The sequence below is a fragment of the Meriones unguiculatus genome, chromosome 3 (genome assembly GCF_030254825.1).
Source record: "Meriones unguiculatus strain TT.TT164.6M chromosome 3, Bangor_MerUng_6.1, whole genome shotgun sequence".
Classification (NCBI taxonomy): domain Eukaryota; kingdom Metazoa; phylum Chordata; class Mammalia; order Rodentia; family Muridae; genus Meriones; species Meriones unguiculatus.
The window spans coordinates 149,310,197-149,454,375 of record NC_083351.1 but is presented as its reverse complement, the minus strand read 5'-3'; the positions used below and the strand labels follow the sequence as shown (position 1 = coordinate 149,454,375).

At 45.6% G+C, this 144,179-nt stretch overlaps 1 protein-coding gene across 3 annotated transcripts; it reads right to left on the bottom strand.

The window, feature by feature from the left end:
* Window positions 1-54,754: 54,754 nt before the first annotated feature.
* Window positions 54,755-134,049, bottom strand: Kit (KIT proto-oncogene, receptor tyrosine kinase). Of its 3 annotated transcripts, none has more exons than XM_060380773.1 (21): window positions 133,869-134,049; window positions 100,216-100,485; window positions 97,706-97,987; window positions 96,196-96,323; window positions 91,490-91,658; window positions 86,614-86,803; window positions 84,448-84,563; window positions 70,915-71,029; window positions 69,074-69,267; window positions 67,710-67,816; window positions 67,499-67,625; window positions 67,120-67,224; window positions 66,920-67,030; window positions 65,251-65,401; window positions 63,354-63,442; window positions 62,897-63,024; window positions 61,819-61,941; window positions 58,700-58,811; window positions 58,488-58,587; window positions 58,069-58,174; window positions 54,755-57,034 (listed from the first exon to the last, which is right to left on the bottom strand). In XM_060380773.1, exons 1-21 carry the CDS (start codon window positions 133,933-133,935, stop codon window positions 56,903-56,905), a joined length of 2,922 nt encoding a protein of 973 aa, XP_060236756.1. In that variant the 5' UTR covers window positions 133,936-134,049; the 3' UTR covers window positions 54,755-56,902. The 3 variants fall into 3 exon arrangements, with proteins under 3 accessions (XP_060236756.1, XP_060236754.1, XP_060236755.1); XM_060380771.1 differs by lacking the exon at window positions 133,869-134,049 and adding an exon at window positions 115,818-115,944; XM_060380772.1 differs by lacking the exon at window positions 133,869-134,049 and adding an exon at window positions 115,818-115,944 and having other exon boundaries at window positions 69,086-69,267.
* Window positions 134,050-144,179: the final 10,130 nt, after the last annotated feature.

Sequence of the window (144,179 nt, the reverse complement as noted above, 5' to 3'; positions counted from 1 at the left end):
GTTGGTTATCTTACAACAGCCTAAAACATGCATGCAATCATGTCTCGGTCTCCTTGGGGACTGGATGGAGAGCCCTCCAAGGCTTTCCAGACTCGAAGGATGCTCGTGACATTTCTTTAAATTGGCATTGTGTTTAACATATGATTGGCACCCTTCTTTTTATGTCTGAATCCCTGTAACATCTAACACAATGTAAGGACCATGCCAAAAGTTGTTCTATATGCTTGTGGCACAGCTACAAAAGTCAGGAGGTACTCTGTACAGATGGGATCTTCTCTTCAACTATCTAAGATTCACGATTTGTGGAGATGAAACCTTTGACTGTGGGAGGCAGACTATATTAAATAGATCCAGGGTAGCTGTCTTAGCTAGGGTTTCATTTCTTTGAAGAGACATTATGACCAAGGCAAATCTTGGTCATAACGTTTAGTTGGGGCTGGCTTACAGTTTCAGAGGTTTAGTCCATTATCAGCATGGTAGGAAGCATGGCAGTGTGCAGGCAGACATGCTACTGAAAGAGCCCAGCATTCTACACCTTGATCTGCAGACAGCAGGAAGACTGTGTGCCACACTGGGTGTAGCTTAAGCATAGGAGACCTCAAAGCCCGCCCCCGCAGTGACACACTTCCTCCAGCAAGGCCACACCAACTCCAACAAGGTCACACCTCCTAATTGTGCTACTTCCTATAGGCCAAGCATTCAAACGTGAGTCTACGAGGCCAAACCTGTTCATACCACCATAGTAATTAAGTATCATACTCAGTCTCTGGAATGTTCCTTGAGTATTCATGTGAGTTGGCCCCTACCAGCTAAGTGTATTGGGATGTGTTAGGCTCTTTAGGAATTAGGACTTAGTGAGAAGCGGGCCACTGGGATTTGCCTTTGAAGAATCCTGCCCTGTCCTCTCTATGTTCCCTGGTCACCAGTTAACTCCACGGCATGCTTCCCTCCATGATATTCTACCTCACCACAGAGAAAAAAAAGAGCTAAACAACCTTGGACTGAAACCTCGGAGACCGTGAGCCAAGATAAATCTTTTCTCTCCTTTAACATTGTTTTTCTCCGGCATTTTATTGCAGCAATGGAAAGCTAATGTAGAGTTCACACAAGGCCTTTCAGCGAAAGTACAGCACAGTGCCAGTTAACATCTATAGCTCACTCTTAAATGCAAGGCCTGTGTTTCTTCCACAGCACCACCAGAGCCCAGTGGGAAGGCCCTGCTTAAGGACAGGCTCTGTTGGCTTCTGTTGCCTCAAATTATCATACGTTGGACTTGCTTGGGGAAAGACTTGAAGTCCCTCTCCGGTGGCCTTCCATCTCTGTAACTCAGTTCTTTCAACTGGCAGGAGTTTAACACCATGTACCAAACTGACAGCGTCGATCACAGGTCTTCAGTGTTACGATTCTCATCATCATAAAAATGAGATACTCTGGAAGATCGAAAGTCATTTGGATTTAAATCAGTGTTGGCTTTGTGGGCCATGGCAAATGAGCAAACAGATGAACATCTGCTTCCTTTAAACATCGCATCAAAATGTCATCACTGGGCATAAAGCAATCCTCCACAAAGTGGAATAGTTTGGCTCTGAAGCCCCGCAACAGCGATGACGCTGTCCGCAAGTGCCGTCTATACATTAGTAATAAATCTTCAGAGAAAAGGTTTCATGCAGGTTTTTCTGGGCTTACGAGACCTTCCAGGTTGAGTTACCCTGCTAGATGTGTCTGGGCAAATGAGCGGTAAAGTAGGACTTGAGGCAGAAGCCCCTGTTTCTCTCAGAATCCACTGCATTTTCAGATGCTTGATACAATCGTGTGGACATTAAATCTAATGCAAATGCCACTCTGTGACTCCTCCTAGGTGACCATGTTCAGAGGAGGAGGGCAGTTTTGTGTGTCGATCTGTGGTCACCTTGCTTATCACCCGCATATTGCATGCATTGCCTAGAGACAGTGTTCTGTCCAGTCCTGGCTAGTTCTGTGCTTGACAATTGTCTGTTACTATAACAGTTCTTGATCTCTGTCATTTTGCTCACAGCTTCGGAGATGTTAATCCATAACAAGTGGCTACGTGGCTTTGGGATATGGCAGCATCACGATGAGAGCAGCTGAAGAGAAGGATGTCCAAGAGAAATAGAAAGGGCCAGAGCTAGCTTACCAGAATTATCGCATTTACTTTGTGTATATGTTCCTACTGCTCTATAATACACCTCACATGCAGGAGGCAAACCAAAAGAAGAAAGGGTTAAAACCCCACCATCCATGTCAAGGTCCTTTTCCACTAGGTCCCAGGCTTAATGATTGAGCCTTCTCCCAGGAGCATCACGGGCTTAGGATCAAACCTGGCCTTTGAGGGAACATGCGAGATAGAGCGATAGTGCCCTCTTTTTAACTGAGGGATCTAATGCAGCTGCTTGACCAAACCAAGTTCCAGTTTCCTTACCTGTGAGATGAAGAGGAGGGCGTCTACATCAGAATGTTGTTACAAGTATAAGCCAAGGAGTGCCCCTAAGGAGCTTGAGTGTTTATTCCAGTGGCAGACAGTTATGGAAACATGGCGGGTGTCTCTTGCTTTGAAAATCGATGGGTATGAAATAATGGTAACTAGGAAGATGTTTTCTCATGTGTATGTGTGAATATATACATACATACATATATATGTGTGTGTATGTGTGTATATATACCTGGTACCTGAAGAGGGCATCAGATGCCCTTGAACTGGAGGACAAACCCACAGAAGATTGTGAGCCATCATGTGGGTGTGGTCAACCAAATTTGGATCCTCCACAGGAGCAGCAAGTGCTCTTAACCACAGAGTCAGCTCTCCAGCCCAAATTAGGGTTTTAAATTACTTTTTAGCTTCTTATTTACGACGCATGTGTGTGCCCACACATGTACAGAGATCACAGGACAGTTTTGGGGGAGGGGCCAGTCATTCCTTTCCTCTATGTGGAGGCTAGGGCTTACAGAACTCAGATAACCAAACTTGAACTCTCTTGCCGGCTTCTGGGAAAATTAGATGCAACAATTCCTTTTGGCCTTGCCCATGGGCAGACTTTGGAGTATGTGTATATGTTTTATGTGTAATCTTCACACTACTTGGGAATTGAAGCTTGGCTTCTTTGTAGTGACTAACTGAGTGGCTAAGGGCTTGAGGTCCAAGGGAAGAATCGTGGCTTAAGTTTTGGCCATTCATTGCTGTGTGCCCAGCCCCTCTCAACGCCAGGGCTCCTCATAAGCAGGAAGGGAGCAACCATCTGGGTCACTGTAAATATCAACCAGATTCAACTCTAGGATGTGTTCAGCACACGCTAAGTTTATTTGATTCTGTGTAGGGATGGGTATGATACAAACTCAGTTGCATCTAAAACCCTGAGGAGGTCCAGGATCATCAGGAACCGACAAAGGACAAAACCATGATGACAAAAGTCACAGGGTTCGCAGGAAGCATTGGGCTAAAGGCTCCCATGATGGACACGGGAAGGAGAACATTAGAAGACAAGGCCTAGAAGGCATGGCATGAAAGCAGCATTGGAGCAACAGTATGGAGCAGCAGCAGGCTGGGAACACAATTCCCACCAATAATGACATGGGATTTGGGTCTTGAGGTTTGGAATGCTTGGGGATTTCAGTCTTTGGCTTTGGCTGGTAGGGATACCCATGTGAGGGTGCAGGTTGGACAGCATAGAGCAATCCACAAGCTCTTTGCCTTGTTCCTCTTTCTACCACATTGGATTCGAGCTGTCAATAAGCGGAGCAGGTGGAGTGCTTCAATGCACGCCTTCTCCCTACAAAAATCAAAGCTACCAGTGTCTGTGGCATGACAGGGAAAAGGCTTCCAGTGCAATTACCCAGTGACAACCAGAGGTTATATTATAAAAGGAAAATAGTGACTGCGTGAAGCTTCCTATGAAAGCACAAACCTGGGCTCAGAGCCAATCTAACTTTGACCATGGGGGTCCAGAGAAGTTGGAAAAGCAGCGCTTATTGAGTGATGCCAATGGAATGCAGAGGAGCACCAGTAGCCCTTTGATTCAACCAGCCATACAGCAGAACTATTTGAAAACCAGACAAACATAAAGAACATCAATGCATACTAAACAATCACGGGCATTTTTCTTGTCCTTATGCTATAAACAATACAGGAAATTAACATTTTATATAATGTTTATGCCATCTTAGGAATCTAGATATTATCTAAGATATAGAAGGTATATAATTTTACACACTATATGAACTTGAGCATCTGTGGTTTGGGGGTACTTGCAGATAGGGGACGCCTGTATCTGACAAAGAACAGACTAATGTTTGATTGCATGAGCTTGGGAACCTGGCTGCACCCAGACCTTATGGGTTGAAACCTGTCTGAGTCTATTGCTATGAAGCGACACCATGACCACAGCAACTCTTACAAAAGAAAGCATTTAATTGGGACTGGTTACAGTTTCAGAAGTTCAGTCTATTATCGTCATGGCGGCTAGCAGGGTAGCGCGCAGGCACACATGCCGGGGACATAACTGAGAGTTCTACAGCTGGATCTACAGGCAGCAGGAAGAGAGAGCCTGGGATTGGCTTAGGCCCAAAGCCCAGCCCTGTTACTCACTTCCTCCATCAAGGCCACACCTTCTAGTGTTGCTCCCGATGACTAAGCATTCAAAAATATGCGCCTATGGAAGCCGTTCTCATTCAGACCACAAAACTCATATTTATTACCTGTTACCTGTGCCTTTGTGAAGTCCAGTTTAGTGATCTGACTCTTCTCTGATTTGTTCTCTTCACTGTTAGGGGCAGAACTGTGATTCCTCAACTTAATGTGTTTATATCATTAACCTGATGAGATCTAGAATTACCCGGGAGGTGGGCCTCTGGGCATGCCTGTAGGAGGTTAGCTTGATTAGGTTAAGTGAGGTAGGAATAGGACACATACTAAATACTTAGTTTGTCCTGTTTAGCATTAGACATGTCTGCAAGCAACAGAAAATGAATACAATATTGAGTAAGAGAGCATGCATTTTCTCTGTCCCCTGCCGGCTTCTAAAGATGATGTAAGGCCATTGTGGTATACATGTGCCCACTATGGGTGTCACCACTCCTGTTAGCTGGGATTCTGGACTGTATAAAAAAAAGAGAGAGAGAAAGTTGGGATACTATGTGACTACCTGCTTCAAGTTTCTGCTGCTCTGGGTTTCATCATGGCGGACTATATATGCCTTGAACTGTGCGCCACAATAAACCCCTCCTTAGGTTGTTTTGGGGGGAAGGTTTGTCATTTTTTCCACAGTGACAGTAACTAGGAAACTGCCCCAATCCTTAGTACCTCAAATGTGATCTATTGGAGAGAAGATCTTGAGCAAGAGGATTCATGTGCTTGACTGTTACACCTGTAAGAGGAAATGATTGGAAATAGAGAGCCAGAGATGGGCAGGCGTAGAAGAAAGGCCCCAGCAAGGACAATTAGAGGGAGCCATCTGCAAGCCAAGGGGAGCAGCCTCAAGAGAAACAGAGCCTGTCAGCACCCTACTCTTGGACTTCCAGTCCCAAGAATGTGAGAAAATTAATCTGCTATTTAAGTATCTGTTCCTTGAAGTTTTATGACGGCAATCCTAGCAAATTAGTATACTTATCTATGACATGAAAGCTAAAGATAGTACCTACCTCGTTGAGTTGTTGTGAAGTTAAGTGAGGTTCCCATGTAGAGAGCTTGTGACTTTGCCTGGAACACTGTATTAATGCTCAAATAAAGGCTAGAATTACAGAAAGTCCTCTGCTCTACTGTGGGGAAGGGAAAGAAAAATACTCCAAAATACATAGGAGCCATAACTATCACATACTAAACACTTAATGTGTTAGCATCAGACATGTCTGCAAGCAGCAGAAAATGAACACAGTACTGAATGAGAGAGCATGCGTTTCTCTGCCTCCCACCAGCATCGAAAGATGACGTAAGGAGGTTGTGGTGTACATGCTATCGGTGTCTTGAGTTCCTTCCAGCTCGTTAGATTTTCATCTTCAGAGTTCATCTCCATTGTCCAAGAGAGAATTGCAGGGGATCCTGTCCTTGTATCCTAATCCTGCACACAATGAAGGATTAAAGGACAGCCAAGGCAAACTCTCGTTTTAATTATACTTCCAAGAAATTGCATATAACTCTTTTGCTATGTTTCTCTAGTTAGAATTTGATTTCATGGCCATACCTACCTGCAGGGCAGAATGAACAACACCGTGTTTATTACAGACATCCACAACCCAGTTAAAACAGTCAAGCTCCTTTTAGGGAGGACAAAGGGACAGGAGACACCTGGTGATGATAATTGGCCTCTGACACAATGCACAATATGTTTGTGAAATGAGAATCATTGATATGTCATTGGCTTCTGATGGGAAAACTGAGGTTCTGTTTGTTTTCTAGGGATATGAGGCTAAATAAACTTTAAAACTTTAAAAGGTGAGACCTCAGACTCTGTGTCTCTCTGTCTCTGTCTGTCTCTCTTTCTCTCTCTCTTGTTCTTTCTCTTTAACATAACTGACCCTTTTTCACACAACCAAGGGTCTCCACAATGGTGGTGTTCAGCTCCTTTCTGATGGAGGCTTGAAAATGCGTGGCTCAGAATACAGTCACTGAAGCCAGACATGGAGAATGTCCTAAGTCTAAGCTCTGTGGTGTGCTGAAGTAAGTCTTGAAGGATAATGCAGGCTCGTCATACCATCCACTGAGGGACAGAGACAGAGAGGCCGCTGGGGTGTTTTGAGGACTACCCCCTAAAAGTTAGGCCTCCCGTGATTTTGTGATTTAAAGGAAAACAGCTCACATACACGCAGTGTGGAAATGACTGCTGTGCCTGGTCTGCTCAACAGTTCCCAGAGGGGGAAAAAAAGAAGTCTGACAGAAAAGTTGAGGGAGTAACTGTTGAACTGGAGTCAAAATAAAAAAAGGCTTTCACCAAAATGTCAGGGGAACGAAGTGCTGGGAAGAAAGGCCATTAATAAGTGTGTGGGGACGAAGCTGGCGGCAGCTCTTACAGGGGGAAGGGGGAGTCCTTCTTCTTTAAAAAACATTCATCTCTTTTTCATTCGGCTTATTTGTAGGGCTCCATGAGAAGCCATTCAGCCTTTTACAGGCAGATAGGCTCTATCCACACGAAATCATGAAAACGCTTTCTCTCCATCCAGCAGCCAGCAACAACTGTCAAGGGTTCTTGAGCTAGAGATGCGGTCTCTGATAGATTGAAAACCTGACAAAAATCTCACACCCATGAAACTAGCCAAGCATGGAGCTCCAGGAAAGCTGGGAGGTTTTACAGAGTGGCAGGAGCTGGCATCTCAGCAAGAAAATCTTTCTAACACTAGATGCTATTGCTTTCCAAACCAACATGGGTGCCCAAGGAAGGAAGGGTACCGAGGAAGGCAAGCGAGTCCAAGCCCTGTGAGGGAGGTGTGCAAGACAGGACCACTCAGGCTGACCCAAATGCCAAGGGCTTTGCCATACCTTGGCATCGGTGATGGTGACTGAAAGGTCTTACTGTTCGGTGTTGTTCTGTTGCTGCTGATCCATGGCAGGTGGGGTGGGCAATGGCGGACCCAGAGGAGCTGAGGCTGCAGGACAGAAGTTCCATACTGAGGCTGGCCTGGCCCTGGCCTGAACTGAGGACCTACCTGTGCCAACCTGTCACAGGATGAAGGTGTTAGCTCCCAGGCATCTGGTGAATGTCACTGTGACCAACACCCAGAGGAAGAAAGGCTTATTTTGGCTCAGGACTCCGGAGAATACAATGCATGTTGGTGTGACTCTATCTGTGCTGACAGGGGTGTAAAATAGAATCTATTTTTTTTCTTTCCCCTTTTCCTCTCTCCTTTCCTTTCCTCCCTTCTGTCCTCCAGTCCTTTCCGGGGTGATAGGTCTCATTATGGCGTTTTCATGCAAACTCTGTGTTGATTCTTCCTTCCCCAGTCTCTGTGTGTCCTTCCACCTCCCATCCCGTCCAGGTGGTTGTTATCATTGTTGTTGGGTTCAGGTCACATGTATTCAAGTACCCTCGTTTTTTCACATCATGGCTGCAGCGAAAACAGGTATGACCTTCCAAGGTCATCCCCTAGCGCCAACTTTCCAAGAGCCAGGAACCATCTCCTAATGGCTCCAAAGACTTCAAAGTAGCACTGAGATCCAGAGAACATGTGATCAAAATGCACATCTTGGGGGCAAGTTTTCATTTAGGCCATAACATGTGTCCCTTGGAAGGCTAACCCACAGGTGTGGCATGGCGGGTAGAGCAGCACAGGTGCATTCCTTGGATTTCAGGGCTCCAGAGTCCTGGCAGTTGAGCAGAGGAGGCCTGATATGGAGCACTGAAGAGGAGAGAGAGGGAAAGGACAATGCCAGGGAAGAAATAGGAGGCATGGTTAGAGGAGGGCCTTCTAGATTGGCTTTAGGCACTTGAGCTGGAAGAGGCTGGACAAGGTCGTGTCACAGGTACCAATAAGCAAGAGCAGGCCCACCTATGCTCTACTGTTTCTCTCTTACAAGCCTTGCCAGGATCAGACCTGTTCTACCCAAGGGATCTTATTCTTCCTAGGTCCAGTTGTAAGTTCCTCCTCTGAAATGCACCTGCAAAGAGGCTGCCTCATCTATTTTTTTTTTTTTTAATTCTTAAAACAAGACGGTAGTGTGATCATTAAATTCTCATTCTTAAACTTCTTAGAGAGTCTGGGGGGGGAACTATGATATTGATTCTCAAATAAAAAGGGGGGAAAGTGAGAAAGGACAGAGGAGGGAGGGGCATAACCACACAGAATATTCCACGTTTTCTCTTCTTTTATGGATCCCATCGGAGTCCACCCATAGATCCGGTTAAAAACAAAAAACCAAAACAAAACCTGCTCTCCTGGTTACAACTCTCTGATTGATGATTTAATAACCTGAACACAGAGACTTCATTTCTGCGCGTTTCTTCTGAGCCTCCTTCCATATGCACACGGAAATGTTGCGGTGCAATTATGATCTACATACAATTTGTAGGCTCCTGCTTTATAAAACCCAGCATTATCGTGTAAGCATGTTTCTATGCTGCCGTATAGCCTTCACAATTACAAATTTCAGTGAATGTGCAAAATTATGTTGAATTGTTGCGGTATAATTTTCTTAACTGTTCCTCAATGATTAGGTGTTTAAATGGCTTCTAATTTTAGATTAGGAGAGATAATGCTTGATGGCATATCTTTATGCATTTGTTTCCCCTCTGTTGACGATTCTCTTGAGAGAAATTCCCAGGAGTGGTTTTACTGACTCACAAGGGAAGTGTATATATATTCTTCCCCTTTGATACTAACGCACACATACACACACACACACACACACACACACACACACACACACCTTCTAAAACACGATTTTGTAATTGTTTTCCAAAGTAGTTACATGTTCTGATTTATGGCACCTTGATTCATCATTGTTTTTTGTTTTGTTTTTTTATAAACAGTCTTCACCTACCCTAGGCTGGTCTAGAACCCTCTTTGTAGATGAAGATGACCATGGACTCTTGGTCCTGCTACCTCCACCTCCTGAGTGTTGGGATTACAGGCATACGACACCACAGCATGTTTGGGCAGCGTTGGGGATTGAACCCAGGACTTCAGGCATGCTAGGTCGGTACTCTACTAACTGAACTACATTCTTAGCATATGAAGTGTTTTCTCTTGAGTCCTGTGTCCCAGTCTCTGTGTGTCCTTCCACCTCCCATCCCATCCAGGTGGTTGTTATCATTGTTGTTGGGTTCAGGTCACATGTATTCAAGTACCCTCGTTTTTTCACATCATGGCTGCAGCGAAAACAGGTATGACCTTCCAAGGTCATCCCCTAGCGCCAACTTTCCAAGAGCCAGGAACCATCTCCTAATGGCTCCAAAGAGTTACCGAGCTGTGGAGTTACCGAGAGTGAAGTGGAGATGGGAAGAGGGGACCGGCTACGGGAAAGTATGTGCAATGGAGTGGATGGGGTTTTTCTGTGTTCAGAGTGGATAGAACCAGACAGGAGAGGAGAGGCAAGGCTCCTCCTGCTCTGAGTTAGTGAACAATGCACACCCACTGTGGCTCCTTGTCCTGTTTCTAGCTTCTAAATTTCAGCAGTCAACATGGGCCCTGAGGCTGGAGTAAGACCAGGACCAGCAGGGTTACTATGGGTCCCTTAGCAAGCCACTGTGATGGTCCCTCTTCATGGTGTGACATCCCCTAAATGCCTCACACTGTGGATGCACTGCCCAAGGAAAGATAATGCAGGCACATGTGTGACTTTCAATGTGACAGTAACTTCTTTTTTTTTTTTTTCAAAAGCAAAAGGAAACAGGTGAGCTTCCTGATTTCAAAATCTATTACAAAACTGCCGTTATTAAAATAGAGTGATACTGGTATAAAGGCAACCATTTAAACCAATGAAGCAGATAGAAAGCCCAGAAGTAAACCAGGTGGATATAGCTAACTGCTCTTCCACAAAGAAGCCAGGAACACACAATGGATGAAAGGCAATCTCTTTAACAAATGGGGCTGGGGAAACTGGATATCCAGTACAACTGAAGGAAATTGGATCCTTATCTTATATTATACACACACACACAAATCAGCTCACAGTGGATTAAAGACTCAATGACCTGACACCTAAAACACCTTGAAGAAAATGTAGGTGGGAAGCTTTTTAAACACTGGGCATAACAGTGCTTTCTTCAACACAACACCCGAGCACAAACAGCGAAAGCAAACTTTACAAATGGTACCACATCGTACTGAAAAGCTTTCTTCCTCAAAAAAGATAATCAATAAATTAAAATGCATCCTACAGAATAGGCAAAAAAAAAAAAAAAAGTTTGCAAACCGCATATCCAATATGGCAGACCACATGTAAGACACGGCATCTATGATTCAATCGTGAAAACAAAAACAACCCAATTTAAAAACGGGCAAGAATTGAGTAGACATTTCCGCAGAGAAGACTTACAAATAAATGGCCAGCAGGCATATAAAAAGACGCTCTGCGTCGCTATCTGTCAGGAAAATGCCAATCAAACTACAATGACATATCACTTCCTAGGGGTTAGCATGGCAATTATCAAGACGAAGACAGTAAAAGACAGCAAGGGCATTAAGGATATGGACAGGCCATGTGTCAAATGGCGCAACTGAAATGGAAAAGAGTGTGGAGATGTCTCAAAAAATATTAATAGAATCTGGGAATATAGCTCGATTACTGGGTTGGATTGGATCCCCAGTACCACATAAACCAAGTGTGGTTCATAATATACATATGTGTATGTATATATATATATTCAAAGTATATAAATATTCAAAAGAATTAAATCTTGGAAAGATTTCTGCACCTGCATGCTTATTGCAGCATTGTTTACAAGAGCTAAAATATGAAAACAACCCGATGTCAATAAACAGAAGAACAGATGAGGGAAATGTGACATATCCATACAATGACATAACAAGTCAACCCTAACAAAAGAAAGCACTCTTGCCATCTTTGGGGCATTATTGAACCAGGAGGACTTTATGCTCCAGGAAATGATGGAAGTCACAGAGTGACAAAGGCTGCATGGGTTCAAGTTCTCCATAGCAAGAGCATAAAATGGAAGCTATCAAGGCATTGGGGGTACTGAGAGTTGTTCAGACAGAATTGTCAGTTATGCAAGAAGAAGTTGTAAGCCAGGCCAGATGGCTCAGGCACATATTCTCCAAAGGCTGAAGCAGGAAGATCAGAAGTTCAGGGCCTGTCTGGGCTACAGAGGAAATTCAAGGCCAGTCTGAACAGTTTGGTGAGATCCTGTCTCAAAGAAAAAGTAAAAAGTGAGCTCAGAACACCCCTCAGTGCTAGAGTTCTTGCCTAGGACATTCAAGAACATGAATTCCTAGTATCCAGAGAGGGTGGGGTTCAAAGGTCAGCTGTGCAATGTGACTCTGAAGACAATACTGTTTTTTACAATTAACATCATCATCATGGTTTTTTTTTTTTTTTTTTTTTTTTGATATGGAGTTTTTCTGTGTATCCCTAGCTGCAATTAACATTTTTTTAAAGGGTAGATTTTTTTAAAAGGTTTTTTAAATGAGTTTATAACACATACATTTTACAGGTTGTTCTTAAATTTTGAAAAATTTCCTGTTTTTAACACTAAAAGCTAGGGAGGGTGCACCAGGAACAGTTTAAAGGTCATTAGCACATCTATTATTGTGCTTACAGAGATTTCATGTGCTCAGATTCATCAAATAATATGCACCAACTATGTAGAAATTTTTAATGTAATGTTCCCATAAAGCGGTTTGCTTTTTCAGTTGAGCTAACATTAGGGAATCGGAGAGATGTCTCAGTAGATCAAGCACTTGCCACACACGTGTGAGGAACAGAGTTTGGATTCCCAGCTTTCCAGCATGCTGGAAAATGCCAGGCAGGTGTAGGCAGCGCAGCTGAGACCCAGGACTTAACAGTATTCAGACAGCGACAGCAGAGCCCTGGGCAACCTGGCTCCCTACACCAGCCAAATCAGCTAACTTTTGTTCACAGTGAGACTTTGCCTCACTGTATATACAGTGGAAACCAGCCAAGGACATCCATTGTCAGCCTCTTGCCTCACTCATGTGTGCCTGCATACACATGTGCTCCCACACATGCGCAAACATACATACATACATGCATGAGCAACATACACAAATAAGAAAGGGAGTCTAGAGGCTGGAGAGCTGGCTCAGCCGCTAAAAGCACTGGCTGCTCTTCCAGAGGACCCTGGTTTGCTTCCTAGCACCCATATGGAGTTCACAACCATCTGTCGCTCCAGCTCCGAGGTAGCTGATGCTCTCTCCTGGCCTTTGTGGGGCACAGTCACATACATGATGCAGAGACAGATACGCAGACAACACTTCCATATACATAAAACAGTAACTCAATAAAAAGTTATTTAAAATGAACTAACTATAATATTTTAAGTTATTACATAAAATCCACCACTTAATTGTGTAAAGATCATAAAAATATGTAGATTTTACATACCCTTTTGCAAGAACACCTTTGAAATCTGCTACATACTTTACATTTACTGTACAGTTCCACAGAGCTGTGGTTTTCTCTCTCTCTTTCTCTCTCTCTCTTTCTCTCTCTCTCTCTCTCTCTGCATCGGGGATGGGAATTGAGATAAGATCTCAGTACCCATTCGAGCCCGCCTAGAATTCAACATCCCTCTCCCTCTATCTCCCAAGTGCTAGGATTATGGACAGTGCCACCACGATCCTGAAAAAGCTCCATTTCAAATGCCCAATAGCATAGAGTCGGGGCCACCGTATCAGAGACGGTAGTCCTACAGCCCACCCAAAAGCGTTGGAGATGTTCCACACTGTGAAACTGTATTGCTACACGGAGCTTCCAGGAAGCGAGAAGCATGCTCTTTATCCAAATAGAGCCTTTGAGGAAAACTCAAGCCTTTTGGGGGGATGGGTAAAGCTTTATGCTGAACACAATGATGGGGGCGTCACAGGTGCCCTTGGCTGGCAGGACACATTTGAGCCTCTCTCGGTGTAGCTCCTGTGTCAGTGCATCATTCTGCATTCAGAATGCCTACAGAGTGGACACTATCGACAGGCGTCAGAACTCGTGGACTCTGGCCCTTCTGTAGCCACACAGAATCAAGATCTGTGTGGGGGGGGAGGGGGCGGGGGGGCTGGGAACCAGCGTTTTCAAAGCAGATTTTTTTAGCTAGAGGTTTAATGTGATAACAAAAAGAGCCTAATGCCACTGAGGAGTCTGAAGCCTAGAGAGCAGGCAACTCACTCAGGCTCTCTTGGTTAGGCTCTGACTCACCAGCCTTTCTCCCACACCGCCATGGGCTACCTTTCCAAAAACTTCCTGTTGGTTTGTGGCAGCCATGGTGGTGCTGTCAGAGCAGTAAAGACAGCTTTGTGAGAAGATGAAAATACTGCACCCAGCTTGCCCAAATTGGAGAAGGAAGGATGGATTTCTGCCTCTAATCTGGCCTAGCTGCAGGCTGAATGTGATCTCTCATGCCAACCGCCGGAAACTCATCATGTGATAAGATGCCTCACAAGGCCCCATCACTAAAGGATGTATATCCCTGGGACCTTTTCTTGTCACCACAGCAGAAACGTGGGCATGTGGACAGGAAGGGCTCAGGGAGGCGTTAGAGACTAATCAATGCCATCCAAGTTGTCCAATTCAGCCATGGCTACCTGTTAACACGCTCTCCAGATCCAAGAGAAGAGATGAGTGAGACACGCGCAGTAGAACCGCACGCAGCAGGGGCTGCAAACCTCCTGACAACAGGAGCCAGCAGCTGGGCTGGGGCCCAGTCAGCCTAGGCCGGCTGAGCTAAGGCACTGGAGCGGCAGCTGCCGCACAGCTGGACTCAGGAGGCACGTGGGAGCCGACTTGCAAATCGTGCTTGAAAAATTCTTCTGACTAAGCTTGGACGTGAAAGCGCTCACGTGGGCTCCAATCAGCACACACGCCTAAGCCAGACGGGAGACAGAAATGCAACCGGGCTACTAAGAGGCTGCAGGCACACTTCTGGTTGGGCGTGGCTGGCTTTTGAGGAATGGCAGGGCCTGCGCTATGTTTGGAAATGACCCTTAATTTAGAAGGACGGACTGGCTTGAGAAGGGGGTGTGCTTGGCTGAGAGACGCTTACACGTATTCCGTAAGCGTATTCGTAAGCGAGCAAGGTCCTCTACGACCTTGTTTATTCTGGACCCTTACATTAGTTTAGACTTTGAAGTTGCAATGAAACTTTTTACTTGGCAAGTGAATGAGGCTCGGGGAAATTAAGGGAATGTCTAAGATGGCGTGTATGTATACACGTGCTATTTGACATCTGCAAACATTTATTTGTGTTTGCATATTACGCATAACACATGTATTAACTATAATACTATATGTATATAGTGCATATTTATAAACATGTACATACATACCACAATCATTCATTCAATAAATACTCACTGGGGAGTGATTAGGTCCTACACGGTATATAGGGAGGGATACTGGGACAATACAAATGTTGATCCAGCTTTCCTGGAACTCTGAGTCCAGTTAGGAAGAAAATACAAGCAATCACAACACAGAAGGATGACTGGAGCCTGGAGTAAGTGCCATAGAGGCGAGGTGAGAGGGGCTGTGGGGGGCGTCTAACAGCAGAGGTCTGACCCTGCCGAGGAAGGCAGGGAGCGGAACCGTCTAGAAGAACAGATGTTTACCAGCACTTGTGTCTATGCTGTTTGGGTCCAGAAATTAAAACTACAGCTGACGCTGGTTCTGATGCCGAGGACATTGACCTTAGGCAGAGGGGGGCAAGGAAGCCCTGCAAAGCTGTCCAGTCTGCGGCTGGGCGTGGTGGTGCATACCTACAATCCCAGCACTCAGGAGGTAGAGGCAGGCTGTTTGACAAGAGTGTGAGGCCAACCTGCTCTGTGTAACATGTTCCAGTGCTACATAGAGAGACCCAGTCTCAACCAAATACGAAAAAAAAAAATGGCCAGTTTCTTTCACAAACACACAATAATAATAATAATAAATAATATATAATACATATAATATATAATAATAAATTCTTAACCTGGATTAAAAGGTAAGAAATTAAAAAGGTACACTCCAAAAAAAGAGGGATTGCTGGGTAGTAGATCGTGTGTCTAACATGGGCTAGGCCTTGACTTCAATCCCCAGCACTAAAACCCAACAAACCAACCAACCAGAGCATGAAGCCTTCAGTGAAAGTGACAACAGTGTGCAGGTGAAATTGGAAGCCGTGTGCAGATTGGCTCCATCAGTTGCCTTCCATCCTTGAAAGCTGTTGTCAAGAGGCAGAGTGCGATTTGGCATTTCCGTCCTCTCTCCTCTCCTTTCCGTCTTCCCCGTCTAGCCCTCTTCTGTTTCCTCTGCCTGCTCTATCTGCTCTATCTGCCTGCTCTTCTGTTTCCTCTGCCTGTGGTGCTGGCTGATCAGCACCACATAGTCAGTCCAGCCTTGACCGTGCTAACCTCTGTGTTCCAAAATTTCAACTGTGTATATGACCGTGTGAAATTTACTAGATTACAGAAGCAAGCCTCAAATTATGTTCCTCCTGCACCTCCAACCCCTTCCACCAGGCTCTAAATTAGAAGGACTCTTGCTGTCAACCATGTCAGCACTTCAGATACCTCATAGATAGGAATGCTGGCAGACTCACAGCCTGGCACTGTGTGTTTATATAAATTAACCGTGAGGGTCTTTCTTGTCCTCCTCCTCCTTCCTCTTCTTCATTCAGCAAACAGTACGAGTCACACAGCATCACATGCTATTTTCTAAAACAAAGAACTTGCCATAATAGTTCTTAAGAGGCTGCTTGCCTCTGGTTGCTCAGATGCAGCCTTTTCCAGGCAGCCAGGACATCAACAATTTGGCAGAAACAGAGAGAGAGAGGGAAAGAAATGAAAAAAAGGAAAGAAAAGACCAGTGAAGCCAAGGGAGGTTTAGACACAGCAGTTGCCTTGGATCCCATCTGGAGCTTAAGGGGCTCTTGCTTCTCCAGCACCGACTTGCTTAAGGAAATTCATGCTCCCTTTGCAGCCGAGGCTCCTACTCCATCAAGGCTGTGATATGATGAGCTGGAGGGACAGCGAGGGTTGGGGTGCAAGCAGACAGACGGCATCATGGGAACAGGCCCGGATTCTGCAGAGGGCTCTGTTGACTGCTCTGTGCTTGCCAACAGTGGGATGCTTGTTCTCGTTGTTAAATAATTAAATAGGCAGTTTGTATTTATTTAACATACAGACTGTAAGCCAGTTCCTGCTAACAGCTACCAAAACAGTGTGGCATTTCCTAGCTCAAAATGGTTCAGAGGCTCTGAGCAGGACAATGGGCGGAGCCCCCAACCTCCCCCAACACCTTTTTCATTACTTCCAACAATAAATCAGTTCACAGCATGTGATCCAAAAACAACAGCCCACTTTTACTAGCTAAGATCCAAGTCCCGTGGGCATTTCCCACTGTCAGTGTTGATCTTCCCTCCAACTGTGCTGAGCATGTCGGAGGGGAGAGTGTCTGTTTCCCTCATCTGTACTTACTCGTTTTTTAAAAAGTAAATTTTGACCTCATAATCGGGGAAAAAAATGTTATTAATGACAACGTGAAATAGGTGTTTAGGTGAGTGCTGTGATACATACTTGTAACCCTAGCATTTGGGAGGTTTGGGAGATCAAGGTCTGCCTGAGATCGAGAGAGAGAGAGAGAGAGAGAGAGAGAGAGAGAGAGAGCCCCCTAAAATGCATGAGGGAGTGTGTCAGAGATTAGGAGAGGTAAGCTATTGGAGAGAATCATGGGAGTTGTGGTAGAAAAAAAAACTACTTAAATGAGTAGGTGGAGAATCGTCTGCAGAGCTTTAGATAATCCAGAATAAATTAAAATCCCCAGATAGCATTTAATGCAACCCAACCAGAACCCATAAACTGACTTGCGGCAGGCTGTGGCTAAGAGGTAATGATCAGAAATGTCTCTTGGCTGTGAATAGCTGAGGTGGCCTGCAAGGGAGACACCCCCAGACCCCGAACAGACAAGCCACACTTCGGCACTACTCATATCCACCTCATGGTGCTTTGAAACCTTCCAGGGTTTCCAGCTCAGCTTCCCAGACATCCACACAGAGAATCTCCACTGCCACGGTTGAGCTGATAGACATGAAACAGCAGGACTGTCACTCGTTTGGGCGGTTTTGGAGGGTGGACTTTGTAGATGGTAGTAGCGTGCTTCAAGATTGAGGGGCTGTGCACACCTGAGGTATTTAACAGGCGACACTAAAGAAACAGAGTAGCCAAAGACGGCACCCTCTCAACCAGGGGAGGGTGCGGGGAGACATATGGAGCTGTCCACATCTTATTTATGATTTTACTTTGTCGCATGTATACAAATGTTTTAAGCAGAGATGAAGGCCAGAGCTTCTCTTGTCTCCTGGAGGTCAGTCAGACTGTGGGAAGTATCTAAGAACAGTGTCCCTGTGACTCCAGCTTAAGAGGAAGGCATCTGCTCTGCTCTTTGTAACTCATGACCAACTTCCTGAGCATGGTGGGTACCACGTCTACAGCTTAGAACTCCGGCGTGGTGGATTCCAAAGGCCTACCCTGGGGAGGAAGCGGCCAGAGGTAGGAGGCAAGAGTGAAGAAAAGATAGACTAACTTTTATTCTTCTCTTCATTTCTCTTTGGCCTTCTAACCCCCCTCTTTTGTGTGCACTTTTGTCTTTTGCATGGTTCTACAAATGGTAGATGCTCTAGAGATTTCTCTGATTTTAAAACCAAAACTCAACAGCGGTTGAGGTAACAGGATTCCATTTGTCCCATCAACTTTGGCAGCACCACAGGTATTGACATGGCCATCCTCCAAACTGCTGGATCTCCAGATGTGTGCCACCACACTCAGCTAAGCCATTTCCACAAGTAAGGAGACAGCCTTTCAGGGTGGTACAGCACTTACCGCTGCAAAGTGAGGTCTCTCTCCCTATTATCTGCAGATACTAAAACAGGCCTGGACTCTGTCTCTTCATCTGCGAATTGGATCATTCCCACTTCTTATCATTGCCTAGCCTACAGATTGAAAAAGATAATGGGCATAGAAATGCTGTCCTCAGTGTTTACTGCATCCTATTTGTCAATCTTGAGACATTGTAGAATTCATTTTCACCTCTCCTAGAGGTCAGGAGCTGAGGACCCAACCTCGGAAGCAGGATTTGTGAATGTTGTTACGTGGCTATTCTAGTCTTCATTTTTCTCCATTCTCAAAAAAGTGAGTTTCTCCATACGGTCTCTGTGCTAGGGAGGGTTTTTTGTTTGGTTGTTCGTTTTTTGCTTTGTTTGTTTACTTATTTGTTTTTGTTTTCATTTCTTTTGTTAATGTGACACAAGCCAGAGTCATCTGGAAAAATAGCTTCAGCTGAGAAATGCCTTCATCAGATTGGCCTGTGGGCAAGTCTGTAGGGTATTATTTTCCTGATTGATGGTTGCTGTGGGAAGACCCCGCCCATTGTGAGTGCTGTCACCCCTGGACATGCAATCCTGGATGGTGTAAGAAAAGAAACTGAGCAAGCCAGGAGGGGCTAGCCAGTAGGCAGCATTTCTTTATGGTCTCTGCTCCAGTTCCTGCCCTTCTTGAGTTCCGGCCTGTGGTGGACTTTGATCAGAATATGTAAGCCAAATAAACCGTTCTTCCCCACGTTGCTTTTGGTCATGGTCTTTATCACAGTAATAGAAAGCACACTTAGATCATCCTCAAGGTTTCCCCTACATTAACTACTGTTTTGTGTCTGTCGGCTCAGCTCTGGAAACGGAGATTCTCTGCATGGATGTCTGGGAAGCTGAGTTGGAAAAGTTCTAAAGCACCACCAGGTAGATATGAGTCGCACAGAAGAGTGTCACGTCTGGGGGACGTGTCAGGATCTGGGGGTGTCTCTCTTGCAGGCCACCCCAGCTATTCACAGCCAAGAGACCCTTCTGATCATTATCTTAATGATATCTTAATGATAGTGGTCTCTTGGCCACAGCCTGAAGTCACTGTTCAGAAATCTGCTCCTGGCAAATCCCCTCTGCCATTGCATCCCGTTTCCTAGATGGGAAATCCAGTGACCATTGCCTAAGGATTCCATCCCTTCTCCACTTCCTGCTCCACCTGCTTGAGCCTCCAATCCAATACCCCTGTTCTCTTCTATGACTTTCTCCTCCCCCATCTCCAGTACTCAGCTGATAGCAGACCCTCCTTTCCAAACTCCAAAGCTCCCTCGGGACCAATACAGCTGGCCTTAGTCCCATTTCCCAACCCCTTCCTCTTCCCTGCTCTACTACATTTTTCTACAAGGAAATGACTAACTACAATCAATAAGGTGCTAGTGACCCATAGCACCAATAACAGACTGACCACACTCCAGCATGACAGTTAGCAGATTACAGACCCCAAACATCCTGTCCTTATTAGCATGTGACATGTTCAGTCCTGTGGGAGACACAGCCTCGGTCAAATGGATCCCTGGCATCCATAATCTAGAGTGGTGAAAGAAGCAAGGAAAGAAGAGGTCACACAGATTACATAAAAGAAGTTAAGCAGAAGGAGCAAATGCCTCTAGATGCTGGGTGAGAAAGAAAAGCTTAACGAGTCAGAGAAGCGTTTTGTGGGAGAGTGGCTGGGAATGGAGGAGATGGAGCAATGAGGGGCACAAAAAATGTTAAGGACAGTGACAACGTGGTTCAGAAAGCGTTGCTAGGAGCTGAGGACGTGGGCTAGTTACAGAGCACCCATTTCATAGGTGCGAGGACCTGAAATCAACGCTCACACTACGAAAAAAATCTGGGTACCCTGTCATCCTCAGCGATGGCAGGATGGGAGGCAGGCAGATGCTTGGAAGCTGCCTGCCTCTGTAGTCTACCCTGCTTGGTGAAGTTCCAGGCCAAGGAGAGATTCTGCCTCAAACAAAAGGTGGAACACACCTGGCCAATGACTTTAGAGGTCTTCTTCTGACTTCCACACCTAAGTACCCACATGCCATGCTCACACCATACACATACATGCACATACACAGACCTGGACATACATGTACACACACACACACACACACACATACACACACACACACACAAAGAGAAAGTGTTGTTGAGTTCTAAGTTTTAATATATATATATTATATATATATACTTAATATATATTATATATATACTTAATATATATTACTATATATATACTTAATATATATTAAGTATATATATATAGTATATATATATATTAAGACATGCAACTTAAAGGTGGAATTCATCCTCGTCTGACCATTGTTTCTTTAAATCTTTGACTCTAAGTCCCTTCAGAAACTGAGCCACATGAGCCAAGGAGGAACAACGGGGATGCACCAGGACTTGGGGATATATAGAATTTACAAATTAGCACAGACCTTTCAGACCTCTGAGCTTTAGAGAAGGTGATAAATCTTGGGGATTTCCCTTTGGTTACTCTTGTCAGGCAAAGTTTTAAAGGGGGAGGGCATCTGTTTCAGCTAGAGAACTGGCGGCCGGAACATTTGCTATTGTCACCTCCTCCCTCCGCTGAAAAGCATAGAGACTTACTTTAAGCCACTGGGAGACCATCAAAGGAGTCAAATTTTAGAATCCTGTGCTCAGCACAGAATAAGTGGATTCGAAGCCAGAGGAAGAGCACCCTCCCTCTGCTTAAAGTAGAACCTGTAATCATGTTCACTGTTACCACCTGGACAGTTTGATAAGGGAACAGGCTTGTATTGTTAGACAGCCCACAGTCCTGGGGAATGCCTACCTCCACGGGACAAAAGTCCCTCTGTGGAGCAAAAATGATTTGTATTTGTCAAACTTCTTTTATCCATGGATTTCAAAGCATTTTAAAGAAGTCTAGGGTAAGATAAAAAGAAAACAAAAACAAAAACAAAAACAAAAAACATGGCGCCTCATAAATTAAAGTACATATGTCAATACTTTGAGGACAGAAATTATTGTTCCATGAAATGGTGTTGCTATCTAATTTTAGCCACTTGCATTGTTAAAAGCATCATTTATTAATAGCATTGTGGGAAAGGAGCCAGCATTCTGTTGGTACTGTGCTAAGTTCCTCCAGTGAATCTCATTCCAGGCTTCATCTTCTTCTGATATGGTTCTGTGAGAAAAGTTACTTTGAGTTTCAGAGAGGTTAGGCAACCTGTCCCTGGTTATACAGCTGACAAAAGTATCAAAGTGACCTTTGAGAGGCAAAAAACACTTAGTAAACACTCTGGTTGCCAGTTTCCCTCCTGAGTGTCACCTGCATGGCTTGTCATGTGGCCCAAGATCATGAAGAGATTAGGAACCACAGAACTGGAATCTTTGATAACTGTTGAGTGTGTCAGGGGCTCCATTGTGGATTAACGCCTTTATAAGAAAAACAAAACTAAACAAAAACCTCAAGGGTGATTTTTTTTTTTTTAAAGATAGCGAATGATAACAAACCTCCATTATCGGCCATTTATCTAGAGTTACCATCGAGACACATACCGCAGCCCAAAATTCCAGGACCTGAAGACCTGACTCTGTCATCTTTGTCCTGAATTTTTGCAGTGCGTGCTCCTACTTGGTCTCTCTGTTTCTACAGCCCGGTATGTAAAATGCTTATCAAAGCATAGAGCCAAGGCAACGTCCCTGTTTATAGCCACTGTTTCTGCTCATCCGCAGACCGCACCACCGCCCTGCTGTGTGCCTGCATGAAGCAGCCAGCACACAGATCTGAGGCCATCCAATGCCACACTCTTGCTGGCCTGCTCCAGCCACACTCTCACAGACCCAGAGGCACAAGCTCCTGCCTGCCTGCCTGCTCTCCCCCTGACCCCTTCCTTCTCGGCTCCCATTCCCTTTACAGGTGGGCTCCGGAGGTCAAACTCAGATCTCCAGGCTTGCAGTGCAAGCACGTTACTGCCTGAGCCATCTCTCCAACCTGTATTTTAATATTTGGGGTAGTGGGAGTGATGGATATATTTTCAGCTGCCAGTGATTTCCAACCTTCCTAGAGCTATGACCCTTTAATACAGTTCCTTGTGTTGTGGTGATCCCCCCCCCCCATATTTTGTTGCTACTTCCTAACTTTAATTTTCGTTTGTGATAAACTGTAATGTAAACAGTTTGGGAGACAGAGGTTTGCCAAAGGGGCCACAACCCACAGGTCGAGTACCGCTGAATTAGACTGAGAATTTTCCACAAAGGACAATTCTATCTTTTAGTCTCACTATTGTGTCCTCAGCATTCGAGAACCTGACTGACCGACTCTATTAAATGCCAGCGAAAAGCATCCAGCAGGTTGAGAGACTCACTTTAAACCTTTACCCACTACCCAGCCGCTATGCAACCTTTAGAAACATATTCACCTTCTATGAATCTGAGACCCTTGTTCTGGGACCTAAATAACAAAAAGAATCCATACAGAGAAGATACACCATAAAAATCAATTAAAAGGTTTCATGGTCCACAGAACCTCAGGTTATAAATTTTTTTTCACGTTGTATTATAACACATTTTTTTTTTCAATGTGTTATAAACCTTCTGAAGCAAAGGGCATTTCTAGTCTACTGGACTCAACTTGCAGAAGGCCAAACTTCAGACAGCCTGTGGGCGATTTGCACATGGCTCCCACTGGGCTCCAGGTCCAGGACTCTGGGACTCCTCAGGAGTGAAAGCCCATCCCCCAAGGCTTGTATCAGTCTTGCCTGTCTTGCTGGTTTAAAGTCTCACAGTCCTCTTGTCCTCTTTCCTAACTAACTTCTCCAAAGCACCAGGTCAAAGGGAAACCCCCAGGGAAACTGTGCCTCAGTAGCTCACTCCCCCTTGGAGGATGGCAAGGACTCTTGGCTATCTCAAAGGAAAAAGAGAGAAGAAAAGTTCCGTGGGCACCTGTCCGACTTGGCTCTCATTTGCCCCACTGAAAGCCTCCTTAACTGTTCTAGATGCTTAGAAGAAACGGATGTTTATGCTTCTGTCTAGAGCTTTCCCCAGAGGATTGGGACATGCATGCCTCTCTTTCTTCTTCTTTGTCTATATTAGCAAAGACAATAAAATCTCTCGCTTCCAGGGGAAAGGTCAGAATTGGACACAGTCACTCAAATGGGAAAAAGTCAGTACGGAGAGAGGTCACCTGTGGATCCAACGTCAAGGGCAGATGTTTCCTTTGACTTCCTTTGAGTTCCTGTGAGCAAGTAGATATTAGCTTTCTTTGAACTTTCCAGAAATTCTCTAGTCCTATCCATAATGTTGAAGGAGACAGGGTTTGAGGAACACAGAGCACCTCAAAGCAAACTAGTTTCACGGCCCTTTGCTGTTCCATGGATTGGGCTCTGAAGTAAATGAGAAAATAACTCACATTCCAAATGGTATTCTATTGAAAACCCTAGCTTTGGGGGTTTTCGTCTTGTCCTGAAGGAATGGGAAGGAACTCCTTCTAGCTGGCAAAAGAGCTCCAGGGTCTATCTGACACTGGGTAGCCCCTCTCCCTTCTCCATTCTCTGCTTGGACCACTGCTACAGACTCCTAAGTGGCCTCTCTGCTTCTGCCTGGCCCTCACTGCATCCCAGGCCTATGACCTGCATCTCGCCCAGAGTGGACTGAAGTGTCTCTGCTGTGCACTGTAGTTCTTGTGTGAAGTGCACAGTGTACCACAGCCAGCCAGGCCCAGTGCGGACCGCTCGGTCCTCTCACCACTCACCTCTGTCCACCTGTTACTCTCCAGCCACACCACTCTCCTAACAGGTCCCAAAGGGGCAGCCCAGTCCTGGGGCTCCTGCAGATTTTCATGTGCCCGATGTGTGTCTTGGTGACACAGATTCAAAGTGTTTTCCTTGAGCCTTACTGTGACAGACAAATAATAGGGTCCAGCCAATACCTCCTGAGGCTTCCCTGTTCTTATGACTCCAAGACAAACAAAATCAGATAAGGCTTTGTGCTAGAAATGGAGATAATTCAATAAAACAAACAAACAAACAGAGGCACTTCCAAGAGGGAAAGTGAGCCAGAATTAGGAGAGAACGCCAGAAGCGCCAGAAGTTCAATGGTGCAATGCTCCCTCCCCCTCCCCACAACACACACACACACACACACACACATACACACTGGCTTCCATAGATACTCTTTTGCGCATCCTCTGTCGCTTGTCCAGTCTTTCTGCCATCGACGTCTTTAATATGCTAATTTTGGCCTCATTCCCCATCCTCTTCTCCTGCCTCATTCCCTGGCCTAACACTGACTCTAGTGACAAACTAGCAACATCCTGCCTTGAGAAGCTCCCTCACCAGGGAGGTAAGAAGATAAGCAAGCAAATACAGTTCAAAGGGGAGAAGAAAATGTACACACACGGTAGGATGGCCAGGGTTGAGTCAACAGAGGCCTCACAAGATGGGAGAGATTAGTGACAGTAATAGTTCGAGTTGAACATTTCCTTAGGCTAGGTGCTTTTTTGTTTGTTTGTTTGTTTGTTTTATTAAGTCCCATCTTGGACATTTTCTTTATCATCATCATCATCATCATTTATTACAATTTATTCAATTTGTATCCCAGCTGCGGCCCCTCGTCTCCTCCCAATCCCACCTTCCCTCCTTTTTTTTTTTTTTTTTTTTTTTTTTTTTTTTAAGGTAGGCTAATACTACATAGTCTTGACTGACCTGGAACTCACGATATAGATCAGGCTATCCTCAAACCTGCAGAACCCTTCTGTCTTGGCTCCCAAGGGCGAGGGTTACAGAAATACCCAGCCTTCAAATACTTCAACCGATGACCTGGGGCCGCGGTTCTCAACCAGTGGGTGGGGCCCCCTTTGGGTTTGACTGTCAGACATCTGCCGGTCAGATATTCACATGCCTTTCCTAGCAGTGGCAAAATCACAGTGCTGAAGTAGCGATGAAAATAACCGCGTGGTTAGGCGTCACCCCAACATGAGGAACGGTATTAAAGGGTCACAGCACTAGGAAGGTTGAGAGCCGCTGACGTAGGGGGGAGGGCGGCGTGGAACCCATGAGCTGGGGCCTCGGTTTTGACTCTGTCTGTCACTTCTGATTAACGACTTTCTAGCCTCAGGCAAGTTGTTTAACTCCAGAGGCAGCTCCATCTTCTTCAAAGTCGAGATAAAAAGTACTTCTAAATCGATATTTCTTTCTCTTGTGTTGTCTTGTGTCAAACCAGAGTCTCGAGGAATCCCTCGCGGGCTTTGAACTTGCTAGGGAGCTGAGAATGGCTTTCGGCTTTGGGTTCTCTGGCCTCCACAGGCTTACTGCTGGGATTGCTGGCATTTGCCTCCGTATCCGGCTTTAAAACTCAGTGCTGCTTATGCTTTCTTAGAAAGGAAAATTATCACAAGTACCTGGAATGGTGCCTGGTGCTTAGCAAGCGTCTATTAACAAGTGACCAATTCTGTGAGTTCATTACAATAGAGTGATTTTTTTTTTTAAAACTGGCTGCTGCTAATATTCTTACTGGCTTACAGAAAAGGCGGGTGATTTTGCCAGGATCACATAGCTGGGAAACGCAAGAGCCTAAGTTCAAATTCCAGCCTGTCCCACCTGAGATTCCAGGCTCTCAGCCAGGGCGTTCCTCCTGGGCCTGAACGATAGCGGCAACTTTGTGATGCGCTTTCGAAAGTTTTTCCAGAGTAGGAGTCAGAAAGCAGAGAAAGGGTCATGTTGCCACAGCATGGGACGAGAATAGATACTTGGAACCGAAATCTGAAAAAAAGCACATCCTGCCCGGAGAAGAAAGCACCGAGGCCAAGGAGGGACGGGCTGGTGGTCCTCCCTTGGTGGGAAAGGGGCAGCGGTGGACTCTGTGCCCAGGGCTGACTGCAGGTGGCAGGTGCGTCTCTAGGAACGAGGGAAGCTGCTCGGTCTTCCCTTCCCCAGTCTGGCCCAGGTGGCTGCTCTGGATCCCCTCCACCTTGACTGCAAACCAGCTTTCTCCCTGCAAGGCAGCCTGGGCCTCGACCCTGCTCTTCTTGGCTCTAATCGAAGATAGAGTCTGGTGGCATCAAAGCAAGAGCAGAACAGGGGATCCAGGCTTCGAACTTGGATTGCTCCTAAGGAGCAGTTACGGTGTATCTGCATAAGAGGCTTTAATTATCTGTTAGCCTAATAAAACAAGTTTCAAAGGACCTACAAAGACCTGCTGACCAAGCGCGTAATCTGTAATTACTTATTATCTCTTTGGCAACAGATAGTTGTTTAAAGCCATTATGTGAAAGTTTAGGTGCTTCTAGGAGAGATTATTTTTCTGAACTCTTTAATGTTTTTACACTGAAACACGTGTGTGCGTATATATACATAGATGTATACACACACACACACATATAGTGACAGTAATAGTTTAAAGTGAACATTTACTTGGCTCTATGCTAAGTGCTACTTCTTGACGTAAAATAATGTTTTTTTTTTAATTACTTTTTTAAAGGTAGAACATTATAATTATGTGTGTGTGTGTGTGTGTGTGTGTGTGTGTGTGTTGTGAGCTTCCAATTGCTGCAGACGTTACATTCAGGTGAAATATTTAAACTGTTTGAGTTTATTGACATGATATTGAGGCTAGTCCCCAGGTTGTACCAAAGACAATGAATTTGGGCCTTAAAGCCTGAACTTGAGTCTCTGTTTATAAACTGCTGCTCCTCATTCACTGATGGTCAGTATTCAGTATCTCATTCAGGAAGCCAGAAGGGGCCATCGAGAGGAACGGGTTCTGGCTCTTGAGGAGGTTTCATCCACAGATCCGTTACTCAGCCAGACAGTATTTGAACTGTCATCCCATACCAGGTGGGTGCTCTGGTGAGCAAGAAGGACTGGAGTGGGCAGGCCTGCTCCTGTGGAGGTGAGCAAGATACCAGCAGAGTTATTGTTCCAGAGAATGGAGGTTGCCATTGAAAACTAAGAGCAGCAATAACTACTACTATTATCTGGACTAACGTCCAGATAATGCCTTTGGAGATGGACCTTATTTAGACAAGTGGTCACAGAAGTCTTCTCTATGAATGTGATGGATGGACGAATGGATGGATGGATGGATTTTAACTGAAGGGGAGCTTTATCAGAAGGATCCCATGAAAAGGGATCCCCATCCCACCGGCAATCTAACCAACAGATGGGAGGCCAGCATGACTGAACATGAAGGGGCATAAGATGATCACAGAGGAGTGCATGGAGACCAACTCATTTGGAAACTTTTAATATGTGAAGAGTCCGTTTTTCACTTAAAGTACAGCAGGAAACTTTTATAAGCATTTCAAACAGAGGAGAGGCGCGGATGGCAACGGACAAAGCATTCTAGCTATTGGGAGCATAACGGGTGACAGGGGAACAAATGAGGACCTAGGGGATGATTGTAGTAACTGAGATGGAAGCAGCAGTGAAGAAGGCCGGAAGTGGTTGAATGTAGGGTCTGTTTTGTCATCTGAGGCAACAAGCCTTCCTTCCTGGAGAAATGAGGGTAAGGGATACAAGGGTGATGGCTCCTGACATTTGAGCGGGGCGGATAATGGGAGGCACCAGACGAAGCAGAGGCAGATGAGGAAGAGGACGGAGCAACAACCAAGAATTCAGCTTTGAAAGTTATTGGTAAGTGTGCCTGCTGAATACGAATGCATACACATGACACTGAACGGCCCAGAGCTTGGAAGAGAAGTCAAGGTTAGAATTTCAGCGTATGGAAATGTCTTCCCTCCTGAAGAAAGCTGAAGTCTAGACGCATGAAGGGCTTTGCTGAAGTTTACACAGCTTACCTGTAAGCACTTACAGCTTCCATCTCCTTGTCTTCCCATCCTCGCCCACCACTCTAGACCCGTATTGACCACCTCCCAATCACATCCACTTTCTACTTCTCAAAGATTCAGAGTTTGCCTCAGGCACAATCCAGCCTCCACCTAGACAGCATGGTGGACCTCTAGGTTTGACCTCTATAACTTCTGTAGTCTTGTTCTGAACCCCTGAGGTAGAACGCAAAACACCTGAGACGCTCATCTTGAAAAGAGGCTTTTCTTCTGACTCGCAGTTATGGAGACCTTTCTTATGACTTAACAGCAGGTGGCCTTGGGACCTCTGGGGAGGCAGCACTTCATGATGACAGAGGATCCCTTTTCACTTCATGTTGCCCAGGAAGCCGAGAGGGAGGAAGGAACTGGGATTCTGATATCCCCTTCAAGGACATCTGCTCTATAACTTAAGTATCTCCAACCAGGCTCCCTCATTTCACTCAAATTCCACCACGTCCCAACAGCCCCACAGTCTAGTAACCATGGCTGTAACACACACGCCTTTGCAGGACACTGATGCAATCCGAGCTCTGTGTGTGGCTGAAGCCTGTGCTCCCAGTTCCTTCTTGTGTTAATGTGTCACGATCAGACGTGAAGTTGTATGACTTACTAGTTTCTGCTTCTCCACCAACCTCAAGCAAAGCTTCACAAACCGTCTCCTGCTATTGTGTACCAGCCTGGTACCTGGGTGATCAGGGCATAAGTGTTGACATTGGTAATTGAGTGATAGTGGTAATCAGTGCATAGTTACTTGTGGAAGTCAGGGTTCCCTACAGCGGTGGTTCTCAACCTTCCTAGCACTACAACTCCTACTACAGTTCCTCCTGTTGTGGTGACTCCCCCCACCCCCCAGACCAGCCATAAAATTATTTTGTTGCTACTTTATAGTTAGTAATTTTGCTACTGTTGTGAATCATAATGTAAATATTTAATATGAAGAATATCTGATGTGGGGCCCCTTAAATGGTTGAAAACCACTGCTCTAAGCTGAGCACACACCTGTAATCCCAGAACTCTGGGATGCAGAGGCTGGTGGATCTCTGTGGTTTGAGGCCAACCTGGTCTACAAAGTGAGTTCAGGACAGCCAAAGCTACATAGAGAAACCCTGACTCTAACTGCCCCCCCCAAAAAAAAGAAAAAATGAAAGAAAACCACTGCTCTAGAGGAACACTCTGATAGAATGAATGTGTGTGTGTGTGTGTGATTTGTTAGAGTGGTTTACAGGCTGTGGTCCAGCTTGTCCAACAATGGCTGTCTATCAGTGGAAGATCCAAGAGTCTAGTGTTTGTTTAGTCCATGTGGCTGGATGCCTCAGTTGGTTTTCACTATACACCAGAATCCCAAAAGAAGTAGGTCCTAATGCCAGTGAAGGAATGGACCTGCCAGTCAGAGTGAGAGAAACAGGCAAAGAGCACTAGCTCTCTTCCTCCATGTCCTTTATACAGTCTGCCATTAGAAGGTGCGGCCCAGATTAAGGATCCTCGAAAGATCTGGATTAAAGCTGGGTCTTCCCACTTGCTTCAGATTATTTAATTAAGAAAAACAAACAACAGCCCTCAATGTGTACCCTGCTGCTTAGGTTTTAGTTAATTCCAGATGTAGTCAAGTTGACAATCAAGAACAGCCATCACAGTATAAATGAATTAATATGCTTAAATTAAAAAAAAAAAGACAGGGAGACTGGAGAGATAGCTCAGTGGTTAAGAGTACATACTGTTCTTACAGAGGACTCTGGTTTGGTCTCAGCACTATGAGAAACATCTGGAACTCCAGCTCTAGGAGACCCAATACTTTCTTGTGGTCTCCTCCGGCACATGCACTAATATGCACATACCCACACAGAGACACACGTATGTAAACATAATAAAAGATTTTTTGAAGAGAAGAGCTAGGTGAACATTTAAATTACCTGGATCATTTAGGAGAATATTGTTCATTAACTTAAAATGAAAATATGTTCTCAACCTTTAGGGTATGTTAAGAAGCTAAAGATAAAGTGATTTACCAATTTTAAAGTAAAACATAAATATGTGACATTTTTAAATCAATAACGAAGGGAAAAAAAACAAAACCACCATATAGTTGATGGCCATAACATGTCCTCTAAGCCTTTCTTGGAGTTCTGAAAAAATTCCCCTACATACATCCCTTTTCCTTTCTTTTTCACCTTTGCTCGCTCACTTCAGGAAGTGGCAAGACTACTGAAAATGTCTCCAGTATCAGCCACTTAGAAAGACTCAGGCCATTTTCCTCATGTTCACGCAGAGGGCATCTAAAGCAGAGGCTGGAAACGCTGAGCCATCTATTCTTTGCCTGTGGCTTCATTTATTGGTGGCCAAGAGACATTAGACCCAGCAAAGCCTCACGGGGAACCAGCGGGCCATGGGAATGAAAGTGCCATTTGCACTTGAGACAGTTGAAAGAAATGTGGCCACCCTGATGGGAGGACCTTGTGGGAAGGAGGTGGCCTAGGACCGCATGATGGCCAAGCGTGCCAGCAGCACAGCAGAGTCCACTTCTTCCACCGCCCCCCGCCCCCAAGCATGGGGCATGTGAGCAAGCCAGTGTCGGGGACTCCACTCCTTCCACCCCCTCCGAGACTCTAGGCCCAGCCGACACTGAATGTAAAGCAGGAACCAGGCCAAGTCAACCCACAGGGTCATGAGGAATAATCAATTGTCTTTAAGCCTCAGATTGGTGGAGTAATTTGTTACGCAGCAATGAACAATCAAAGTAGCAATTGCTACAAGGAATGGAATGCTTCAATTAAAAAAAAAGAAAGAAAAAAGCTAAAAATCTGTGGCTTTGGGGACCAAATGGCTGGTGGGGGGGTCTATAAAAAGACTGCTTGAACAGCTGGAGCGATGCTAAGAAATCGTTTGCTAAAACCTAAGAAAAAGGCCACCTGTGTCCTGTAGTTGTGGAAAGTTTGCTAAGTTGTCACCTCTAGTTAGAGGGAGTACACAGAGTATTTAATTAGTTATTAGCATGGCTAACTAATTAAAAGAACATGCCGGAAAGAATGTTGAGAGTGTCTGGTTTGTTCCGTGTCGTTTTCTGTGATACATGAAAAGAGAGGTTTATGAAAGAAGTAATGGTTCCGTTTCCAAGCAATATTTAAAGGGAATACAGAGCTGCCAGAACAGGGGGTTGAGCACTGGCTCAGTCGGTAAAAGTGCTTGCCTTGTGAGCGTGAAAACGTGAGTTCTAGTCCCCAGAACTCACCGGAAAAGCTGGGCATGATGACCTGGGCTTGTGATTTCCGTGCTGGAAAGGCGAAAATCGGAGGCTCCGTGGAGCTCGCTGGCCTGTCCATGTAGCTGAATCATCCAGCTCCCACTTCAGTCAGAGACTGAGGAAAACATACAGACCTTTGGTCTACACACACATACACACATGCGAGCGTGTGCACACATACACACACACACACAGAGTAATGTGGGGAAAAAAGCCCCAAACAAAATTCTTGGCTCCAAAATGTTTCTTAAATTGAACAATGTTCCTCAAGGGTGGTCAAACCCAACGCCCTCTCTACTAGTTGAAAACAGTTGTGGGGCTGAAAGACTATTAAAAATCCTTCAGGAAAAATCTGAGGTAGTGCTTCCTGCACACTCTGCACTGAACCAAATGACACAAAACAGAAAAGGTCCGTTCTACTCTTTAGAGACTAGGAAACAAAGACAAGAATTTGAGTATGAGAAATGAGACAGAGAAACGTGTCATAGAAATCCATCTGACTACAGAAAGTGGACTGAGTCAGATAGGACAGCCCTGAGAAACTCGGAGGCCAAGCAAATAACGGCCCTGGCTGTGCTACTTCCATCTTGAAGACACTGCACTGCATTCACAGCAGTTTGAAGACTACCCAGGGCTCACCACCAATTCTAGTGACCAGCACACTTGAGACAGGCAGGACACTGTCAAATGAACTAATGTGTGAGCAGCTTAAAATATTTCAGAAGAGTAACATGGAGGATACTGTAACAGGCCCCTGACCGTAGCACAACTGACTCCATGATGTAAGTGCCATTCAGACTAAAACTCAGCACGTAGACAGCACCTCCTGCCAAAACGAAAACAAAGACCTAATCCATCAAAGTCTCTAGTTCTGGAAAAGTCTCTAAATGTACTAACCTTGCTTTTTGGCTTCTGTAGTTCTGCTCCTGGCTAACTGTTCTTGTTAACTGAAGTGTGTCAGCGCAGGACCAGGTTTTTGAAATTAAAAGCTCACCTCGAGAAAGGCTCTGGGCTACGCTGGGGTCTTGAACAGCCAGAGTGGTCACCTGCCAGCTAATAAAGACTCCTATAGGCTTCAGTTCTTGTCTGAGTGGTACCCTGCCAACAGATACATGGGGATAGAGCAATTCTCATGGAAAGTCAGTTTGAATCAGCTCATCAGACTGAGATGATTTAACGTCACTCAAATGTCCTATGGAAGGAAAAGTAAACTCTCAATATATTCAGAAAAAAAAAAATCCACCCACCTAACAGATGAAACAGAAAAAAACACAAACACATAGGGTTAAACATATTTCTCTTAGTTTTAATATAACAACCAGACAAAAATATGACATAAAAGATTTGTATTTTACTACTAAAGTTGATAATTTATAAGTATAAATAGCTGTAAATAGCTATATAAGTGGATAAAAAACTATTTACTTATTTGAAAAGATGTCAGGAATATTGAGGTTTTTTTTTTTCCAATTAAATGTTTGCAGTGGAGATGAACGGAAGCTAGGTATAGTGGCACATGCTTGTAACCCATTACTCAGGAGGTTATAGCAGAAGGATTGCAAGTTCAAGTCCAGTCTCAGCTACACAGTGAGACCCCCACTTGAGAAAAATCATCTGTTGTTTGGTTTTGAGTCAGGGTCTCACTTTGTAGCCCTGGGTGGCCTAGAATCCTCTACAGTGCAGGTTAAAGGTATGTGCCACCATGTCTGGTCTCTCTCTCTCTCTCTCTCTCTCTCTCTCTCTCTCTCTCTCTCTTTCTCCCTCATTACTTGGGTAAGTAAGTAGGTAGAAAAGAAACCTTCCAACAGTACCCATAGAGTAAACATAGCATCTGAACATTCCTGTATCTGTTCTACCCTCCTGGCAGAGAAAAACGTACAAACGGCACCAGCAGGGCTTTTTTCCTTCTTGCATATCTAAGCTATTTAAGGATAAAACAATACCAGTTTTATGCAAATTCTTCCTGAAGATAGAAAAGAAAAAACTAACTCTCAACTGTTTTATGATGTTTTTGATTTTGTTTGTTTGTTTGACTGACGGAAATGAAACTAAATTCTAACACACACACACACACACACACACACACACACACACACACACACAGAGTTTACCATGCAGACCATACATAGTCCCACAGACATAGACACAAACGCCCGAAAGAAGAATATTAGCAAATTGAATGTAAGAAAGAGAATGCATCAAACAGGCACAAATCAGGCTTTTCCCGGGATTCAAAGTTGATTTGCCATTTGAAAATCAATAGATGTGATTTAGCATGCTCCCAGAACAAAGGGGGAAAATATCACAGAATCATCTTAACGGAGACAGGAAGAGAAAGCACTTCAGGAAATTTCGCATTCACACCGTAAAAACTCCTAGGGAGATGGAAGGAGGACACGGTCTTCCTCTGGTAGAGCACGGACATAAAGCCAGAGCACAGTGATCACGTGATCCTGCACGAGGTAATGAGGCTTCTCTCACTCTGGCAGCAGGATGTGCCGGTGTCCCGGCCAGCAGATAGGATCGATGCGATAAAGTACTCCAGAGGAACCAAGGCTGAAAGGCCTGGGAAGCATGAAATGGAGTTGTCACTATTTACAGGGGGCATGATTTGTGCACCTACCCCAGAAATCTCCATGTTTTATAAATAATGACTTAATTTAAGATATCTAAGTGAAAGATGAACAAAGGTCATTTGTATTTTCATCCGTCGAGGCATACAACTAGCAGATACATTTTACAATAAAATAGAGCGTTCACAGCTGTCTCAATCAAATACCCGAGACTAAATTTAATACAACTTCTTCAGTAGCTACAGACTGGAGAGCGTAAAACGTCAGCCAGAGAGAGTCAAGAAATCTTGAGCAAAGTCACAGAGAGGTCAGTTCGTGGACCAGAAGATCAACATGACGAGGTTGTCAACCTCTGAACTGATCTGTAGGTTTAATGGAATGGTAATCAGAATCCTAGTATATGTTTCATTTTAAAACCCAACACAATGATTTTAGATTCTTACGTAAAATACAAAGAATCGACAATAGCTTCCTCTCCCCAATAAATTACACAGTCCAACTTATTGCCAGCTATTGCCAGAGAGCCACCCCAGCAATAAAACACCATGTTTGCACAGGCGTGAACAGAAGCAAAGGAACATCACCGAAAAAAACAAAAATGGATCTACACACATATGCCTAGTGACAGGAAAAGACTTTATGATGTCACACCTACTGACAGGAAAAGTGGCAGAACAGAGAGGACCGGGAGACCGTGATTTTAAATACTTAGAGCCCTACCAGGTGACAGTGTGAAGGGGGAAGAACTCCTCATTCCTTCTAGACATGACAGACAGAAATTAACCTCAGGTGACTCACCATCACTGCAAACTTTCTTTCTTTCTTTCTTTCTTTCTTTCTTTCTTTCTTTCTTTCTTTCTTTCTTTCTTTCTTTCTTTCTTTCTCTCTCTCTCTCTCTCTCTCTCTCTTTCTCTCTCTCTTTCTTTCTTTGGAAAGGTGGGGAGTGTTTCAAGACAGGGTTTTTGTGTGTCTCCCTGGCTGTTCTGGACTCACTTCGTAGACCAGGCTGGCCTCAAACTCGCAGAGATCCCCCTGCTTCTGCCTCCCAGAGTGCTGGGATTACAGGCCTGCACCACCGCTGAAGTTTCTTTCTTAATCCTCGGCAGCTAGAAGTGGCTCTTTCCTATGGACTGTCTTCACGCGAAGGAGTGAGAGGGCTAGTCTCTTCTTTTGTTTATTTCTGGGAAGAAAGGACCTATTCTGCTTATAGTCTGAAAGGATATATTCTACCCTAGTAGGAAAGTCATGGGAGCAGGAGGCCAACTGGTCACATTACACCAGCAATCACAAAGAGAATGTGAACAGGAAGTGAGGACAGACCACAGACCCCAAGGCCTACCCCCAAGTAAGTGGCAAGACTCCGTGTCCTAACGTGTCTAATCCCAAAGAAGCTCCACCCTCATAACCTTGCCCAAATCTACGTTCCAAAGGCCTCAGCACCCAATACCAGCCTTTGAGGTGTTGATTGAGGTTCCAACACGTGAACCTGGGGAGGATTATCATGTTATCTAATATCAACGGTTATGAAACAAGTCAGCTCTGGTAACGCTTCAAGAACACACAAACAAACTGAATGAGTTGCCATGTGCCTGCAATTCTTAGACTTGGGAGGTAGAGACAAGAAGACTCTCTCTGGCTGACGTTTTACGCTCTCCAGTCTGTAGCTACTGAAGAAGTTATATTAAATTTAGTCTCGGGTATTTGATTGAGACTGCTGTGAATGCTCTATTTTATTGTAAAAAAAAGTGGGTTCCAAGACAGCTTCAGCTGTACAGTGAGATTTGTTTTCAATGTCTCCTCCTCCCTTTCCTCCGCCACCTCCTCCCTTTCCTCCGCCACCTCCTCCTAGTTGCTATTACTATTATAACAATAATAATTTTAAATGGAATATTATGTAGTAGTGCGGAGAAGTGATCCGTAAGCATTCCTGTAAGTGTGTCTCACGGAGAATTCGGCTGCTGCAACATAAAGCTTTAAGACAGACAGCATTATCCCATGATGTTGGAGGCCAGACTACTGATATTTTGGGGAGACAAGAATCAAGAGAAACTTACACAGAACAGCGGCAAGGGGAAATTGTGGGCACAGCTGGTGCTCTATACAGATCGGAGTGGTGAGAGTATGTGGAGAAGAATTTTGTGATAAGCAACGCAGCTGCCCAAGTGGCAAATTGTGAAATTTTGTGTATATCTACTCTACTTTAGTGAAAATGTATAATAAAAATCAGATAGGCAGTGTGCCTGCAGGTGTGCGACCTGAAAGGGCACACCATTGTTTATGGACAGCGCTCCTTCCGGAGCCCAGTGAAAACTTGGTGTTTGATCATGAGAAACAACACTCAAACCTCAATAGAGGAACTATCTACTAAAAATGGGAAAGGAAAATCATATTCTTCGAGAACAGCAGTGTCCGATAAGCATGGTGGCTCAGACTTGTAAACCCAGCATGAGCAAGAGACAGGGGAGGGGGAGTTGCAGAGTGAGACTGAAAAGAAAAGAAGAAGAAAAAAAAAGCAAAACAAATAACAAAGAAAAATGAACTGAGAAAAGCCAAAGAGGCACCAAGACAATTCTTCTTTTTGCAGTGTGGTTCAGAGAAGATAAAAGCCTGGATCTGTGGATGGCAGAGACTAGAGCTCCAGGATGGTGAAAGTCAGTCATTGCCAGCAGTTGCCAGAATCTGGGGAGAGGCAAGGTGGGTCCCTGCCTTGGCCCTTCAGCCAGATCCTGGCCTTGAAGAAGCCTTAGTTTTGGCCTCCAAGACTTGGGAACCACAGAGTGTGGCGATGCACGCCTTTAATGCCAGCATTCAGGAGGCAGGAAAATCTCTGTGAATCAGGCCAGCCCTAGTCTACACAGTTCCACCCCAGCCTGTCTCACAAAACAAAACAAGCGACAAGCAGGAGCCAGCAGGACCCGAGGTCAAGCAGAGCTACCTGTTCCAAAGCTCATCTCTAGTTGCTGTCTCTGACCTTGGCCTTTCTCCTGAGTCACATCCGTAACTAACTGTCCTTTTACATTGTTGTGTGCCTCTTCAAGAGGCACCTCAAGCATGCTGAAATTCACACGTCAAAACCCCAACAGTCAAGTGTTCCCTCTTTCCTCCAGAGTCCCTCTCCCATCCCTGTCCCATATAGTTGTCACCCACCAATATTTTTAATTGAAAACGTTAGAAGTCAATCTTGATTAATCTCCGTTCCCTAAACCACCTTAATCCATCAGCAAATCCTTTTTTAAGTCCTGGCTCTTACTGTGCTCGCTCTCTGAACCAGGTGGTTTTCCAGGTTGCTGGAGTCTTGCTGGAAGAACGGTAGGCACCAGCTAACCGAAAAGTAGCAAATGGTGTTATCCGAAGGCAAAGTGAAAGTACAAAACAGACGTACTGCCTGATGGCAGGCAGCAGGCTCCCAGGGAGATTTGCTCTCAGGGGCCCTGGTAAACTGCCTGGGGCATTTTTTTATGGAAGTGGGGGGTGGAACTGATTGCTAGGGGAAAATTGTAGATGATTTTCTGTTTTGACTAACAGGCTTGGATGATATACATCTTTGTTTGCTCTGCATGTCTTTTCCCATGATGCATCTGATTTTAGTCATGTGCCCATCTAACCATGTATAGCCACACTATGGAGTCTTTCCCTAAAAAAGTTCATTCATAAGACAAGCTTTGCACTGCTGCATGGATGCCGAAAACCAGTCTAGAACGGATGGACATGCTACCTTTGCTCCCGGGATGTGTTTGGTCACAGAAGAGAACCACTAGGAGTTGCAGGGACTGTTGGGGAGGAGTAATTGTGCCTTTGTTTGGAGAGGAGTGTATGCGTGTATTGATGAGGTAGGCGTCTCAGGCTGATAAACCATCTTTGCAAACTGTATGCCTTATTGTGATCTTTCATGGCCCTCACTGCAGCCATGGTACTCGTGTGCATGTTCTTTCTCAGCACTGACCCTGGCAGTCACCTCCTGCTCTTGTTCCTCTAGCAGTGAGCATAGCCTTTGTTTTCTTAAGTCTACTATTAGTGTTGCACCTGTATCATGTACCTGAGAGGATGTACAAATGCCCCGGCACATGTGTGAAGGTCAGAGAACAACTTTGATAGGTCAGTTTTCCTTTCCACCTTTAGGTGAGGTCCAGGAATCAGAATCAAGTCATCAAGTGGCATGCACTTTACCTTTTAAAACTATGAATTGGGGCTGGGGATATATTCCTGTGGTACAGTGTTTGCTCAGCATAGGCGAGGTTCTAGGGTTCAGTTCCCAGCCCCACCACAAATAAATAAAACAATGAATTAGTTAGTATCACTTCCTGTTCGAAGGTCTTCAGTGATGTCTCATTGTACTTAAAAGAAGAGATAATATTTATTGAGACACGGTAGACAGTTGTCATTTTCTTGGTTACCCAGAATCCTAACTCAGCTTGTACAAGCTCCACCTTGCCTTTGGAGCTTTGCTGGGTGGGTAGACGCTGCTTCCTGCTAGGGAACACTTTACACTCTGTCTTTTCTGAGCCTTTTTATCCCCCAGGTCAAGTAGATGCATGAGCTCTCAGCTAATCAGCTGTACTCAGTCAGTGTGGTAGTCAATGATACAGTGCTAGGTGTCATTTCCGCTGAGTGATGGGTGACTAGATATTTGGTTAAACAGTATCCTAGGTATGTCTATGAAGGTATTTTTGAACGAGCTTAACACTCGAATAGACAGAAAGAGTAAAATGGGGGTATCTCCCAATGTGGGCGGGCCTCATCCGATCAGCTGAAGGCCTGAGTTAAAAACGAAAGTCTCTTAGAATGAACAAATCCACTGTCTGCTTCTCTAATCTCATGATGGGATATCGGTTTTTTCTTCCCTTCAAACCTGGAGTTGTAAGGTGTGAGCTGAAATATACTATCTGTGTTCCTGAGACTTCGGTTGCCCAAACAAAGACGTTGGAGACTCTTGGTCTCTACAAACATAGAGTCAATTCCTCATAGCAAATCTCTGGACATGCCTGTCCAATCTACCTGCCATTGAATCAGGTTTTGACTTGGAGTCAGAAGAGACTGTGAGCATACTTTTTTATCTACTTCATTGGTTTCTTGTGCCTCTACCTCCCTTCTCCACCTCTTGTTCTTCCTATTACCTTCTAATATCCCAGCACTAGGCAGGAGAGAAAGGTTAGTGGGGAGAAGGGACACAGTAGTAAAGAAACTACTTCCAGGTGGTTAGGGTCATTGGGTTCTTTGGGGGCAATACCAATCTCAGTTGTCTGGTTATCTAACAGTCCAGCAAACCAGCAACAGAGAACACAGCAGAAGAATGAGCCAGCAACAGCACAGGGAGCAGCAGCCTTCTTTCTTTGAGTTTTCTGCTCTCTCCCAGATCTGGTATTTATACCCTCTCAGAGTCCTCAAAATTCCACTAACTGTAGCTGGCAAAGACCACACCCCTCTCTGAGCCACACAAAGCAAATATAAGCTGTGGATAAACTACAGCAGCCCCATATCCCACACTTGGGATTAAAACAAAAGCATATTTACATAACATAACTGAGTTTTTTTTAAAAAAAAAAACAAAACTTCCACTACAGGGACATCATTCAAATGGAGCAGAAGTGGGGGTGGGGCTGCAGACTGGCGCTCAGGGATCAGTGTTCACAAGAACAGCAGCAGGGGCACCAGCTTTGGCTAGGGCCAGCTGTGTCCTCTTTTCTGCCTCTGTCCCTCATAGCCCCATGGTACAGAGAGCCTTTGGATGAATTCCTTTGCTGATAGAATTTTCTGTCACTCCCAACACAGATCTATAGACATAGCTTACAAAACTCTACATATTTCAGTCACTGTCACTTTTTCAACTTCCACCACCTTCCATTTGAGGTTGCTGCAATCTATTCCTGGGGCCTTTGCTCCCAAAACCCACCTTGTACCTTTGGCCATGGTGTGAGGTGCCCTTCCCGGGTATCTCTCTGCACTGCTGTGTCTCCTTATTGAGGACCCTGCTCAAAGGGCAACTTCATAGGTGAACTTTGTTGTTTTAAAGCCAACTGCTTCCCCACACAGATACCTTCATTAATAACCCTATTTTATTTCAGTGACAGCTATTCTAAAGCATCTTGTTTGCATTCTTAACTTGTTTGTGTTCCACCTACCCCTTGGAAATTATATCGGCTCAGGCCCAGGTCAGGATAATAAATGCCTTATCTTTCTACCTGCATTCTGATAAAAGGGGGGCAGGGATCATTAGCAGAGTGGAAGAACCAGGGCCCTTCTTGAGAGAGAGCAAGCCAGACTTCTCTGAGGACTTCTTCTGTGGCTCCAGGCTTCTTCACACCAAAAAATTGATTTCTGAACATAAGGACCTCGGGGCCTGAAGATGAAGATGGATGAAACCCCAGCTCTGCAACTTTGTTTTAACCGTATCTTCCTGGCATTTATGTGGTTTACAAACTCCCATCGGCACAAATTCCTTCAGTATTTCAGGAACTTTCCGCTTGTTTCTTAGCTGTATTCACAGCACTGTCCTGTCTCTTCTCTACCCTGTGGCTCCTGTTCATTGCCTGAAGTCATCAGTAGGCCATGGGGCACTTTTTCTGTACCACAAACACTTTTTCTATACACATGGCATCTCACCTCTATCAACCCTTAATCCTCACCTGTGAGATAAGGTCAGGACAGGTAGTCCCATTTTCAGATAGAAAAACCGAGACGGAAGTTAAACAACTTGCCCACAGTCACCGATTTGACAAGGCAGGGGCTGGACTTAGTTCTATGTAGCCTATGCCTGAAGTCCATCATCTCAACCATCACTTTTTTGAGTAGCTTCTGCATGCCAGCTACCTTGAAATCTCTTCAGATGAAAGCCAATTGAGCCCCTCTCTGTACTCCCAAGGTATAGCATGTACACCAGATTCCATCAAAATAAGCTGTATATTCATGATCCGCCTGTCCTGTGAGCCCATACGCTCCTTAAGGACACTGTCTGTGTGCGCCTTATTTGTTGCTGTGCCTGGCACCTGGTTTTGTGCCTCAAGCAGAGCAGGTGCTCTGAAAAGGGTTGGATGGAAGACTGTAGGGAACCAACGATTGTCTCATGCCATCTGCTTTGACTTCAGAGACAATGCCTTGGCTTCTAGGACCGTGGGCTTCACTTAACCAATGCAGGCAGTGCCAGTACCCAAGCAACAGTTAAGGCAGAAGGCAGGGAGAGCTTAAGATTGCCTCTTAGGATCCTGATTCATCCACCTCAAACTTACATAGCTCAAGGCAAGATCAGGACAGAGCCAGGGGTGGAGGATGTCGTGAACATTTTTCAAAGCAAGGGAGAGGGCTGAAAGGATAGGATGCCTGGTACTCTCAAATCTGTTTTCCCAGTCTAGGGGGTTCTTTCTGTTGCTACATCTCTGGGTTCTGGTCTAATAGCCACAACCTCTCATGACCATCTTTTGCTTGTGTCTAAGAGGGGAGCTCTCACAGGGCTATAAGCAAGAAAGAGGTCACCATTCCATGCCAGCAGATCCAGCTGCACGCGCACACTCTTTGGACCCTACAGATCCACCAGGCCAGAAGATTTCAAAAACCTTTTCTCCTGTTTCAAATAGAACGCGCTCCTTTTAAGAAGAGTCTCTAGTTACACAAACCATGTGAGTGCCAGGGAGTAATGGTGAAAACAAACTTGGAGACCTGGGCTCTCATCTGCCTTCATGCCCACCGAGTGGATGGAAAACCACCAGCGTGCCAGGACTGCCTCATTACAAAGGTGAACCCGCTGCATACAGTCACGTGCTGCTTAGCTCGGCATCCTGACGGGACGAGACCCGTCTGAAGGAGCTTTGCCTCCAGAAGCCCCTCTGCTTCCTTTCTCATACACGTGGCTGCTAACCACAATGATTACCACGGTGCCATGGGCTCTCCCCCAGTGTGTGTAATCTCGGGGCAACCCCCGAGGCCTCCAACCCCACATGCTACATTTGTAAGGACCAACTAGAAACTTTGGGTCATGTCCTATGTACTTGTGTAACACGCTGACACATCTGAAAACACTTTGTCGCACGTGGCAGTAGGTTTTTGGAGAGAGAGGGATGTTTGTGGCAGACAGAAGTCTCCAGAAGACAAAAGCTCCCCCTTTTCCAGTTTGCAGCGACTAAAGCAGAGGCTCCTGGGAGGCACCAGGAATAGGCTTTTCTAGAGAGAAAAAGGAGGTCTGGGAAGTGAACACTTGAATGGCACCCCATGGAACATTTGGGGAGTCTCTTTGAGCTCTGAGACTCAGTGACTGGAACATATTCCTTGCATCACCATAGTCTTATCAATCAGGAAACATTCTTGAGTTAATCAGTTAACTGATTAATTAATTAGCAAGCAGCCAAGGCAAAGACCCACTTGGTAGTCAGTATAAAAGAAACAGAAATGCCAGGTTTCACAAGGCTCAACATGACTTTGAGAGGAGCATCTTGGTGACCAAGGTGACCAGCACTGCCCACCCTCTCACTGTGGACATCTCAGCAGCTTCCCAGATCTCCCAGTAATGACTCAGAAGAAATCTCTTGCTAGCTGAGTAGAATGGGGGATGCCAAGACAATCAAATTTTATTTAGAAAAATAAAGGATGTAGTATTCATACGTCTTTATAGCCCCAAATAATGAGATCCTTATAGGCAAGTTATCTCCTATGGTGCTTACAGGAGACCTCGTGTGGAGTTGTTAAGGCAGGTGTTGGCAGGAATTGGCGGGAGAACTGGGTCTCAGAGTGGTTTTAGCACCTGTAAACGCTAAGTTCTAAATTTGGGTCTCGTTCCTACAATTGTTCCTCCCAGAACTGAACTCAGAAAATGTTAGCTATAGATGTGAAATAATAGCATAATTTGTTAGTTAACATTTGTGTGTTTGTACTCACACATATGAGGAAGCCAGAGAACAACCTTGAATGCTGGCTTCCTCTACTTTGTGCTGTTTGTTTGTTTGTTTGTTTGTTTGTTTGTTGGGGGAGGTTCTTTTGTTTCATTGAGAAAAGTACAACCGTGGACGTCATTCCTCAGGAAACACCTACTTTGCATTTTTTAAAACAAGATCTCTCAATTCCCCTGGAGCTTGCCAAGGTAGGCTAGGCTGGCTGGCCAGCAAACCCCCCTGTGGTCGGCTCACCACTGACAGGATTCCAAACACATGGAGCCACACCCTCTCTTTTTCAGATGGGAGTTCAAGCTCAGGTCCCCATGCTTATGAGCTAAGAGTGTTACTAAATGGGTATCACCCCAGAGCATCTGAATGCTAGAGGTGAGGTTTAGAAGTCAACATCTCTAGTGGTTGTCTCTTGACTGTCCCTTCCTGATTATTCCCTCAGGATCTGTTTGTCTCTCAGGACAAATTGTTGGGATACCTGTCTAGAACCCACCTTCGATGGATGATTAGTCTAGGTCCTTAACTTGTCTGGATTTAGAAATAACCTGGGTCATCACCTCTACGAGAGTCTGGAGGATGTTTCTAGAGAGGCGTAGCTGAACAGGGAACACTCATTCTGAATGCGAATGGCCGCTCCATGCTCCATACACCCTCTGCCATGATGCCTGGACCAAAATAACCCCATTTGTTCCTTAAGCTGCTTTTGTCTCAGGGATGAGAGAGGGAGCCCATACTGGACCACCCAGCTCCTTCAGTTATGCACACAATTTCCTATGTCAAATCTTTCTCTGTCTGAAAGAGTCAGGAAGGTCACTGGATTTGCATGTATACTTTGAATGATACACAGACTTATACAAAACAGTACAAACCTTAGACAACAACCAAAGAAAAAGAGCAGAAAATAAGCACAAGATTAGACAAAAAGCATGTTATCAATTTTTTCCTTTTGCAAAAAGGAGATTTGAGCTTATCTCTTAAGCTTTCCAGGAGAGAAGAAGCAGTCATTTGATTCACAAAATCTGAAGCAAAACCATTTCATTCATGCAAAAGTACCATTTGTTCTGGGACCAGATAAAGCTTCCTTTATGAATTTTGATGGTACTGTTTGTGCTAAGTCAGTGGAAGTGATCTGGGTTGTTAACTTTTGTTCCTAATGAAAAAACAAAGTGTTGGATAAAGTGGGGGTATTTACAGGCTGTATCATGATATACAGGCATACATTAAAACTTCCATTTAAATTACTCCCTTGAATATGTATTAATTCCCCCAATCTCTCAGAGCAAGGTAAAGCTTTCTCTCTGATTAAGAGTCCTCTGATTTGAATCACAGTGCCATCTTTCTTATATAAATTATACCCACAATACATCATCTGCGATTTGGAGCTTCAGTGTGCTTAAATTGGGACATGGTATCTGACAACCCATGAAGAATTCTGAGTGCCTGTTTTCTAGATTAAAAAATAAAATAATCCTTTTCCAGTTGCAGTTGTGATAGCCACTTCTGTATCACACATCCCTCATGCCCTCACATCCACCTTCATGAAGCATTTCCAAGCATTCCCCTTGAATTTATTGAAATGAAAAGTCGATCATATTTTTAGATCCTCTAATATAAATGTAACATATTATGACAGTAGCAAGTTCAACGGTCGTAAACATGATTGAGAACACAACAGACCTTGACAAGTGCATAGTTTTGATGGTGTGATCAGGTGGGTGGGCAAACGAGAGAGTACGTGGACCCAGAACATCCCGTGAGCTTGAACATCAATATTTAGGATAGGCAGGAGAGCTAGAAGATAATGATGAAATCGATGGCAACCCCAGGAAGGTGTGCAGTAAGGACTACAGAGGCCGTCCCTAACACGGTGTCTCAGTGAATTCTACAGCCAAGCTCCGGGCAGGAAACAACCTCAAGTCGTCTCGGTCATACCCAGCACAGCAGAATGAAAACAGGTACTAAACATTGATCTCAATAATTCCCTTAATCTCGGGTGGAGGCTGATGGATTAGGCCAAGGCTAACCTGGTGAGGCTTCACACAGCCTAATCACACACGCAGCTCGTTATGTTGATGGAGAGAGCTCACACTTCCAGGGAGAGGTCCAATGGGTGATGGTTCTTCAGAGAGCTGTACATAAGGATTGTTTTGACGAAGGAGGCATTCGAAAGGCTCTAAATATCAGGGAGTCAGAAGTTACACGGCCTGACAATTACATGGAGGGCGGCTATTTTTATTGTCCATCAAGGGTAGACTAATACTTTCCCAATCAGCCCAAATAGAAGCATGGGGTGGTGGTGGTGGTGGCGGTGCACTCGTTGGACAGCAATTCAAAAGAAAACTGATAGCCTATTGTTATCAGAAGGGTGAACGCTTAATGCTACCCTGGTGTGGTTGGCCTGTACTTTAATCACAGGCAGCTGAACTGGAGGAGTACACATGTGATCGGAAAATGACTTCTTTTCTTCCCGTTTCCTTCAGACACCCCCAAAAAGACTAGTAATTTTCCCTTCAAATACATTCAGTAGAAATCAACTCAGGTATACCAGTTATCCCTACTACTTTCTCCGGACACTTTTACTCACTAAAGTCGATTATATTTTCAGATTTAATTAACTTTTAATGAGCACACACACACTTCTCCCAGCACAGCGCTAGGCTCTCTCATGTGGATTATCTTTATTTAATAAACTGACTAAAATAAAAATTTACTTACATCCTCCTGATGTAGCTTTAACCCAGATATATGCCTGCCTCTGTAGAGGATAAAAGTAGACTGAGAAGACAGACCTCAGACTCGCCAGAGCCAATCAAGTTTTTACCTGAAAATATTAGATTTTCCTGTGTGACAACAGTATAGGCAATTACAGTGATTTACAGTGATACAGAGTAATTACTACGAGCCATTGTAAGTTAAAAATGTAAGCTGATAATTTCATTTATTTGAGTAGCACACACATAAAAGGTAGAAAGGTATGGGGAAAACCATATCAAAGATATCACTGATGATCTACAGGAAAGAGTGCCCTGAGCAAATAGTTCAGAGCTCTAAGTTTGCAGATTCCACATCAGTGAATTGAACCAACAAGGACAGAAAGGATTTTAAATTGCGCCTCTCAGTCCTGGACGAGGACTCAGGGCAGAGAGTGTTTGCTGAATAAGCGTGAGGAACTGAGCTTGAATTGCCAGGTCCCACATAAAAAAGTCAGACATGGTAGCTTACAGGGAGAGATTACAGGGAGGAGGAGACAGGAGAATTCCCAAATTGCTGGACAGGTAGGTAGTTTAGTCAATCAGTAAGTTCCAGGTCCAGTGAGAGAAAAAGGTGGAAGCTGGGCAGGGTGGCACACACCTGTAACCCCAGCACTTGGGGAGGCAGAGGCAGACGAATCTCTGTGAGTTCGAGGCCAGCCTGGTCTACAAAGCGAGTCCAGGACAGCCAAGGCTACACAGAGAAAACCCATCTTGGAAAACAAGACAAAATAAAACAAAAAAACCCAAAACGCATGCTGTCCTCCTCTGGGTTACACACACACACACACACACACACACACACACACACACACACTGTACTCCTGTGCCTATCCCTGTATGCATACATACATGTTTGTGAGTGCTTACACACAGACACATTGTTCCCGTAGTAATGAGTTTGTACGGATGGACTTTTCTCCTTGTCACTCCCTTAAACAATACGGCATATCAAACATTTGCATAGCATCTGCATGGTATTAGGTATTATAAGTAATCTAGAAACCATCTAAAGCATATGGGAGGGCGTTCATGTGTTATATGCAAATAACCCACTTTAAATAAGGGGCTTGTGCATCCTCAGGTTTTCCTACCTCCAGGGGGTGGTGGAATTAACCTCCCGCAGACATGAAGAAACAAGCGTATATTTAATAAAAAATTTTAGATGAAATTTAGAGGTAAGCACCTTGGTGATTGAGATATCTGAAAAACAGTGAGACCCAGGCAGTACCCCTCTTCGTCTTCCTGTCTGAGTCAGTTCGGCAGTTTATGTTTAAGTGGCCAGAGAATACCCCCGCCCCCCCCGCCCCCCCCGCCCCCCCCCCCCCCCGGCACCCCAAAGGCAGGAAATCTTACAGCAACGGGGGAGGTCAGTCAGTCACAGCCAAGCACACAGTGGGGGATGGGTCATTAAACTGCCAAACTACAGGGGACTGCGGCATTCTCCCATTTTCCCAAGGGTTACCTACGAAAGACAGGAGCGTCTGGGGACATTGTGGGAAGGGACAGGGGCCTGGGATCCATCAGCCACGGAAACAACTTGAAGCTCGCATTTTCTGAGTCTACTGAAATGGACTTGGAGGTCTGGTAAAATTCATTTAACCCTAGTCACCTTGTTGTGTAAGGCACACACCTCCTATCTCTAAGGCTGCTAGGAGGATTGAGACCAAAACGTGCCTTCAACGCTTATAAATAGTCCTTTAAGAAAGGGGTCTGGGCTGGGCGGCGGTGGCTCATGCCTCTACTCCCAGCACTCAGAAGGTAGAGGCAGGAGGATCTTTGTGTTCCAGGACAGCCAGAACTGTTATAGAAACTGTCTCAAAAGTCGGGGAGGGAGGAGTGGGAGGGTGTGTCTGAAGAGATGTCTTTAAGGTAAAGAGGAAAGGAGGTGGCCCCAGAAGTCCCTGGCTATACCATTGTCTTTAAACTTCCCTGTCATGCATTTCAGAGACCTGAGGGGGTGTACAGCGTCTATATTCTAGCCAGAGGAATTAAAGCTGTGTATTCCGGCCAGATCACACAAACCTTGGTCTTTGGATGTTATCCCTTACCAGAGTAGCCATGTTGCTAGATTAAAATTCCTCTACAATCCAGTATTATAGTGTAGCAGAAGCCAAAGGCCTCAAACCAGACCAATGTCTCATAGCAATGAACAATTGCAAGTATTGCGTTTGGTCAAAAGGGTATACTGTGTAACACACCACATCTTTTACGGCAAGATGATTTGTTTGTTTGTTTGGTTGGCTGGTTTATTTTGAGGGGAAGGTTGCAATGTAGAGGGCAGAGATGAAGAGACAGGGAGATGAGTAGGATTAGGGTACATGATGTGAAATTCACAAAGAATCAATTTAGAAAGTGTTTTTTTATAAATGATTTGATAACCGAGAATAGCCATCACACTCTCTACATTTCAGTCCCCTCATCTATGAAACAATAACTATTGTATTTAATTGTCGAGAAGATTGGATCAATTGATGTATTTGAAACACTTAGACTATGAAAGGGGTGCTGGGTAAAAGTTAGCAAATATAATGCAATCCCTCATTTCCAATTTCAGACAGACATAACCAATCAACTATAGCATCCCTTGCCCAGAACAAAGCTACTTTATGTAGTTGCTAATTGACTGGCTCACCAAATGAAAACTATTTTTTATAGCACATTGGGCCCACTAGAAAATCTGGCTGAAGCCACAGAGAAAGTCATTTCCTTTACACCAGTTTTCTATACCAAACACTCTATAGGAATAACTCATAGCTTGATTAGAAACAAACAATGCTCCAACTGCCTTAACGGGGAAGTTTGGCTCTCAGACCAGGCATCCTGCTGTGTAGACACAGGGTTTTCAGCTGTCCCAGAATGCCTATTCATACGGAAACAAGCGGCCATGAGGAAAGTCCTTTGCCTGTCCTCATTCTTCATCTGCTACAGAACAAGAGCGACTGCTAAGCCACAGACCACAAAGAAAAAGGTCACTCTCTCATAAAAACACACCACAGTCCTGCTGAAGCGCTCAGAAAAGCACGCATACTTCAAAGCCTGCCACGGAGGGAGACACGCAGACGAACCACCACTCGAGAACACTCGTCTTATCCAGGAGTATCTCGGCCGAGGCCCCAGCCCCTGTGAGGTCAAACCCTTCAGAGAAAGGCCTATATCATGAAAGCTGCACTCAACCAACAAGGGTTTCATCAACAGTGGAGGAGGCCCAAGGGGGCAGCATGTTGATATGTAACAGGGACAGAGAGCTGCTGCTTTCAGGGGACAATGATGCTCTTTACATCAAGCACAGAAGAGATGCCGGCTTAGTCCTCTAGGTCAGTTCCATACCCATCTGTGAATCCAGCACACTTATTTTCCCATGAAGCTCAAACAAACAAGGCTCTTCTTTGAAAGACAGAGGAAAAGAGATTCCCGTAGGTCATCGGACATTCATGAGACCCATGACGAAGTGAAAAGGTAGATGATCCTGGGACTTCCCTATCCTGGAACCTCCCTCCTGTGAATATTGCAGTTCAGTTCTCACCATTATCTTAGACGAGTTAGGAGGAGCTAGCAGAGCAACCATTCTGATTTCTTTACCTATATATATATATATTTTTTTAAATTTTGTTTAAGGTGAAATGAAATGGCAAACTGGTCACTGTAGCTGAGAAACCAACAATAGAGGGCTTACTTATATGCCAGCTGGACTGACGCTGCCAAAAATCTTAGAATGAGGAAGAGGGTAGCTTAGTGATACAGTGCTTGACTAGCATTCACAAGGGCCTGGGTCAAGTCTGACAAGTAAATAATAATTATAAATAAATAAAATTTTAGGACTTAAGAGTAAAACACCAGTAAACCACAGTACCAGAGCCATCAGGTTTAGCTCTCAGAAACAAAATCTTTGTAGCTTAGAGATGAGCAATACTTCTCTTCCAGGATTGCTTACCGGGGGTGGGGGTGGGGGTGGGGGTGGGGGAGGCGTGTTAATAGAAAACAACACAGATGACAATGTAGGCGCTACATGAATTGTCATCATTGCTGATAATTATATGAACAAGTCAACCTATCAATTGCCATTGTTATTTAAATGATCAGTTGATACAGAAAGAGCCCAAAGACAATCAATGTGTGAATTTGTGTAATGAGAACCAACGGTTCTTCATTTTAGAAGGCAAGACTAACTGAAAGTTAACTGATTAAAGTCACCTCGGTACCTCCCCAGGGGAATTTTTAGAATGACAGAAATTTAAAACTGGGATCCTAGGGCTTAAGTGCACACTAAAACCACTGCGTATACACTTTCCATTGGTTAGATTTTATGGCTTATTAGTTATGTCTCAGTGAAAAGATCTAAAAATATTTTCCAGAGGCCAGAAGCTGAAAGAGGATTCAGAGAATAATAAGAATAGAAAGCATGCTGTATGCAGCATAGAACGCCAAGAAGAAAGTAAATGCGAAAAATAGATTAGGAGTTCAGAGGCACAGCAGAGTGAGAACACCTGAGAGGCGATCAAGTGCCAGGAAAAGGCGGGAAGGGGCACGGACACTTTAAAAAGGACTGATCATTTTCCAGTACTGATTAAAAGCCAGCAAAGTGCATATGGTGGCAAGGCATTTGTTACGTAAAAAGGAACTCAAGTTTAGATAAGAAAGTGTTAAGATGCAAAGGCGAAAAGAAATACAAAAACCTAAGTATCTTTAGAACAGACTGCGCTGACTTCTGAGCCTGTGTGTGTGTGTGTGTGTGTGTGTGTGTGTGTGTGTGTGCATGTGTGTGTGTGTGTGTGTGTGTGTGTGTACAGATACACATCATGTGTGCACACTTGAGTGTAGAGGCCCAGGGTTGATGTCACGGTCTTTCTGTCAATCTCCACCTTATTATTATTTTTTTTTTAAATACAATGTCTGTCACTAAATCTGGAGATCACCAATTCAGCCATATTTGCCTAGCAGCCATCAAGCCTGAGGGACTCTACCGTCCCTGCTTCCAGAGTGCTGAGATTACAGGCGTACAGTGGCTCACGCGGCTTTTATATGGGTGCCACGCATTGAACTCAGGTCCTCACACGCTCACGCTGCGAACACTTGTTACTTCAGAGTGATCTCCTAACCCCATGAGCTGACTTCTCGACACTAAGTATAAAACCTGGAAGAGGGTGTAGGCAATCACCACTCTTGAATTCAGTATCAATGTGAGAATGTCAAGATTGAAGGTAAAGAAGTAATTTGGTGAGCGCTGTCACTTTCAGGCCTTCACTAAATAAAAATAAAATCAAAAGAAAGTAAAACTACCCCTCTGGATTCAAGATAGTTGAAACTGTTTCTTCTGGTCCTGAACTTTCTGGCCTCCAGAAGGCCACATTCCTTTCCCATCTCCGCTTCCCATCCCTGCAAGCCCTCCTCTCCCTCTCCATGGGGCAGCTGACCAGGCCTGGTAAGGCAGCCCAGAGAAGTTCTCGGCACTCCCTCTTCCCTGCCTACTGTGCAACGAGGCCCTCCTTAGGTCCCGCTTTAGCCAGGTTTGCCTTATTTTTCCTGAGACCATTTCCTCCCAGGTGGCTCCCCTTCATCTCCCACTAATGGAATGTTTAATTATTTATTTGAGAACTATTAATTAGCCACGTGTGAAGCACCCTACCTGCATGCAGCATTGGAGGCTGTCAGTGGGGCACTTGTATTTCAGAAACAGTCTCACGAACATAGCAACTTGTTCTCCCTTTGGGGGCCCTGGAAGAATGTGTGAGCCAGTCTCCCTCAGGCCAACGAATGGGCTACATGGGTAAGGCTGAAGTCCCCAAGGCCCCTTGGCTTGGACCACAGAAGGGTTGGGATGGATGTCTTCCAAGGACACGGACATAGGAGATGTCAGGATGGGGAAAGTAAGTACTTCCCATGACTAAAGTGAGGATTCAGGTCTGGATGCAGATTACAGTCCCATAACCTACTGACGGAGAAGTCTTTAAGAACTCATGACCTTTTGTGCTGGCCAAATAAAATAGAGTCATCTAAGAAGAGGGAATCTCAGATGAGAAAAGGTCCCCATCAGATTGGTCTGTAGAACATTTTCTTGGCTAAAGATGGACGTGAAAGGACCCAACCTATTGTGGATTCTACTACTTCTGGGCAGTACTTACTAAGCCCAGGGTGGGGCGAGGGAAGGTATAAGAAAGGAAACTGAGCAAGCCAGGAGGAGCAAGAGACTAAGCAGCATTCCTCCATGGTGTGTGATTCAGTTCCTGCCTCCAGGTTCCTGCCTAGACTTCCTTTCATGAGGGACAACTGTAAGCTGAAATAAACTTTCCTCCCCAGATCATTAGCGGTCATGGTATTTTACCACAGCAATAGAAAACCACCTTAGAACCATCTCCAAATGACTGCATGATTCAGTACTAGGCAAGTACATACCAGTGAGCATGATGGGTATTCTAAGACTAGATAAAGTGGGTAGGGGCCTATGGTGAGAGCCTCCGGAAGCATGGAATGGAACGAGAGGCAGCTTCCAACTGAGAGGATTTCGGTTGATCTGAAAAGATGTGGACTTAGGAGACATGAGGTTGGCAGCAAAAAAGGAGTGGGGTGTGTTTATGGGCGTGAAGGCCAGGTGAAGTAGTCTTGAATTGCTGGCTAAAGGGTTGGCATTTTGGTGGGAGCACAGAAATCCCAGCTGCAAAGTCACCTTACATCAGGGCAACATGGTTTGCCTTCAGGGCAGTGGTTCTCAATTTGTGGGTCACGACCCCTGGGCTGCCCTTTCAGAGGGGTCACCTAAGACCATAGAAAAAAAACACACAGATATTTACAATTCATAACAGTAGTAAAGTTAGAGTTATGAAGTAGGAATTTTGGAGAGGGTCACAACATGAGGAAGTGAATTTCAAGGTGGCAGCATTAGGACAGCTGAGAGCCACTGATTTAGGAGGAAGGTAATAGTTGGAAGTGATTATGGAATCTCTAGGATTTGTGCCATCACAGGAATACAACACTTCCTTCTACTACTTACTGAGTGTTACCATTTCTGAGCACTCTGTATGTTTAGGCATATAAGGGAGGTGGTCTTGATTTCCTATTGGTGCATGCCGGTGCTTGTACGACGAATCCTACATTTCAGGAGTAATCAGCTCAACTTCACACAGCAGTAAACGGCAAAGACAGGGCTAACACCGAGATCTGAACTCAATTTGAGCTTGGACAAGGGCCTGGGCCCGTGAGGGAAATAACAGCAGGCTAATAGCATGAGCTCCTCAACTGCTTCCAACTCAAGATCTCAAACCTGGAAAGGCTAAATGACAGTGAAAGCATTTGGAAGGAAAAGGCCTCTTTGTTCTGTGGCCAATTTACATTCGTTTCTGTTCGCACTAAGCCAGCAGCCATCTTCTGACTGAAATGTGGCTCTGACTTTCCCGTTGTTGCCACTGATACCTTCCTTCCTAGCTACAAAATCCCCTCCTGATTGGAAAGGACCTGTCTTCATCACAGCTCACCTCCTGCCCTTTTCCTTTCCCTTGGGGGACACTTTAAACACGTGTATATGACACGCCTATACAGCCAGTCAAGACTGATGGTGTTTGAGCATATAACCCATTCTAGCGTGTATACGTAGGTTCATGTGTGTTGTTCATTCCTTGGGCACTGTCCATTGGGTTTTTTGAGGCAACATCGCTCACTGGCTAGGACTCGACCAGCAGGACAATAGACCGACTGTCCAGTAAGCTCCATGGCCCCTTCTCATTCTCCCCAGCATTGGGATTACAGATGTATACCAGACTGCTGAGTACTTTCACACTAGGCCTCTGACCCACCTCCTTCCTAATAGGCTTCATGGTACAGGGAGGTTCTCTTTCCCAGGTAGTTCCAATGGTTTGGTTGGTGTTTTCTAGTGCCACAGGGATGACCCAGCTACAGGATAGCTTTCTCACACATCACAGGTCTCCACACGAGGGTACCATGCTCTGTCCCAGAAGCCAGCAAGACCAGAGCTCTGTCCCCAGGAGCCTGAGGGTAGGACAAAAGCATCCACCTAGCCTTGTGGTGAGGTCAGTTCACCTCAGCCCCCACCCCAACCAGAGCATAAGCTGCTTTCTTGAGATCCCTGGTATAACCTTGGACATCACTATTAAAGCTAATTTTTAGTCAAGTCTGTTTTTGGGGAAAATATGCTGCGTGCATTAGCTTGGACCACATGAAATTGCTGTTATTTACTGTTATTTTGCCAACAAATAGTCACTTCCCATGAATCAACCTAATGTTAATCATAGCTATGTGGAAAACTCTCAAAATGTTTTCTACACTTTTCAATTTGAATAGCGAGCCCAGGTTGTAAGGATAAAATGAACACACACACACACACACACACACACACACACACACAAATAAAATTACTTAATAAATATCTATTAAATTTTCAAGGATATAAATCCTAGTGCAATATGAAAGTCCTGTATGTATTTTATGCAAATTGTACAAAAAACTTTCTGACTGGGTGAATACACCTAAAAAACAAACAGACCCCAGGGTGTCAGGATGGCCCAGTGGTCTAAGGCTCCAGACTCAGGGACAGGAGCTCCACAAGGAGAGCAACAGAACCAAAACTATCCGGGCAAAGGGCTCTTTTCTGAGACTGATTTTCCAATGAAGGACCATGCACGGAGATAACCTAGAACCCTTGCACAGATGTAGCCCTTGGCAGCTCAGCCTCCAAGTGGGTTCCCTAGTAAAGGGAACAGGGCCTGTCTCTTGACATGAACTCAGTGGCTGGCTCTTTGATCACCTCCCCTGATGGGGGAGCAGCCTTACCAGGCCACAGAGGAGGACAATGCAGCCAGTCCTGATGAGACCTGATAGGCTAGGGTCAGATGGAAGGAGAGGAGAACCTCCCCTATCAGTGGACTTAGAGAGGGGAATGGAAGGAAAGGGAGGGACCGTGGGATTTGGAGGGAAAGAGGGAAGGGGCTACAGATGGGATACAAAGTAAATAAACTGTAATTAATATAAAAAAACAAAAATTAAAAAAAAAACCACAAAAACGTATTTGATCTATATATTTACATTTTTATTAGAATTCTTCAGAACTGTCAACAGTTGGACAACATATCAGAAAAAAACCACATGAAACATAACATGTTTAAACTTGCACAGCTTATATATTTACACATAAAGTTACTGTATATATAAAAAATATTTTCAGGGACTCATAGGGCTCGGGAATATTCAAAAGACATTATTGCTACATTTCAATATTTATAAAAAAAGCCACAGAATAATTCCAAACATCAAGCAACTGAAAGAAACATCTGACACCTGATGTAAAAAAAAAAAAAATTATAAAAATATAAACTTTCAAGAATATCCGAGACAAAAATTCTCAAATGGTGTGCCCCTGAAGTACCTAGACATCCATAATCAACAGCTACTTTCCTTACTATAACCGAAGTCAATAGGGATACAAAGGAATGTTTCGGACAGCATGGCAAACAGTGAGTCTCCTACATGACAATACAACCTTCAAACCAATTAACTTTGGAAAGGTGCAAGAGTGTAGAACTCCAGTGCAAATGGTCACTTCCAGGTTAATGGCCACACACCTCTAAGTGTAGTCTAAAGGACAAGGGGGCCGGGGCAGCGAACCGTGAAGGCAACATACCTGAATTCTGCAAGACAATACATAAATCTTGCCACGTACACACATCACTTGTACTGGACAGTGATGATGGGCAATGGGGGGGGGGGGTGGGGAGGGAAGGGGGCGGCAACTACAGGGTAACATCCAGGCTCCAGTCTACAGGGCAGATTTTAAGTAGGTTTTCCCAGAACGGTAGCTTTGCAGATTTAAGGGACAGGTACAGTATGTTGAGTATAGATTAGAGTGTCGTGAGGGCAGGTGGGTTTCCAAGAAATAGGTCCTTCTGCACGCCACTCCGCCAAGCCTCTGCGGTGGCTTTGGGTAAGCTCTTCTGGACGGCGAGCGATGTGCAGGGAAGCAGGAGAGAGAGAAAGGAGTGGTGGTGAAAGCTGTTACTCTTGGGTACTGGAGGTCCCTCGGGACTCAGGGCAAGAACTCACCCACACGCATCTCACACACACGCATGCACACACACCCACACATACACACTTCTATAGATACTGGCCCGATGTCCAGGACGTGCCCATAAAAAAGGCTGGATCTAACTTCCACTTCCTGCTATGTGAGAATCCACACCAGGACCACACTGCTTTCTCACTCCTGTGGGAATCGTGGGGTAAAATGGTAACCTTTTCAAATGGCATCAGCTCCCTTGGCTGCAAAGCCACTCTGAAGCTGGAAGGCTTGCTCTGGAGAAATCTACAGAGCAAGTACGTTGGCTTACGAGGTCTCAGAAAGAAGATTGTGCTTAGCAGTTACATTTTTCCTTAACAAAGAAAACGCCTTAACCGTTTCCTTCAAATCTGTATGGCTCTTAAACTATTCTCACACACAGCAGACCTAATGCCAGGGTTGTACACGAAAACTAAAGCTCGTGGGGCTCCCCCTCCCAAGGACGAACACAGACAACGCACAGATGAGTATATACAGGTGCTGGCTAGGGAGGAGGCCTCGCGTCCAACTCTACTCCCTAACAGCAAACTATTTAACAACCAGGTCAGTTGTACAAAAGCCCGAGCATCTTTGTTAACACTCCTGGGGCATGTTCCTTCACAGCCTAGGCCATCTTCTCAGTGCGAACAGATTTCTTAAGCCCAGATGCTCTCCCGAGCCTCCTCTACCGTTCGCACAGAGGGCTTGGGTTTTCCCTTTCTAGTCTTGCTACCTCTCCCCATCAGGAGGGAGGGCTCTCTAGGCCAAATGGGACTACTTCTAGTCTTCAAATTAGCTACTAGCCACACTTTTCAAACAGACTCAGAGGAGCATTGCGAAGAACTCAGGAGTCCTTCTGCTTACCGTAGGAGCTACTTTGCTATTGGGAGGGTATATACATACAGTTCGGACCTTCGCAGTGGGACGGTGGCTGGTGGCAAAATAAGAGAGGTCATCAGCCACTAAAGTGTGCTCGTAAAGGCAGGATCACAGTGGGGTTGGGGGTGGGGGCAGGAGCCCGCTACCCTGGGATAGGAGGCAAGTCAAAGGGAAACAAAACAACCATCATAGAAGTCAAAATGGGGTTCGAGACAGCAGCGAAGCCTGTTGGACTTGCTTTCTGCTCAGGCATCTTCTTGAACAAGCAGAGGCTGGGTGGAAGAGGCGCTGCTGCCCACGGAATTGACCCTCACAGAATGGTCCACCACTACAGAGGTCTCCGGGTTGAGATTGCAGTTTGTTAAGTTGGAGTAAATCTGTGGAGAAAGAGTCCACAGTCAAATGCAGCAGCACTCATGACAAACCCAGGAAGCAGCGACACTCACAGCTGCGGAACACTGAAGACCAGGGCTTGGCAAGGAACACTGGGACAAAAGCAAGATCGGACTTATACCTCAGCTTCCGCCCAAGGAAACCATTTCAGGTAAGAAGAGCGCAGTGCTTGCAATGCTTCCCTTCTGATGGGATGTGTCCGAAAGCAAGGACTAGGTAGCCTATGAAGGCGGCTTACGGAACCCTAGAGCCAACTCAACCCAACTGCTGGTATAAATTGCATGACTCTTTCAGAGGTCATTTGTCAGGAATCAAAGCACTTGGGTGGAAAATGATGTGTCATTTGAAATGTGCTTTGATGCCCCACAGAGCAAGCATTAACTCGAAAGGATCACTGGTGTGCTAGCAGAAAAGGTAGTTCCCAGCAGATAGCTCTGGGAGGGGGAGAGCAGCTTAAATGGAAGTCTAGTTCCAGCAAAGATAGCCAATTCCTCCTTAAAACCAAAGAGAAAAATAATGGATTTATTTTATTCCACACTCCTCAAATCACTGGGAGGGATGCCCTAACTTCAAACAACCTTTCTACGTGACTGTGGCCATCACAGATATTGCCGCTGGCTGGCCCTGGCTGTTTAAGGCTCACTTGACTGTGACAACAGGCTGTCTTCTTCCATGCTTTCATCCAACCCACCAAGGGTGTAACGGCCCTGCCATGTGAGGAAACCAGACAGTCCTGTGATCGGCATTCCAGGACTGGGGAGGAAGCACAGCCAGGCCTTATGACAGCATCTAAGTCCACACATCCGAACACAAGGCCCCCTTCCTCCCCCATTTCCCATCTCTCTGGATTAGAGCGGAGGTGGAAGCAGGGGAGGGCATGAGCTGAGAGAACAGTCTTCCATTGTTTCATTTCTACCCCAGGGAAGCCCAGCTTATAATCCAAGCCGGGGAGGTGGGGGAAGCTTGAGGGTGCCAACCTTAGAACAAGGAGGAAGAGGACCCCAGGCCAGTTACTCACGTGCTTGGTGCTGTCGGAGATCTGCTTCTCAATGAGCTGAACCACCTGCTTGAACGTCGGCCTTTTCAGGGGATCAGCATCCCAGCAAGTCTTCATTACATCATACCTGAGAACACAGGGGCTGTGGTCACTCCCCATTGCCCTTAACCTGCTTTCTGCTGTCCACCTCTTGACAGCTTCAGTAACAAATCTGGGCAATGCACCAGGATGTGTGAAGTGACGCATGCACAGAATAAAACCCCCGTGTGTGTGAGATACTGTCAAAAGTTTCTATGCTACCGGTGACGAGAGAGTAGGAAAAGAACTACAGCCCACCAAAGGAGCCAAGTGACATTCTGAACTGCGCTGGCAGAGACTGTCAACATTTCTCTTTTTTAAAAGAGGGAAATCATCTGAAGAAAAGGCTTGTGGGTCCTTACATTTCAGCAGGTGCATGCTCCGGACTGAGCATCCGGAAGCCTTCCTTGATCATCTTGTAAAACTTGGAATCGACCGGCATCCCTGGGTAGGGGCTGCTTCCTGGGGTATAGAGAGGTGGCAGTCAGTGTCAGTCATGAGTGGACAGCATCCTGAGGGAACCACCAGCAGCTTTTGGACCACAAGGGTAGCCTTTGATAAAGGGACCTCTTACCTAAAGAGAATAGCTCCCAGAGGAAAATCCCATAGGACCAGACGTCACTTTCAAATGTGTACACGCAGTTGAAAATGCTTTCTGGTGCCATCCACTTCACAGGCAGTCGGGCCTAGGGGGAAACATAGCAAATCCAACCAGTTAATGAAGAGGCTCAATCGACAGAGCAGGAAGCAGTCGTGCAGGGGCGGATCTGGCTGGAGGTGAGACCTGGAACCTTCATGACTTCCAGCCACCATGGCTACTTAGCCCTTGCTAATGGTAATCTAACGTCTCCCCTGCAAAACAGGGGCACTGAGTCAGCACAGTACAGAGAAGTCCACAGGTTCTAACCTTCCTTCCGACAATGGCTCCGGACAATGAAGAGACTCAGTGTTTCACTCTTCCTCTTTGCCAACAAAAACATATGGCGTCCCCCAGCTAGAAATACATTTCCTAGCCTCCTTTGCAGCTAGAGCCAGACCACTTCGTTTTAGCTGCTAAGATCTAAGTCTTATGCAGTGGCATGAGTGGGGGAGGGGAACGGACAAACAACAACAAAACCGTAAAACACTGTCGGTTTATACACCTAGGTCCTCTTTCTTGTGGCATCCCTTCACGCACTGCCTCCTACCATGACAGCTAGCTGTCCGTGCGGTCATCTTTGACCAGGATGTAGAGGGCTATGCACAGGAATGATAAAAACACAGAGAGGTAGGGTTCACTGCCAAGTAAGTAAGCTGTTTGCTGTAGGATTCTCTGCCTGGTCCTCAATCCTTTCCCTTTTACTCTTGGCCTTCTGCCATGTGCAACCCACACTACCCCTCCCCCTCACAGGCTGGAGAAGTTACCTAAATACGGGTAAGCCAGCCTCAGAATCATCTTTTGCAAAAACAGAAACAAACAAACAACAACAATAATAAAAACTTCAAATACCAGGCGTTGTTTTGTAGGATAAATGAGGAAATGCCTAACGGTTACCAGCTCACTAATGTCTCCCCAGACCAGAGGCTCTGATGAGCGCTGTGGCAGCTGTGAGGCAGAAGGCAGCAGAACTGGTACAACAGGAGACATTCAGGCCCCTTCCACTACCAGGCCTCTTACAGTCTGTCAGGATTTCTGAATATTAATCTGTCACGTGAAGCTAAAGCAATCCTTTAAATCTGTCTAGGACTGAAGACTAGGAAAAGGGCCCCTTCTCGGGCTAAAGTTATTTTAGTTTGGGGGTCGGGTAGGGGAAGATTCTCACACAAGCTATAAAGACCATTTACTCTCTATTCCCAGGTTTTACGCTGCAATTCTGAACAGGGCTGTTAAGCTAGATCTATTAGTGTCTTGAATCCAAGGGGCCCAGGTACCTAAAAATTAACTTCTAAGCGAAGTCTAGCATTTTACAAAATGCAGTAGAAGAGGCTCCATGACCTGTCCTCCACAGTGGTCAAAGACACCTCCCATCCCATCAGAGTAGTTACAGGAATCACAGGCCAAACTTCCATTCACCGTCCCTCTGAGACTACAACGGCTTTTACAATAAGTTGCTCCGTATAATAAACAGGTATGTGCGCTGTCTACCACAAATTTACTTTTCAAAATTGATGATTCTGAAATGTGACATAACTGATATAACTTCAAAATGATACAGCTGTCACTCAGGGTATCTGGTTTTTTCTTTTGTTAAATCTGAGTATTCCATTCATTTGAAATGGCATTCCGACGAGGGGCCCATAGGCTACCCTGGACTCAGAGCCCAGGGTGGAAAATGATTATGAATTCCCATTTCCCTGACGACCACACTTAAAATTCCATGCAGCGCCATGTTATGCACCTTTTCCTTGTTTTAAACTTTCTCCAACAATTGGCTAGTTCAGCCGCTTGCCTTGTCAACTACAGAAGGAGCGAGGAAGATGCTGGGGCACAACCTCTGCCCTCACAGTTCGGATTTCAAAAGCACAAAGCAGAGTGGGAATGGTGCTGGCCTTGTTCTGAGTACTTGGCCTCCAAGTACTGAGTACCTAGCTCTCGTCAGGCACAGACCCGCTAGGTGGGACCAAGCCATCGCTCAGGCAGCCTAGAGCCCGGTGCTTCACTTCCTCTATCTTGTTCCTTTATCAATATAGAGAGGCTGGATATTGATAATGGAATACGGAAGCATTCCCCATCTTCCTTCAAGTATTAAGTCAGGAAGTTGATTCCATCAATTCTCTTGAAAATTAAAACAAACAAACAAAAAAAAAACCCACAACTCTGACCTTGACAGAGCCATTGCAGAACCTTATGATTGAGCTGGGATATAAAGCTAGGAATACCCTTAACAAAACCGAGTCGTGTACAGCCTACCAAAAGAGGTGCCATGGTGATGAGAGAGAAGGCATCGCATTATCATGACAGACACAGAAATCGACCTCTAAGAATATATATGGACTGTTCAAATGGGCTGGGGAAAAAAAGGCACCTAAGAATATATATCTAGGAGGTTATGGCCTTCCATACCCACTGGCCCCTACTGACTAGCTATCTCAGATATAAATCACTAAAATATACTGTACCTTAGTTTCTACCGCTATAAAAAAATTGGAAGATAATGTGTTCTGAGGCACGGGTTTGTTCTGAGGTTACAGAAAAGGCTCCTGATGAAATACAGCCCTTTGAAAATTTCACTGTGTTCCACACACCAACCATTGCTTATGAATCTACTTAATAGCCCTGTATTGACGATGAGACCCAGCATTGCATACAACTAACTCTAACACCATCTTAGACTGCAGTCATTTTTGCATATTATTTCAACCTCAGAAAAACAAAACAAAACAAAACAAAAAAAACAAAAAACAAAGCCTCCTGTGACCTTCAGGTCTACATTTGTTAGAGTTGAGCAAAATCAAATTCATTGCTACTCTCAGGCTATAATAAAAAAAATGAAGGCTATTTCTGTTTCTTTCACATGCCCAATAATTACACAATTATAACTAAGAATTCTATTATTAAACGTTAGTGGTGGTAATGTTCCATGCAAATTTTGTTAAAATGCGTGACGTTACCCGGTAGGGATGGGAGCAAGTCAATCACAGGAAACAACTTTGAATCAAAACTGGATGCCAAAACACCCTGTGTAGACACGCCAAACAGAGGAAGGTACTCACGTTTCCTTTAACCACGTAATTTGAATCATTCCTGATGTCTCTGGCTAGACCAAAATCACAAATCTTTGTGATCCGCCCATGAGTGAGAAGGATATTCCTGGCTGCCAAATCCCTGTGAATACACTTTTGGGGGAGGAAAGAAAATGACAGCCATTCATTTCAGCTCTCAAAGAGAAAAGAGATTTTTAATACTACAATGCTGTTTACATAATAAAAAAAAACTTTTGTTTTAAAGTATTTCATACACCAGAAATAAAAACTGTGCTGCAAACGATATTCACATTTTGTGTTTCATGTGATCAGGACTCTAATTACTATAATTGCTTCCCAACCCAATTCTAATAAGCGTCCCCCCCCTCCTTTCATTCATAGGAAAATGTATTATAAATAGTCAAATTGCATTTCTAAACTGAAAGTTCATTTTGTATGCATCTCTTTGAATATCTTCCTCTAAAAATGTTTCACAGCGTCAACTTGTCTCCCAAGGACACAAGGAAGAGGGTCTTTATTTCAGCCTGTCTTTTAGTTTAGTGATTACCTAGACATGTCACTAAAGTAGTCACTCTGACCTCATTCTCAGCCACGCCTTCCTCCTAGGGAACATTTCCATCCCTTCCAGAATCACTTTCCATCCTTCTCTTCCCATCACCATCCCTTTCCTAACTGCTCATTGCTCTCTCTGACCTCTATTTCCTGATTCTCCATGTGTCGTACATACAGTATGTGGGTATCACCTGATGGGGCCCACATAAATGCCTCACCAGGCATAGCAGCAGTGAGGTTCACTCCTGACTCCCCCCATTTGCTGAGGACACCATTATCGTCCTATTTTCTAGAAGCAAATCCTACATCTCAAAGCCAAAGTTTTAAATGAATTCACTGCATATAAAAGAATATTCATGGAAGCCCATTTAGACAGGTTTGCACTTTCAAGCTTATAAAACAGAGCAGGAATTCCAAAGAGACAGCAGTTGGAACATGAGAAAACAAAATTTCAAAATGACATTCTGCATTCTAACTGGGACTATGAAATGTTCAAGCCTTCCCTGAGCCTCTTGTGAGACTCACTGCCACTCACATTCTTGGAGGCAAGGAACGCCATGCCCTTGGCCACCTGGTAGGAGAAGCTCAGCAAGTCTTCCAGGTCCAGTGCCAGCTCGTCATCCTCCATGATGGCGGGAGTCACATCTCGTTCTATATACGAGTCTATTGGGAAGACAGCAATAAAGACCTCAGTCGTGAGAAGAGGAGGGATGCCATCACACTTCCAGAACAGTAAGATTCTAGACAGAAAAACATTTGCTTTTGCCGGAAGCATCTACCTGCAAACCTTTTGCTTTACCACTGCACATTCCTTCTGGGAATGATGTGGTCATTCCGGTCAGTGGGAAAGAGGCAAAAGCCTTGGGCCACATCTCTTCAAACTCAGCACCTGATCCCTGGCCCCTCCTCCCAAAGCAAGGTAAATATTAGAAACACGTCTTGATTACAATCCCTGCAGGTCGGGTTGTTTTGGCTGCGAGATGGGGACCCACCTATTCTTGCGGATCTCCTTTTGTCTGTCTTGGTTGGCACAACATAGGAAACCCCAGGCTTCATGTCCATGTACTCGTTGGCACTGTCGCTGCAGGAGAGATGCAACAGCCAAGTCAGAGATGAAGAGAACTGGTAAGGGGGTCGGGGAACACAGCAGTGATGGCCAGGCTACAGCTCTCACCCACTGCCGAACAGCAGACTGATGTTAGGTTAAGAAAAGGAATGAAGAGTTTCAAGACCGGGTTCTGTGAGATGAACATTTGCCATTCAACATGAAGGTCTGAGTCTCAGGAATTAAATGTCTCCTTTGTAGGGAATCAGGTTAGAAGAATCCCGTCTCCAGCTATCGTGGATTTAATGGGGGAAAAACAGAGCCAAAAACAAACAAGCAGAAAGTTACCTCACGTTACTTCAGACTCTAAATTAGAGCCTACTCAGACAAGTGGATGTGTGAGTGGGGGAGAGGTTGAACATCTAGCGACCGAGAGAAGGAGGTTTTAAAAAACTGAGTTTGGTTCAGATAAACACCAATAATTTGGATGATTTTCTAGACCATCTGGACCTCTTGAATCTGCAACATTTGGCTGGAGACTCTTCAAGATTTCTAGTACTTCCTGCCTCTGATTAGCATAGAAACACCATGACAACAACCTCCTTCAGAATGTGCTGGTGGCTCCAAACCCATATGGGATCCCAAAGCGCAGAGAACACCACACAGGATGGACCAATTCAGGCCGTTTATTTCAACAAGTTAAAAACACACGGGGCCCCGGTCCAGATGAGGCAAAGTGACTCCTGTTTCTGTTCAAAGAGTTCACGTTCAAGAACAACTAACAATAGGTAGGTTTTTGGCATTTTATACCGTGGTAAAAAAACTCAAGTTTACAGGATTAAAATGAAAATATAGAGCTTCACTTGGGACTTTAAAATGTTAGTGGTGGGAAAGAACTCAGTAGGTGACTGCTCATGAGAATTTACAGAGGTCTCCTGGTCAAAAGGCAAAATCCTGCCATCTAAATGCAGACTACAGTTCCTATGGCAGTTCATGATTTTGGTTTCTGGTGCTGGGATTTGAACCCAGGGCTTAGAATAACCATGAAAAGTGGTTAAGATCCACTACACAATTGGAGCAGTATAAAATATGAGGGCTAGGGTGCAATTATGGTTTCCATTGGGCCTGGTGGATCTCAACCACATTTGGAAAGAAAGGACAGGTAAGCCACAGCAAAGATTTCTCCTGTGGTTGTACAGCAAACCAGTTTTCCTCCAAGGAACTTGAAACTGCTTATTTATGATCCTTTGCATTACTGCCCTTGAGAATAGTGTTGATGAGGTCCAGAATTCCAATACTGTTCTCTAACAGCGATGTCTTTATAATATAGTAAAATGGCGGGGCATTCCAGGGACACAAAAACAATGATAATGACAAGACATATGGATGACATATGGAAATATGCTCCGTGTTCTTGGCCATTCTGCTCGGTCTCCAGGACTTCCTGTGACCACAGGGCGGCCTTTCACCTCTGCCCTACAAGTAGTCCCACTGTGAGGGTGCCTACAAACCCAAGGTCCGCAATATGAATGGAAACACAATAAATAACAGGACCACAGTAAAAAGAAACACATAGACAACACATTCAGTTCCACAGAACCAAGGCTCGGGGAAGAACAGAAACACACATTTAAAAGAAATCAGTAAGAATCTTAATTTGAATCTTCAAGGGCACTATCTGAACTTCCGAAATAGTTAATCACATTTAAAGAACTTAATAATTCTGATTTCACACCTCAGAGTACCTCTGTTCATTTTTTAAAAAGAATCAGCCCTGATTGCAAACCCTTCTGACCCCATGAACTGCCTGTCAACAGCTGACTATTTATGCAAATCGGCCTTACCAGGAAGACTCCTTTGAATGCAGAAGGTTCTTATAGAGCGCCGCTTCTGCCTGATCTTCTTGCTTTGAGAAAATAAACGAGTCACGTTTTCTTCTCAAAAAATTCAAAAGATCACCATAGCAACAATATTCTGTAATGACCAGGGTGGGCCCTATGAGGACACAAGAAAATGTTAAGGGGGAGGCGAGATACACCGTTAGATAATCCTGCCTCCCGTAGAAATACCCAAGGGTGAACGCGGCTATTAACATTCAGCCTCGGTGGCTAAGCCTTCTTAGTCCCAACTTAAACCTATCTATTAACATCGCTTATCAAAAGGAGCAGCATTATGCGGAGTGAAATAAAACAAGCGGGCCCCTTTCTACCTGGATGCCTAAGTGACACGGACGTCAGGGGCCAGGCCTGACTGCTGGCTTCATAGCCACAACTTGAGTGCTTCCAAAGGTTCTACTGTGATCAAGCTTCCTGCAGGGATCCTTTGATCCACGCCTGCGTGCAGCAGGGTTCAGTGTCCTTGCTGTAATGCTATTATGAAAATGAAGAACCTGAGCGGCAGCCTGGTAGGGAAGTCGCCACATGGAGCAGCCAGCTAAGCCCAGGCTGGGAAGTAGGCGAAAAAACCTGAAATGACCCGTTTTCCTGAGCATTACTAGTTGAAAAGAGAGTCGGTGCTCGGAATGTTTAGAGGCTCAGTTCTGAAGTTAACAGGCAACTAATTACCCAGGGTAGGAACCACCACACGAGCGACTCCTGGTGTGATTGGAAGCACCAGTTACGGGGGCTGTTTTCAGACATGATCTGAAGCCACCTACTGTCCTCTCTAGATAGACAGCAACAGCTCACTCTATGCACCTTTGTTCCTTCTGCAAAAGCCAAGACATCCTTGGCGAGGACATTGACTCATTAGAATTGAAGCTTGTTTTTAATGGAAGCTTATTTTTCTTTTGGTGTGCATTTGAGAAGCAGGAGGCTTGGGGCTACTTTCAGTTACAGAAGGCAAATGAACATTAACTCCCGACTGAATAATTATGATCCAGCAACATATAAAGCTTTAAGACAAGAAAAGCCTTCTGGGTGAGCCGAGCCAGTGAGTAGCACCCGTGAGAGTAAGTTTCCTCTGTCCTGGCTATTCCCCCCTCCGGATGATGCTGCCAGAAGCTACACCTCTGTGCCTGTTAAAGCTGTTTAAGGGCAAGAGTGCTACGGTTCAATACACGGAAGCGATGGATAAGGAGCAAAGGAGCGTGTGAGTGGCTCCGCACGGAGAGAGATCCTGGGCGTCCTCACATGTTTGTGGGAGTTAAAAATGTTGATCTACGGACAGCCAATTGGAGGTCCTTAAGACTGGTGAGAGGGAGGGGGAAATGAGAGGCTGAGAGGGAAATGAGAGCCTGGGTAGTGGGCACCACAACCCAGTTGCCACGAGTCTAAAGTTCTACAACACAGTGTGACAGCTACAGCCCACATCGCAAAACACCAAGAGGACAGGAGCCTGAAGGCTCCCGACACACAGAAATGATAAAAATCCACATTCTTAGGAACAATGCAGAGAAACAGAACAAAACACTGGGGGGGGGGGAATCTCCCAAACAGCTTATCATTAAGCACTGTCCAAATCACATTTTGATAGCCCGATAGACAGAAACAGGTGTGCTATGGACAGACTCACCTCCCACAGTACACGCTCCGAGGAGATTCACGATATTCATGTGATTACCCAAGTAGCTCAGGACCTTCAGTTCTGACATGAGGGCCTCTCTCTCCGTTAAATGGGCACTTGCTAGAATGGAAAACAGTATACTTTAGCAAAGGAAAGAAATAAACAAACTCACAAGGCAAATTGGCAGTGGGTTGCCTGCACACACTTACGTTTGAGCATCTTCACAGCGACGGTCATGGCAGCATCCGACTTAATCAGGCCATAGGCGGTGGCCTCAACAACCTTTCCGAAGGCACCGGCACCCAGCGTCTTCCCTTTAGAAAGGAAGGAGGCAGGGTCAGCGGGGAGACCAGTCGTGAAGTGCCAAAATCAACAAGGCACATGTGTCTGGGCACACTTCTCTATGGTATCCCCTTTGCTAACCCTGCCAGCTACTGTGCAGTTTGACAGAAATCACTTCTTGTTTCAGGTGAAACAAGACAAAGGAAGTCACTGCAGGTTCCTTAAAAAAAAAAAAAACAAAAAACACAAAACCATTGTTACGCGCACACAAACAGGCTGAAAGGAAAGCCCCGGTTGCATACTGACCAAAACTCAGCCTGTTTCTGGGAAACTCCCACTTGTGATCATAAGGAAGTTGTGTTGGGTCTATGTAAACATAGTTGTTTCCATTTATCTCCTCGACAACCTTCCATTGTACTTCATACATGGGCTTCTGGAGGAGAAAGGGAAAGAATGACGGGTTAACAATCGATGCCTGGCCATCGAGATCTGGGGAAGGGAGAGCATGGATACCCACCTGCAAATACTTGTAGGCGAGAACCATCACGATGATGCCCATCAGGCCAGCTGTGATCACAAAGCCAATGAGCAGCGGCGTGAACAGGGTATGTTCCTGGATTTGCTCTGCAAGCGAAGAGAGTTGTGATTGTGAGCTGATGGAGGGACAAGAGCCTGGCCACCTCCTGTCCCAAACTAAACCATTACTCTCACAGCACATACAGGGAACACATCTTTCTCTTGGTGTTCGAATACACCATCCCTCCCTCCCTCCCTCCCTCCCTCCCTCCCTCCCTCCCTCTTCGGTGCTAGGGAAGGAAGCTGACATTGCACTGTACAGCTGCCCCTCAGCCTCACTGGGTACACAGGCATCTTCGAAGATGTAAGCTGAAACCAGATTACAGAGAAACTGAAATTTCTGAAGTGCACGCATAAACACTCTTCTGTTTTTAATGAAAAACTACATCTGAGTGGCCCTCCTTTCTGGGTGGTTTGCATTTTCTTCTTTCTTGTGTTTTCTAAATGCTCTACATAGAGCATAAATGTCTTTTCACAGGAAAGAAAGACATTTCTGAAGCCTCCTTTTCATTGCTCTGTCTGGGAAAATTAACAATACAGAAGAGCAGTGTTACGACTCTGCCCCTCCTTATCTGAAAGCTGAGGACACACAGCTTTTTGGGGCGAGTCCTATGGCCCCTGGTAAATATGCCACAGACACGGGGCACTGCAATGAACTCAAATGCCCAGTTTCCTTGTCATATGTACCCACTCCTCAATGCCTTCAAAGGGTCATTGGGCCTGCTAGTCACTCAGGAAGCACAACTTGAAGAGCCGGCTGGACAAAGAGTGTAGCTCCCAGAAAACCATCACATAGACCCCACAGGGCCCTGTAAGATTCTGACAGTACAAATGGACAAGCATGTACATACACACACAGATAAAACTGGGGGGAGGGAGAGGGGGGACTCATTTGCTGACAAGATCAGACAACAGATAATGTGAACATTTTGATACAGATGTGTAATAAGATGTAACACCTAACGTAACTAAAAATTTAAATTGAATTTAAAAAATTCTAATATACCCTAATTCTACGGATGCATAAGGTAGGGAGGCACCCCCAAGCAAATATAACTATATGTATGTAACGAGTCAAGAAACTCATACAGACACCCAGAGAACAGGGAAGGAGACATGGTTGAGATTACACTGGTAAATGGATAAACTTCATCAGCAGACTAGTACAGAATGAGAGTTTGTAAGTTTGATGGCGACATGGTGGTATTCCAGAAATGACATGGCCAGTACTGGAATGGACATGAAATCATGATATGATAGACAGAGCCTAAACATCCCCTTAAATTGGATTAAAAGGAAATATACCTTTGTTGTTACCTTTAAATGCAAAGTTAAAGAAGGCGGAACTCTTGCCCACACTGTTGTAGGCCTTACACTCCACTGTGCCATTGTGCCGGAAGACATTGGAGTCTATGGAACTCTGAACCACCAGTTTTCCAAATGGTGACACAGATACGTTCTGGAGCTGTACATCCACAGTTTCGACAGGAACGGTACACCTGCAACAAGAGAGCAACAGTGCGGGCTTATGTAGGGAAACCAAATAAAAGCCCACGACGCCTTGATCTGGCACAGCTGTACGGCAAAACTACCAATAAGAACTCCCTTCACAGCCATATGGCCAGGATGGCCTGAAGAGAAATGAAGCCCTTGCGGACCAACGAGTGAGGAGAGCACTGTGAGAGAGCAGAAAGGGGGAGTGATGATTTAGGGGATGGATGAGGACTTGCATCCTTGCTTTAAGTGCCCAACCTGGAGATTCCTGCCAAGTTCTGTCAATTCTCCAATGTTAGGTTTTTGTGGCTGCCCTCCTGCAAGAGTTCCTGAAAGAAGTGGACGCAAATGGCCGCCAACGTCAGATCCTGCCACACTCAGGATCTCACAAACAAACACATTTGGAAAAGGGTAAGTGATGACTGAAGACAGAGAGCACAGAAGAGGAAATTGCAAGAAACCAACAAGAAGGAAGCCAAGAAAGACTCAAAACGTGCACAGGGAGGAGCCTGTGGTCCAGAGCTGGAAGCAGGTCCCGCTGTGTGGCAACGGCCGCTCTGGCGGCAAGGACCTTCTCTTCAGGAGCCAGTCCTTGAACACCTTCCCCTGCCTTCTAAACACCTACCATGTCACTTGTTTGTCTTGTCTGATGTCTCTCTCCACCCCCTAAATACAGCTACACCAAGGCAGAGACCTGGGCATAGCCAAGCCAGGTGTATGCCAGACCAGCATTTGGCACTTGGTTCGCTTCCCTATAAACATTTGGCTGAGCACAGGCTAATCCACTCAGGCCATGTCACAGAGGGCACACATTTTGCAGTTTTTATGCCTTCCTTATCGCTCCCCCAAACAAAATGTTCTGCTAAAGCCCACCCTAAAACAATAATCCAACATAATCAGTCCTGACGCATTGCTGTAAAACATCTTCCATGAAAAAAAATAAAATTTCCACTACCATTCTGACTATTCCTGAGGGCAAACTAAGCTTCTAAAGCTGGAGTATAACAGGGCTTTTTTTTGGGGGGGGTGGTAAAAACCAGCCACATTGACCCCATTTCCATCCTCAGGTGATGTGAGAGGACAACTTAAGGCTAAAGTGTGGACTCTGAGGGAAAAGCCACACAGTGGCAGGTGTTCCTTGTTTCGGGGTTCGGGCACCTAATCAAGGAGAACCACTTTTGCAAACCTATTGCTGACAAATGCCATATGTGTGTTGTAATTGTGAGATCATTACTTTTTGGTTACTTGGCAATTAACTTCTGAAGTAATTTTTTTTTTTCATGATAACTGCAGCCATATTTCCCACACACATTACCTCCCGTGTATAGAATAGAAATCTAATTACTCTGTCCTGGGAAATTGCTTTATCTACCTGCAGGCTAGAAATTGCATGATAAACCCAAAAAGATAGCCATCAAAATAGAGAAGTCACTTGGTAATCATTTTTCAGCAAACAAAATTAATGTCAACCAGGAAAAATATAGCCATTATCCCTTCTTAAAAAGTCACAGAGACATAGGAGGAAAAAAAAATAATCAAAACACAGCTTTTTATTCTAAAAAAATAAATAGTCTGAAAACACATTTGAAATTCAACTGAATTATAGCCCTTCCCTTCTGCATTTTAAGCAGTGCCAAAAATAATCCTCTCACCTTTGCTCTGTTCCCGTACAAAAATACCACTCTATTATGGGCTTCGGGAATCCCGCTGCCACACACTGGAGAATGCCGTTCACAAGCCTGTCAGATGTCAGGATTTCTGGTTTTGCTGCAGGAAGAGGAATAGCCATATGTCAGTCTACTAAACAGCCACGCCATGATTTTCCCCATTCTCTTTTTCACTCCATCTCTAGGACCTTCTGGAGGCAGCCAAAGAAGCTAAGGGACTTGCTGCTCACCCAAACCAGAGACTGGAGTCTCCCAGAGGTGGCGGGAGAGTTCAGTGGGGATGCTGTCCAGCCCTGCATGGTCCCTCCTCATCCACCTGAAGGTACAGACACGCTGAGAAACTCTATATACCAGACACTGCAAAGCCAGCCTGGGTGGTTTCTGTTTCAGGTCAATATCAGTATCCTTAACTTGAGACTCCTTGCCAATAGGACTTCAAGCCATTCTTCCTGCCCCGACACTTCACGTTATGGGGAGTGAAATGGATGAAATTAGACGTTGTTGCACAAAGACAGAAGCTATACTCTCTTTTTAGGGAGTGCAAGAGGTGGTGCTGATGAAAGATTTGGATTGTTGTACTTACAGGGAAAGCTAAATCACAATAGTGAATGACAAGCGCGAGCACCTAAACCTTTATCTCACACACAAAACACAGCAAAATAGGAAGAGGAAAACAGCCTGGGAGTTTTGTTCATACATTTATCTACAGTCTGAGTATAATCAGCAAAAACATAAATTGTACCAGCAGGAAGACTCTAATTTGACAGCCGTGTGTAACTATAATAATCAATTGATATTCAACAATTTCATATTCTTGGAATTATTTCTAAAGTGAAAGGAAGGTGACCGCCTACCGCACAGTTAGGATGGCACTGCGTTTGAAGGATTCTGGTGCTTTGAGAATAGACGCAGCTAACAGTCAACATCACGTGGGCAGGGATGGTAGCATGGCCACCTACATCGCTGTGAGAACCAGCAAGGCAGGTATGTGGCGGACAGTCCAAGCTGATTAAGCGCCAGAATCCCTCTCTCGATTCTCTTTCTTCATTCATAGAGAGGGAATGATGATGGCCACCTTGCAGAATGATCATGAAGTTAAGGAGATGGAGCGTGCAGAGAACTAAAGAATGAGGGCTGTTGAGATGTCCTGGTAGGTAGAGGATTGCCACCCATCCTCACTATCTGAGCTTGATTCCTGGGACTCACATGGTGGAAGGAGAGAGAACAAAAAGACTCCCCCTAGTTGCCCTTTGACCTCCATGTGGTACACCCTGCCCACCCACCCCTCCACACACAAATAAATAAATGCAATACAATTTTTTTTAAAAAGAAGCAAGAATGATTCATGGATGAATAATGATGCTGCTATTATTATTGTTATTATCGCTAATTTGGTTGTTTTCTATTAGAATACCCTGCTCCCCAGTTAAGCGAGTTAGCTACAGATTAGGATGACAATATTTACCAGCCTTCATTCTCCCTTTAATGCTCTGAAAATTGCTTCTTTTAACAGTGTAACTCTGTGTGTGTGTGTGTGCGTGTGTGTGTTAATCACTAGGATTTCAACGTCAATTATACACAACTAATAGTTGTGTGACAGAAAGAATGACAGGTCAGAAACTTAAGGAGTTCATTTCCCCAAAGGAAGGTAACAGTGATAAATGACATCTCTGCCACTCAGCAACCGCTCAGCACCTCGCCTCCTCCGAGGCAAGATAAGTTGGCAGGGACCGGTGTCCACATGCATGGCACACCCACCTGTCACTCAACCTGGCCCTGCTGATGGCAGGCCGTTTGGCAAACACACACAAAAGAGCCACTGCTCTCCAAAGCCATCTCAAGGTAGGAGAATCCTTGAGGACTTGGATCTAACGCCAGCTTTTACAAATAGAGCAAGAAGAGGAGCCATCGTCTTGCGAAAGCATCCATCTGGCAAGTTTCATTTAATTATCATGGGCAACTGTGGGATCAGGCTGAAAAGTAGGACATAAAAGAACAGTGGACTCTTAGGGGCGTGCTGCTTTGCTGGAGACTGCGGAAGCCATACGGTGGGTCTCTCTGGACTCAGCTCAAGAGTCGCCTCCTCTTCTAAGCAACCCCACTTCTCCCAAGCCAAGTTGGCTGGTCTCTATCCATGTTTCTGGAGCCCTTGGAAGCACTTGACTCTGTTGTGCAAGCTCATGCTTTGCCTCCTCCTTCAGACGTTCAATGGCAGGAGCCACGTGTTAGAATAATGGTGTAGGTCTGGTGGCAGCAGACACACCGGAAGAGCTGGTCAATGAATATAATACCACCCAAGGGAACAAGGGATCAACGTCACAAGGAGATAACCAGGAGAAAGGTCTAATGGTGGCTTTCGTGGGCAGGAGAACTAGTTCCCTCACTCTTGCAGCAGAGAAGCAAAAGACAGGAAATTTACATGGCCACCTGCCCAGACATACAGACTTCCATCATGTTAAGATGGGCTTTTCTGAGTCAACACAGTAGAAAAATAATTCCTCAATGCTGAGAGGATTCAGCTCTCCACCTGTGGGTAATGACCTCTCTGGGGGTCGAGATATCCTGCATAGCAGATATTGACATCATCATTCCTTACAGTTATGAAGTAGCAACAAAATCATTTTTATGATTGGGGGCCACCACAACACAAGGGACTGGGTTAAAGGGTCACGGCACTAGGAAGGTTGAGAACCACCGCCTTGTGGCTTTAATAACGCTGACCTCTGGCTAGTCGGCTTATGGATAGTTTCTACTTTATCCTTTTTCTTATCATACAGTGAACACGGAGACCAAAAGAAAAAAAAAATGAATGCATAAAATAGTTTAATTAAAAAATTGGAACAGCTCAAACTCGCACCATCAATTATACTTCGCTTTAATGACAAGTGCTCCCTAAGATCCAAGCCTTCTAGCGTGACACCTGGTAGCAGTTACATAATGGCCAGCCTAAGCCAGCCAGCCGTATTGTGGTCTGGCTGGCCTACTTGCTCTTTCCTGTGTGTTGGTTAATTATGTTTTGTTTTTAAGCTACTGCCCCAGGTTGGTCACAACCCGAGGCTAGATGAATTGCTTGTCCTGTTGGACTTCAGAGGGTCCTAAACCTCAGAAACGCATTAGACCTTCTGAGACACTAAACGAAGATTCCTGTCCGGCCCCAACACCCCACCTCCCAGCTTCTATAAGCTACAGGTCTGACCCAGCGCTTGGGTTTTTTGGTGTGGAGGGCCAGAGAAGCAGCCCATAGGTCCCTATGAGGAAGTACCTCCTACAGGTTTGCTCTCTCCCTTCATCTTCGTCCCAGCCCTGTCCCCAATCCTGGTGGTGTGAAACCTCATTCCGAGAAGGCTAAGTCACACCGGTCCGGCGTAGGCTGTCCGTGGCAGGTTGTATTAGGAAAACGTTTAATGCATAAAGAATGAGCTAGGTAGAACTGATTCCTAAAATGAAAATCTGAGCTTATCTGCATTTTATAAGTGGCTCAATGCACCCTGCGTGGCATTAAATATGCATTTCCCTGCTACAGATACATAACTCTGCAATTCTCCTGGTTAAGTCAGAGCTGTGCTTTCTCAGACATCCTGAAATAAGTAGGATATCAAATGACACATTGTCTAATTCCTCCCGCGTTGGGGTTTTTGATAAGCTTAAGAAGTGTCTAAGCTACATGCTTCCTATGCAGGTATTTTTTTTTTTAACTAGCCCTTTCCATTTGAAAAGCATCATAGACTTAGGACAGCCCAGTGTTCCCAACAACACTGGTGGGCTGGTAGGCAGTAACTGTGAGAATTTGTTGTCTGTGCAATTAAAATCATAAACACCGATTTACCCCGCTGATGGGCCAGGTAGAATGCAGGAACAAAAATAATTTTAAGAATAAGATACACAAAGCAAGAGCTGGCAGTGAACCTTGGGAGGCTCCAGGCCTCTGAAGCTGGCAGGAGAGAAGCCTTCCATCTATGTCCTGCAGGGCAGTGCTTCAGAATGGAGTTCTTCTCTGGCCCCGCCCACCTTAACCAGCTCCCGTGCTGAGTGCAATTTGCCTGCACTCTATAATCGGCAGGACACAGTCGTGGGTCTCCAAAGAATAAAAGACCAAATGGAGGGTGGTCAAAAGGATGACTTTCTGTTCTTATAACTCTGGGTTTGCCGGGGCAGAATGGGGATGCCGTGGGCATTTTGAACAGTTTGTCAGGGGCCTGGAAAGAGGCTACATTTCTGCTACAAGACTGTTATAATGGGAGGGAACATAAGCCAGCTCAAAGAGGAATATAAACCATTTAAAAAAATTAAAAGAATTGTTATAGGCACGTGTTACAGAAATCCTCAGATTAGAGACTTTGGAAACATATTGCCTCTTATCCCTTCTTACGGATATCTAAAAGTGGCAAATGGGTGTATCAGACGGAGTCTCATTATTAGTCCAGGGTAACTTCAAACTCCCTATGTAGCCAAGGATGACCTCTGAGCCTCCTGCCTCCACCTTCAGAGTGCTGAAAATACAGGAGTATGCTACCAAGCTCATTTATGTTGGGGAATCAAACCCAGGGCATCTCCATGCATGCTAAGCAAACTCTACAAACAGATCTGCATACACCAGCAACCCCCAAATAGGCATTTTAAAAAGTAAATTTGTCCAAAGAACAAATAACAACTCTAACTATAAATATATATATATATATTTTTTAATTTATTTATTTTTTATTTTATGTGCATTAGTGTGAAGGTGTCAGATCCCTAAGATGTGAACTGCCATGCGGGTTCTGGGAATTGAACCTGGGTCCTTTGGAAGAGCACACAGTGTTCTTAACCACTGAGCCATCTCTCCAGCCCCCCTAACTATGTATTTTAAATACAAAACCCATTCCAACAATAAAATGCCATTTTCATGAAATGATATTCCCAACTAGATTGTGAGTTTTATTCTTATATTTAAAAAATCTTCTGACCTTTTTAAAAACTACTTAAAATAATTTTTCTTATTTTAAACTACTTAAAATAACTTTTCTTAATTTGTTGGCTGCTCAAACCCACAGGTACAGTTTTCTGAATCCCCATTCTAAAGAGCAATCGGATAGAGCCTCTAGGGGCTGGGGCTTGCCATGCCAGGGTAAAAGTAAGGAACTATGCTGGAGCTGAGATCCCCAGCACCTACTCTTAAACAGCAGGTGGGGTACGATGGGACACCTATAATCTCAGTGCTTGGAAGGAGACACGGCATCCCCAGAGCTAGCTGGCTGCCTCCTACACCAGCTGAGTCAGCGAGCTCAAGGGTCACGTGAGAGACCTTGCTTTAACACAGCGGTCCTCAACCTTCCTAACGCTGTGACCCTTTAAAACAGGTCTTCGTGTGGTGAGCCTTCATTACAGTTATGAAGGAGCCTTCGCTGCTCCTTCATAACTGTAATCTTGCTACTGTTATGAATTACAACGTAGCTATCAGATAAGGGGAGCCGCCCCAAAGGGGGTGCAACCCACAAGTTGAAAACCACTGCCTTAACACATAAAGTAGAATAGGATCACAAAGGACATGAAACAGGACCTCCACGAATCTTGTGTGCCAGCATGTCCACGCCTCCTACACGATCTAGAAAACCAACAAACAAGACCAACCTCCTCGCTTCAAGATGGAAATCCCACATAATGTCCGTATTTGCAGAAAGCCTCCTTTCCTCGGGCTCCTTAAGCTCGATTCATAGGAGCCTCCGTGTGGCAGAGCCCAGATGTGAGCAGGGGACCAGAGCGCCCAACGCGGCGCAGCTGTGCAGGCCACCAAGGTGCACAGGCACAGGTTGAGATGTTATTTTCTTACCCTGCAAAGCAGGCAATTCATTTTGCCACATAATTCAGAGGATATTGACATAGTGCCCACAGAAAAATTATGTACCTATTCTTGGATTAATTTAAATTCCCCACTGAATTAGCGGCGACCCTGCATACATTTACAAACGAACGGGGCTAATTTGATGTAAAAACACACCTGGCTCAAATGGAAAGGAAATTTCCACACAGCAGAAGGCCCACAATATAAAAAGACTACTCATGCTGTTGTCAGGAGGAGTCAGGGCAAGCAACTTCATCAGAGTTTGCAGTGGCACACTGAACCCACTTCTCTGCTTTTCTGCCATTTAATTAAAAAAAAAAATGGCTACACCACAAAAGCCGCATAGGCAATGGAGCCCCCAGGGAACAAGGCAGGTAACTGAATTCAAATACACGGTCCAGTTAGTGGCACAGCCCACTTGACAAATTATCTTATGCAATATGAAGGAGTAATGACGGCAGCCTTGGGACACAGAGAGATGTTTAGAAGTAGGTTTATTGCTGTCTTTCTTCAGAGTTATAAAGAGATCTGAGTTCTACGGTAGCAGCTAGTTTCCATATCTTTTTGATTCCTTTCTATTTCAATGTCTACAGCCCTTCTAGTGTCTAGGAGTCTCTTTCTATGAAGAGATACAATGTCACATCAAGGGCTCAGTGGGTAAAGGACTTGCCCCCAAACCTGGCAACAGAGTCCAATCCCCCGGACCCACAAGGCGGAAGGAGACTCCCTTAAATTGTCCTCTGACCGTCACAATCGCACTGTGGCATGGATGGACTGCATGTGTGTGAGTGCTAGTGCACAATACAAAACAACTGTTAAAAAAAAAAGTCGCAACGCAACGATCCTCAGTCTGAATTTAAGAGGCAATAAAGACAGACTCCGGTCCTACCAGATCTCAAATAAATGGAAAGAGTCTACAAACAGATTAATGTGAAAAGACTGGCAACTACTTTTACATAGATTAAGTAAAATACTAACACAACCTGAGAGTTATTCTTTGGAATAACCTTTAGAACGGTCCTGAGAACTGGCAGCGTGTGGAAGACACAAGAGTATGAATGACACATAATGACAGATGGCGACTTCATAACTTCCAGGCACTTAGGCAAGGTCATTCGCTCAAGATTAAACACGGCAATTATAAACTCCTGACAGCTTTCTTTTAAAACTCAGTCACATCATCTTAGAACTCTGTCTTACTTCATAATGCCTCAAAACTGTGTGACATGTGGGCTTGACGGGATTATGAAAGATCTGCACAAAGAGATACCGAAGGGAGGCTGTGGGAGAGAATTCTATGACTTGGAAAGATATTCTCAATACATCTGTACTCAACACCGAAAAGCCAGGCTATGAAAGAACACAACCCTACTTCTGTTAAGATGTATCTATTTTATACATATGACTGTTTTGCCTACATGTATGTATGTATGTATGTATGTATGTATGTGTACAAAGTGTGTGCCTGTGCGGGTCAGAAGAGAGCATCAGATCCCTTGACTGGAGTAATGGATGGTTGTGAGCCACCATGTAAGTGGTGGGAACCAAACCTGGATGTGCTGTGAGAACATCCAGCTGTGAGCCTGTCTCTCTCTCTTTCTCTCTCTCTCTCACAGAGAGTCTTGAAGAAGATAAAATATAAAATGAGGGGTATTAGCAATGGGAAGCAGTGAAATGTTCAAACAAAAAACTTTTTAAACAGTATAAACACAAAATTTGCTTTCCATTTTTGCTTCAGCATAACTTGTGAGGTAAGAAAAACTTGAATTTAAAAAGACACCCAAAGGCTCCATCCAACCAAATCTGCATGACAGCCTGCCTGCAGCCAACAATGAGATCACGCCAGCCATGGTTAAGCCAGCCATGTAGATCACTTCAGACCACTACCAGCCATCTGGGTTCCCCACCTGGCTGGAGTCTTAGGGTCCTTTGCCAGTGTGAAAAGAAGAATGGCGGCCTGCCTTCAGGTCTGCTCAGGGTAGGGGCTTGGAGTCTGCCCTTGAAGAGCCTCATGGAGTAGGATTACGTCCCCGTGGCCGTGGAAGCCCCACAGCTTCTGAGAAGCATGGAGATCGTAAGGACGTCCACGAAGCACCACTCTCCTTACTGTCTCGGAATCCCAACTACTTCCGCCAGGACCAAGCCTCATAGAAGCACTTGAAGGCCAAAGCCTTTTAATACAAAGCCCCACAGAGAAACGCACTGGGGTTTTTCAAACACGACAGGTTAGACACTCACTTGTTTAGAAAATCTTACAGCCCTGTCCTTCTTAATAGAAAACAGGGGTGCTGGGAGTGTGGCTCAGCAGTACGGGGTATGCAGAGACCTTAGGGTCTGGACCCAGCATCTGAAATCAATGAAATGGAGGAGGAGGAAAGACAGACAATAAGGTGGGAGAGTATCTCCAGTTATGCCAAGAGTTCTAGTTTGCTGTCATTGTCCATGAGGGTCTTCAAGGGCAGGCTCACTCCAAGCTCCCAAACTGAGCAGCCCTTGGAGGCAGGTGGCCATTCTTGTCTTCACGCTGGTAAAGGACCCTTAGATTTCAGCCAGGTGGACAACCCAGATGGCTGGCAGGCGGTCGGAAGCCATCTACATGGCTGGCTTGACAGGTCCACCTTCACTGTTGGCAAATGGGCTACAAGCAGGCTGTTCCCCATACAGCAGCTTCCACCTTGCAAGGCTCTAGCCATCTGTAACCGGATTTATCTATCAATGACCCAAAATAAATCAAAGGCAGTCCGGACTTTGCAAATGTGGTCAAAGGGGAACTTTCTCATCAAGAACCTTCATTCCCGGTGATTTATTACTCTGGCTGATTTTTGGTATACTGCAGGGTCTATAAATAATCATGTGAGCACCAAGCAGGATGTTAATGACTGGATGCAGTGATTTAGAAATAATCCAGTATTAGGTATCCCGGTGCCCTGTTAGCACCCTTCCATAGATGGCGGCACTGACAGTCATTGTCGTGTGGATACGCCATCACTGGGGACTCCAGTCAGGCTTAACACCAGTCAGCTCCATGGAGGCAGCACAAGGAAGGTGAGCCCTTCCTGTCCCCTGCCTCAGCAGCCCTCCTCAAGGGCTGGGGTCTGTCACTGAAGGTCACACCTTTAGGAATGGAGGAAAGGCTACTAATGACCCTTTCATACCCCATTTTATAATTCCTAAAGCTGGTCTGCCCATGCTATCAGATGCTTCCTCAAGATTTAAGGCAATTCAGAGATTTAAAGATAACTAACACTATATAGCAAGCGTCATCTCCTTCAATAATGATGTGAATAATCCTGGACTCACCTGGATATGAGGTTGAAAGTCAAAATAAAGTTATAAAGAGATTTAATTTGCTGATTGCCCCTTGGGAATCCACTAGAAAGTCTATCCTTTGTCCAAAAACAAAACAAAACAAACAAACCAACAACAGACTGGAATGAGAGAAAAAGTGCCAAGTGAGTCCGTTCAAGTTAAAGTATGCCTTTGATTTTTGATTTTGGGTCTGACCAACATTCTAACTGTCTGACCTGGGTGGGAACCACAACCAGAGGCTTCCATTGCTGGCACACAGCAGCCAATGAGTTTTTTTGTTTCGTTTTTGATTATTGAGATTCTGGGAAAGAGTAGTGCCTAATGGAGAAAGCACATTGGAGTACCGTTTGGAGTTTCACAATTATATGTTTTCCCCTACTTTTCATATGCAAAAGAAATACATCACTGTCTTTCCCCCAAGGGTACCAAACTCTGTCAGAACTAAGAATTTGACATCTCTGTACCTTGGATAAGCACTCCCAAGAGGAATTATAGTCATTCAAATCAATGGGAATGGGGTGAGGTGTGGCTTTGGTTTATTTTAATGGAAACTCCAAGTCTCCTCCATATAAGAAATTAGCCACCTACCCCCACACTAGTTACACTGAGACTTTCAAGCATTTAGGCCATTCCAAATCAAAGACTTTGCATTAGCATTTCTTAGCACCAACTCTAGTAAGCAATTATGCATCAGTGTCACTAAGTAGCCTGAATTTCTCTGCTAACCCAGTGCATTTATTATCTTGACTTTTATTAATTCTAATTTTTGCAATGCATAATTCCTTTCCCCTGGAGGCTAAGCTTATTTACAGAATAAACTATGCATAGAATTACCCATAACTGTCACCGTTACCCTATGATGTCAAAATGAACACAATGATTCCCAAGGTTTTGATTTTAAAAGAGTTTTGTTTCATTGTTTGTTGGAGACGGGTTCAAACACGGCTCAGGCTGGCCTCAACTCACCAAGTAACTCAGAATGTCCTCGAACTTCTGACCCTCCTGCCTGGGCATATAAATCATGCTTTGGTTTGGTTTTACGCAATGCTAGGGACCGGAACCAAGACTGGCAAGCATTCTACCAACTAAACCACACCCCCAGCCCTTAAATTTATGTCAATGCAAAAAATAAAAAAAAAAAATTAAAAAAATAAAATAAAAAATAAAAGAGAAACCTGATCCATTATACTGTCAAAATATAATAGTACAGAGCATTTGGGACATGCCTCACAAGAGATGGACAGTTTGAACAAATATGCTCATTGTCAAAGCCATTTGTAAATCCAACTGTGCCCTGTGAGAGAAGTGAATGGCTTCTGTCAACTTAGCATTTCCAAGAAGCTGACATGAATGAAAAGGCTTCCTGAAAAGCTTAACCTCAGAGTGCAGAGACTCCAGTCCTCCCAGAGTGATGAGGCAGGCATTCCGTTGATGGTAAGGTGCCTGTTGGAGCTCAGACCCCTAGCCTACAGATGGAGCTCAGACCCCTAGCCTACAGAAGAGGTCCCTCCTGGCAGGGGAAGATCACTTTGCCACTGAGTGGTGTTCTGCAGACATGACTGTAACTGACCCAGCCGGGGAGAAAGGCAACTTCCTAAGTCAAGGGGAGAAAGGGTCAGTGTCTCATGCCCAAGTGGCAGATGCCACGCTTGGAAAGGAGGGGAAAGGGACATCTAAATTCCCCTCTGGTCCAGAGGCCCAAGAAAAGAGTAGCATGATGAGCTTCTTGGTGGGTTCCAGGGAGTGTACTCAGCTATGAGGTGCTTCCATGGTCCCCAAGGAGAAAGGCACAGGAACACACATGTGGCAGACTGTTTCCTACACCTGTGAAACTTAACAAAGCCTTAGGTACTATCTACCTGTTTCTTTGTTTTGACTTTCTAGAAACTGGCTCTTACTGTATTTTCTGGGAGTACAGGCCTGCGGTGGATTGAGGTTCTTGGAGCAGGTAGGTGAAAGAGGCCTACTATACTCAGAATCAAGTTTTTGCATGAACAGTTTGCACATTATGCTTGCAAAGATACTGATTTGCCTATGGTCGTCTCTTAAATTAGTTGAATATTAAGGTTTTCAAAAGTAGGTAATTTTGCCTATGTGTAATATATTAAGCTCCCTTGATTAACATCTGAATTAATCTAGAAATATTTGAATTGAGGGCCAATGAGATACCAAATAATCAAAACTGTTCTTAGGAACAGAAATATTAATTAATACTTCCTTTGGAAGGGCGGCGCTCTGTGTTCCAGAGTTTGGGACCACCGGCTCCACCCTACACCCTGCCCTCCTCTTAAGGACATACATGATACATCAGTAGATTAAAAAGTCAGCAACACAAAAGTACTTAATTAAGCTCGAGGCCGGCCTGGTCTGCAAAGCCAGTCCAGGCATCCAAGGCTACACAGAGAAACCCTGACTCAAAAAACCAAAACCAACCAACCTTAATTATTGGCATGTGACAGGGTCTCACTGTCAAGACCAGGCTGGCCTTGAACTCAAAGAGCTCTACCTACCTCCAGCTTCCAGAATGCCAGGGTCAAAGGCATGCACCATGATACCCATCTCACACGCATACTGATGTCTGTGGCAGCCAGCCTTGGTTGTTAACCTGACCGCTTCTAGAGTCAACTAAAACCCAAGCTACGGGGCACTGTGAGGGAGTTCCTCGATCAGATTATTTGAAGCAGGAAAACCCACCCAAAATCTGGGTCCCCTTCAGGATTCCAATGTAGACTGAAGACCAGGGCTCTCCAGGGCTCCTCCTGGCCCTGCATCAGAGTGGAATTGCCGAGACACTCGGCCTGGCCAACAGAATGAGACGGCCACTGCTGGACCACACCGACAACATTCTGTAAGGCGATCTAAGTGTGTGTGTGTGTGTGCATGCGTGCGTGTGTGTTCCTTTAGAGAACTCTGACTGATACACCCTCTTAACCAGGGAAGCACGATTCTAGCCGTGCTGACACAGCCAAGCATGCTAGACTGCAGTGAAAAAGCATCCAGGGTAGTGCTTTACCAGCTGCTCTTTTTCATTCACAAATGGATCTGACCACACCCAACCTGCTACCAGAGCAGGGCAGGGACAAATGGAAAAATACAGGTGAAACCACAACAGGTAGGCTGCTCCAGGGGAGGGAAGGTCTTCTCCCCTGCCTCCAACCCCACCCACCACCACCCCTCACAGACCAGTTCCTAAGTTGTTCTTGTTAGGGAATTATTCTGGTTTGAGCTGAAATATCCCTACAGGTGCATGCATTTGGATGCTTGATCCTCCCTGGTGGTGGCATCCGGGAACCTACAGGGCAGGAGGCATGGCTAGCAGAGGTCACTGAGGCAGGCCACTGAGGGTTGGAGCCTGGCTTCCAGCCTGGACTTCCTGATTAGTTATAAGGTGAGGTTGTAAACGCCTACCTCCACAGACCAAACCTCAAAGCCATGCCCTCCCTGCCGAGATGAGCTATATTCCCTGCAAGCAAGAATCAAAAAAGCCCTTTCCTCCAACTGCTGGTGTATCATCTTCTTTTAGCAACAAGTAACTAACACAGGAATGCTCCACTGTCTTCCCAGACCACACACACCCTAACAGTTAGTCACTGGGCTGTCTTCTGGAATACTCAGGTAGATATAATGGTGTCCACCGCTCCTTGTCAGTGCAGGCTGGACCCAGAAGAGAGCCAAGGAGAAGGCCTGCACTTGGCAGAAGCTGCAGCAAAGGTTGACTCCTCCTGCCTGCATGGCCTCTGCCTCTGCAGAGATAATTCCCTCAAAGAACCATAGCAGTGCAGGACTTCGGTATTGGGGTTTTGAGGTTCCCATGACTACAGACAACTGCCCTCCCCCCTCCACCAAACCTGCGGCTGCCTGCTCTCCCAGTACTCCTAAAGTACTCAGGAGTGACCTGCTGAGAGCTGGGTCAATATCCCATTGATCATAGGGGAGAACAGCCTTGGACACAAACAGTATATCACAGGCTGAAGAAAGAAAGCACTGGAGAAGAGGAAATTCTTGTCAGGGATTAACAGTATCTCTCTCCCACCCAATGGCAAACACCAGCTCCTATTCAACATCTGGCTCTCCAGTCCAACGATCAATAATAATACAGTTTCTCTTTAAACAGCTGCTAATCTCAGCCTCTTTGGCCCCTGTTTTCTTCAAAGGCAGCCCTCAGAACTCACAGCACTTCTACAAGGTCATGTGGCCACTGAAATGTAGGACAGGGAGTCGGTTTCTCTTCCAGCCACCAAACCACGAGGTCTTTGTTAAGGTCAAAATTATCATGAAACATTATTTACATAGTACACAGGGAACGCAGCTCTGCAGCTGTTATACGCATGGGCTGCAGCATGCAATAACACCAAATAAAAAGATAAGGCGTCCTGCGATTTACTTACTGTTCACGAAAACATTAAATGTCACGGAAGCACTGTCATCCGAGTTGGACACCAGGAAGGTGTAAGTGCCCCCTTCTGTGTCTTTCAGTCTGGTCAGATGAAGTTCGTTCACGTATCTACAAAGGAAGGACAGTAAGTCAACCCCCTGTGGAGTCTGTCCTAGAGTGCGATTCTCTGTCCCTGCTCCTACTACCTGGAAAGAGTACCTATGTGGGGAGGGAAATACCAACAAATCACTTAATTCAGTGTTAGCAAGATGCACATGCATGCTCGCATGCCACACACACTAGACACAGGCATGAACACACACAGAGTCACTCTATTTGGGACGAAGGCCTGCATGTGACACAAATAGGCTAGCCGTGCCTTTGGGGCCACTGTCCCAGGCCACCTTCATGACCACTTCCTCCTCTGCCCACACTGTAGGCGTACCCTGTACTCTGTCCTGGGAAACCCTAGCTCAGGAGCCTGCACACAGCCTTGATTTTCTTTTTCTTTTTCAAGACAGGGTTTCTCTTTGCAGCCTTGGGTGTCCTGGACTCACTTTGTAGACCAGTCCGGCTTTGAACTTACAGTGATCCACCTGCCTCTGCCTCCCTGAGTGTTGGGATTACAGGTATGCACCACCTAGCCTGGCTCATCTTCAATCTTCACATCAACTCTTAGAGCCTTGGGATCCACATAATCATGAAGTCTCCACCCACGATCACCCTTTCTTGCTTCTGTCAATAACAGTATTCTTGGCCTTTTACTCCCAGATTTTTTCCCCCAGAGGCCCCAGCAGTATTTGTTAATTCAAGTATCTGCTCTGCCCAGGGATCTACAGAGCAGTTGTGAGGAAGGAACTCCATGTAATCCTTAAGCTAGTACAAGATCTAGATGGACATATCCGCTGGGCTGGCCATGGCCAACTCACCACGCTTAGTGGCCTGACAGCCTGCTCAGATTCAATCACCTGCTGCTAGATCAACCTTTCTAATCTCAGCCTCTTGTGCAGGTGCCTCAGTCCTGTGCCTCCTCTAGGGCTGCCCCCACAGACCCCTGTTGTGGGTACAGTTCAGGACGCTTCATATCTAACCCAAGGGTCACCTTGGGTTAACCTTCACCCAAGGGTCACCTTGAGTAGGCAGTTACAGAGGCTCAGTGTAGAGTTCCTCAAGGTCCTTACTCAGCTGGCATGCAAGAGCCCAACCTAAGAAGCGCCTCACCTCGGCCACTCCTCTCCTACCTGGGTACAACCCATACCCACCCTCTTCAGCCCAACCCTCAACAATCCAGGCTAGCCTATCAGTCCTCCCTTGTGTTTATGCAACAGTCAGCAGCTCCTGAATGGAATAACATGAACTCTACCCAGCTACCAGCCCTTACTCCTCATCTGATCTAGATCACATCACCTCACCCTTCTGTGCCTTGGCTTCTTCTGCCAAAAAGATGGAGGAAATTAAGAGTGCTACAGGGTCAGTGAGATGCTAAAGATACCTTCAGTGCAAGTCCCCGAGTTTGACCCCTGGACTGTATGTAAAGGTGAAGGAGAGCACCGACTCCCAAAGGTTGTCTTCTGACCTTCACACACACTCTGGGATACATGACATCACGTCCTTGCATCATCACATACCCACACACAATATCAAATTAAATAAATAAAAATAAATTAAGAGCTAAGGCTTTATGCTGGTTTGTGTAAGGTATATGTGCCAACAATTGAAAGCACATAAGCTATTATTACTGCTACTATTGTAATTACAATGTTTTGACGATCTAGTAAGAGATTCTGATTTAAAAAAAAAAAAAAAAAATCAATCGCCTGGCCTGAAGCTTAACGATTCACAGCTGCCAGAGTTTTAATAATGTAGTAACAATCCCAACTTCCCTGTCTTTCTAAGGAGAATTATTATGTCCTGAAGATATGCTAGTCATTGCTTTAGATTACCATTAAAACTAAGAGAAAAGTCAACCCCCACTTCCCAAAGGAGAAATCGAGTTGGCATACATTCGCATCTGTGGCATGAACCTCCTGAACCCGCAGCAAAATGGGACTGTTGGCTGAGGGCACAGAGGTAGCCCTGGGTGTACTTCCTCAACTGGCACCTTCCCAGGCACTGCTGGGCCACCAGAAGCCGACCCGGGAAGGATGGTGGGTGAGAAGGGCACAGGTCCCCTTCTTACCTGATGTTGCTTTCGTTATCGGCTTTCAGATAATCTTCCCCCTTGTTGGTGGAGGTCCTGTTCATGTAGATCCACTGCTGGTGTTCAGGTTTGGGGTAGGCCTCGTACTCCACCACCAGATCTACGTTTTCTCCATCATTTACAGACACCGTGGTGTTTTTCACGGGGAAGATGTTAATGAATCCTTTATCTAAGCGTGATACAATAAGGCAGCAATCAATATTCGCAACCGACAAGAGCACACACGTCACTTCAGAGTCACAAAATTGAAGACCTCCAGCGTTGACTGGCAACAGGTGAGAGGATGTGCCGTGAGCCCTGCGTCACCCTCCCTTGTGCTTCCCCGTGTCCTGGGTGAGGCAGGGCACACACTAAATCCTGCCCTGTGGGCTGCTGCCTCACTGGCAATTCCCTAAAAGGTCCTCTCCATCCACTTGTCTGCATGCTGTGAGGCTCAAGTTCAAGATATGTTGCTAAATAGCCCCTACCTAAACCCAGAAGAATTACAAATGTAGGAAGAAAATGCTATTGAGTCAAAAGAATAAGCTCTCATATGTGATAAAAGTGCTGCAAAAAAAAAAAAAAAAATTATTTGAAGAAAATGAGCATTGACCCTTCATACCATGTGCATGACCCCTCACACCACAGGCCATCAATCAGACAACAGACGACACATGAAAAGCAGAGAGGGGGTGGACAGGGATGGGTGCTTTTTGGAAGCGACAAAAGGAAAATATCTTAAAGGGTAAATTTGAATGAAGGTAATGGGAGAAAGAATGTTTAGCTAAACTGGTAATTAAACCATGGATGGCACTTTCCATTTATTAAAAATAGCAAAACTAATTTAAAATAAACCCACAGGGATCTCGAGTGTGCTCGAAGTGGCTCGAAGAGCCGCGCACGACAAACTGGCACGCTCCTTCTCAGAAACCAGTTAGCGATTGAGATTCTTCTTTTTTTAAATTATCTATTTTTAAGTCTAAATCCTATAATTTCCACTCGAGGGCTCTTCTTAAAATGGGTTATGGATGCACAGAGTGCTCTCTGGACAGGTTACAATAACTCTCGAAACGACAGACCACTGGCGAAGTAAATAACGCAGCCTTAGAAATGGTTGTGTAATAATCCAAGAGAGAGCTTGAGAAAGAGCAATAAGCTAATTGCTGATATTATTCTTATAGCCACCATTTAGGGGACACTTTAAAATGTGCCAAGATGGGCCTCGGGCCCTTCAGCACACATTTTTATTTAATAATTATGACATTTATGTTTACAATGCTTCTGGAACACAGAGCTGTAGCCTCTCATGTAGAGATGAAAAACAGGTTTTAGGGCTTTTCTGTGCATGTGTGTGTGTTGTGTTTGCTGTCTGTGTATATGGTACGTGCACATTAAGAGTGTGGCGACTAGCGGGGCAGTGGTGATGCATACCGTCAATCCCAGTACTCTGGAGGCAGAGTTCAAGGCCAGCCTGGTCTACAGATCAAGTTCCAGGACAGCCAGGGCTACACAGAAAAACCCTGTCTCGAAAAACCAAAAAAAAAAAAAAAAAAAAATGTAGAAGAGAATCTCCTGTCAGCCTAGAGCAGGACTCCAGGGGTTTTTCACTGCGTCAGAAACTAACCATTTCAGCAAGTGGCTGGCCAGGGAGCTCTCCAGATCTGTCTACTATCTCTCTCCTCAGTATGGAGGTTATAGTCCCACACAGCCATGCTTGGGTTTGTTTGTTTGTGTTTTTTTTTTTTTATGTCAGTGCTGAGGATTTGAACTCAGTTCCTCTGGTTTGCAGAACAAGTGTTCTTACCCCACTAAGCCATCTCCCAGCCCTACATTAGAGATTTAATGATAACTAATTTATAGGTAATACTTATAAATCTTTAATTTATAGATGAAGTCAATGATTTATATTTGGATCCAAAGCCATATAGGCGAAGTCTAGCATTGAACATGGGTCTAAGAGAAGCCAAGAATGGTCTCTTTTTTTAGAGGCTGTATACATTTTAAGTGAGGGAAAATAAGAATATGAATAAAATTGTATGTATAATTGAAAACTCATATACAAAAATAAAAGCAAAATACTCAAATCTTTAAAAAAAATAGCTACATCAAGTTAGAGTTTAAATTTTATTCTATTTCATTTTCAAATGCTTAAAATTAATTGTAAACTTTCACTAACTTTGCCGTTATCTATGCATGCACAAGAGGCTGTCATTGCAGTTTTTTATTTTTTTTTAAATGCCCTCTGGCTGCCTAATGGTTCAAAGTCAAAAATGCAATCTAGTGTAGTAGTGTCTTCTTATATAATGAGCCTATCTGGAAGGGATTATTTTCAGTAAGGAATGAAAAAAAAAATCATCCAAAATAAAGGCTTAGAATTGGCCCTTTCCTACCACACTAAGGACATAACTCCTGCCACTCTTTATGACAAGGAGGGGGCTTTTCTGTTTGCTAAATCTTGCTGTGTTAAAAGAATCAGTGTTGCTACCCAAGGTCCTATATTCAGATCCTCCACGATGGGAGAAATGCCATGGCGACCGCCGATAAACTACGGAAGCAGTCCTCGGTTTCCTCGAGTCTAACCTTGCTCCGTAGGTGTTAGGATTTAACACAAGTGTTAAAGGGCTTGGTTGTGGGAAGTGACTGGGTCATGAGGGCTCTAAGTTCATCAGTGGATAGCCATCGTGGGGGTGGATTTTTAAAGGACATGGGCCTCTGGGGGTATGCCTCTAAAGCCTCTATCTTGTGCCTGGCCCTTCCTGGCTTGCTCTCTGCTTCTGGGCGTCCGTAAGGCGGACGGACGTCTCTCTTCCGCCACCTGCTCCTCCTGTGATGTCCTAGCCTGTCTCAAGTCTACAGACTCAGAACCAAGAGCTGAGGAAAACCATTCCTCCCTTAAACTGTTTGTCAGGCTTTCTGTCATAGTAACAAAGGCTGACAACATCACAGGGTTATGCTACATGGTGGAACAAGGCTTTAAATTCCTATAATGTAAGAATTGCTAAGACTCTCTTAGGTTCCATAACATTAAAAAAAAAAAAAAAAAGGAACCCTAACCAAATTGTTATAACATAAAAGTTTAATATTTTCAAGTGCTTCTGCATCAAGAAATTGGTGGTCTATTAACTCTTAATAAGGTTCAAACTCTATGCCTCACACTCTAATAAAATCTGCCTCTTCTCCATCTCCAATGCTGTGGAGGCTGGCGGCGGCTTCTTCTGAGAGGAAATGCAGAGGAAAAACTGGGGTACGATAGAAAGCTAAGTAGCAGAACCCTAACCCCAAAACCAGGTCAGAGTCTATCTGCTCTTGCACAAGCATGCACACTCATGCTCACAAACACACCCACACAAAAACAACCAAACTGTACGAGATGGTGGATATATTTATTTACTCTACTATAGTAATGTTTTTACGGTCTGTATGCATCCCTCTAACGTCATGCTGTGTGCCTTCTCTGCACACAATTCTAAACAATAAAAATAAAAAAAATCAGCATAGTCCCAAAGTCTAATTCTCTCCCCCATCCCATGTTGAATCTGAACCCACTCCTAGTCCCTACAGAGTTACCCTGTCTTTGTCTCTTCCTGTTCCTGTCCCACCACAGCCCGCTCGTGACCCTCAATAAAACCAGATTCGGATTTCACAGCCACAGGGCTTTCCAGTCACACATTTCTAATTCTTGGAAACTGATGAATGGATTTTTTTAAAATCCGATTACATACAACAATATGCTCAAAACATCCTTACTAATTGCTTTCTGGAGCTGAAGAGGATATATCAACATGCTCTCTAATCAACTTAGCAAATTAGTGCTTATGGAGTTTAATATTTTAAAAGCATAGCCTTCTATTCAAAGTAATAAATGGCTCACGATCACAGTTGGGGACAGAGGAGTACACTTTCTGTGTGATGACTATATAATTATAAGCGAAGTGTCTTCTCTGTGTTGAGAGACTTTTCATTAGAACTTGGGCAGAAATACCAAATTTTTATGATGTTACTACCAGAAAAAAGGGGGGGGGAATCACAGAGCTCTGTTCCATAAATCACTGAAATCTGGGGTGGGGGAGAGACAAAACAAACATAGCATTGCTTTATTACTACTTCAAAGATGAGTTTCACCATTCTACATGAGTGTTATCAAAAGCAAGCACCAAGAAAATGGTTGCATTAAAAAGGCATGAAAATATATATAATTTTATGTGTCGATTACAATAAAGATGGAATGGTATCTTAAAAAAAAAGAAAAAAAATAGGTGAACTCAAACAACATCCAGAAAACAAAAACCCCAAAACAACAAAAAACTAGGAATGAAATACTTTTGAGATAAATTAAAAAAATAAAAAAGGAACCTACTACGTGCTGCCTCTCCCTCAGAGAGGGAGAAGAGCCAAGAGGCCAGAGAAGCTCACTCAATTCAGCATAGACCACAAAGGGACTGACAACTGAAAAATAACATGCCAGAAGACAGAGAACTACCCAGGCTCCTCTACTCATCTCTGAGGCCTGACAAAGAACATCTATGATCATTTCCAAGCTTGAACCACTTGGCTAGGACTGAAACGTGAGGGAAACTGAGTGTATGCTTTGCTTGAGGTGGGGAAGGGAAGGTGGGAGGGGGGGAAGGGAAGGTGGGAGCAGAGTAACAGGTCGCCACTGTCTTTGGGTAAGCTGGTAGGATCTGGTTTTGTGTTGTGTTGGCAACAAGCTCCTCCAAGGATACCATTCATTCATTCACTCATTCATTCATTCATTCGGTGATAACACCTTCTAAGAACCGGTTCTTAGAATCCCATTTGCATAAACAGAAAACTATCTAGTAATTTCTCTTTTCCCTATTGCTGGTAATTTATACATTCCCATAGAGATATTTACCTACTACTTTCAAGGTTGTTGTGACATTTGCTGATCCAAAACTATTATTGGCATAACACATGAACACTCCAGAATCATTAACTCTTGCTGAGCTGATAGTCAGTGTCTCCTGGCGTTCGTAGTCAAAGTCCCCCCGATGCCAGCTGTTACGTTTTTCCTGTGCTTTAGTCTGAGGATTTCAGAAGGGAAGGGGGAAAAAAATCAAAGATTACCATATGATTTATATTCAGGATCTTTCCTAAATTAAAAATAGCGGCAATTAGCTTCTCCATATTAGCATTCGTTATACACTACTGAGGGGGATAAAAAAAAGTGTCACGACAAGCCTGTCACTGGAACCCTTCATATCACAGGATTATATTGAAAGATAGTCATTATGAATGATTGGAAAAAAAAAAATGGGAAAGTCATTCCAAGTTCTCTGCTGTATTAGATTTTGGTAGTCACTACAGAATATTACAGAATACTGATTTTTCATGATGAGTCAGCACACTTATGTCATATTAACATTTTTCTGTTTGTTTTGTGAGACAGGATCTCCATGTGAACTTGGGTAACTTTTAATTACCGATGTAAGAGAATGACCTTGAACTTCTGAGCTACCTGGGCAGAGAACACAGGCACATGCCACCATCAGGCCTGGTTTATGGTGTCCTGTGCATTGAACCCAGGGTTTCGTCATGCTAGGCCAGCATTCTGTAACTGGGCCACGTCCCCAGCCACCATCCCTCTACCCTTTTTATGGGTGCATCTAAGGACTAAAAGGAAATATAAGGACTGAAATCTGGGGTGGGGGAGAGACAAAACAAACATGGCATTGCTTTATTACTACTTCAAAGATGAGTTTCACCATTCTACATGAGTGTTATCAAAAGCAAGCACCAAGAAAATGGCTGCATTAAAAAGGCATGAAAATATATATAATTTTATGTGTCGATTACAATAAAGATGGAATGGTATCTTAAAAAAAAAAAAAGAAAAAAAATAGGTGAACTCAAACAACATCCAGAAAACAAAAACCCCAAAACAACAAAAAACTAGGAATGAAATACTTTTGAATTAATATTTAGCATCTTCAAAAACAAAATCAGAATCAGAATATGTGTAACTGACTTGGAGTTCACCATCACATTTATCATCCCAGTAAGATTTTCTCAACTACTCAAGGGATGAGGCACATGACACATACAAGACCATATCACAAAGCCTTTGGGCAAGCTGACAGGAAAGGACCGTGGCTCTGCCCTTGTGTGACTCTTGTGATCTATCTGCGGACCAGACATGGAGAGATGCTTGCAAAGGAAATTATCATGGGGAAAACTTCAATATAGGCAGCTCTACTGAAAGCATTCAAAGAAGTCTAACTCTGCATTCTGCGTCTTCCAAATTTCCTGCTGTGTGCACACTTTCCCATTACAGTCAGGAAAACAACAACCTCGATTAAAGCAAGCAAGCAAGCAGGAGCAGATACTGGCAAAGACCAAGGGCAATGGCCAGCTACATTGCCCCAGCAGCATGAGCCCAGCAGCCAGGTGCTGGTAATGGTGACAGTGCTGGAAAGGAGCTTGGCAGGACACTGAGACCCTCAGAACATCTGTGCCTAAGGGACACTGTAAGAGACAAAATTCCATGATACTGACTGCAGTGAGGACAAGAATGTCCATCAGGTAAATGTTGCAATAAAGATTATGACTTGCAGGAAATGAGAGAAATGTTTCCATTACTTAGCAAAAAAGGAGACAAGGTAGCTCACATAGGTAACGCTCACACCTGGGAGCTGAGACGGTCAGAAGGCTATAGGTTCAAGACGAGCTTGGGCTACAACAGAGAGGAATCTATCACAAACAGAGCATCCATCTCAGGTGGTAATGCATGCACAAGGGGAAAAGACAAGAGAAACATGGAAAACATACGGGCCACCTGGCAGTAAGAAGGACTTGTGACCATGGAGTACTTCAAAGGCTTCAGAATGTAGTTTTGAGTCTGCATAAAATATATCCTAGACTATGACTACTTAGAATGATAAGACCCAAAATACACTATTAATAACTTCTCTGTTAATTTTAGTAGGAAATAATACTATTTCACATTACTGGGTCAAATAGGTCATTAAAACCATTTGTTTTTGGAATGTCCTTATCAGAAAAATTTAAATGGCCCATGAATCTTGCCTTACATTTCTATTATATATACAGCATTGCTAGCTATGTAGACAATGCCTTTCTCTTTTTTCCTCATATAATTACAGTTTAAAATTTTCTTTTCAGGGCTGGGAACTGAAGGCCTCACACAGGCAAAGCAAGAGCTCTGCTCTCCAGCTAACACTCAGCCCACAGGGTCTGGAATCCTGATACACTTAAATAAGCATACATAAAAGCTGATGGCCCCAGACTCGTTAAAAGCAAGAGAATCGGTTTGGCAATTAACGAGCTGTGAGCTCTTGATCAAGTCAAAGACCCACCTGGCCTTGGCCTTTGTTTCCACAGGGTGTGAATTAACAAACAGGGCTTTAAATGCCTTCCCAATATGGTTCCCTGCAGATCCCAAGCCATCCCTTCTGTGAGGTGTTTCTATGTGGTAGAAATCTCCCATTTCAGTGCATAGGATCACTACCAAACCAAAACAAACAACATGCGACATCCTCTCCTGCTGGCCTTCAGGCCACTGTTTCTGACTTCTCTCCATAGCCACAGTGATAAAGAACAGATGGGACACCACCTCCTCCTAGAGCCAGAGAGTCCCCAACAGGGCGCCAAGCACAAACTCTGAGATGGTCGGTGCAGAACAAAATAGCTTGGTCAAAAATGATGTTCAAGCAACCCCCAAGGTCAAAGATCATAATTTAGCATGCTGACACCACCGAACTCAGCGCTGAAAGGGAACAGGAGCGTTAGCATTTGGGAGCATCAGAAGAGCCAGCATGAACATGCCTTGTATAAAACCCAAGACTTGCACCCCTGAACAAATAATCACAACCAACGCTTAAGAGTGCGCTGTGGCCTCAGTTTCTCATGAGTGAAACTTCCTCTAAACGGTCAAGACCAAACACTAATGGACTTTTAAAATAATCTGATAGTGCTAACAGCATTCCAAATTATGCCAAAGGATCAATAAAAGATTCATGGTGAACCCTGGCGGAGAGCCAAGAGTCCCATCTGCAAGTCACACACTGCATGCTGTCTGCACATGATTTGGTTTTCTTTAACCCTTGGAGGCACACACTGGGATCTCCCCGCAGACTTTCTAACACTAAAGGTTTAGCTGCCATCGCCAGTGGGCTAATTGGGAATGGCATGCAGGGCTCCTGGGAAACGTGGTTCACAACAAAACTGCCTGGGGCAATTGAATTTCTCATCTTAAAAGGGCTAATTTTCAAGTATACACAAGTACACACACACAGAGTCTAAATTGTTCTCTCATCTGAAATCAAGGATTATAGAAAGCCAATTAATATGGGATTGTGCTCTGTAAGGTTAGGCCAAAATCCATACAGAAGCTATTATTTGTATTACATTAGATGGTCTGAAAACCAAAACTTGTTTCTCTGAGCCGTGGGTCTCTAGAGCAATCCATTCTCCAAGGCCAGTGGCAGGCTTCATAGACCAAGAAAGATATCATCCATCAAGGTCTGCACAAATGCCGTCATTATGGGGATCACCATGGTTATGCCTGGAGCACAGACTTCTTTATGCAGGCATGAAATTGCCGATGCTGAACACCGGCCAAGAGGAGGAGGAAGAGGAGCAGTGAAATGTATTTCGCTTTTTCCCATTTCACATTCCCACACGTGAAATAAAGAGGAACTAGTTATGATTAGGGAATCGCCTCACTAAAATTACTTAAAAATAGAAAGAAAACAGTCAGTGGGAATTTTTTGAAACCTTGTTATTGAGTATTTGAGACAAAAGAAAGAAAGAAAATATCCAAATAAAACTGTCTAATACTGGTTACACAGGCATAATGTCTTTGGGTTCAAGTTTTAGCAACGCAACAAAAAGAGATGGGGCAGGGGAGATAGTCTGGCTAAAATTTATTTAAGATATGCCCAACACAGTATCTGACATTAGATAGATATTTGTCAACTGAATGAGAACATAAACACGTCCAAATGCTTCACATTAAAGATAACCATTTTATTAATTGCAACAAAAAACAAACGGAAAACCATTAGCAACTTAATCTCAGGTAACCAGCCTCACAGGGGAAAATGCAAGCTGCACAAAAAAAGAGATCCCCATCTCCCAGATGACCTGGCCATTCTGTGGGGATCAGAAGGGCTGTGTTGGGGCATACATGACACCATTTATTCTTCACTAAAGGAGAGGCTCACAATTCTTTCTATCATGTGGCTTCTAAGTAGGCAATAGTTTTACCTGAAAGCTATACAGTTCTTCGTTTGTTCAGGTTTGTCTTTTAGCTTCCTTACTAAAGTCATTTCAAATGAACAAACAGTGGTAAGTCATAACGTGAGGCTGATGCCCTCTCTTTTCTCAAACTGTAGTGACAATGCGGCAGTTATTTGCCACTAATAATGAACACGTGTGTTGTCATAGGTACAAGCAGACATTGAGTGAATGCGCTGTCAGCCAGCTGCTAACAGCCATATCTACCAGCAGAATCATCTGAGGAGGCCAGTTTTGTAGGAATCTGTGTGATCTCCCACACAGACGGCAACACAGTGATAGTAACGAAAGGAGTTCTCTCACCTGAGTTATCCACATGGAGCCCACGGAAGTAGACACATCCTTTATGGTACATGTCACTGTAAACTTGTCCCCTTCCCTAAGGAGTTGACTTGTTTTACTCACAGACACAACTGGAAGAGCCTTGATAGCTAGAATTAAAAAGAAATGTGGCCCTGAAGTCAGACATTCCATTACAGCACGAATTTTAACTTGTCTTATTTTTAACATGCTTTTTATTTTCTTTTTGGCTTTCATTTTTGTTGTTGTTTGCTCGTTTTTGTTTTGAGACAGGGTTTCTCTGTGTATAGCGCTGGCTGTCCTAGACTCACTTTGTAGACCAGGATAGCCTCGAACTCACAGAGATCCGCCCTGCCTCTGCATGTGCCACCGTGCCTGGCTTTTTACCATTGTTAAAATTAGTTTTATTTGTTTGTGCGCATCTTTGTGTGTATGCCATGTGTGTGGGTGTCTGAGAAAGCCAAATGGAGAGTGTAGAACACCCTGGAGCTGGTGTTAGAGGCAGATGTAGGCCACCCAGGGTGGGTGCTGGGGTCTGACCTGAGCTTTTAGCAGCGAGCACTCTTCACTTCGAAGCCTCTTCTCTAGACCCAGGCTTGCTTTTTCTCGGCTGTTTAGAGCTTGCATTATATCATTAAAGAAAACATACAGCACCATACTAAATGATCTGTACTGTTTACGCGTCTGAAATATTAACACCAGTTGAGTCATTCAGCCTACAAGCAAATTCATTCACACTGGGTGAAAAGGTAGGCATGCCCATGTCTGGTTTTCCACTCAGGTGGAAGAGGTTAGCATCACATGAAGCTGGCTTCATCATGACCTGGAATACCCTTGGTTTCTTGAGGACCCAGCCTACAGTTAATTACGTTCTTTTAGCCAAGTGGGTACTTTTCCCATACATTACACAATTACACCTTGCTTACTTCTGAGATGTCCAGGTTTTTAAATAATTAAAATCTCCTTCATTTTTAATGAGTATGGTTTTTTCAAAAGCGGATTAAGAATTCTCCTTATCAGTTGAAATCCCAAAGTGGCACTGAACTAGTAACCTCAGATATAAAGCCCGATTTATCTTCTGGCTACTGAGAGGTTCGATGGGAAGCCACAGCAAGTTCCACAGGCCATGGGCACTTTCTTGCCTAGAGCTTGAAGGGCTTGGGAATTCATTAGAACCAGCCAACGAAAGAAAAAAGAATCCGGTAATGTGTCCACAGCAAACTAAAGAATAAACCCCTTGTAACCTAATCTCCTCAGGCTAAATCTTCCCATTGAGTAGGAACGCTTGTGGCAAGGGTGTCACTTAGGGATGAATGCCCTAAACCAGCAGGTTTAATGACCAACAGCCATGGAGCTGTCACCCTAGAGGAATTCACAAACTCCTGCTATTACCTGGAAGGTGGTGATCTTACTAGTAGCTTGTGCCCTGATGCCCTAGGCCAACTGGGAAGAGACAAATCTGCCCCATACACAGGGTCTCCATCGCCCACACGAGGTCAGAAAGAGGCCCTACCTGCCCTCACTTTCAGAGTGAACTTCTCAGACAGCACCCATTTGCCCTGGCGCTGGGCAGCGCAGCGGAGACAGAGCCGGTGGTAGGTGCGCTTCACGTTTTTAATGGTGATGCCGGCCTTGGGGTTTGGGACATACATCAGGTCCTTGGGCAGAGATTTCCCGTCACACTCCCGGAGGGAATAACTGGACACCTGTGGGTCTGTCAGAGGGCAGCGGACCAGCGTGTCGTTGTCTTCTTTTCCAAACAAGGGAAGGCGAACCAGGAAAAGTGTGGCAGGATCTAAGAAGCAGAATAAAAAAAGTCAGCATGTTGCATGGCTGGACAGGGCCACTGAAACACTATTTGTTTTTGTTTGTTTAGATGCGGTCTCACTGTGCAGTCCTAGCTGGCCTGGAACTTGTAGAGCAGGCTGCCTTCAAACTCACAGAGATCCACCTAGCTTAGCTAGGATTAAAGGTGTCCACCACCACATCCTGCTCTCCGAAAGCATTTTTAAAAGACTTAAACTATCACAAGCTTGCACAACACAATGGATTTCAATTTTAAAAAAATTTTAAGGATAATTTATTTACTTGTATGTTCTGTGCGTTGGTGTTTTGCCTGCATGGGTCTGGATGAGGGTGTCTGATCCCCTGGAACTGGGATGAGACTGTGGGTGAGCTGCCATGTGGGTGCTAGGAATTGAACCCAGATCTTCCGGAAGAACATGCAGTGCTCTCAACCCCGAGCCAATCCTGCCCCTATTTTTTTACTTTTTAATTTACAGGTATGGGTATTGCTAGCTTGTCTGTATGTGGACCATGTGTATGCAGGCTGAAGACTGGAATGGGGTATCAGATCTCCAGAGCTGGAGTTAGAAGGGGTTGTGAGCTTCCTAGTGTGGGTGCTCGGAACCAAACTGGGTCCTCTGTAAAAGCAGCAAGTGCTCTCAAAGGCCGCACTTCCACACCAGCCTCCAGCACAGCGGCTTTTTATGTGTGTACAAAGGACCAAATGCAGGTCCTCCAAGTACTGACTAAGCTATCGTCCCCAGACCCCTGAAACCTCTTTTAAAATTTGTCCTCTCCGCCTAGAAATCAAATATTACATACAAAGAGAATCTGTTGCCACTGAGATATACTTGTTTTATCATTTAATTAAAGACAGACAGACAAACAATCAAACCTTCATGACCAAACTACGATCAAGAGCCACAGTTGGTTTTCTAACTATACTTTCTCAGTCACCAGGGAGCAGAGACTCCATAAGGTGCCACTTTCTTTCCTCCCAGTGGCACAGACTAGTTAAGGGTCCAACTGTGTGGGCCCTGACTGCTCCAGCCAAGTCAGCAGCCTCTTTGGACAAGCAGTGTCTACGCAGCCCATCCTTAAGCTGAAATGGTACTTTCGTTACCACCTGAAAATTACCAAAAAAACCCGCCATCTCCAAGGTCACCAGCGGCGTGGGGGGTGGGCTCCACAATTCTGAGGCAGAACCCTGAAGCTGAGCTGTGTCTTATCAGTGAGCATGTCTGCTCAGCTGCCCACTTAAGCAAGGACAACTGATAAAGCAGGCAGAGGCACAATTTCACGGCAATCCTCCGAGGCAGCTTTATTAACCCCTGTTTGAGCACGCTAAGATTTGTATAATTGTGTTTCCCTAACAATCCCCTAAGGGAGACTGCTCGTCTTATCTAAAGACCACAGTGAGAAATGGAGGCCGGCCCTAGGCAGCACATCTCCCAGGCACAAGCAGTACACCCACCACATACTCAAAGAATCGCACACACCTTATAAGTGACAGGCCCAGTCCCGATACAACCAGCGCTACAACCAGGACTTCCATTTCCTGTCCTCTCAACCGTCTCTTAAGCTGTCATTAGTTTTGTTTTTACATCACCCAAAGGATACAACCCTGCGGTTTCTTGACATGATAGCAAAAGCACACACACAAATTGCTGAATTTGTCTAGAAAATGAGATATGGGAATCCAACTGTCACAGCGCTTTGTCTTTTGTTTCCAAGAGGTTGTAACTGCTGAAAAGAACTCCGAGAGAACTTATGACTGACGAGGGATGCTTAGCTGTCTGAGTTGTTTTTCTGGAATTTACTCCCTTAAGGGTGGGCCAAGTCCTTTGAAGTGCTAGTTTGTTCAGGCCTTTTGAGGCCTTTGGTTCCCTGAAGTGTTTTTACTAAGTGGGAATATTTAGTATCTCAAGGCATTAAAATGCAGTTTTCCCAAAGGGCCTAATTTATTCTCAGGGTTGACTCCAAGCACCAGGACAAATGGGCTAACCAGACTGTAATCCAGTTACAGGCCTTGAAGACCCCCAGCTGGGGTCACACTCAAAGCCACTGTGAATCAAACGATCTTGATCTTGGAAGCCAGCAGAGGAAAACATTTACGTTAGGCCTTTTAGAGCCAGCCAGCAAAATTCTGCCTGTGGTTCGGCCACCTCCAGGTCACCTAAAAGTAAGAAAAGGATACCGAACATTCTCTGCACAGCCACACACGAAGTCCACATTTACCTCTAACAAACACGTAAATTGAGTTCCTGAGGCCGCCGCTGTTGATGCACGTGTATTTGCCCGTGTGAGTGGCCTCGGCTTTTTCCTGAATCCATTCACTGCGCTTATTCTCACGCACTTGATCGAGGGTCTCAAAAGTCCATTTGTCGAAGTCGGGATCAATGCATGTTAGCCTGATCGTGTCGCCAGCTTCGACTATTAACTCTGATTGCGCTGGCTGGATGGATGGGGGAGACGGCTCCCCTGGACTCACAGATGGCTGAGACGTTCCTGCCAAGAAAAACAAGGACTGTGTTGAGTGTGAGCTGTCTTGGCGAAATAAAGCACTTCTTCTAATATTGAGTTCCATCTTCCGTGCACGCTACAATAAAAATAGCCTTGCTATTTGTGGCTGCAAAGGGAATTCTGTCTAAAGTTTAAATTCATCCATAAAGTTATTTTCTGCATCCTTCAATTAGTCCTATGGGTCATCCTTGGTGTACAAGCTGCTGAACTACAAGCATGGCTCTCTTTAGGTCAACCATGCATGGGGCTTGCAGTGGTGATGGTCTGTCCTCACTGTGCTGCTACAATAATAATCCACTTAAAAACCAGAGCAACAGCCGTTAGGTGGTGGTGCATGCCTCCTTTAACCCCAGAACCCGGAGGCAGAGGCAGGTGGATCTCTGTGAGTTCGGGGCCAGCCTGCCTGGTCTAGAGTGAGTTCCAGGGCTACACAAAGAAACCCTGTCTCGAAGAACCAAAATAACAAAAAACATCTTACACAATGGAAACCAGAAACACACACATATATGTTTATTCATGTCTATACATGTACATGTATATATATATATATATATATATATACATATATATAAAACACTATGTATAACCCTATGTACTATATATAAATTATATAGTATGTATGCATATACATATATGTATATCTATATTGTTGTGTATGTGCATAACTGTGAAAAGAATGTTAAAAGGGTATGTGACAGGAGGACATCCTTTTGTTTTTCTTTAAGCTTTGGATTCACCTGTTCTCATCCAATATTCCTTACATCACAATGCTCACAGAAACATATATCTACATATCTCCGATTGTTTCAGTAAAAATGATGACCACATCTTCAAAATTAGAATCTGAGGCAGTTTCTCTTCCAATGCTCTCTTCCAATCTGATCAACCTAAGGCTCAGAAAGTCCACATTGGTTTGACATATTCTTTCCATAATTTCAGTTAAAGAAAGAACTCTGCTCCAGGAGCCAGGGTCAAAAGCACTCCTCAGTGTGTGTATGTGTGTTTGTGGGTATACCAATTCCTAAATGCTGCCCTCTGACCTCTAAAGGTACATGTGTGTACACATGTACACACTAATAATAAATAAAAATGTTTTCAAAGGACTCTGCTCAAGTACAAGAGTAAGTGAAATACAGCTACGAGTTCAGACTGAAGAAAAAGAGGTGGGCTGGGCCTTGCCCTGTCTGACGACAGGGAGGACAGGACTGTAGAGGAGTAGACAGCAAGAAAAAATGGCCTCCAGGCAGCCTATGTGTGGAACACAGTCCTATGGAGGCACAACAGGTTGAAGAACGTAGCAGACCACCAAGAGCTCCCATACCTCGGAATAAGCCTGGTCCAACTGCAGGATGACTGTGGACAGAATGACTTCAGGCTGGAAACACCCCCCAAAAACAAACAAACAAACAAACAAACAAACAAACAAACAAGGATTCTACCAGCCAAAAAGCAGGTAGGAAAGTCATGAAGAGGCTGATTTTATTGTTGTGGTTGCTCAAATCTCCAAGGACGTAGAAGAGCAGGGGAGGAAGGAAGGAAGGGAAAGGGAGTAAAGGAGAGAGGAGGGAGGCCAAAGACGATGCATTAGAAAGCGCCCTTTAATCCCAGTACTTGGGAGGCAGAGGCAGGCGGATCTCTATAAATTCAAGGCCAGCCTGCTCTGCAGAGTGAGTTCCAGGACAGCCAAGTATACACAGAGAAACCCTATCTTGAGAAACAAAAAAAAAAAAGAATGTGCCAGAAAGAAGGTAGAGTTGAGGCAGATACCACATAGTGAGACCACAGACAAAAAAAACCCAAACAAACAAAAAACAAGTCCTCTGAGATGGTTACAAAGAGACTCCTGGGAACTGGCCAGGCATGGTGGCACACCTTTAATCCCAGCATTTGAGAGGGAGGGGCAGCCAGATGTCTGTTTGAGGCCATGATGTCTGTGCCTGGTCTACATAGTGAAACCCTGTCACACTCTCTCTCTCTCTCTCTCAATCTCTTACACACAGACTGGACTTCAAGGTCAAATTTCAGTGGAGTGGGAATGCCTTCAAGTACAGGCCAAGAAGGCCACAGAGTAAGGAACTCAGAGGAGCTACACGCATGTGCAGACAAAAGGAAGAGCGTCTGTAGACAGGCACAGAAGGAAGGCACTGTCAAAAAAGCCTCAAATTGTCCCTTGTAGGCTTATGTACGAATGAGCAACTTCAATTCCTGTTTGAATCCAACCAGAGTGCAAGTGTGTCAAGCAAAGAGTGATCCCACTCCAGGACAACAGTGACAGGGATTGTAGCCATAAAGTGTCACTAAGCACCAGAAGCCAGGGAGATGCTGTAGGGTGACATAAGCCTCCCTGGACCACGAGGCTCCATATCTCAATGACGCAGCCTGCTTATGGACATAGGGCAGTGCCGAGTGATTTCAGAGGACTACAAGTATTCAGAAATATAAGCAGAGGTACCAACAAATGGAGGTGCTACTGTTTCAGTTACTTATATTCCAATTATGTAACCCCTAGTTGAAAAGAAGGAAGAAGGGGGAGGGGAGGAGGGAGGGATGGAAGGAGGGAGTCAGGAACCAACCAACTAGTTCCAGTGAATACAGAATACTCTCCAGATACTGACAGCAAACTTAATCCAAAAAATTTAGTTGATGCCTTACACCGCTTTGTGAAATTTAAAAATAGATGCCACTAGAGGTATCCAGGGTTTTATTTTCAACAATGACTTATAAGCTCAGTCTTCATATATACTATAAAATTAAAATAGAGTTGTATTAGGGTACAAATGAAGGTAATGCTTATTGTCTTGTTTCCAAACTATCTTCAATGTTGTTATTGTGGCCTCACTAAATAATAATAACAACAACGAAGATTGAGGTGTAGAAAAACAGAGATTTGCATTAAAGGAGCATCCCTCAGGAAGATACTCCTGGGTTACAGCGGTACTCAGGGATAAGAGGGAGAGAGGGCCTGGGAGCCAAAATGTGGCTCCTCAGTCCTGCATTAAAAGCCAGAAAGCTCATCCCTGGAGCTCCATCCCAGCAAGCAGACACAAGTGGATCCCAGGCCAGGCCTTCAGTCATTGGCTCTGGCTCGCTGGGCAGCAGGCTCCAGGTCAGTGAGAGACCACATCTCCGGGGGAGCAGAGTGATAAGCAGCAAAGGCAACAACACCTGAGGTCCTCCTCTGCCCTCCAAGCACGGAGGGGTATGTGTGAGCACACGCACAGACACACACTCAACCGAGCTGTGAAACCACTCTGAAATACACATTTTGGTGTGTATACCTGATATTCAGCAAGCTGTCAACAACCTGTTTGTTTGGCTGTTTTGTCCACACCAGGATTTTTTTGTCCTACTCAATGTACTTCCTTAATTACATCTGGCTGTGGACAGTAGTAAGAGTTATTTTCTTGTCCCTGAACATGTTAATTGATGAACCGAGAGAAAATGACATATGATAAAACTCGCCACCCTGGAGACCAAATCTTATAATGAATGAGGGTCAGATGGAGAACACAGCTGCTCTTCAGTAAGTACTTAGGAGTCCTTGCTGAACGCTGGCTTTTGCTCATCAAAACAAAACAAACACACACACAGAAAAACAACAGTCCCTTGACGGCGGGGGTACCTAAGCAGACGACAATGAAAAGCCTCAGCATCAGTGGAGAAGGAGTGTTAGCACACCCTCTGCTCAGAGCCCCTTCAAGGACTAGCAGTGTCTTCCCTATCGTCTGTATAAAATTTATCCAAAATCCGGTCAGCTGAAGGCAGGGGCTCAAACAGACCCGGACAGCGGTTTAAAAATGCCACAACGGTCCACAAACATGAAACGTGTTGGGTGTTAACACAACGAAATGGCAGTGAGCTGTGAAAGGAAGAATGAGGCGCTGACACATGCTACAACACGAGGAGACACAAGTATGTGTCCTTCCATACGTGAAGCACTTGAAGGAGGGCTGCACAGAGACAGAAAGGAGCATGGAGGTGAAGAGGCCCTGCAGATAAGAAGGAAAGTGACTGCCCCACACTGTGCTGAACTAGAGCCTTCAGAAGAGCACACTCTATGCTGTGTATATTGTACCATTTTTTTTAACCCTGAAATCAAGCCAGGTATGGTGGCGCACCCCTTTAATCCCAGCTCTTGGGAGGCAGAGGCAGGCAGATCTCTGAGTTTGAGACTAGCCTGGCCTACAGAATGAGTTTCAGGACAGCCAGGGTGACCCAGAGAAACCCCTTAAAGAACAAAAGAAATTAAAAACTAAATTTAAAAAAAGAAGAAAGAAAAACAAACGGATTTTAAAAACCTAAATTTAAAATAAAACAAAACAAAGAAAACCCCGGACAAGGACCACCTAAGCCTCCTCCAGCTGCCCTGGCTCCTTCTTAGTTCCCACCCACCTCCAGTGGAGCCTCTGTAAGACACCCGCCCCCAACCAGGGTGACTTCAATTATGTCCTTTACAAACAAGGAAAGCAAAAGCCCAGAATTCCTCATTGTCTGCTGTCCCACCCACTTCTGCTCAGCCTGCACTTCCAGGAAGCCACCAGTGTGGATCCGAATTCTTTTAACCCCCAGCTGAAGGACAGGCTGAAGCACCAGGCCCTGGTGCCCCAGAGTGACCAACTGCTCGCTACTCACAATGCCTGACTCGCCAGGTTAGGACGTGTGTTGACAGTATATAACATATCAGTTACATGGAAGAAGTATGTGCTGTGAAAATACACACACACACACACACACACACACTCAAGGGGGAAACGGCTGAAGGCTCATGATTAACAAAAACTGTACAGGGTGCCTCACTGGGAGATCTGCTGTTGGATTTAATGTGGGTGAGACGTTTAGATTAGATTAAGATTAGAGTGGGCCTCCAATTTGCAGCCTGTCTTCAGTAAGTCTGAGGAGAACTTCTTGGGAGGAAAACTAGAATCCACAGAGCTTGCATTGGGGGTATGGCATGTGGGTTAATATTTTGGAACACAACCTGCTTCTGGGATTACCTAGCAATTTATGATGTCATCCTGTGTCTCCGGCCAGGTGGCCACACCTGGAAGGCATGATTACCTTGCCCCTTAAAGGGACGACCAAGACACGTGGTCTCTCTCTCTCTCCCCTCTCTCTCTCAGGACATCCCATTCCCCTTTCTTTCTCTCTCCCCCCCCCATGCCCTGTTCCCCAACTCCCTCCATACCCACTTAATAAACCTTTTGCATAGAAGATTGGTTGACCAGCCTCATGCTTCTTCTAATAGCAGTGTGTACTGCAAGAACAGCCACTCAGAATGCCTGAGAACTCTCCTAAAACTTAAAAGCACCCAAATCTCAAAGAATAGAATTTGACTCCTGTATTGAACATATAGTGTGTTGTATAGCAACTTTAATTAAAAAATAAATAAATAAAATGTCTAAGGCATACCTGTGTCTGTTACAAGGTGTCAGTTAACAAAACTGAGTCCAGACCAGGCATCCTTATGGACTGACTGAGCCTACTGCTGCCTGGCTCCTGCAGCAATGGTGGCTCCTGCGAACCCTGTCATCCAAGGCCTTATTTGTTCAAAAGGACCATGCCTGCAAAGCCTGGATTTCTAGCTGGGGTTAAAAGAGGGGAAGTCATGTCAAAGTCTTTCCTCCTTTGGAGGTAAATAATAAGGAACCAGGTAAAATGCTGGTTGGGAAGGGAACCCACGCAGAGGGGCCTAGTTTAGTTTTAGGGAAGTAGGCTCTCTACCTTGTAGCCCAACTGTTCCTCAGTTTCTGTACTTAGTTACAATTTATGATAAAAAGAAAAACTAATGATGCGTGTGTCAAATTGTTTCTGACATACTTTCACAGCCCCACAGGAATATAATAGATAAGAACCAAGAGAGACGGATCCCAGTAATTGCCCACAATACCCTGGAGACTTTACAAAGATGATACTGGGAATAGGACAAAGCCCGGGGCAGTGAGGGAAGGCCCAGTGAATGTCATCCGGGTCCTCAAACCACTCCCAGGGGTAGGGGGACTCTGGGTTCCCCACACACGAAGGGGAGCCAGGCCACAGAGGGCCGAGGACGGTCTGCATGCTGCTATGCAAAGGCCAACTCCTTCAAGACAAATCTATTGTATCACTAAAACGCCATGCTGATGGGGATCCCAGAGCCTTCCAGAAGACAGACAACAGGAACGAACAGTGGGAGTGAGTGAATAACGGGTTACAGAATGAATGCAGGAAGCAGCTATGCTGCCCAGAAGGACCAAGAAAGGCTCCAGGAGAAGGGGCTGGGATGCCCGAGTCTGGGGAATCAGCACACATGTTTGAGGAAGACCACAATTTCTCATAGATGGTGTCGGGGATTCAGGGTAAGCTACTCCTGTGAGGGCCTGAGCCTGCAGCACCCCTCAGCACTGAGCTCTCAGCCTCCCGAGCAGTCTGCACCTGTCTCTAGACTTTAGACTTAGAGACCAGGGATGCAGAATATCATCAATGACCACAAGGAAGGGTGGGGAATGAAAAGGGGAGCCTAGGAGGAGAGGAGCCAGTAACTGAGAACATCATCCAGCCCCATGCCACAGTGAGTGGGGTCTGTTCACGTGTTTTATTGAAGGTCAGCTACACTCGGTGGCAAAGATAAAATTAAATGTACTTGGAGGTAGCATATACTCTGAAATAAATCAAATTACTTTATGACCAAACTACTAAAAAAAAAAAAAAAAAAAGGGTATCTTTCTGGTCAAGCGTGAGCATACATACACATGCATTACACACAGACATAACACTCAAGAGCCCTCAAAAGGACTTTCTGGGTAATGTTTAATCCGGTAACACAAAGATAACAGTTTTTCTGGTAGACTTCATCATTAAGGTCACATAGGCTTAAACAATTACTTAAGTAAACCCTGACATCATCTCCGAGGCCCTAGGGCCCTGAAAACAACCCCTTTGTTTAATGCAAATTTCTGTTTAGCTTTTAGAGATGGGATACTAGTCTGTTGGATTCACGCGCCAACTTGATGTTTGAAGCAACAGAAATGCAGCCATTTGCAAGTCGGCTTAAAACTCGCAAAACAACAAGGTATCTTGGCAGGGTGTTTTCAAAAGCCACTCCTTCCACAGTGTAGGCCAAGGCTGGCCTAAAGATGAGCCTGTTTGCAGAAGGGAGCAGGAGAAAGAAATTAAACACCATAAAGTGGGCAATTAACACAACAGGTGTGAGCTGTGTCTCCAACAGACCAACAGGAACTTGGCCCCTCCATTTAACTTGGGGAGCGCTGAGGGCTGAGAACACCCAGCCCACACCCCACCCAGCTGGAGGTAGACTGGGGCCAGAGCTCATTGGCATACAATGAAGCTACTTATCAGCAAAGGGGCTGCCACGGTTGACTTTTCACCTTAGGGGGATTCAGGAACAATCCTTAGTGGAAACTGGGCTGGGCTTGGAGTTTTAAGAAGGCTCTTTCTTACAAGGACTGGCTTTGTGTTACACTAGTTTACCCAACTGTGGGCTAACAGGGTTCTGAGTCTCACAAAGGCCAGGCTAAGCCACTTCTAGGGGTTTGTAATCAGCATTATTACGACTGTACCCTGAGGAACATCTGCATTTAGGAGAACTGATCTGAGAAATGAGAGGAGCATCAGCAGAGGTCAGAAAGGGGTTCCTAGAGTTCCTAGTTCAACCTGAAGAAAGCATATGGCCAGGCTGAGGGTGGGAGGAGAGGGGGTGGGTGATAATGCTCTCAACAGCAATGACTGGTGAGGGGACCATCCCCGGGGCCTGATCTCCATAGGAGGGGTGAGAAGCCTGCCCTGAGAGAATGAGAACAGAGTCAGCTGAGAAACAAGGAAGGGCCTAGCCAGCAGCAAGGGGGGGGGGGGATGAGCAGTCTGGAGGAGGACGGCCTGGTGAGATGGTGCTTAAGGGGACCCCAGGTGGGCTGGCCCTGGATGCTGCGGAAACAGAAGACACTGTTTTAGGCCTCTGTGGTGGGATGATGGGGACGCCAAGTGATTAGAAAAAATAAAACAGACCTAGGGACATTTGGACCAGTGTGGTGGCTAGGTTCTAGAGACCAGCGGATGTGAAGGGGGAGGGCCAGGGACACACACATATTCCTCCTGGCCTAGTGGCGGAAACTAGGGCTATCTGTGAAATCATGGGGCAAGAGATGGTAGGTTACAAAGACCAGAGGGATCAAAGCCAGGGCCCAAGGTCACCGAAGGGGGTCAAAGATTGAAGATCTAGGGCATTGCATGTGGATGGTGCCAATGGAGGCGACAAAGCAAGAGCAGCTGGCAGAGAGCAGCTCCCAGGATGCTTCGGGTGGTCCAGTGGTACAGGAGCCCATGCTGGCTCAAGGGCACCAAAGTCAGACTTTGGTGAGACACTACTACCTTAAGATTCTCCTATTTCAGACCTAGCCTTTTTTTTTTTTTTTTTTTAGTTTGAAAACTGCACTCTTTTTCTTATTAATTACACTTTATACATTTTGTATCCTCCCATAAGCCCCTCCCTCCTCCCCTCCCGATCCCACCCTCCCTCCCCCTTCTTCACGCATGCCCCTCCCCAAGTCCACTGATAGGGGAGGTCCTCCTCTCCTTCCTTCTGATCTTAGTCTATCAGATCACATCAGGAATGGCTGCATTGTCATCTTCTGTGGCCTGGTAAGGCTGCTCCCCCCTCAGGGGGAGGTGATCAAAGAGCAGGCCAATCAGTTTATGTCAGAGGTAGTCCCTCTTCCCATTACTATGTAACCCACTTGGACACTAAACTGCCATGGGCTATATCTGTGCAGGGGTCAGACCTAATCTTTTGAAGAAGATACCTTTGTGGCACAAGGAGATGAGGCTTTCTGCTGGGCCCTACAGGAGCCCAAGTGGAGAAATACCAGCGGAGAATGAGTCCTGACTGATTTGTCCAGGTTTCATACAAATAATAGCAGGGAGGAGGGGGATCTGGGGCACAGTGAGGCAAGCCTGCGGTCCCATTGCTTAAGTGGCTGAGATGGGAGAATCTCAAGGGGCTTGGAAGAATCATGGCTCCCCAGCGCTGCAGAAGGAAGCCGCAGGCAATCAAGAGTTTGCTCTGGGCAGGAAGGGGTGGGTGGCTACCCTCTCTCTCTCTCCATCTTCCCGCCTACCTGCTCGTGCTGCATGGAGACTTCACAGGTGGATCCAACTGCAGATTGGGCCCTTCCTGCCTCTGCTGCTAAGAGCAGGAACTCGAGCTTCAGCAGCTTCTGCCTTAACCACATGGACAATCCCAGGGCTAATCAATCACCTCGACTGATCACACCTTTCCTGTAGCGTTCACGTTTTCTGCTTCTCTGGTCTGGGGGTTCTGGGGTTTTGTTGTTCGTTGCTTCTTGTTATTGTTGTTTTAATCTTCTACGATAAACCCTTGCCAGGTTGCTCAGGCTTGCTCTCCTAAGCTGAGGGTGATCTCTGACCTCTGTCTCTTAAGCAGCAGCAATGCAGAGGGCACCGCTGCCCCCAGCTCCTGGCTCTTACATTTGTGATCCCCAGGCAGACCTCGTATTCTGCTGGTGAGTATTTCTCCACTCAGAGGCCTCTGCCGTCCTGTGCAGCTCAGCGCTTCATCCTGGTGGGGTGTGCCCCACCCCCACCCTAAAATCCTAAACACGCTCCCCGGTGGCAAAGAAGACGGCCTCAGGCTGCCTGTGCCTTTTGACAAGCATACCCAAGATCAAAGCGATGTCACATGTTTTGCTGCTGCCGCTAAGGGGCTGAAAGGGATTCTGAGGTTTCTTACAATCGGGGGCATTCAGCACAGCTTCGCGCCGATTGAAGGACACGGGCACAGATGCGAAATGTTTGGTTTGGCTGTGATTTAGTATTTGTACATTTTAAATATGACAACATAACTGCCTGCGTTTGTTTTCAGGCAAGTGTCGAAGGGTAAGGGGGAACGCACCAGGTAGAGACACACACCAGTTCCTACTGATGTAAGTCTCCACCCAAGAATTAAACTCCGAGAGTCTCAAGACCTCCAAGACGCTCTGCTGGGAGTGTTGTTCAGTGGGTATAGAGTTCACCTCGTACACCAAAGATCCTGGGTTCAACTTCAGAGAACATCCTATACTGGGCGGGGCACACGGCAGGGGGCACGTGTGCCAGGAGTCCAAGGTCATCCCTGACCTCAACCAACTCCTGGCCCACCTGGGCTAGTTGAGACCTTATCTCAAAACTCCCACCACTACAGGAACCTTAGACCGCTGCTCTTAAGATGCCTGCCGAAAATTCCAGGGGCTAGCAGAGCAGCTCAGCAGGTAAGGCACTTTCTGGTAAGCCTGTCGATCTAAATTCAATCCTGGGATCCACAAGAGAGAAGGAAGGGACAGACTCTGGAAAGTTTTCTTATGACATCTACATATGTGCCCAGGCACACACATGCCCTTACATGGACACACAAAGTAAATAAGTGTAAAAAAAAAAAAAAAGTCAAAGACAAATATAATCTAATCTATGCCGGACGGTGGTGGCGAAATCCCAGCACTTGGGAGGCAGAGGCAGGTGGATCTCTGAGTTTGAGGCCAGCCTAGTCTACAGAGAGCTTCAGAATAGCCAGGGCTACACCAAAAAACCCTGTCTCAAAAAAACCAAAAATAAAATAAAGATACAGATAATATAATCTAGACTGCTTTTTTAAAGTTCAGGACCTATATAATCAAATGCTTAGAATATAAGAGGTGAATATAAAAACTCTCCTTAAAGATTTCGGGGCTGGACACAGTACGTCCTCAAAGGCCTATGACATAACTAACTGCCACAAGGTCGGTGATTCCTGATCCATCCACACTCCAACAAGGAATTGTTTTTTTTTAGAACTTCTTCCGGATATGCATTTACCAGAAGTACAGGCTTTCCTAGGAAAATATTTTCCTTTAAAATATTCCCTGCTCACTCATCCTAAGAAAAATCCAACTGAGTGTCTGAGGAAGTAGGATTAACCCCTGGCCCCATCTCAAAGATACCCGAACAGAGGAAGCTCACCTCAGCCATTATGAACTTGGCCTTCGGGGACTTAGACAAGCCCTGGGTTTGACAACAATAACATATGTGGCTACCTCACAGAGCTAAGAGGAGGAACTTTCTCATTTCCACTGGGTTTCCCCCACCGTCCAGCACAGCTCCTGCTGTAAATATGTAGGTTTCCGTGATTTTGATTTCTGGAAAGCACTTATTGAAATGTGAACCAGATTAAGACGTGCCAAGGAGTGGTCTCTAATACACACCAGAACGAGGGCCCAGCTGCCATCTGTGTTGCAGGGCTGGGTATGGCGTCAGGGGCTGTCCACTCCTCTCAACATGAACTTCCTTAACTTAAAGAACAAGCGAACAAGCGAGAACAAAGCAGGAGACGGGTCACGAAGAGAGGCAAGGGTCAGCCTCTAGAGCAGGGCAGACTCCAAGCCACAGACAGCTCAGCACAGGCCTGCTCCCGGCAGCCTCCCTAGCCGCACAGAGCACACACCTGCCTGTAGGGATCTGTGTCGGGGCTGGCCACAGGTCCAGGTCCGGAATGCTCTGTCTTTCCTGTGACAGGCATGGCTTTCGGACGTGGATATAGCAGCGCCCTCCCAGCAAACTGCGTTCCCACAGGAGTCTTAGAATTCTGCTCAATGCCAATTCGGCAGACCCAGGAAGAGAACCAAAGGTGGTGAAAGTGGCAAACAGAAGCTGCTTCACATAAAGCTCTGGAGACCCTGGGTTCCATTTCCAATCCCACGGCATCAAGTTCTGATGGTGTCAAATGAGACCCTGGCAAGAAATTATTAACATTTTCACACATCCACGTGTATGTGTGTGCACACAGACACACACATATGTACACGCATATGGCAACTGGGGCATTTCAGAAATCTATTAGGTAGAATGCGGGTGATAATTAATTACCGCTTTAACCATTTGCAAGCATGCAGCACATTCATGCCGCTGGGCAGTTTATCTCCATCCTTCATCTCTGTACATTTTCATCTTCCCAAGCAGAAACACTGCCCACTAGCTGGCAACTCTGCTCCCCTTTCCCTCCCAGACTCACGAGCCCCCTTTCTACCTCTATGAACTTGGCGTTCTAGACACCTTGAATGGGAGTGCCCACACACTATTTGTCTTTGTGTGACTTCCACGTTTCCCTTGAAGTGTCACAGACCCACTTACGCTGTAGCATGTCAGAACTCCAACCCTGTTCAAGGCTGAATAACCTTCCACTGCACGTATGTGCCACCTTTTTTTTTTTTTTCCTCCCTACTCATCCTGACATTTGGATGGCTTCCCTGAGGCATTTTCAACTATGATCAACACTTTGGAAAGGCCTCTCTGATTTCCTAGCTTTGAGAGATGCTAGGAATTAATTATGCTTAACTAGATGAATATGCTAATTTTCTTCATAATGGGTAAGTCAATACATTTTACTCATAAATATACTCTAAAACCTACTTTTAAGGGACCTGTCAAATAAGGAAAGACTGTACCTTCCCTCTTCTTACACACTAGCAAACAGGAAATTTTCCTTCTATTTCTACTGTCAAGATGTCATCTTACAGAAGTGGGGACTAAAGCAGTCATGTTTTCAGCAAGAAATGTTATCTGAGGCAGTTGCTGGAGAGGCAGTGTTAACTGTTTTGCCTCCAGACTTCTAGTCCGGGGACAATGGTGCACTGCGGGGCTGGATAAGAGGCCAGACGAATCCCCGCAGAACCGCTTGGGGAGCCCATCTCTACTTGCCTCCCTGTTATCTTGCCAAGGAAGAGAATCTGTTTTGTAGGTGCTAGAGATTTCTAGGAAGACAGAGAGCCTGAGTAGAACTTAAGGGGCTCCCTGAGGAACATGAAGCACCCTTCTTTGTGTAAGGCCTTCCTGAAAGGAAGGAAAACAGCCTCTAGTCAAGCCCGGGTGGCCTGTGCTCCTTCCTGGAAACAAGCAAGTACCAAAAGTTAGCAGCTGCAGCCTGGAGTTGTCTGTACACACCTTGCAGCTTTTCTGTAACTTTGCAATTATCCCCAAAGCCACCGCTGGAAAAAGAACTTGCTGGAGTGGGGGCTGGGGGAGGATCCAACTTTGTAATCTTAAACAGAACTCTTTGAGGACTAGACCAGAGGCCAGACCAGAGCTTAGGTAAGCAGGAGACAACACCACAGGGATATAGTGACACAGGGGTGGGTTTTGGAGCCAGTTACAGGGATCCCAAGCCAAGGCAAAGAATGAAGCTTTGAGGAAGCCAACTGGTCTCTGCAGGCCTCAGCAGTGACATAAGCCATGAGCGATCAGCGGTGATGCCTGTAAGCCACGTGCGGAGTCAATCAGGATCCTTACATCATCCCTAAATCCTAAAGTGCCTGCTGTGACACCGCCATGATGCGGCTGTGATGTGATGAGGGCCTCATCGAGAGGAAAAGGACCAGAGAAAGTACCAAGAAAAGCACTCCCTGAGCCCAGGGCAAGGAGGAAGGCAGGGGGAGGAAAAGGTGGTTCAGAATTCCCTGAAATTAGGAGGAAAATGGTACTTGAATAAGACACTAAAACAATGGGCACAGGAAACAAAATCACATCCCTTTGGGGGCACCAGTGCCTGCAGTCAGCTCAGTACATTATAGTTATTCTCACACGACTGTTAAAAACGTAGTACTTTTGTTCCTAAATATACTGTTTTACTGAGTTTACGCAATCAAGCAGGAGCTCACAACAGGTGTAAGAAAGCACGCTGAGGGGACTATGATGTGTAGCTCAGCACCAGAGTGCATGGCTAGCACACACAAGGTCCTTGATTCGATCCTTAGCACTGCAAAAACAGCACAGAGAGCCCTCGATGTAAAATACACGTGTACACACACACCAGCAGTTTTCAAATAGTCCACAGATTGCTAGTTTCTCCATCAAAAGCAAGATTCCCAGAAGCATGTGAACAGTTTTTACTATCTAGGTCTCGAAATACCATCTTCAAAAAGCATTTCTTAAGGCTACGCAGCTTTTTTGTAAATGACGTACATGGATGCTACTGCCAAATCTTCTCATAAAGACCAATGGGGCTGAGGCTCTTATTTTAGACAAATGTCCCCATCTAAGGCTGCAGCTGCTGCTGCTGGGAATTCGCTCACAAGCTGCCACCTCCAGAAAGGGAAGGCAAAGCCTGAGCCAGGGCAAAGCAACTCAACAGGCCCGTGAGAGCATCTTTCTTCGTTTCATTTTTATATGTGTGTGGGTGTGTCTGTGTGTCTGTATGTGACTGTCTGTCTGTGCATGTGTGTGGGTGTGTCTGTGTGTCTGTATGTCTGCCTGCCTATCTGTATGTCTGCCTATATGTATGTGTCTATGTCTGTGTCTCTGTGTGTATGTGTGTGTCTGTGTCTGTGTGTCTGTCTTTGTGTATCTGTCTGTATTACTGTGTCTGTTTCTGTGTTTGTAGGTGTGTGTGTGCGTGTGTGTGTGCAGGCACCTCTGCAACCAGAAGAGGGCACTGGTCCCCCAAAGCTAAGGCGGTTCTGAGCACCACAGCTGGTTTCTGGAACATAACTGATTCCTCTGGAAAAGTAGAATGCACTTTTAACCACTGAGCCATCTCTCCAGCCCCTGCATCTCTCTCTTGTTACTGTATAGGAAGAACAGGCCACCCCAACACCCCACTTCTGTGCACATAGTGGGTAGCAGTGCTTGGAAGCCCTGGGAGAGACTCAAGAGAGCCCTCATTTGCATGAGAACTTTCCCAGCACCTCTCCAGTGCAGCTGCTGGCCTCTGACCTGGATCACAACATCTCCAAGTTCAGCTTCCCTGTCTCCTCCCAGAAAGCTAACACTCAAAAATCTGATCTCTCTTGGGCACCTCACAGCCAGAACTGAGCTTAAAACCAAGCAAGAAGATACTACTGCAGCAGCAGTAGCTGCCAATCAAACTAGATCAGCCTTCCTAAAACTCAGCAAAACTGGAGCTACCATGTAGCCTCAAGCTCAGGTGTCCTTGAAATAAGGGTGAAGATTGCGCCATACCTCCATCCCCACCATTCATCCATCCAAAAATACCACAGTGAAGTCTTGCTATGTGCTAGGCCCTCGGAGCACAGTGCACAAGACCACCCTACCCCCACCAGCGCCGTTTATATTTAGCTCCTGCTTGGGCAATAGACCAATAATTATACATTTACATAATTACTCTGTGAGAAGTGTGGAGAAGCAGGCAGCACAAGGGAGCTGACCTGACCCACCCTAGGGCTGGAAGAGGATTGCCAAGGGAGGCTGCAGGAGCTGGAAACTGGGGTGCTTGAGGAGACCAGGGAGAAGCGCTGTGCCCTCTGTGCCCCAGGCACTGAGCAGATGGGAAGGAAGCCACATACCTTTATGGAAGCCAGGGGATCTCTGATTGCAAAGCAGGAGGCAGGTGTGTGTGGCTGGGTAGAACCAGGCCACCCTAGAAGGCATCTGTAACCCACCACCCCATGTGTGAGCAATACTGGGAGGGTAGCCTCTGAAAGGCTAGATTCAGGCAGGTCTATTTGTTCTTTGAAAATACCACCTCCAGAAAGGCCTGCTTCTCTTCCCTCATTGCGCATGCACGCTTCTGGAAACCTCGTGCACAGCCCCTCGCCACTGCAGTTGTGTGCTTTCCTGTCCAGACCAACTGAAACTCCTATCTATCTTTCTCAGGCTGACAGAAGGAGAACCGAGAGTTGCACCCTGTCTGAACTTCAAGGGACTCAAGAGGCCCTGAGCCTTGTGCTGGGACAAAGCCCAGCAACTCTGAGCCCCTCAGCTGGTGCTTCTCAACCTTCAGCCTGCAGCAGATTCCCCTGCCGGCCTTGTTAAAGGGACTGGGGAGCCACACTCCCATCATTTCCAGCACAGCAGATTCAGGGAGAGGGGGTGCCGGCACTTTACCTGGTGCCAGGGGCGGTTGGGGTGGCTGGTCCTGACCACAATTGGAGAACTGGTAGCCAGCCTCCTGCCCTACAAGGTTGGCTGGGGGCGGGGGGCGGGGGGGAACAGACTCAGGACATGAGAGTAGCGAGAAACTGCACTAGGATCTCTGTCTGGGAAGTCAAGGCAAACCTGCAGAAACAGATTTTCTTGAGTGAGCGAATCTGCCTGGCTTTTACACCTAGAAATCGGCCTCGCGCTGGGTACCCCTGACAAGCCTTGGCAGCCAGTCGTGCACAGATTTCTCAAATCCCCAAGCTTTCAAGTGGGAAATGTTGCAGAATGCACCAGTCACAGCTACAGGACTCCAGCACGGTGACACTGGTGGCGAAGACAACTTCTGCGGCGCATCAGACCTCAATCTGGCTCAGTGAGTCGGAGGGCCTGGCCCTCAGTCCCCTGCGCTCCCCCACTGGGGGCCTGAGCCCATTCTGGACGCGGCCTTCAACAGAACCTCTCTCGAGAAGAAATAAATGTCGCCTGCTGGGGAAGCAGGGCCCTGGCTGCCACGGAACTGCTTTCCCTTCAGAAACACCTCGTACCGTCTGTGACACCGGGGCCTGACCTCTCCTCGAAGCCCTCACCACGCTGTCCTCTGTCTGCCCACATCGCTAATAACCCTTCTAATAAACGTCCTGCCCCCTCAAAATCGGTCTCAGTGTCCCCTTAGAACCCCGAGGTTCGTCACCTACCAAGCTCTTCCTGGTGAGCAGTCAGATACCAGTGTCTGTTTCCCTCAATTGCTAATCAGATAATTGTCCTGCAACAGTTAATTCTGCAGCCCGTCTACACTCAAACACACAAACCAGAAAATAATTAGACCCGAACAACCACGCCGGTTTAAAAGCACACTAATGGACAAAATTGGTGTATTCAAAATTTGATTCAACATTCATCAGGACGCTTGCTGGTCAATTTGCTTAATGAGCAAGTGTTCACTTTTCTCTTTATTTTTCTGGGGTGACGTTCACTTGGAGCAACACATTACGCCTGCTTCCCTTTTGCAAGAAATTCTTCCTAAGTGGCCCCTGGTGTAAAATGATCTTAGTGCCTGTAGGCAACGAGAGAAAAAGCCTGAAACGGATCTGTTTTCTAGAGCTGGGAAAGACAACAACTAACAGCAACAATGCCTTCCAGTATGTCCATTGAGAAGGTTCCAGTTCTTCCTACACAGCTTTGCAGTATGGCCATGCCTAAGGGGGCGGGGGCAACTCTACACTTGTGAGCTTTTGTGTGTGTGTGTGTGTGTGTGTGTGTGTGTGTGTGTGTGTGTGTGTGTTTGAAGCACAGTCTATTTATTTAGTCCTGGCATTCCCTATGTAGACCACGGTGGCCTCCAACCCACAGACATCCTCCTGCCTCTGTCCCCAAGTGCTGGGGGTTAAAGGCATGCACCTCCATGCCTGGCTAGTAACCTTTTAATGTGATGATTGAAATCAGTGACCAAGGGGAAGAAACTCAACATTTTTTTTTCAAGAATGATTATAATTAAAAATATGCATTTTCCCCTACTGGGAGTTGGGGGGAGGGGGAGCGTGTACCCAATTAGGTAGCAAAGATACCTTTATTATACAGCATTAAAAGCAGAGATGTGGCTTTAATGCTTTCCAAACTAAAAGGACTCTGTCTCCTTGAGGCTCAAGAAATCTTTTACCAGGCAAGCCGATGGCAAAGAGTCAGTTCTTGCAAGTGTTCCTCAAAGACAACAAAGCAGTAAGGAGCTTCCTGCTCTCTTTGCTGATTTCTGCCAATATGTTTTGTTGTAAACAATAGCTTAGACAGCTGATGTGTATGTGGGGGTGGCGGTGGGGTATTTGTTTCTACAATAATCCGTTTTCAGATAGTTTGCAAACACAACTCTTGTCTCCAAGACCAATGTTTTAAAATTGTATTTCAAATGATTTTTTGTGTTTGTTTGTTTGTTTGTTTGCAAGGCTGGCCTCACACTCACAGAGATCTGCCTGCCTCTGCCTCCACGAGTGCTGCTGGGAGCAAAGGCGTGTGCTACCACTGCCTGGCTGAAGATTGTATTTTCAAAGGCATCAGCCAGTTATTTAATATTTCACTTTGGTCTGGGTTTGGCAAACCCATATATTAACAAGCTGTATGGTAAAAGGTGACTTTAGAGTTTGGGTGCTGTTTTGGCTTCAGGGGTAGTGATACAATCAAAGAAATCTCAATGGCAAAAACAGAGCAGAACTCAGTATTTCAAACGACATCACAGCTCTGCGCTACTGGGGGTGGGGTGGGGACCCAGACTATGACATCACTATGATCCGGCATGTGGCACCAAGAGTGTGCAAAGTGGGGACCAACTACCAGAAGCAGACATAGAACCACATAGCTCCTCTTGAGAAGACCCACAGAGACAGCGGGAAGACTGTGCCACATGTCCAGTGAGCCGGAGAATGCTGGAGTCAGGGAGGTTGATTCGTATGAACTGACAACCCTAGATGAAGGCCCATAAGGGGAGAGAGAGGTAGGAATGGGATCTAAGAGCAGAATGGCTTAGTGGTTGAGAGTTATGTGATTGGGGTTCAGAGCTGAGCACCCATGTAGCAAGGTAGGCTGTCGGGACCTCGGCTTCTTCAAAACTTGGAATTGTTCTTGGAATGTGCTTTCCTGCTCCTCCCAGGTGTAGTGGATAGGAGTGAGTTTACTTCAGATTACTCTTTATTGCTTGCTGGTGTTATTCAATTAAGTGTTTAAACTACCCTTTATGTGCTTCTATGGCAAAACGTGTGTTTGCCATATGTGGCTTGTCCTTGTGACTGGATACTTCTTGAAATCAGGAGAACTTTAGCCATGTGACTTTCTTAACCCTCAGAGTATAAATCGTCTGATGCTCTGAATAAAGTTGGCCACTGCATGAGACTTTTAGTCTGCCTCCCTTGTGGCCCCCATTCTCCCAGGCACCACTGCCTCTAGAGACAATATCTAGACACATACCTGTAATCCCAGACCAGGGGGTGTGTGAAGGAGACAGGATTGCTGAGGCTTACTGGTTTCCAGTCCAGCTGAGAAAACCCATGCTGTTAGATTCAGGGTGAGACCCTGCCTCAAAGGAATAGGTGGAGAACAGTATCACACACCCACTGACCTCTTTTGACCTCATTCACACTCATATACAAAAGCTTACATGTGCACAAACGGATGTTTGCATATACACACAGAAGTAAATAAAAGTAAATAATAAATAATTTTACACACAAAAAAGTAAATAATTTTAAAACCTGGAAGCATGTTAAGTGGAGAAAAACAAAGAGTTAAAAAGTGGAGTAGAGAAAAGATCATCCTGAGTGAGGTATCCCAGAAGCAGAAAGACACACATGGTATATACTCACTTATAAGTGGATATTAGACATATAATATAGGACAAACATACTAACATCTGTACATCTAAGGACACTAAGCAAGAAGGAGGACCCTGGGTAAGATGATCAAGCCTCAGAAAGGCAAACGGGATGGAAATTGGAAGATGAAGAAAACAGGAGACAGGACAGGAGCCTACCACAGAGGGCCTCTGTCTGAAAGACTCTACCCAGCAGGCTATTAAAGAAGATGCTGAGGCTCATAGCCAAACTTTGGGCAGAGTGCAGGAAATCTTATGAAAGTGGGGGGAGACAGAAAGACCTGGAGGGGACAGGAGCTCCACAAGGAAAGCAACAGAACCAAGAAATCTGGGCCCAGGGGTCTTTTGTGAGACTGATACTCCAACCAAGGACCATGCATGGAGATAACCTACAACCCCTGCTCAGATGTAGCCCATGGCAGCTCAGTCTCCAAGTGGATTCCCTAGTAATGGGAACAGGAACTGTCTCTGACATGAACTCAGTGGCTGGCTCTTTGATCACCTCCCCTGATGGGGGAGCAGCTTTACCAGGCCACAGAGGAGGACAATGCAGCCGGTCCTGATGAGACCTGATAGACTAGGGTCAGATGGAAGGAGAGGAGGACCTCCCCTATCAGTGGACTTGGAGAGGGGCATGGGAGGAGATAAAGGAGGTTGGGTGGGATTGGGAAGGAATGAGGGAAGGAGCTACAGCTGGGATACAAAGTGAATAAACTGTAATTAATATAAAAACTAAAAATTTTAAAAAAATGAAAAAAAGTGGAGGTGCGAGAACTTAGAAGGAAAAAAAGTAAGAAATAAAATACAGAATGTAAAAACAAATAAAAGTGAACATGTCTCGGAGTACAGTGCCCCTTTCTCTCATCCCAGAACTCGGGAAGCTAGGGAGAAGACACAGAATTAGAGACCAGCCTACACTATACGGAAGAACTCTGGTTTTTGTTGTTGTTGTTCTTTTTCTTGTTGGTGGTGGTTGGTGTGTATATGGGGGGGGGGGGTTATAAGTTGGGGGAGCAGCAGCAGAATGAAAGGGGCAGGAAACTTTAAACAAACTGAATGACTTGAATCTAAACAGGTGATAAAGGAACTAAAAAGATTTCCGGGGAAAAAATGATTAGGTCCAGAAGACAAAGCCGCCAGACACTGCTGGTGGCTCTGGAGCCAACAGAGACAAGAACTACTAAAAGGTTTGTCTTCCACAGCTCTTAGTGAAGGAAAATGAAAGCCTCGCTTGGAATTATACAGCAAAGCAGCAATCACATCTGTGAAAAGACCAGCCAGAAGAGTCAACACTTATCAACCACTGTGTTGCAAGGAGTAAAGAAAGCATTCCTTCCTGTGGGTATCTGTGTAAATGTGCGGCCAGATCAGGCAGGGAAAATCAGATGAGCATGCCTGACTTTGAGAGCGCTTTATGGCAAAAGACAACAGAGCAAAAATACTAAGTATACCCGAGCAAAGACAGGATAGCTGAGGCTTTCTATCAGACACATGACCTTTAGAATAAAGACTACTGACAAGCTGCCATGAGCTTGATGTGGGAGGCTCTCGGGGTCTACCTTCAGAAAGAGGAGCATGACAGAACTGCTCCCCGGCACCCAGCACCAGCTGCACACTGACCTGCCCAACCAAAAGTATGTGATGGAGGGAGAGTAGGTGAGTCCCTGTCACTGACAAAGTTGACTGGAAAAGGGGCCAGAGCTAGTTCTGCACAGATTATTAGCTGAGGGCAAAATGGGTACTTCTTCAAATCCCCAGCTCCGGGCACAAAAGGAACAGAGAGCAGATTATTGGCTAACTTAAATGTCACTCACGGTAGGAAACCAATAGAAAACAGCTCTCTGAAAAAGCAGACAAGAGTGCTACTAAAGGTATCTGTCTAAAGGCACCTATTAGAACATTACTGTCATCGTAAATACTCAAAGGTCAACTAGAGAGAGCACAATTGTCTATCCAGCATTGGCTTTAGATACAGTCTCATCATGATCAAACCACTCAATCAACAATTTACAGGAAATGCAGGGACTGAAACATGCTAATTGTTGCAAGAATGCAATCAGCATAATTCACACCGACGTGACAGAGCAAGCACACAGTCTCTTCCTCGGGAGGGCAAGGTTGAAACCCACCAAGAAGCAATGGCGGTGAGGAGAACCTCTGAACCAAGGTTCCCTCTTAGTCAGTCAAACATTTACAAAGTTGTTTACATTTTTAACTGGGGGATGGTGAATACTCAGGAGCAAGGCAGAGAAATGATATGAAGCATCCGTACCCCAGGTGTTGAAGGCTTGGGGGCCAGTGCAGTGATCAGAGATGGCATCATAAGTGCTTGGAAAAGGAAATCAGTATTTTAGGGATACCTACTAAAAATATTTATAGATGGAAATCAAGCTTCATAGGAATGACATGGTGAACTGGGAACTGGCAAGGCTGAAAAGACTAGCCTCGTGGCCACTTTGATAAAAACATGTTAGCCAGGTGTGGTGACACATACCTGCAATCCCAGCATTTTGAGAGGTGGGGGCAGGAAAATCAGCAGTTTGAGATATTCTGGGAGATAGATAGATAGACAGACAGACAGACAGATAGATAGGTTTGAAGCCGGCCTGGTTTACATAAAATGTCTTAAAACCACCAACGACCATAAAGTTAATATTCCTCCCTGTTGAAACAAAAATGGCTGACAAAGGTTTTCAAATAAGCCAGGGAACAACTGAAACCAGAGGCTCCCTGATGTTTTTAAAAACATGTTTACTCTTTCCCAGTCAAGTGACAATAAATTTAAACATGGTTATACTGACAACTTGACACAGCCCAGGGTCACCTAGGGAGAGGAAATCTAGACTGAGGAATTGTCTTGATCTGATTTCCAGGTGGGTGTGTCTGTCGGGCTTTTCTTAATTGGTAATTGATGTAGGAGGGCCCAGTGCACTGTGAGGGGTGCCATTCCTAGGCAGGCGAGGCTGAGCAAGCCAGGTGGGAGCAAGCCTGTAACATCACACCTCCAAGTCTTTGCTTCAAGTTCCTGCCTTGACTTCCCTGGAGGATGGGCTGTTAACCCCCCCCCCCATTTTGCTTTGGTCATGGTGTTTAGCAAGAACAAAGGTCTATTTAAACAAAGAGCCCTGAATTCTCACCCCAAACAGTAAGTCCTAACCAATGACTATTTCACTGGATGAAAAATGCTGAACAACTATTTCAAGCAACTGATTTTGTGAACCAGTAAAATCCCACGTGTGCACACCCAAAGCCAGTGATTTGTCTCATCAACACTGCTTGCGACCACATGTCAAGGACCTCAGGCGTCCTCCCGAAACCTTCACCAAAGTCTATCAACCAAACTTTGGAGTGTCCTTCCCACTTCCATCTGTCCCGAGATCCCTCCACGAGAACCAGATGTCCATCAGCCCAGGGCAGACAGAGAATGTCCAGTCCCAATTCTCAGTTCAGTAAGTCCCATTTTAAGACCAAAGAGCTCAGAGCTCAACACGTTCTGGATGTCTGAAAGGCCACTCTAAAGGCCAATATGCAATAAATAAATAAACCACACTCTGTCCTCTCCTGTGTCTGTCATCTCCCTGCTGGGACTTCAGCTAGGGCAGACACAGACACAGGAGTGGAATTTTCCCAAGTACAGTCTTAACTGGCTTCAATAGGGCTCTGCCCAAGTTCTTAATAAAAAAGATGAAAGGAATTTTTAACTGTGGTATAGAACAGGTACCCCCTTCCTCCTAGAGATCCAAAGCGCATGCTGTTCAGACCCCTGAAACATTCTAGTATGTTCTAAAACAAAGGATTCCAAATCTTCACTTATAACACCTGGCACACTAAAGATGCCCCAAAATCCTGAACTTGAGGGATGCCCCAGTGTTTCAGTTCTGATTTGGTTCCTGTCAAATGAGACAAAAGCCAGTGGCCAGCCGTTCCTGGGAAGGCAGTGGCCCCCAAACACCAAAAATTCCCACTGACCTGATCCCTCCCTATCCTGCCCTCTCCTCTCCATCCTTGAAACCCATCCTCTTTCCTTAGCCTCCTGGCTGCCTTTTCTGGCCTTTCTCTGTTTGTCCCTTCATTTACCAGAAGTCTAAATCCAATAGATTTTTGTAAGACAGGCCTGCGAATTTCCTTCTCTACTTTTTCCCTCCCTGCTTCTCTGGGCTCTTGAGAGGACAGAACTCACTGGAACGTAAGCCCCACCCAACTCTCTAATAGCTCTTTAATACAGGCTCAGCTTAAGAGCAAGACAACAGAATGATGCTGTGAGGGTCAGCAGCTGACACCACTGCCGCCCCACCTGTCCCTGTGTCAGGAGACGGCCTTCGCCCGGTGGTACCTCACTCTCCCAGCCCCTTTACAGAAACAGCGGTTCTGAACTGGATAATTTTAAATAATGTCCCTTGAAAATGCTGAAATGTAAATTAGGCAACACATTCAGATCTGAAGGGAAAAAAAAAAAAACCTCACAACCCCTTCTACATATGCTAGCTTATTTTAAAACTGGGGTGGGGCGGGTTGGGGGGGGTCCTCTCCTATAAAAACGATGCTTTCTAGTTCTGCCTCGGCTGAAAATACACCTACTATCTCCTTGCTTTAAACATACATATTGTATGAAAATAAATACATTCAAGGACAAATTTGCTCCTAGCTATTCTAACGCCTTCATATTAAGACAACCAAAGCTAGCTGGGTGGCACACGCCACACAGCACTTGGGAGGATGAGGCAGAAATATCAAGAGTTTGAGGTCCACCTGGGCTGCATAGTGAGTACCAGTCTAGCCTGAGCTACACAGTGAAACCTTGTGGATTCAAAAACAAACTAGTCCACATGGCATTTACCCGTCAGTCAAATATTACGCATTTCTTAAAAGTCTTCCCAGGATACATCAACAATGAAGGGTACCTACACTGTGACAATTAGGATGGAAGCGGAAATGGATTTAACATTCTATGACCTGGTAATTACCTAAAAATACCTGTCTAGTTTCTCAAAGAGTCTCAGCTTTTTAAAAAATGTTTCTAGTCCCCTTTTTAAGCACACACTGGCCTTGTAGAATGACAGCCAATGCCACTCCCCTGAACACTTCTAATACCCCCATTCATCCCCACCCCAACCCCCAGACTCCATTCTGTGAGTGCTTCCTCCCAACAGAGACACAGTCACTGCCAAAGTCCATTGTGGCCACCTCTTCTTTGTTTTCACACACAGAGCACTCTGTTTAAGAGTAGACTCCTATTCAAATTACAGGTAGTTTCATTTTGGAGTCCTTCTTAATCCTGTGAAACACTCCAAGTCACCTGAGCTGGATATTCTGCCCCAAAATTTAAAGACACAGGCAAAGGAGACAGGAGGACCTCCTCTTTTTCATTTTTCTACTCATCTTGTTCCCACTAGGTAAGCATGAGGTTTTATTCTCAGGCAAGTGTCAAGGACCTACACCTTCCCTTAGGTGACAGTATTCTGCCCACCATAAACAGCCACCTGCTCTTTGTCAGGTCCAAAGGAAACTCTACTTTTGGGCTCCACAAAAAACACAGTCCATATATCCAGAGATAAGCTCATCCCTGGATATGTGGACTGCCTAAGACCTAACACTCTTTCCAATATTGTTTTGAGAGGGGGCCCTAAGAGTCTTCTAATGCAGGAGTGACCATGGAATCAGGTAAGAGAGTCTGTGAGTCAGGGAGTGGCGGGACTCTGGGACCAGGGTCTTGCCAGCCCCAGCAGAAACCTTACCAAGGTCTTGCTCATTCCTGGTTTTGCTAGATCAAAAGAATTCACATATTAAAAAAAAAAAAAAAAAAAGGCTTTTGGAACCTGTTGCATACCCTATTTCTCGTTTCACTAAAGCTTTTTAATTTGTCAACAAGTGAAGAATTGGAAGCTATCGCTTGGCACTGTCAGATGTTCAGATATTTGTAATCAGGGCTGGGAGTGGCTGGCAGGGGGTGTCAGGGAGGAAGGAGGAGTAGTAATTAGCCTTGGACTTAAAAACAACCCAATTTATTCCCAAACTCGATTTGCATGATACATACACAGACGTAATCACATGCAAAAGTGAGATGCATACTTTTCCATTTTTTAAAGTTATTTCTCTGAATAGGCAATTACTTGACCAGATTTCATTTACAAAAATCTCATCACATATGGCTTTGTGAAAAATGCTTCAATTTCTGAAGAATTCTGAAAAATCCAGGTGCCCTAAAGATTAGCCCATATCACCTTGTGCTCCATTCTCCAGAGCCTCTTTCTACCGGAGCCTTTTGGCTCGTTCAACGCTACTTTTTCTGTTCAGACTTTGATTGAATCGCAACCCCACTCTTCAAGATTTCAGATTCCCGCAATGCCCGTGAACCTACCAGACTACTCAGGGCAGTGGCGCCCTGTCCTCCAACCCAACTGAAAGGCATGCGACCAGACTGGCAACTCAATTTCATGACAGGTGACATTCCCCTCATGGGTCTGCCCAGCACTGATCTCCCTACAGCTTTCAGCGCCGTGGGATTCCTGACTCCTCATTCATTCTTAGGATGTTGCTGACCCGAAGAAGGTGGTGAGCTGCCTGACGGTTTCTACCCCAGGTCCCTGGTGGATCTACCGTGTGCCTTTGACCCATGACTGTGAAATGACCAAAGGGAAGGAACAGATGGGCAGAAGAGCGGTGGGTAAGCCACAGAAGGGGCAATGCACCCTGAGCAACAAGGGGGAAAGGGAGGGTGGCGTCGCTGAGCTGTCTGCCCAGACACAGGGCAAGGTGATCCCATCACTCATGAAACCCCACAGCATACCACCCTTCGGTCAAGGATGGATCTCTCTAGACCTCAAACTTCCTTCATTCTCTTATCTTGACACCCCATTCCCTGCACTGCACAACGTGCTCTGTGGTTAGATGACCTACCCCAACAGATCAATAAACCTATTTTTAGCTGTGGCTTCCTCACTGGGCTGTTTTCCATAGAGTCAAAAACCTGTAGGTTCTACCCAGTACATACGAGAAATACCCCACAGCCAACAGAGTGAGGAAACAACCCTGGTCAGTTATCTTCCCATTTCCAAATTACATAACAAAGATTGCAGGCCATAAAAGGGACATCAAGCCAACTGAGTTAGGTGAGATGGGACCATATCAAAATAACATGTGGCTTTTCTCCTATCTCTTGCAGAGATCCATTAACCAGCTGTGGTAGTCTTTTTCAGCCCACTGTTAAAAGAATTAAAAAAAAAAAAAATCCCAGTTTCCTACTGGAGTCATGTCTGCCACTGGCAGCTTGTACCATTCTTGTCACAGATTGCAAATACCTGAAGACTGACAGTCAGAAAACCTCCCTCATCTTATCATCTCTAGGTTTAATAAATCCAATTTCTTTAAGTTGCCTTCAAAGACCTTGTTTCCCAAAGTGCTCATCAGCCCTGTGTCCATGCTGACACCGCAAACACACATTTTATTCACATTATCCACTGGACAGTTCCTTTCATAACATCTTTCTTTTCATCATATGACTGGTGCACACTCAACACAGAGTTCTTCATAATCCCCCAAATCCTTTCATAATGGTGCTGAGCCAGAGTTTGAGACTTTGGGGCTTCATTTTATTTCTTACATGGACCTGACCCAAAAAAAAAAAAAACATTGATATTGAGCCTTGTGTCTGTGAAATTGAGTTTGGGGTAAATGTAACCCAGAGGTGAAGAACAAACAAAGCCCAGCAGAGCCCAGCACCAAGCTCTTTCCCACAAAGAGCACTCTCCAGCCTGTCCTATGAACCCCACATTCTCCATTATACTCAAGCACCTATGTCATCTGAACCCCACCTCTCCTTCCCATGTCTTGGTGTCTGGCAGGTGGAACTGGATGCCATCTTTATCCCCCTCGGATCTCTTGGGCATTCTCTCTTGTTTCCAAAATATACCTAACCCACGGGGCTTCCTACCCTTTGTCCAATACCACTGAAGAACTAAAATGAATTGTCATTCTGTACTGTTCCCTAGTAACTTAATCTACTAACATGGCTCTCATACCACGGTGAGACACCCTTTGACAAGGCCTCCGAGGCGTCCCCCTGAAAGGTCATTCACAATTTCCAGAAGGTAGAAGCAGTGCCAAGTGCCCATCAGCTGTGAATGGAGAAACCACACAGAATACAGTCAGTCATAGGAGAGAATGACTACTCTTCAGCCTTGAAAGGAGGACATCCCGGCCAGGTAGGGCGGCACACAAATGTGCTCCTGGCACTAGAGACAGAGTCAGGGTACTCAGGAGTTAAGAAGCCAGGTTGGTCAACCTGGCAAGACCTGTCTCAAAAATACAAACAAACACGAAATTCTGGCCCTTACACAACACGGAAGACCCCTGAGGGACATTACGGTAACTAAAATAAGCCAACCTGAAGACGACAAACACTGTGCGGTCTACTTATAACGGACACATAGAAGAGTCCAGAGACAGTAATAGCCAGGGGATGGGTGAGGAGAAGTTCGCTAATGGGTTACAGGGTTTCAGTTTTGCAGGGTGAATGATGAGACTGGCTTATAACAATGTGAATGTACTTAATACCCTGAACTGTGCATCCCAAAACGGTAAAGGGGTCATTTTTAGGATATACATTTTAGTTAAAAACAAATTAAAGAATTAATTAAAGGGAGAAGAAGAAGAAGAAGAAGGAGAAGAAGAAGAAGAAGAAGAAGAAGAAGAAGAGGAGGAGGAGAAAGAAAAAGAAAAAGAAGTACTCAGGAAAGCAGAGGCAGGTGGATTGCTATGAGTTCAAGGCTAGCCTGGTCTACAAAGCAAGTCCAGGACAGCTAAGGTTATAAAAAAAAAAAAAAAGACTGCCTTCATCTTGACCAGCTATAGTAAAGATGACTCGAGTTTTGGGGCAGGATGTGGCACTGTTTTCCATGCTGTGCTTAATTGGACAGAAGGCAAAGCAGGTGGCCCTGGACTGGTGACCTTGTTCCAGTCAAGCCCACCTTGGCCTGGCCTTCAAGGCCTTCTTCACAATCTGGACCAAGCTCAACACTAAATAGACTCCCTCCCTCCCCTGTTCCTTGAGGCTAATCTAATCTGGGACCCGCATTTCTACTTTCTTACCCTCCATTTCCTCACCTCAGCCATCTGATCAGACTAAAACTGGACGATCCTCAAGTAAGATCTGAACACCCTGCTCCTCCACAGTTCTCTTAGTTCTTCCAACTATCACAAGGACAAGCATTCTGCTCCCCTACTGCCTGGTGCATGGAGTCTTATCTGAAAGTAAGACCTCCTGTGGGGATGGGCACTGTTTCCCTAGTCCCTGCTAACACCCACCCAAAGGCTTGGAATGTGCTGCCCACCCCCCATGCATCTACACCCCGCAAGCCTCTGAGCTCCTCCCTCCTATCTGCTCCTATCTGCTGTCCCTGGGAGGGGACCCAGCAGGGGGTTGATAAACTTCGTTAAACTGATCCACGGTGTTCACTGGCCTTGCCTGTGTTCAGAGCGTGGTCCGGGTGAGCGGCAGAGCCGTTAAAACAGTGGTTTCCAGCCTGCTGTGAGTCAGAACCCATCCAAGGGCAAGTTCACAAGGTCCCTCCCTGTGCTCCTGGGAGCTAGTCCAGGAAAGCACCTCCGGAAAGCTCCTCAGAGTTTGCACAACCACTGCAGGTAGAGTAAAAGGCTCCTGCTGCCAGAGGAGGGGGTTCCGCACCTGGATTCTCACTCCCCACAATTTCATCCCAAACTCTGTATGCCCTTTGGTGGAAAGTCAAAGGGCACGAGGTCAACTACAGAGCCAAGGGAAAAGCAGCATGCATCACCACTGGCAGATTTTTTAAAAAACCTAGTCACTCAATGCATAAAAGTTATCTTAATATTAAAAAATAAAAATAAAAAGGTAAAACCACCCCTGTAATCTGGTTTCACACCAGTTGCATGTTTTTTCTTAAGAGACTCACCTTGAAAGGGGGTTATAAAATCTACGCACAGTGGAGACCACCCACTTCCTCTGAGGAGCTCCAGTGTAAGCATACCCCCTACAGAACCTCCAGCAATCACTCCCCAGCGTTTGCACCGTGACCCTGTTACAGCTTTCCCCCTATACAGATGTGGAAAGCAAACCTCAGGAGGGTTAAACATCTGGTCTCTGATCTCACAGCGGTTAAGTGGCAGAACGGGATTAAAAACTCACGGATGTCAATTCTAGAAGCCAAGCTCTTAACTCTGCTGCCATCTGCCCTAAATAATACCTGGACTTAAACACTACATTCTGTAGACCTGGTGGAAACCTAGCAGTCAAGGTGTGCTGTCGCCAAAACAGAAGCTGAAGCATCGGATGGCTGGGGAAAACGATCAGGTTGGACCGTTTAGTTGGAACCATCTCCCATGTTGTCTAGAAGCATGCAAAACAAGCATGCCCACGAGCTGGCTACTGGCTTAAAACTGCTCTCCATTTATCGGAGACTGAAGACAGAAGATGAATCACACAACCATGCCCCAAGACGTCAGCAATCCGAGCCAAGGAGCCAGCCTTGCTCTTGGGTCTCTCCTACTTTCAGCAAGATCCTTGCTGGATGGGTCCTGATTCGAGCGTCTCCCTCCCACTGACTACTCCCTTCCAAGCTCCGCTCGCCCTGTGAGAATATCAACGGGTGCTGCTGAAGCTGCATATGAAATTTTGCATATTTGGAGCCGTACAAATGTCTTTTAATCCCACTTTTGGAAAAGTTCCCACACATGACTACAGCACTTCCACACCCCAGGCTGCCAACCCCTGAACCTAACACGTTCTGGAGAAATGCGGCTGTGGCCTCTGGCCCACCATTTCTGAGGGGTGGCCCTACACCTAGATCCAGCTAAGGAATGCTCTGGACACCACGGCTGGTTTGGCTCATTTCCTCCAGCCCTTCTTTAATCAACTAGAGGATCCTGGAGGAAATGAGTCAAAAATCCTAAGAGTAACTTCTAAGGACCATCAACAACAGGGACAAAACCTATCACCAAAACAACATCTGCAACTTCAGTGTGGGGCAAGGGAAAGCCCACAGAACACTTGGCACATCTCTGACGAGAAATTCTTCTGGGAGTGTAGTAAACGGTCGCTGTATTTCACCGTGCTTGGCCATGGTAAACAGCCACCGAGATCAGCCAGCTATCAGGGGCAAATATGTAATGTTATAATCATTTTTATTTGAGGGGGCCAGGAATGGTCTTCAACTTCATTTTAGAGATAACTAATCTTGCTTTCTCTTCCCCCAACCTCCCCCCAAGCCCTCATATGATAGGCTCAAATGCTCCCGCCCAAGCTATGCAGCAGTGAATCCTCAGTGCAAATTAACCCACTCAAATTGAAAAGAATAACCCAAGAGTCTCAAGACAGGTAGCCTGAAGCCTTCTCACCCAAATTAGCAGTCCTGGACTCCTAGAACCTCCAACAGGGCTGGGCTGATAGTAACCACTCATTAAATATTTTTGCATGTGTCTTACTTTACAACAAATTCTGGTGAGCTGTATAAATGGATGCACAGTTGGACATATGGAGCTGAGCTCAGGCTCCTTCACTGGTTATTTTGGGCAAGTGACTTATTCTCCAGTTGGAAGATAGTGGAAGAGTAGAGGCTGGAGTGGCCCACCCTCCTGGGCCCCTGAGTGCAGAAAGAGCAGGGAAAGCCCTCAGCATGGGGCTTGGCAGACATTTGCTGATTATGAAGCCCTGCGTGTGCATGGAGCATATCCATGATATGATATTTAAGGCACGTTAGGAAGCGTGTTGCAAACGCACAGCATGCATGATTTATAACGTCATACGAAAAAAAGAATGTGTGGCTGGGTGGGGGAATAAAAACCAGAACAGGAAGAAGTAGGAATGATTGAGGATCTCTACACAGAATTATCAGATTATTTCCAGCAGGATCGTGCGCCGGAATGCCAGGTGCATGAATGACCAGGGCCTGCCTGGCACCTGCAGGAGCAGGAGGAAAGTATGATTCACTGTTCTAGGACCATCCTGTTGAGCTGTAAATGCTGTCAGTGCCCGGGAGGGAGGAGGGGTCACCACAGAGCAGGCACTTGCTAGCCCTTCAAAGGGACAGCACAACATAAGCAAAAACACAACGCTGCTTCCTGCTAAGCCAGTGGCAAAACAGCAACACACACACACACACACACACACACACACACACACACACATCCCAAGAGGCCCTTAGACATCAAAGCAGCTTTCAACAATTCTGAACTCCCCTGATCCTTTATGATACAAATGTCTTCTTCAGGTAACTGAAGCGCCCCCCCCCACCCCCCACTCCGAATTTAAAAGACCTCCCAAGGGCACATAACCAAGGAGGCAGTATGGCTGAAAAGGGGGTCTGAAACTGGAGGGGCAGAGCAAGGCAATTACAACACATTGCCTGCCAGGAAACAGACCTTCAAATTCCCTTTGTCAAAAAAGTTATTGGCCGCTAATCTGGAGGAAAACGCAAACCCATTGAGTCGTTTCTGTTTTTAAAAGGGAACTATGCCGGCCGTGGCGTTCCACCTTGGTCTAAAGCAGAACAAGGTGGAAAACACAAAGATCACTGTGGTCGTTTTAAGCCACACGGAATCTGGACACTCATTTGTGACCCCTGGTGACCCCTCTTCTGGCACAGGGGTCCAGATGGGGGGGCTCCCCCACCAGAAAGTCCTCTGGGGGCTTTCAAAAGCAGCGGGAGAGTGGGATCTGGAGAAGGTAGCCAGCGGTGGGCTCGAAGCAGGTCCCAGCGATGCTGGTGTCGGGTGCTTTATTCCTTCGCACAGATTCTGTCTAGCCTACAGCATCAGGGTAACCTGAAAGGGTTTTTTTTGTTGTTGTTTTGAAAATGACCTGGGCAAGGACAAGGCTTCGGAGACTAGCCAGGCAGCCCGCACAGGCAGCGCACCAGCGACACCTGGCAAAAAGCGACAGGACTGAGGAGCTCCAGGAGCCTGAAGGTCTTCCACCGCCTTGAGACCCAAGTTCCTGTGCGGGAGTTAACCCGGTTTGTCCCAACAGCTGGAAGAAACAAACGGGATTTGCAGGAAGTTCAACCCTCCCCGCCCCCTACCCCACTTCCCCCAGGTGGCCCTGAGTATGGCTATCACGTGGGAGGGGTGTGTGTGTGTGTGTGTGTGTGTGTGTGGATCCCGGGATTCCCAAAGAAAAACGGCCACCTGCTATTACAAGCCTCGCACAACGAGACCGGAGGTTTCCGAAACCGGAGCCCTCGCACACTGCGCGCGCGAGGTGGCGAGAACCAGCCAGGTCCCCGCACGGCCGTCCCCGCTTCCCAGGAGCTGGGCGCCAGCGGCGGCTGCAGCAGCTCCCCGGCGCGTGGCAGCAAAGAACGCCGCGCGGCCGCAGAGAGGGGGCGAGCCTCCAGCACGGGGTTTCCAAAAGGGAAAAGTCTGCAACCTAGCGGCTGCTCGCCACACGCCCTGCTCAAGTTGTCCCCCTACAGCCGCCACCTACAGGCTCGAGGGGTCCCGCCCCAGAGCCGCACGCCGCGTGCTCCCCGAGCAAAGTGTGTGTATGGGGAGGGGAGCACAAGTGAGCCCGAGATTCGTCCCCGCGGGTGGCGCCGCGCACAGCGAGGGCGACTGCGGCTTGGGTCCCGGCTCCATGCACAAAGGGCAGCCGAGGTGGGGAAGCGGCGGCTGCAGAGCCGAGGAAAAGGCTCTCCAACTTTGCCCGGCGTGTGTCCGGGGACCCGTGGGCTGGTCCTCGCGGGCGCCGGTCACCCACACGCAACTTTTAACAAAAGGAAGCTGCGGCCGCGCCTCTCTCAAAGGAGAGGGGACGCTCTCGGTGCGAAGCCCGAGGCCGCCCGCCACTGCCACCCGCGCTCGGTCGGCACAAAAGCATCGCCCAAACTCGCCCGCAGCCTGCGCGCAGCCCGGTGCCCCGGTGCCCCCAGAGGAGCCTCGGTTCCCGGGGCTCCACCGCCCCGACTGCAGGTGAGCGAGGCGGAGCAGCAGAGTCCCGGGGCCGAGCACCCGCCAACCTCCGCGGGTGGCTGGAACGCACAGGCACGGCGGAGAAGCCCCAAACCACCGCTCCGGACGCACCCGGGTGGGCACCCCTTCCCGGACCCGGGTCGGCACAGTCCTCTCTCGTCCCCCCGCGCTTGCCCACCTGTGTGGCCGCGGAGCAGGACCAACAGGACGCAGAGCAGATCTCCGGCGCCGCGAGCGCCTCTCATCGCGGTGGCTGCGCTAGACGACTCCCGAGCTCCTCTCTACGCCACGGCTCTCGCCCGAGTGCACGGAGCGCGGCAAAGCCGAGCCCCCGGAGCCGCTGGCGGCGCGCGACAGCCCCTCCTCCAGCCCTCCCCTCCGCGTGTGGCCACGCCCCTCCCTTCTCCCGCCCGGGTCGCACTCCCTCCCGCTGCCTGGTGCCCGGGACTCTCGGGATCGGCTGATCCCGGGGGCGCTGTGCTGAGACCCGGGGCACCCGGTGACCCTCCACCCCGGATCCTCTTCCTCCCGGCGCTCTCCCTCCATCGGTGGTCCCTTCGGCCCCAGGCGGCTCGCTGGCCACGCGGGTGCTGCCCGCGCTTTGTGAAGCCCGGCGCCACGCGCGCCTTGGGCACCGGCCAGCCACCTGGCAGGTGCTCCCTAGACAATAAAAGGACAACCGCGGGTCCCTCCGGCGCGCTCCGGAGGGGAAGGCTGTACTCGGCTGGTGGCGGAGGTGTTACTGGGTCGGGATTGCGGGGCGAAGGGATTGGGAAATTGGATCTCCGACGTTTTTCTCCGTTCCCGTTGGTAGAAGGGGACCGATCGTGGCGCCCCTCACCTCGGTAAAAGGTTGAGCCCCACGTTTAAATAATTTTTCATGCCTAGTTTCTCCACCTGCTTCGAAACCTGTGAGAACACAGCTGATTTCTATTGGCTAGCGTAGACCTCCACCCAACCCATCTCCTGCTGAGGCTTGTGGAAATTGGGGCAGTGGAGTAAGGAGAGGCTCGCTAGAAAGCAGTTAGCTTTGAAACACGGCTTTTAAAGGCGCCCATTTGCATTTGGGTACCTTTTCGCTTGGGTTTTATTTTGTTTTAATCTCACCACTACCCCTGCCCCTTCCCCCACCTCCCTCCTGCTCTGGCAGGCGTTAGAAGCAAGATAAAAGTAAAATAATTATCTTTTCTTTTAAAGATTTTTTTTTTAATGTGTATGAGTGTTTTGCCTACATGTATGTCTGTGCGCTAGTCACCACCTGTGTGGCTGGTGCCCGGGGAGGTCAGGAGACGGCATCAAGTCCCCTGAAAGTGGAGTTACAGATGTTGGTGGGTCATCTTGTGGGTGCCCGGAGCTCAGCTACTCCTAACTCCACTTCTTAACTATTGACCCATCTTTCCATTATCCAGGCTTGCAAGTAACTGTACAAAGTAAGGAGAGTAAACGCCTACTATTTTAGTTCTTAAAGTGGGCCAGGGTTGCACACCTAGTAGTGCTTGAGTTTGAGGCCTCATTCTAAGATTTCCTCTGTGATCCCGAGTTTTCACTACATATTCTTCATGATTTGTATTTGTTTCCTTATTTCTTCATTGAAGGTACCACGTGTGTGTGTGTCAGAGAACAACTTTCAAGGGTGTGTGTGGGGAGGGGGGAATTGTGTTGTTTTGTTTTCCACTGTCTAAGTCCTGGGAGTCAAACTCAAGTCCTCTAACTTGGTAGCAAATGCCCTGAGTGGTCTCCATGAGTGGTCTCGCTGGCATTCTGACAAATGGATTAAACACCTTTACAGAGAGTTTAAGTAGGGCAGACACACACCCACAAACATGTAATAGATGCATAGATGATAGATAGATAGATAGATAGATAGATAGATAGATAGATAGATAATACATTAAAAAATATATCCCTTCCCAGCTGTCCTTTTGCATATTGACAGGACCTGTGCTAGCTTAAGAAAATTCATTTTTAAAGCTATTCACTTAAAACTTACCAGTACTAGAGAATGATTAAATGATACAGATATTTTACAGCCTCTCCTGAAACCACTTTATTTCTCCCTTCCTTCAAAGCATATTTTGAAATGCCTCACAGGGCAGCAAGGAGAGGCTAGGCACTCCTTAGCAGTCCGAGGGATCTGACATGGGAGCCGATGCCAGCCCAATGGCCTAGTACAAAGCTCAGGACCTACAGTTGATACTTGTGCATCAAGTTACACATTAGTCTTAGGATGGCAGAGGTAAGGGACACCATTCAAACAATCCTGAATTTGGGATCTTGGTTTATTTCTAAAACACATCTTTATGTTAAGGGGGGGAAAAGCCACAGTGAGTTAAAAGGTCAACGTTATGCCTGAAAGAGAAAAATTAATTTTTTTTTTCTTCACTCAGCTGACATTGGAGAGAATAACATCTTCAGAAGTGTGATGAAAAGAAACCACATTGCAAATGAATTCCAGGCAAGAAATATCTGGGAAAAAATAAAAACAGAATGGGGAAATTATTCAATTCTAAATTGGCATTCATGTCTATCACTTAGCAAACATTATTGAATGCCCAGGACTTGCCAGTAGGCACCAAGACCTACACACAAATTAATAAGACAAAATCCCTGCCTATAGGAATCACAGTATAATGGGGAAAACAGCCCCTCGAATAAGAAACAGTACTATCTGAGAGAGAGCTCATGTGGAGCCAGGTCATATTGGCTGGCTGATAGAATATTGAAATCTTATTGTACTGATTTTTTTTAAAAAGCCATCCCCTAAACACATCCTAAGTGCCCCCGATTCCAACCCACTCCTGAGACACCTCACATCTCCTTAGATCCAGCAATTACAGGCTGAATGCTGAGCACAGCGGAGAGCCTCCAGTCCCTGCACTTTTCGGGTTGTTAGCTATTTTCAATAGTACCCCCTGCCTGCTCCATACTGCAGGAAGACATGTGCCAGGTGCTATTAGTTCAGGGCTCTGGGAATGAACCATGTTACAGATAAGCACTGTCCAACTGAACATTTTCAAAGATGGAGCTGTTTCGTTTCTCGGAGAGGAGAGATGGGTCAGTTCTGTACTGTAGTTTATGATAGCCCTAGACGCTATCATGATTGTGTTTTATGTATTTCACTGCCTTTGTCATTATTTTAGCGAGAGGGGCTATTGACTGCCACCTGTGGGAATACATTTCAAACTGACGTAAACAAGCAAACAAAGAAGCAGAACTTACTGCTGCTTACACCTGAACGGCTTGGGGATGCACACATTTCAGATTCTCTTCCATCCAAGGACTCAGAGTTGTCAGGATTTGAACAGGAATGGTGAGAGTGGTGTGTGTGTGTGTGTGTGTGTGTGTGTGTGTGTGTGTGTGTGTGTGTTGGATGTGAATGGTTTTCTGCTCCACCTCAGTCCTTCACAGATACTGTCCTGTATTGCTTTGTTGGTGTTGTGTGTCCACAGGTGGCTAGGCTCTGCCCCCATCAGCCTCTTCTATAGGAGTACTGAGTGAGCCTCGATGGCCTATTGTATGTCACTTGCTCATCCCTTAAGCCAGAGGGGTAGAAGACAGCGAGTGGAGCACAGTGTTATGTGTCAGCATTGGGAAGCAGAGGTTGGCAGATCTCTGTGAGTTCCAGGCCAGCCTGGTCCATGTAGTTTCAGGATAGCCAGGGCTGTGTAAACAAACAAACAAAACACTCTTAAAAACAAACAAACAAAAAATAATAATTGGCTACCTCTGTTTCGCATGCCCATATCAAACAAAGCCGGGTTTTTAGAGGTCTACTTCACCCATATTCTATAAACTAAAAAATAGTGAAGGATATGTGTCCAAAGAAAAGTGCAGGATTTTCTCTGGAAGAACAGATAATGCCACACAGACAGATGAACAGATATTTGAGCACAGCATGCTAGCATACGTCTTTGCTCTCAGAACACAGAAGGCAGAGGCAGGCCAGCCTGTGAGTTCATGCCAGCCTGGTCTACATAAAGGTTATAGGCCAACCAGGGCTACACAGTAAGACTCTATTTTTTTTTTATTTTTTTTTCTTTCCTATAATCTCACACAACCAAAATTTCTAAGTTGACTTCACTAGAGAGCTGAGGGTGGCTTTGAACTCCTGATCCTTCTACCTCTGCCTCACAAGTGCTGGGATTATAGGCATGCGTTATGACCAGCTTTTTGCATTTAATACTTTATATTCTAAAAGTAAAGATATTTATTGTAGATGATGTAGGAAATACCGTAGGAAATACCAACAATCAGAACAAAACAAAAATCAATCAAGTTGTCAATATCAAACAGTTAATTTTAATGTTTCACCCTGATACCTAAACCAAAGAGTCAACAAAAAAAGGGACTTTCAAACCAATTTCCCTTATGAACATTGATGCAAAAATGCTCAATAAAATACTCACAAACAGGATCCAAGAACACATCAAAAACATCATCTACCATGATCAAGTAGGCTTTATCCCAGGGTTACAAGGATGGCTCCAATATATAAAAACCCATTAATGTAATCCACCATATAATCAAACTGGGAAAAAAAATACATGATCATCTCATTAGATGCTGAAAAAAGCCTTTAACAAAATCCAACACCCTTTCATGTTAAAAATCTTGCAGAGATCAGGGATGCAAGGCCCATATTTAGACATAAATAAAGGCAATATACAGCAATCCAATAGCCAACATTAAATTAAATGGATAGAAACACAAAGCAATTTCACTAAAGTCAAGACAAGGCTGCCCACTCTCTTTTACCAATTCAATATAGTACTTGAAGCTCTAGCTAGGCAACTAAAGGAGATCAAGGGGATACAAATTTGAAAGGAAGAAGTGAAAGTATTGATATTTGAAACTGAAATGAAAGTATACATAAATGACCCCCCCAAAATTCTACCAGAGGACACTTTAATTAGAGTTTAAAAGAACCCCACCCCATATTCTCACCCCCAACCCGCTCCACCCTCAGGAAGGCAATCTTGGCAGCTGTCAAGGGAATGAGAGTGAAAAAGGAAAAGAAAAAAGCCTAGCTGCTTGAGCTAAGTCAAGAGTGGAGATATCAGCATGTGGCCACAGTGTAGGGAGAAAGAGTGAAGCCGGAACTGTTAAGGAAATCATTCTTAAGGCAGGGGTAGAAATAAGAAAAGAAAAGGAAAAAAAAAAAAAAAAGATGCTTTTCTGGCAGACTATGAGTCTGTGATCCACTATAGCCTGAGCTAGAGGGTGAGAATTCTGGGAAGGAGAAGTATATTACCTTACTAAAGGGATAATTATCCCTCCTCTCTCTTTAGCATGGCTTAAGGCAGCCCTCCCCCCCTCCCCAGGAAGGTGGGCCTGCCTCCCTAAAGGCAGTCCCAACCTTCCTGTTTGTGATCCCTTAGCCAGGTGATTAACCCGGCCCAACTGGAATGTTAGGTCTCCACCCAGGCCAGAGATTCATCTTCCAGAGGGAAAGTGTCCCTAACGGACCTTCAAGGCTGCCTGTGCCACTTATACCACCAATTTTCAACTCCGTTCCTTAACGGTCCTTGTTTTTGTCGACAGTTATCTGCAAGTCTTCTGCCTAGGAAGCTAAGGACACGCACATATGGCCCTCAGTGTGAAACACCCCGCTAATGAAGGCTCCTCAAGGCTTGTGAGGATGGTCTCTGCAGCAGCTTTCACTCGGTGTGTACTGAACAACTTTGGTGTGCCAGATGTACCGTATCAGGCACAAAGAATACAAAAGCAAGCGTGGTTGCTGCCCTCATGGAACTCCCAGTGGAAGAAAACGGCATGGGAGGGATAAGGACTGCACTGATATGTTTTCTAATAGTTGCTCACTGGATGATATTTGAAGCCAAAGGAACACGTAAATCATATGTGCTGTGACCTCGGAGAGGTGGCCATTAGATTCTGCAGGACCAGGAAGAGGACAAGGGAGAAAGAGAGGAGGAAGACTGACGGGGCAAACAGTAGGAATCCCCCCGACAGATGAGGGTCTGGACCACACATAGACAAAAGTCTTTATATACCAAGAAATATGACTCTCATCCTTTAGAGGACAAAGGACCACTAAAGGACTCTGAAGAAGCCGGATGGGGTGAGATTTTGAACATAGTGAGGAAGCTCAAGGAAGGATGAGTTAAAAGATGGAAAAACCTAGTAGGAAGAAAGTGGTGAGAAGTATAATGGATCCAGACAGACAGACAGGCCTGGGGCTCAGCAAGAGAGCAGCCACGAGAGGCAGCTGCAGCCTGGATCTGGCTGAGCTCACTCCATTGAGAGTGTATGAGAAGGAAAGTGGAGGGCAGATGTTGTCTCCTTAGGGAGTTACCCACATGGAAAGGACAGGCACATTAAATGGAAATTACAGGAAGCCATTGTTTTGGACCAGATACAACAGACAAGACTTTAAAAAAAAAAAATCAATATGGAGTCACTCATGCTAAAATCCAACATTACCAGAATGAAGCTAAACTGTTGGAAGACCCTTCTCAGAAAAGGGGTTACAGTCAGGTTTCCCATACTAGTCATTCCAGCCGTGATAACAAAGTCCCTTCTGCTCCGACCACACAAAGATCACCTGAAGCAACCTACTGTCACCATGTTTTCTCCTGGTCTGCCTTCCTGTCCTTTCCTCGCAAGGACAGTAATACTGGAATGACAAACCTGATTTTTATTTTTAACTTTTTTTCAGTCTTTTTTTTTTCTACAAGACAAACCTCCTTGGCTTTTGGAACACTTATTTGATTTTATGGACTTCTGTGTTGCCTCTGTTCTAACATCAAAAGAAAAGCCAGGCAACAGCTCTCTACCCTCATAGAACCTGCATTCGATCCCTAGCCACAAACCCAAAATAAAAATAGGGCGAGCAAGACATCTTAGCAGGCAAAGCATTTCCATGCCAGCCTGGCAACCAGATTTCAGTCCCCAGAACCTACATAAAAAAGCTTTAAGAGTGCCTTGTTTTTAATTGCTGAGTAGTATTCCATTGTGTAAATGTACCACAATTTCTGTATCCATTCCTCTGTTGAGGGACATCTGGGTTGTTTCCAGGTTCTGGCTATTACGAATAAAGCTGCTATCAATATGGTTGAGCAAATGTCCTTGTTGTGTACTTGAGCATGTTTTAGATATATGCCTAAGAGTGGTATAGCTGGATCTTGAGGAAGTGCTATTCCTAATTGTCTGAGAAAACGCCAGATTGATTTCCAAAGTGGTTGTACAAGTTTACACTCCCAGAAGCAATGGAGGAGGGTTCCCCTTTGGGAACTAAAAAAGATCACCCTGAGTGAGGTATCCCAGAAATAGAAAGACACACACGGTATATATTCATTTATAAATGGATTCTAGATATATAATATAGGATAAACCTACAAAAATCTGTACACCTAAAGAAGCAGAGCTAGAAGGAGGACCCTGGGTAAGATGATCAATCCTCAGTCAGAAAGCAAATGGGATGGATATTGGAAGAAGGAAAAACAGGAAACAGGAGAGGAGCCTACCACAGAGGGCCTCTGAAAGACTCTACCCAGCACTGAATCAAAGCAGAGTGCAGGATATCTTAGGAAAGAAGGGGGAGATAGTAAGACCTGGAGAGGACAGGAGCTCCACAAGGATAGCAACAGAACCAAAATATCTGGCCACAGGGGTCTTTTCTGTCACTGATACTCCATCAAAGGACTTGGATATAACCTAGAACCCCTGCTCAGATGTAGCCCATGGCAGCTCAGTATATAAGTGGTTTCCCTAGTAAGGGGAACAGGGACTGTCTCTGACATGAACTCAGTGGCTAGCTCTTTGATCACCATCCCCTGAGGAGGGAGCAGCCTTGCCAGGCCACAGAGGAGGACAATGCAGCCAGTTCTGGTGAGACCTGATAAGCTAGGGTCAGATGGAAGGGGAAGCGGACCTCCTCTATCCGTGCACTCGCAGAGGGGCATAAGAGGAGATGAGAGTGGGATTGGGAAGGGAGGAGGTAGGGGGCTACAGCTGGGATACAAAGTGAATAAACTGTAATCAATATAAAAAATAAACATTTAATAATAATAATTTTTAAAAAAGCTTAAAGAGTGCCTGGTGTGGTGGTGGTACATACCTGTAACCTGAACACTCAGGGAGGCAGAGGCAGTTGGATCTCTGTGAGTTTGAGACCAGTCTAGTCTACAAACCAAGTCCAGGAGAGACAAGGCTACAAGAGAAACCTTGTCTGGGGGCGGGGGGCAGTGGGGTAAGCTTGAAAGAAGTGGCATGTATCTGTAACCCCAGGACTCCTAAAGTGATGGCAAAGGTGGAGGCAGGAGAACCCCACAGAAGCCCATGGACCAGCCATTTTGGAAGATAAACCACAGCAGAAACAAAGAAGCCTTGCCTCAAAAGGCGGAGAGAACTGACCCCTAAAGTTATTCTCTGAGCTCCACATGTATACCATGGTTTGTGCATGCCTCTCTCTTCCTCTCCCTCCCTCTATCTTTCTCTGTCTCACACATACACATACACATAACGCATTCCCACATATACTAGCATACTAAAAAGTAACTTTTAAACAAATTGTTGTCATTCTGTCCTTTAACAGGTAGAAAAAGGAGAACCCTGAAAAGTAACTGGGTAAGCAGGGGAGAATCAGAGAGACAAAGGAGCTGTAGCAGAAGGAGACTACCTCCCCAGGAGCAAAGGGGTGTCAACTGTATCATAACCCTTAGGGGCATCCAACAAGTGGAAAACAGAAAACTTGACAAGCTTTGACAACCCTCACCACTACTCTAAGCTCGTTTTATGCACTCACTCATTTAAACATTGAGGGTAAATGTTCTTGTTCTCCTGATGTTGCAGAGGAGGAAACTGAGGCAGGGGGTAACATAATAACTTGAAGAAAGATTGAAGCCTGATTGGACCCCTGGAGAGACGGACTTTATAGCCCTGCGCTCAGTTGCTGTAACCCTAGGCAAACTGGAGGGGTGGGTGGTGTTTTAAGAACTTCTGAGCCTCCAGCCTCAGCTTCTGCCAACATAACAGGTATGTGCCATGCCATGCTGCCTGTTTTTTTATGCCCTGCTGGGTGGGATCAAACCCAGGACTTCCATGCTTGCTAGACAGGCATTCTACCAAGCTGATAGCACCACAGCCCAGATTTCAGGTGAATATACTCACCTGCTCTCATGGTCCACACAATGGGTTTGTAGAGACAGAATTTCTACCACAAGGGATTGAGCAATAGGGCAAAATTGAAAAGGGTGGCCCCAGGATCTCGCAGGAGGAAGGCCCTAACTTCCAAGCACTGCCCCTCCCAACAGATGTCTAATATCAGAAAGCCTGGAATACCCTATTTCCAGGCTAAGGGGTACATGTCTCTAACACCCACACTCAAAACTTCTGAGGCAGGAGGATTGTGAATTGTAGGCAAACCTACATTACTTAGTAAAACCCCATTTCTGGAAAATGCAATTCTGTAGCCCCACAGCTGCACTAAGACAGTGCTGTCACGATAATGCTCCGCTGGCCATTCCTGACAGCTTCCTATATTATTATTTACTTATTTATTTTTCAGATGAGGCCTTACTGGGTGACCCTTGCTAACTGGGACTCCCTAAGTAACTACAGTAACCTTGAACTCGCAGAGGTCTGCCTGCCTCTGCCTCTCCTAGTGCTAGGATCGAAAGTGCACACCACCTCATCCCACTTACTGCTCAAAAAGTTGTTTTGCTTTGTTTCGTTTTGTTTTTCTTTAAAAAGCTAGACCTGGTAGTGCAGGCCCAGCTACCTAGGAAGCTGGAGCAGGAAGACCACAAAATTGAGGCTGACCTGTGCTACAGCCTCAGCAATTGAGTGAAATGCTGTCTTAAATATTTTTTTTAAAGGCAAAAGCAAGGCTGGGGATTTATTTTTGTGGTAGAGCTCTTGCCTGCTATGTGCAGTGGCCTGGATTTGATCCCCAGCACTGGAGAAAAGTAAATAAACAACAGTAGGGCCTCTTATCTAAATCCATGTCACCTCCTGCAAAGAGGAGAGACTCTGAGAGTTCATAAATCCCCTCAGAACACAGTTGGGATGCCTCTTAAGTCATATATTTGTCTTTGGCTTGCATGACAATTATATGTAACTTTGTCATAGTCTCTCTATAAAAGTAATAATTCTTTGAGGAAGTTTCATTGTAATTCAACTGTGGGTCTCACAAGAAGGTTTGCTCAAACAAAATCTGTGCACCTAACAGATACCGCGTGTTTGCAAAACTGAATTGACAATGCATCTTAGCGCATTTTCTTTGAGTTTTAAATTTTTTGTCAGAATTTGCTTTGTTCCCAGGAAATCCATTGTCATCCTCCTCATAAGCATATGCAGTCTAAATCTATGTTGATGGCACAACAAGTGTCATTATTTTGCATTTTCCTTCTCAGCCAGTAAAGAAGTCGTGCTGTTGCTACATGTATTAGAAACACCTTAAGTCTACAAGTCTGAAATGGTTGAGTAAATACAAGAAGTAAGTATGTGCTTAACTAAGAAAGAGTCCAGA

Bases quoted from the DNA above. Each gene is read 5' to 3' on its own strand.
- Kit (XM_060380771.1), bottom strand. From the start codon at position 115,902: ATGCCTTCTAGGGTGGCCTGGTTCTACCCAGCCACACACACCTGCCTC. The intron at 96,324-97,705 runs GTAGGGCCTCTT...TTTTAATTCTAG, and splicing joins CACTCTGAAAGTGAGGGCAG to CTATCAAGGCTCTTCCAGTT. The intron at 69,268-70,914 runs GTGAGAGGATTA...CTCTTGTTGCAG, and splicing joins TGTACGGGAACAGAGCAAAG to GTGTACCGTTCCTGTCGAAA.